Genomic DNA, 144179 nt, shown 5'->3' on the forward strand with positions numbered 1-144179 from the left:
GTGTGTGTGTGTGTGTGTGTGTGTGTGTGTGTTTGGTTTGGGTACAGGGCATGCAGGCTGGTCATGAAGGCTGTAAATCAGCTGCTCCCTGATGGATCTTTGACAGACAGGAAGCTAATCTGTCCCTTGTGTGTCATTATACCTAACCTCCCAGATCGCCACATATCCTGCTGCTCCCCTCATCTTCCACACACACACTCGCTCATATACATGGCCAGAGACAGTAACAACACACACACTCACACACACATGTTGAACATAAAGTGACTTAGTGTCAAGAGTTCATTGTCCACATCTGTCCCAGAGAAAGACGCAAACAGCCGTTATTTTTATTTCCCATAGTCAGTCTTTGCACATCGTTACCATTACACCTCTACACTGAATTACTGCTCCATACAATTAGTCCAAATGATTGCTAGTTGTCCTTTTTCAGCACGTGCGTTATCCATTGACTATTCCTAACCATGTGCTCATCAGTGACGTCACGGTTCTGTCTGCTTCTTGTGGATAGATCTCTTTTCATTTAAGGTTTTTTTTTGTGTGCCATGCCATACCTATTTGTACTAAAAGCTGGCCTCCAGAGATGTTCCATACTTTGTGTGGGTATGCTGTGCCGCATACCCATTTTTATCCAAAGCTTGCTATTTCAGGCTCCTAAGCAGTCTGACCAAATGCTCCAGAGTGTAATTATGAATGCGAGTGTGTGTGTGTGTGTGTGTGTGTGTGTGTGTGTGTGTGTGTGTGTGTGTGTGTGTGTGTGTGTGTGTGTGTGTGTGTGTGTGTGTTTTGATTTGATCAGTCATTTTTCCTCTATGAGCGGACTGTTGCACATTTTCATATTTCAGCCCAATGCTTACATTGCTGCACTGCTAAAATACCACAGCCTTATGAACAATTTCACCCTGACAGTTTTGAATACTCCTTTCGATTTTTTGACAAATTGCTGGATGAAAAAGCCCTGGGCATAATCGTCTGGTCTGGAGCGTGTCCAGCATTAGGAGCCCGACCCTTCAATTATGGAGTTATGGTGCTTGTTTTCATGCGTGATGCTGAATTTCATTAGTGGTTCCTTTGAAGACCTACCATGGTGAGGTCCACAGCCAGGCTCCTCCACCTCTCAGATTTGCTGAGCTAGACTCGTCACTGTCCTGCCGTGTGTGTTCTAGATCTCAACACGCCTCTTTTGTGGCCTGTAAAACAAGTAATGCGTTGGAGCAGTATGCTTTGTTGCCTCAACTGTTTGGATAGATAGTGTTTCTTATGTGAACTTGCTCAGAGTTCACAATTGCTGATAAAGTTGAGAGTGCTCTCACGTATGCAGAATGTTATGATTTATTTTTAAATTAAGCACTCCTCTGTAAATGTTCACTTGAGCACTAATGCACTGACAAAGTGAAGATGTAGAAAGGAAAGCATTGTTTATGTATACTGTTTTAGTATGCTATTTAACAATGCATAACTAAGTATATGGTTGCATAGTGGACTATATTTATACTTTGCCTTGTCAGAATAAATCAAGTCTGAAAGCTTTTGTCTGTCTGCTTCAATGTCAAAATTGATGAACATTGCAAAAATCTAAACGATATTTTCCTTCTGCTAAACAACATTGTACCTAGAACTCTAACTTTTTTATCAAAGGCATGTTATTATAGTAATCTTAGTAAATATCTCTTGAACAAATGTGGCATCCATGTAAATTTCTGGATCTGCACTTTCACAATTTAATTCAATAAGCTAAGAGTGATAAATACTTCATATAAATGTGTTTTAAATTACTTGATATACAGTACAGTGCAAATGTTAGAAACCACCCTTAATTATTTGAATCTTCAGTGAAAGTGGTCAATAAGATTTTTTAGTAGCAATGAGAAAAAAACATACATTTAACAGAAATGCACACAGAAGCCCCAATAACCTTGATCTGCATTACAGCTTCCATTTGTTTTAGGAGAATTGCGTTAAGTTTTTCTAAGAAATCCGCAGCCATGTTTTACCACACCTCCAATGTTTAATCTTAGAATAGTTCTGTTTTCTGCTGTTATAAGTAATTTACGCACATTCAGTGATGTTGAGGTCACGTGCCTCATTTAAAAAACTTAATTTACTTGACTTCTTTAGAACTACTAGTTCTCAGCATTTGCATACTTGTATAATATTTATATTATAAAATGTATAATTACAATGTATTTATTATATTTATTTAATGTATTATTAGAATGGAATAGATTGTTCAATATAATATATGAATAATTATATTATAAATGGTATTTATTATTATGTATATAAATAATGCTATGTTTACAATGTTAACATTTAATAATATTACATATGTGTGTGTATATATGTATGTTTTTATAGTGGACTTCAGACACTTGGATCATCTTATTTCTAATCTGTGAGTAAGTTAAATAGATGAAGGATGACTTTATAATTATAATTATACTTTACAATACATATATCAGTTATATTCATGATGAGTGTACCTTTTTAAGAGTTAAAGGCTATGGCAGGTTATCAGCACTGCTGCAGTTTTTGTTGTATGTGCATGTTGTTCCAGGGCACTAGAGCTTATGAGTGTGAGTACTGTTTTTATGTCAGTGTATTCAGACAGACGAGGGCATAGGGTGATGCCAAGTTGGTGTCAAAAATATCATCTCACCACAGCACTTTCAGCTCCTGCTGCTCAGAGCAACTTATTACTTTGATCTCAGTAATGACAATCATACGCACACTCGCACACAGACACACGCACACAGACACACGCACACAGACACATTCACTCACTCACAAATACAAGACAGGGCCACACTACTGATTATATAATTACTGCATCAAACCGCCGCCGTGTGTAACATAATAACTCTCTCTCATCAGCCTCAAACCGCCACCGTGCCCGACCCAAACTACTTATGTAATGTTTGAAAAGAGTGTGTGTCTGTGTGTCTGTGTGTGTGTGTGTGTGTGTCACAAGAGGAGGAGAATTCAGTGGAACTCTATGGCTTTGAGGGTGTATGAGTGTGTTGCTCTGAAATGCAGGGTGGTGAAACATGTTCCTTCTGTGTTTGGCCAGTACTGGCTGAGTGCGTTTACACTTCAGTAATGGCTTCCTGCTTCAGTCTCTCACACCAAAGCCGGAGAAGGGGAGCATACTACAGCGCTCTAAAACTGCTCCTAGATGCAGACAACCCAACATAGCATTCACCAGTCACCCTCCTAATCACTCTGCACCCCAGTACCACACACCTCCTCACAACTTGCTCTGCATCAGAGTGCTCAAGACTCAAGAATGACTGATATGGGGTTTCTTTAAATGTTGGATTTTCAAGGGATGATACCAGTGTCAGTTTTTAAAAAGCAGCGTGCCCAAAAGCTGATATACTAGCGATATTGTGGTGTTCTTAACTTCCCTAAGGGTCTAGACACCAGTGTCAGCACTTTAAGGGAAAGTATTGCACATATTAAATCATACATTCAAACAGTTCTGACACAGAGGGCCCACCGTTGGTGAAAGGAACACATAAGCGCAGATAGTACTGTGCAAATTGCTTTGAGACAGTGCTGCCTCAGTTTGGCATTCTTGTTAAATACAGTAAGGCACTTTCTTAATAAGTGTGTGCATATATTCAGGACATCCAAGTCTAAACTAAAATATTTATTAGTTTGCTCTAAATGGTAGTTTATTACCAAAATCTATAATTTTTTCTTTCATTTAAAAGGGTACAATGTGCAAAATTGTTAAGGACTGTCTACATGTGTGCATTTGAGTGATTGTACCTGCAATGCCTGTTTGCCTCTGCAGGTGCCAAGAGATGGCATAGATTGTATCATTCTCAAAGAATGTCTCTTATTCTTTTCTGTCATTCTCATCAGCATGTGCACCTTACAGGCAGGAAGCTGAGCTCAGCCCTGCTCTCTGTTCCTCTGCTATGAGTGTTGCTCAGTATTTTATGAATTGCCATTATGTAGTGATGTGCCTTCAAAGATGAGTGTCTCATAACCTTCTCTCCTCCTTGAGGGCTTCCAGCCAGTCTATATCCAGGGGGCCTGCTCTGCACTTGTCCAAAGAAACATGGGGTGTTAACAAGTAATTAAAGCATTTACTGCCCCACTAAAGGTCTATTATTGCTGTTCCTGGCCCATAATTGGGTTCATTATCAGCTTTTATGGACTATAGGTGAGCATTTCAGAAGCACTGGACAGACTCTGGTGCTTCTGTGTCCTGACCATGTGAAGAAGCTGAATATAACTTTGTGAGAGGCCAAATATTTGATGGCAGTCTGGTTCTGGCATTTCCTCTTTACTTTTTCATGCTTGATAAGAAGTGTCTACACAGTGACAGAACACTTAAATTGCCTTCCTTGCATGAGACACACAAGGAAATTTCTTTGTAAATGTTTTTTGTTTGTTTTGTTAAAGGGAGATAAAAGTCATAAAAGTATGTTTTAAGCTACTCTCTTTCTGCTTTCCTCATTTCTCTCTTCATTGTCCACTAGGTGACAGCAATGACACAGAACAGCTCATCCTTTTGAGTGATTTGTTGTGAGAAACATACACACACCAGTGCAAAGCAAGAGACACTTTGGAATGATTTGGCCATTCACATGCCAGCTTCTTTTGCATCTGTTTGGCTAATTTTGACCTTCAAGACACCTTCCTTAAACTAACAATGAAATAATGCACAAAGTATGCATGAAAACTAACTACACTGTTTTTATATCAGATTTAATGGCATCTGTAGAGAAAATGTGCATATCTGCAAAACAAAGTCATTGTTAAAGGTTGCATCAGTCCAGCACACGTTATCAGCCCAACACAGCTACTTTTCTTTTAAAAGCATCAAACATAAGCAGATGACCCATTGATATCAGTATGAACAATACCTTATGACTGTGATGTTTCATGACACCTTTGATGAGCTACAACCCTGTCAAGCTTTAGTTTGAACAAGAGCAAAGCCAGTTCAACAATGTGCCCTATTAACGTCATGCCCTCCAGGGCACCTTCTGTGGAAACAGAGATGTAAATGTAAACAGAGTTTGTGCTCATGCCCACCTGAAGCACCAGGACCAGCTAGTGTGGGCTACTTTACATCACTCAGCCTTATCTGGCTTTTGAGGTTCTTTCAGTGAGGGCTGAACAGCAGAGGCTGCTAAGACTTGACACCATACACAGATCCTAAAAAGAAAAAAGAAACACTTCTATCACTCCTGGAATCTCAGCCTGAAATAAACATGCATATGACATACATAGGCAAGAGATATTCGTGTTAGCTTTAGGTGTATTCCAGTATCTTTATTGCTTTATATAATAACTCGTTCAGTGATCTAGACAATTAAATGTTCACTAGAAAGTAGATAAATGTTGATTAGTAAGTAGATAATGTAGATCAATCAATTTAAGTAATATTGATGAATGTGTTATGAGTTATATAATCACTCTGACATGGCCATTCCAAAACAATAACTTTATACTTCTTTAACCATTCTTAGGTAGAACAACTTGTGTGTTTTGCTGAATAACAGACATTCTCTTTACATTGCCTTTAGAATTTACTGGTATAATTCAGAATTCATTGTTCCATCACTGATGGCAAGCCATTCCGGCCCAGAAGCAGCAAAACAGGCCCAAACCATGATACTATCACCATTGTGTTTCACAGATGGGATAAAGTTTTATGCTGGACAGCAGTGTTTTCCTTTCACTAAACATAACGCTTCTCATTTAAACCAAAAAGTAACCTTTTCCAGCCTGATGAGCATCAACAACTGTTCTTCTGAGGTCCTTAAAAATCTCCTTTGTTTGTGCCATGATACCTTTCCACAAACATGTGCTGTGAAGATCACACTGTGATAGATCCCTGTTCTGTAAATAAAACAGGGTGGTCGCTCGCACCTGATTGCCATCCCATGGATTGAAAGCACCTGACTTGAATTTCACTTTCAAATGATCTGCTATTCCTATAGGTTGACATACTTTAGCAACTCACAGATACGTAATATTATATTATAATGATTTTCCTCAATAAATAAATGACCAAGTCTAATATTTAATTAAGTCTCATTTATTTAAATTGGTCCTCTATATCTACTATTAGGGCTTAAAATCTGATGAAGTTTTACATTAAATTTATGAAGAAATATAGAAAATTATAAAAAGTTCACAAACTTTAATCTAAAACAAGCACCGCTGTACGTGTAATATTTCAAGTTTTAACATTTTAGAGAATTGTTTCGGATTGTTTGTTTGCTTGTGGACTTTTCATCTGAAAAGTGCTTCTTTTATTTGTGTTTTGTCCCTTGTTCAGATGTGATTGGAGGCCTTTTGCCTCAGTCTAAGATCCTACTGATGTAGTCCTTTATGGATGGAGAGAGGCTGCAACAGGTGCCAAGAGTTCATTTGGTTAGATGTTTTCCAGAGAATGAGTGAGGGTTCTGTAGAGAGAGCACATCTTTGTTAATATCAGTTACACCAAGATTTGCATATCAAAATCCTCATTCTTTCCCCTCTGTCACTCATCCGCTTCTATGTGGTTGCCTTTGTCATCATATTTGAGTTTTGTATTAAGAATCATCTGTGCAGGCCTTTAGAGCACGGGTTCTCAATCTATGCCGTCCAGCATCAGGACTAGGATAAACACTGCTTTAGACATATGTTCCTAGATGGAAGCCATTGTTATCTGTTATTGCTTCTATTTGAAATTCTGTCAACTTGTTTTTGCTGTACTTAGTATTTAGTTTTCTCAGTGCAGGGCAAGAATCAGAAGGCATACTTGCCTAGTAGTGCAGTGTTTGCTGCTGTGGTTGAGGTTTAGGTGCATGTTTTCTGACTGAAAAACCCATTCAAAATGTATGAGTGATAAAAGAAGCAGTATCTGATCATAAAACCACTCCAATGCTTGGTTATTTGCAAAGACTTTTTGGTTATTTGCAAAGTCTTTTTTGAGTGTCGGGGTGGGATACTTTTAGTCTAATAAGCATAGTAAAGTATGATAAAAAAAAGGGGTAAACAACAGTAAAGCAGCTCATGTGCTGATCCAACAGAACAGCATGAAATTCTGAAATGAAAAAATTATTTCTGTTAGGTAAATGACTAAAAATTGACCTTGATCATAAATGTGCTAGATCATGAATAAAAAAACCCTTGAGAAAATTCAGAAAGGTTTATTTTAAAAGTATAACCTATATTAATGAAACTTCATGTAAAAAACTAGCAACTACACATAACTAACAAAATTAAGTTCCAGTTAAGTTATGCTTTCTTTGTAATGAAATGTACAGTTGCAAAGTGTTTTTTAGTATTAACAATATCCACAATATGCTTTAAAAAAAGCACATTTTGACATATTGTGGCATAATATATCTATAATATATCATCATAATATATATATCACAATAATGAAAAATGTTGTTGTATTGCCCAGCCCTGCCATGGTACTAACACATGACATTTCTGTTCAGTTTTAATACAATTACAGATACATCTGATAGATAGGGGGTAATATATCTATGAACACTTTTCCCTATTGACAAGTTGTTTGTAGTTGTTTGTATTTATGTGGATTACTTTTAGTGTCTAAGACCTTAAATGAACTATATGCACTATACACCAATCAGGCATAGCATTATGACAACCTCCTTGTTTCTACACTCATTGTCCATTTTATCAGCTCCACTTATCATATATGTACACATTTACAGTTACAGACTATAGTCCATCCATTTCTCTGTATACTTTGTTAGGCACCTTTTACCCTGTTCTTCAGTGGTCAGGACCCCAATGGACCCCTCACAAAGCAGGTACTATTCAGGGGTGGATCATTCTCAGCACTGCAGTAATAGTGATGTGGTTATGATGTGTTAGTGTGTGTTACAGTGCTTTTAAACACCTCAATGTCCCTGCTGGACCTAGAAGAGTCCACCAACCAAAAATATCGAGCCAACAGCGTCCTGTGGGCAGTGTCCTGTGACCACTGATAAAGGACTGGAGGATGACCAACACAAACTGTGCAGCAGCAGATGAGCTATCGTCTCTGACTTTACATCTGCAAGGTGGACTGACAAGGTAGGAGTATGGTGGTAGGACAGTGAGTGTTGAAAAACTCCAGTAGCACTGCTATGTCTGATCCACTCAGACCAGCACAACACACACTAACACACCATCACCACATGAATGATCCACCACCCAAGTAGTACCTGCTCCATTGGGGAGCATGAGGGTCCATGGGGGTCCTGACCACTGAAGTACAGGGGAAAAGGGTGCTAGCAAAGTATGCAGAAAAACAGATGGACTACAGTCTGTAATTGCAGAACTACAAAGTGCTCCTATATACTAAGTGGAGCTGATAAAATGGACAGTGTGTGTAGAAACAAGGAGGTGGTCATAATGTTATGCCTGATCAGTGTATATTTGTAAGACATTCTCTTAGCATAGAGTTCCAGTATTCAGAAAGCACAGGGTTAGTAACTTAAATATCTGATACCATGGTATGATATATTAGGAAAATATCAAAACATTTGAATTTCATGTCTCGGCGGTGTGGTAGCTCAGGGGGGAAAAAAGTGAACTTTTACTGGAAGTCCTCAAAAACTGATCTGGATTACAATATTTATTTTTTGTATTATCTATGTATTTTATTTTGCACACTCTGCTCATCATTAATAGCCATTATTCACCCACTTCCTTAATCTGCACCTTAAGAAGCTGTTACTCAGGTCTTCATTTTATACAGTGGTTAAGAAGAGTAATTGCTGCTCTGCTCTATGCTGCTGAGGTGAACTTAGCAGTGGCATAAATCACTACTAATGACTGCCTGCCTCCGCATTAATGAGCTTCTTTCCTCTGCAAAAGCCTTTAATTGTCGTTTAATATCCCTGGCTGTGTTTGCACCTCCTGAAATACATTTTTTATACCTTTCTCTTAAAATTAATGTTATTTATACTTTCAAGAAATCGGTCTGGTATCTCTTTCATTTACATTCCAGTTACAGTTTAGCAGGATTAGATCCAAATATTTGGTTGGACTGTGGACAGGTTTGACTTTGCTCCATTGTAATGTTGTTTAAAGTAATATGTCATGCCATGCCCTGATAGACATACCCACACAAACATTTGTTAAGTTTGTTCTCGGCTTTCACCTGTACCCGATCTTGGTCAAATATGACACTAACCAGCCATGCCAATAATTAGTATGACAATCACCTGTAAATGAAGACTTTGTGTTCAGTGATATGATGGGTGTGGAAGTCAATAGAATTGTGTAGAATTGAGGTCCCATAGACTGCTGTTGGGGTAGGAGAGTCAGAGCACACATAACATTGCAGTGCGTGCTGGGGACTGTAGTGCAGCGCATTGTGAAACAGAATAATATTAATAGAAAATTAAAATACTTTTTGTGGGCCAGATTAGCTCCACAAGCTTTGTGTTTGTCACATGGGTTCTACAACCCCAATTCCAGTGAAGTTGGGACGTTGTGTAAAACATAAATAAAAACAGAATACAATGATTTGCAAATCCTTTTCAACCTATATTCAATTGAATACACTACAAAGACAAGATATTTAATGTTCAAATGGATAAACTTTGTTGTTTTTTGCAAATATTCACTCATTTTGAATTTGATGCCTGCATCACGTTCCAAAGAAGTTGGGACAGCGGCAACAAAAGGCTGGGAAAGTTGAGGAATGCTCCAAAACACCTGTTTGGAACATTCCACAGGTGAACAGGTTCCTTGGAAACAGGGGAGTATCATGATTGGGTATAAAGGGAGCATCCCTGAAAGGCTCAGTCATTCACAAGCAAAGGATGGGGTGAGGTTCATCACTTTGTGAACAACTGCGTGAGCAAATAGTCCAACAGTTTAAGAACAACGTTTCTCAACGTGCAATTGCAATAAATTTAGGGATTTCATAATCTACAGTCCATAATATCATCAAAAGATTCAGAGAATCTGGAGAAATCTCTGCAAGTAAGCGGCAAGGCAGAAAACCAACATTGAATGCCCATGACCTTGGATCCCTCAAGTGGCACTGCATTAAAAACAAACATCATTCTATAACAGCTATTACCACATGGGCTCAGGAACACTTCAGAAAACCATTGTCAGTGAACACAGTTCGTCGCTCCACCTACAAGTGCAAGTTAAAACTCTGCCATGCAAAGCGAAAGCCATATATCAACAACACCCAGAAACGCTGCTGGCTTCTCTGGGCCTGAGCACATCTGAGATGGACTGACGCAAAATGGAAAAGAGTCGACATTTCCAATTGTTTTTGGAAATCATGGACGTCGTGTCCTCCGGGCTAAAGAGGAAAAGGACTGTCCGGATTGTTATCAGCGCAAAGTTCAAAAGCCAGCATCTCTGATGGTATGGGGGTGTGTTAGTGCCCGTGGCATGGGTAACTTGCACATTTGTGAAGGCACCATTAATGCTGAAAGGTACATACAGGTTTTGGAGCAACATATGCTGCCATCCAAGCAACGTCTTTTTCAGGGACGTTCCTGCTTATTTCAGGAAGACAATGCCAAGCCACATTCTGGACGTGTTACAACAGCGTGGCTTCGTAGTAAAAGAGTGTGGGTACTAGACTGGCCTGCCTGCAGTCCAGACCTGTCTCCCATTGAAAATATGTGGCGCATTATGAAGCGCAAAATACGACAACGGAGACTCTGGACTGTTGAGCAACTGAAGTTGTACATCAAGCAAGAATGGGAAAGAATTCCACCTACAAAGCTTCAACAATTAGTGGCCTCAGTTCCCAAACGCTTATTGAGTGTTAAAAGGAAAGGTGATGTAACACAGTGGTAAACATGCCCCTGTCCCAACTTCTTTGGAACGTGTTGCAGGCATCAAATTCAAAATGAGTGAATATTTGCAATAAACAATGAAGTTTATCCGTTTGAACATGAAATATCTTGTGTTTGTAGTGTATTCAATTGAATATAAGTTGAAAAGGATTTGCAAATCATCATATTCTGTTTTTTTTATGTTTTACACAAGGTCCCAACTTCATTAGAATTGGGGTTATAGTACAAAAGACAGTATTAAATCTCAAATTTGATTTTCTGATGAGGTAGTTTTCTAAGAGTCCCATATGTGTGGCATATATTTCTTATGAACTCATTTTGAGCTGAAGAGCTCACTCTTCACCTAGTTCTTATATTTAATTTTTTTTTTTCCTGTTTGACATTAGTGGAACCCGATGCCTGTGGCAGTCTTGTGACTTCTGATGGCTAATCAGATTTGCATTGTTACACAGGATGACAAATGGGGCAGTGCAGTAGCATTGCCTTTTTGTTTAGCATTCCTGCACTGACGTGTTTTGAGTAGTTGTATTCATGAAGGTGAGCGTGGAGGCATAAGGAACGATGAGGGTTTTCACAACCTGCTACTGGTTCAGTCGGAACTAAGCCAAACCTCTGGGCTTCAGGGCTTGTTGTGAACACGATTGACTGATGCCCAAACATCACTCACTTGTATCCCTTGCAGACTGCACCCAGAAGTTCACTCCATGTGAAATTTTCACTGGAAACATATCTGCCCTTATGTATGTCAATTGTGTAAGTTATTTGAATATTCTGAATAATATTTTTGCATATGATCATTTGTGTAATTTTTGGCTGCAGTATGTAGTTATTTCTGGCTTGATGAAGAAAGCGTTACAGGCAAGTTCAGCATATTTCTGTTGTCTGCCTGCAGGGTATACCAGTCTTTGCTCTCTCTTAATCTTCACACCAACTGAAGAGGAGCAAATTACCACTGTCTCCAATTGCTCAAACGTGAAAATGTCACAGAGAACAACTTTTTTTTTGTGTCTTAATACACAAGGCCACAGGCATTTCCTGCTTGATTTGAAGGAGCTTAAGTGTGACTATAACCTGAGGAGCTGGATGGCTCATTGCAGCAATGCCAGCAGCTGTGCTTCTATAGTAATACTCATAATAGTTGTGGCAATGGCAGTTACCCTCAATTACAACAACAAAGGCATGTAGATTGTGCACCATCTAAATCTGTAAAATCATGTGCAAATTGCTCTCCCCCCACCTCTCTTGTTTAACCTTTTCTCCAAGGCTTGGAAAAATTTGCGTGCTCAGTCTCTGTCTTGGTATGATTGATGACACCTGTGCACGTTGTGCAATCACTTACTGTCACAATGCTATTTTCTTTTCTCATTTATGCGTAGGAGTGAGAGCCGGGTACTTGCCCAAACCAAAACTAACTGCAGATAGCAATCTCATTGTGGTGATATATGATCTCCTCACAGTGAAGTTATCAGAAAATTAGGAATGCAAACCGAGGACGAGCTGCTTTATTTTTGGCATTTTTTTGTCATTGCCTTGTTTTGGTCCAGGATGAATTAGCACTATTCCACTTTTAGTCATAGCTTTGACCTTGTACCTGATATAGGTTAAGATCAAGTTTTATCCATACAAATAAACAGTGGGCTTTGGAGCTCTTGTATGATCAGTTACAGTGGGGAAAAAAAGTATTTAGATGAGAGATGTGAGAGGCCTGTAATTGACATCATAGGTAGACCTATGTCTACCTATGCCTATGATAGACAAAAGGAGGAAAAAAATTCAGAAAATCACATTGTCTGATTTTTAAAGAATTTATTTGCAAATAATGGTGGAAAATAAGTATTTGGTCACCTACAGACAAGCAAGATTTCTGGCTGTCACAGACCTGTAACTTCTTCTTTAAGAGGCTCCTCTGTCCTCCACTCATTACCTGTATTAATGGCACCTGTTTGACCTCGTTATCTGTATAAAAGACACCTGCCCACAACCTCAAACAGTCACACTCCAAACTCCACTATGGTGAAGACCAAAGAGCTGTTGAAGGACACCAGAAACAAGATTGTAGACCTGCACCAGGCTGGGAAGACTGAATCTGCAGTAGGCAAGCAGCTTGGTGTGAAGAAATCTACTGTGGTAGTAATAATCAGAAAATGGAATGTGAGCAGAAATCCCAGAACCACACGGGGGGACCTAGTGAATGACCTGCAGAAAGCTGGGACCAATGCTACAAAGGCTACTGTCAGTAACACACTACGCCGCCAGGGACTCTTACAGTGCCAGACGTGTCCCCCTGCTTAAGCCAGTACATATCCGGGCACGTCTGAAGTTTGCTAGAGAGCATTTGGATGTTCCGGAAGAGTATTGGGAGAATGTCATATGGTCAGATGAAACCAAAGTAGAACTGTTTGGTACAAACACAACTCGTCATGTTTGGAGGAGAGTGAATGCTGAGTTGCATCCAAAGAACACCATACCAACTGTGAAGCAACATCATGCTTTGGGGCTGTTTCTCTGCAAAGGGACCAGGACGACTGGTCCGTGTACATGAAAGAATGAATGGGGCCATGTATTGTGAGATTTTGAGTGCAAACCAAGAGCATTGAAGATGAAACGTGGCTGGTCTTTCAGCATGACAATGATCCCAAGCACACTGCCAGGGCAACAAAGGAGTGGCTTCGTAAGAAGCATTTCAAGGTCCTGGAGTGGCCTAGCCAGTCTCCAGATCTCAACTCCATATAAAAGCCCCAAAACATCACTGCTCTAGAGGAGATCTGCATGGAGGAATGGGCCAACATACCAGCCACGGTGTGTGCCAACCTTGTAAAGACTTACAGAAAACGTTTGACCTCTGTCATTGCCAACAAAGGATATATAACAAAGTATTGAGATGAACTTTTGTTATTGACCAAATACTTATTTTCCACCATTATTTGCAAATAAATTCTTAAAAAATCAGACAATGTGATTTTCTGAATTTGTTTTCCTCATTTTGTCTCTCATAGTTGAGGTCTACCTATGATGTCAATTACAGGATTCTCTCATCTTTTTAAGTGGGAGAACTTGCACAATTGGTGACTAACGAAATACTTTTTTCCCCACTGTACATGTTCAGATCTAGTGACTGAGGAATCTTTTGATGGAGTATGCTACTATCTAAGCACAAGTGACTCTCCTTCTTTGTCCTATACTTAGGCTAAGCTCAGTCCTCACACAAGAACACACAGGACATATATAAGATAATAGTGAATAATCATAACATATGAACGTTTAGTCAAAACAGACAGCTTTACAGTCTCATCGAAAGTTCAGTCTTTACAAAAGTTGAGTCATTTCTTTATCTTTTGTGGAATATCTTGAGTTACATACATGTAATGATCTGACTCGCCTTGGAGGTGGGTGGCCATATATATCCAGTGAATTTGGCACTGACTCTTCTTGCCAGTCTGTAATACTGAATAGTATTTGTGTACCTAGATGTCTATGTGTGAGTTTGTGAGTGTGTCTATGGATGCAGCAGCCGCAGATGACAGGAGCCGTCAGAGCCATTGTGGTTCAGAGACAAAAGGTATTGCCAAATAATGGAACACAATAATATTTCATTCACTGATGCAGAACTAAGCTTCAAACAGCAACCAGATGGCAGAGCACTGGCTGCAGTTCTATTACTAAATGTATACTCCAGTATAACTGAATAACTGCTCTGTAGGGGGTGGTCTCTTGAATCTCTCACTCAAACAAGACACTGTTCCTTTCCCTGACAGTAGGTATAACTGTTGTTAAGTGCTATGTGAGCTATGTATGCATCGCTGCTGAACACTGTGATTAAATAGTAGTATGTGTTGACAGCCAAAGAGGTCTCCTGATACAACATTGAGCTTTTTGTTGGTTCTCTCAAAGTCAGAGAACTGGCAGAAGCATCCATTGCTTGGAGAAACTTTTAAATTCTTAGAACCGTCTTTGCTGATATAAAATTTCTAATTGTTATAATAATCAAAAACATATTTGCAACATCAAAGCTTAACATTAAGCTTAGCTTAACATTTGCAACATTAAAGCTGCATCTATTGTGCTCATGAATTGAATGTCTTCAGTTTTTGAAAGTGCAGCAAGATGACTTTGTTGGCAAAAATCCTATACAATCTACTGAATTTAGCTTGGTGTTATGATTCGCTACATACCATTGCGTTACTGTAGGACTTGAAACTAATTGAAACTTGGAACATGAGATCCTGCGGGGCCAAACCAGACCCCGTACTGAACTGTAAGACTTGTTAAGGTGAGAGCAACCTTTGGAATTTCTAAACCAATCCTGTGCCATTTGAAGGCAGAACTAAATAATTCTGTTTTTTTCGCCAGTGAGCCTGAATAGGTATGTATAGAATCTTCAGATTTCTGGATGAATCTTCACATTTCCACTGCACAAAGCAATCCTTAGATACAGCAGAGATAGCTGGCATGCATTGAATATAGTATTTTCAGTCATGGCTGACAATTTAATAAATCAGACAATTTGGATATGTTATGTGTTATTTTGTGACTTTGAGCCACTAATCATTAAAGTAACGATTTCTTTTTGCAGCTTACTCATGCTCTAAGAGAATGCATTCGACTAATACAGCAATGCTTTAGAGCCATGCTCTCCACTGCCAAACTTTTCAGTCTTAAGCTCCACCCATGTAAGTACAGTGTGATGGAAGTCCCTCACTAACTCACTGTTAGCACACAGGCTGTGCTCATTCCTAGCAAGTTTTATTTGCTGTCTTAGTGATCATGTGGAGGAAATGTCCCACTATCTCTTTTGGTCTATCCATCTCTCCCCCTCCCTTCCTGCAAGCTTAAATCCATCCATATGGAACACAGTAAAAATGGGCATGGTTTATTCTTGCCTCTTTTCACCTTGTTTGTGTGTTTCCCTTTTTCTGTGGGCGACAATAACTCTTGTCTCGGTGCTTAAGTGGGGAGCTTTTCCCTTAAGATGGAGTTCATTAGAGTCAAATGAGTGACAGGCACTCATGGTCTCTTGCTGGTTTGTACCTTTTGATCTGCTACCTCTGTTAGGCCCTGACATGCAGGACCGAGCGATTGAAGGGCTTGCACAGAGAGAGGCTCCTATGGCATGCTTACATGCCCTTGTGCTTATTCATTGCTCACTGCTCAAATTGTGTTATGTATTTAGGTATAGACTATATTAAAGTGGGCCAGATGTTTATAGCATGATTTCATTGGACTGACAGTGAAAATAACAGACATTTCTTTTGGGTTTGTTCTATTGCTACTGTGATGGCATATTCTTGTTTTTCTCTTTATTTGTTGTACCTTGGTGGTGTTTTTTCTCAATAGGCATATTAGTGATTGAACAATAGCTGAAGAGATTTCCACAGGACATATTCCTGCAGCAATTTAGAAATGGAAAGCTGAAATGGTTTTGCCAGGCCACAACTAATTCATTTCTCTTTGTTCTGCTGGATAGATGGAGCACTTAGACGAAAAGTGTTTGTATTTTGAGAACGCCACATTATAATATCCACCTGAGATATTCTAGCAGCTTTGATTAATTGGTGCTAAACTTCAGTGTATTGTTGACCCTTCTGAGACAAAAGGAATATTGCCTGTTCTTCAGGATCTTTTTTTTTCTGTTCTCATTGTTAAACAGTACCTATTAAAGGATTTGAATTAGCTACTGAACTTAACATCATCTTATACCACTTCATCATGTTTGTTAAAGAAGACACCATATCTGTTAAAATATTTAGATTTTTTTGACAGGAGACGTACAGTGAACTGCATTTGAGACTTGTATAGCTTTGGCTGCTGACAGTGTGCTAATATTAGCTGATGGTGCCCAGATTAAGACAAAACGGTGAACTGTAATTCTTGTCTGGTATTTCTCCTGATAATTACTTTCCTGGAAACCCCTGAAGGAGACAGTGTCTTGTTTATGGACAATATATTTAATGGAGCAAATTAGAATGAGGGCCGCATTGCTGAACAGCTGTGTACACATAGAGGAATCTGTGAGGGAAGCCATTAAAGTGAACAACGGAATGGCAGTGAGAATCTCTAAAGAGTTTAGAGGCTTGACTGAGAAAGAGTGCCTCTGTTCTACAATCTCACTGAGACTCTTAACCTCTTTACTCTAGGGATCTCACTTATCTTCATCCTCTGTTTGAGCAGTCAAACCTTTGTCTGTGATACTGCCAGATAGCCTAGCTGTGAACATCTCTCAAACAACAAAAAGCTTTTGCCAATTCTTCACTGTCATGTAGTGTTTGGTGCAAAACAGGCATTCAAACAGACTATTACCTATTTACATAGCACATAGCCGACAGAGATAGAGTTTCAACCGTTGTTCAGTTTGCACCCAGTAGAACCTGATCTGTGTGGTTGCAACTTTGAACATTAAGCCAAGAGTTGCCTTTCACAGTGTGAAATTAGTGTTATTTGCCATACTAAAATGACCGTCCTGTGTCCTTTCACACCTATAAATCTGATGCACTGAAATGCTGGTGTGGAATAGCTGAGCACCTCCTCTGCTTGCTGATGTACACAGAGCAGAATTCACAAACACCCTGGAGTACAAAGGAAGGTGAAAAATGGCACAGTGTCTGTTTCTGCTCTGTACTTTGATTTAGAATGAAATGGTTGCTGTAAGCTTAAAGTTCAGGATGCCAGCTTACATGGTCATCCCATTTTAATAGACAATAAGTAATTCATTGTCAACCTTAGAGATGGCCTGACTATTTAGAATGCATAAAACATTATCATTAATATATTGAATATGGTCAAAATAAATACATTAAACTACTAAACTACTGGTTTTATTACTAATAAAGTACTGATTTAGCTATGATGTGGCTGTTCTATTGTTAGTAAGAATCAGAACGAGAGAGAGAGGGGGGGGGGGGGGGGGGGGGGGACATTGCATCACTGATTACTTACAGTTTGGGCGGTCTAGTCAAATGACATGTTTTGTTCGTTTTCTAAGTATTGGGAACAATAAACATCTGGCATGTTCAACAGTTATGTTATATTTTATGTTTTATTTTTTCTCAACATGTTAAATTCAAAAGAAATTGTGCACTAAAATCTGCCATTTTAGGCTTATTCTCTGTAGAGGATATCCTAACTTATTTTCACTTAGAAAATCAACAAAACTAATTTGACCAGGGCTATTCAAACCTTGTCATTAGACTACATGTATTACACTGTATGCAGTCATTTTGAACTATGAGCACACTGGAGTGATGAAAATGCATGATGGTAATGAGTTGCAGGCTAGGCAAATGCTGCATTCCATGCCATTTGCCACAGCTCTGTATTGAGACCATTTTGTGCCAAGGACCTCACCACATGCTTGTCAGTTGCAGTGGAGTGGCAAGGAGGCAAAAACCGGATCTGAGTGATGAAGGCATTTGCCTGCCCAAGTAGCTCCTGTTGGATGTGAGGTTGGGGAACTGTTGCAGAAACATTTTTGAGGGAAAACCCTTCCGCCTGCTTGTGGCATGTGAACACACACACATTCAGCACATGATGTTCACATATACTTCACAGACATCTGTAACTCTGTATTTGTAGATACAAGTGTACGTATTTTGGTATATAATTCCCACATATTTTATGTGATGGAATATTATTGGAGATGTACAAATGGGTGACAAAGCAAACAACAAAAAAGTCTTTAAACGAGTTTAAATGCTTATGTGAACCTTGGCATAGTTTCTGCAAGTCTCTGGATCTGTACGGGAGGGATGAAGCACTTTTTTTCTGAAAGATATTTTTGAAAGATGGTGTTGGAACATACTGTCTTAACATGTAGGTGTTCATGTAGGTGTTATTTGCGTTGACATCTGGAAACTGTGCAGACCTGAGCATATGATTTGTGTCAAATCATTCAGTGACTCATTGTGTCCTGTGAATAAGAACATTGTCATAAAGATAGAGATGTTTCATCAATTAATTAAAGCAAGAATAACTTTGCAGTTATTTAAAGCAGAGAATTAAAGCAGAATCACTTTTTATTGGATTTTCAATGATTTTTCCATCTAGAGAGATGAATCGACACAAACACTGCCTGCAGTATAACAGCCATTTGTTTTGTTTCTTCACCTGTTTATTGAGACTTTTCCTTTAATTTGTCACCCACCTGTATGCGGGTCAGTGACAAATACACATGGTGCCTATTTTTGTGAAAGTCTTTGAATAAATAAACTTTAAGATAGAAAATGGTGTAGTGGTAAAAAAAAAATGCAAATATTGGATTTTTAAAATAAATGCTTAAGACAGTAGATATATAAATCATTGAACTGTGTAAATGTTACTGAATTGTACTTATGACAAATAAAAACTTTGACATTCTTAATTTATGAAAGAGTTTTACAGTCACTAGTGGAACTCATCACATTAAATTTTCCTTTTGTCACAATACTGATAAGAATTATTTTGGAAATGGTTTATTTGCATATCATGTATAACATGTCATGTTTTCAAATGTCTTTTTCAAATGAGTTTTTTTTTTTTAAATAAAACTTGCTAGGAATGAGCACAGCCTGTGTGCTAACAGTGAGTTAGTGAGGGACTTCCATCACACTGTACTTACATGGGTGGAGCTTAAGACTGAAAAGTCACATTTTCAGATTAGTCAACTTCACACACAACCATGAGGGTCTTCAGGGGTCTGTTTGTGATGTAATTTACTAAATGTTGTATACACCACGCTGCACCATTCTTTTGAGGCTTCTGGTGACTTTGCAGACAAGAGTTTTTAAAAAAGTAATGATGTTTAAAACTACAGTCATTCCACCATGTTTTTTTTTCTTTTTAAACAATTTTAGTGTACAGTTATGCCAGACCATAATCATTTTTAATTAATTGTTTTTTAGGAAAATGTAAGCCTTTAAATAAAGTTTTATTTTTTAGTGCAAATTTGGAGCATTACACCAAATGTAATGAATGAATAGAACTGTCCTTTTAAGTAATTTTTCTGTATCAAATATTTTCCATGAATGTTTTTTTTAAAGATATGAATGGATATGGAAACAAAGATGGGTGTCACATCATTGCCCCATACATATTCAATATTTGCTTTTTTTCCCCCTTGCTTTGGTATAACGATTATTTTACGAGTATTTTCAGTAAAATAATGTACATTGTTATGAATTTCTATTACAATTTATATTTGTATGATAGCTTTTGTCATGTTTGTTTGAAAAGATGACTCAGAGAGCCAGAATTACTAATACATTTATAATGTTACTGTTTCTTCCATAGGTCTGGTGGAAATTTGTCTGATGCACCCTCTAGACGTAGTGAAAACCAGGTAATAAAAATGTTTTATCTTTAAATGAATCTTACACAAGTCCTCTGTGGGCCTACAGAAACTACTCAAGCCTATATTTGGACGAAATGCTTTTTGTGCAGTTCCTTTTTTTTTTTTTTTTTTCTTTCTCCATTTCTGCCAGTGCTGGCCTGGCCAAGGCTGCACTCTCCGCTGTGGGCATTGGTGCCAAGAGCCTAAACCATTTCGTGGAAAATGAAATGCATCATTTACCCATTCACCCCCAAAATGATTAAATAATACTCTTTAATGTTTTGCAAATCGCTCAAATTTTTTACTTCATTATTCCATTTAATTCTCTTCCTCATTTGAGGCCTGTAGTTGTAAAAATGAAAGAAACATGAATGAAAGGCTCTTGAAAAGTTCATAGCGAATGTTGGGTCTCCTGACTGCCTTGCCTTCTCTTTGTTATTTGACGGAGAATGTATGAGTAAGATTGAGAGGACGGGGGTGGAGGGTGATCATGGCCCTCACACCAGCACTGCTCAGTGGGTAGTAAACAGGTCGTAGGCCACTCCTAAACCTTAACAGCTTCTGCGTGCCCTGCCAAGACCCTAGCTCTGCTGCTAACATGCATACATGCCTACACATACATACACATTCGCATGCACATGCATATAAACACATACACAAGCTCTGCTATTGTTATATGCAAGTCAATAAGCTTCAAGTAAGATTATTTTTTGAATGAAAAGCCACAAATGCAAGAAGGTGGAAGTAGATCATGGGTGAGTGTATGAGTTTGTTCAAAGGGGATATGTGATACTCCAGAGTCCTGTAGGGTGATTTAGGGTGTAGTGCTGAAGGTTTGGGGTTTATTACAGGTAAGGCCACAGTTTGGCCACTCTCTCTTCACACAGGGTCAGGGTTAAAAGTGCACACTCTATTTTCTTTGTAATGCACTTTTTAAAAAAGTCCTACTACAGCTTGGCAGCTTTTTTGGGGTGTGTGTGAGAGGGATGTGTGTAGCAACTTGTGAGTCATTTTAAATATGATGCTATGCATCTTTGTGCTTTCAGAATTTTGTCACCGTAAAGACTAATCTCTAAAGAATAATTTAAAAATGAGTTAATAAGGATAAGAAATAGTTTATTTTGTAGTTGTTGCTTTAGTAATGCGCAGTAAGAGGGCTTTGACTAATTTGCAGTAGATGTATTACTCATCCCCCTTTCTCACCACCTCCTCCCTTCTTTCCTAAAGCATGCTAGCAGGCTAATTAGCAGAGCTGGTAGAGCTGAAATCTATTAGTGCAAGTCTTGGAGCCGTTGAAGTAGCTCTACCCAGCACACCTCCTTTCTGACGCTAGTTGCAGGAATGGCTCTTATTAGTACCTGGCTGCTGCTTTAATGTCCACTGCCCCAAATTGGATGCCAACTAGAGTGAACCTTTTTTTCTTTCTATTCATCAAGCCGCCTTAGAAAAATCAAAGGGATTTTTTTAGTGGGGAACCTGACAAAATGTGTACTTTAGAATACATATTTACCCTGAACAAAGGAGGGCACTAGAGAAATGAGGGCTTGAGAGAGCTCTTTAAATGTAATTCTCTCTCTCTCTCTCTCTCTCTCTCTCTCTCTCTCTCTCTCTCTCTCTCTCTCTCTCTCTCTCTGTCTACTGTGTGTGTGAATCATGTGTGTGTGTCTGTCAACCCTAAAAATGTTGGCCCACTATAGGCATGTGATGTTTAAGTATGTTCAAGGTTGCTCACTTTTTTTGGAGGTTTGTTGACTTTTTTTTGAAAATGGCTTGTTTGGGAGTGGGTTGGCTTTGGGGGTGTTGGTGTGTAGTTAGCCTTCCAGGGAGATGGTGAGACTGCAGTTACAGCTTTTCATTAACCTGGAAACCACCTAGTTACATGGTTCATGGGTTGGTCTCAGCTCACTTGGAGGTAACAAAGGGTGTCGGGCGGCACTTTCGGCGGGGGGCAGTGTGCTCGGGGCTCGCCATCTGACTCTGATCAGCCTGACAGCCTTGCTGCCGCTCTCATTAGAGACCAGGAAGGAGCCCAGATTGTTCTTTATGTGGAGATCCGGTTATGCAGCCTCACTCCACCCCAAACACACTCTCGGCCCCTCCCACAGGCTCAGACTTTGCTGTGTATTCATACGTTCCTTACTGCTTTTCACCCCGTCACAGTTTAAACACTTTTCACTGGTTAGCCTTGTACTAGTGTGAGCCTTTGTTCCCTCTGTGTGTTGGTGCTTTTAAAAGTTTGATGGCTTGTTATGTAATTTTCTAAAACCTCAGGCACATACGTGTGGCCACCTTGTTCAGTCTAGCCCTATGCTGTAGAAAGTAGTGTTCAGCACATATACAAATTTCATTTAAAGACTTAATAACTGATAATGTTAGCCAATATAGTCTGCAGGCAGAATATGGTAAAAAAAATTTAACAGACTTCAATAGTTTTAGTTAAGTGGTGCTTTTTTGACTGATGCGTCATAATTTACCATTTGTTTCACCTGCGGTTTTCACTCTAAGTGCAGGATCCTGTGCGTTATGCACAAAAAATGTTGGAGTATATACAGGGGTTTATAATGATTTTATTACCGTATTCTCAGACAATTAGACTACTTGTCTCAGACATGTTACATGGTTGCACTGTGCACTGGTGCAACATGAAAATAACTTCAATAACGAGGGAGAGAAAAGTGAGCCAGCAGAATAAAACTTACTATAACAAGTCATGCATGGAGCAGGTGTGAGATATAAAATATGAATGTAAAGATTGGAGATGCACTGGCATATGTTTTGAATATTTATGTTATTAAAGTCTACCTATATGTGACAATAGAAGAGGCACAAAAAATCCTTCATGAGGTTGAAGGATCATGTATGAAGTTTTTAAAAATCAAGAAGAAGAGGTAATAAAAGGTAAAAGACCATCCAAGTGTTGGTTCTCTCAGTGAGAACTGGTGGGCTAGGAATCGCCCAAGGGATGCGTGTATGTGGCGTGGTAAGAGAAAGAGATGTAAGATGGGTGGAGAACAATATCTTAGAGAGTAAAAAGCTTTGCTTCTGTACATCTTCTTCTTTTATATCTATTGTTTTAATCATGTTTCTTATTTTTATTCTAATTTTTTATCTCCTTCTTTTAAATTTGATTAACTTCTTTTAAATCTATTGTTTTAATTATGTTTTTTAAATTTTTTAATTTACATAAATTTTATTTTATTTACATTAATTACATTTTTCTGTATTTTTTCATTTGTAAAGCACTTTGAATGACCGTTGTGTATGAAAGGTGCTATATAAATAAACTTGCCTTGCCTTGCCTTGGAAAATAAGGCAGCACGGGCATGAAAACAGTGAACGCTACAACTGCCAGCGAATAATTTCTGCTAGTGGGACATATTCAGACTTTTTGGTCATATGCTACTGGGCTAAGCTACATACCTCTGAGAGGAAGAATCATTCTGTTTGTGAGACAGTGGGAGGATATGATGGTGACTATGCATCTTCAAGAGTATCACAGCCACCGAGGGTGAAACAAACCGCTTGTACATGCCCTCAGTCCATTGAAGAGAAAAAAGGCTGCACTTATGTCCACTGTGGCTGTGGCGGACAACAGCTACAAAGTAAAGCCTGACCATGACTTGTGTGAAAGCAGTGCCTCTTTTAATAGCAGTGCAGTTTTACAAGTCTATAGCCAAAATTCCCAACCCCCCACCCTTCTCCTCCTCACATGTTAAAGCAGTCTTTTTCTTTGTAAGCTGCAAAGAAGTGGTTCATCTCAGTTTGCTTGTTGTTCATGTAGGTAAGCAACCTTTTAGGTAGAATAATACCGAACCTTTCCTCGATGTCTGTGTGTTGCTACACTTTCAGTCTACCATTGCAGCTTAGTACACAAACATGTCTGAGCTCTTTCCACCAGCAGGTGGTTTGGAAAAAGCTGGGGTTGCCTCTTGTGGCAACCACTGTGATGACACTGCCTGTTTGATCACAGCATGTTTGAAAGCAGTTTTTGCATGGAGGGAGGGATAGTGCTGTTTGATAAGGGCAGTGACTGATGACGTTTGAGAAGTGGATGACAGCAAGAGAGAAGCCTCCAAGCCTCCACCCTATGACTGTTGTCTGAACTGGTGGACTCTCAATGGAATCCGTCAACCAGCCTTTAAACAGCAGGGCTCAAAGCTCTTTGGCCTGGAAGCTGATCTGGTCCAGTAAAGCAGCATGCCACTAAGCTGTGCTGTCCTGACCTTCTAATCTTATCTTGCCATGGCCGTATGTTCCTGATGGAAGACGCTCTGTCCATGTTTGTACTTCCTGAAATTTGTGAAAATGCCTTTAATAACTGGAGTCAGGGTTTTGATGTTTGTAACATGTAACATCTAGGGTGATTTGTACATACAAATAATATATAAGTGGTGCATGTGTAGGAAAACATGCTAATGCTTTGACTACTTCAGTTTAACCAAATTGTAGATTACCCTTTGGCTGCAAGGTAAGAGTTCATGCCTTTGTGACTCTTTTGCTATCTGTGTGACCTCCTGCTGATGTGCCTGCCATTGCATATTAGGACCTCGTATTAAATAGGTTTGCTGGAAGGAGGTGTCCCAAACACATTATATTACAAAACATTGAAATAAAGCAAAAGTGTCCCAGTGTGCTGAAATGACCCGTTTTAGAGAAGTAGTAAAGTGCCTGTTGAAAACTCATTTGTCTCTAGCGCCTGTCGGACGCCTCATAGCATCTGTGGCCCACTCCAAGACTGCCTCATGTGCCTTGTTCCTGCTAGGCAGGGGCGAGGAGCATAAACACTGAGCTGTAATGCACAGTCTCGGGTTTCGGGCTGAAGAGTAGCCCTATAGGAACCCTAATGGCTGTGTCCTACCCTGTCTTGACCGTCTGTGTAATGGCCGCCGGTTGCCTGCTGACCGAGGAGCTTCCACTATCCTCAACCATTTCCTCACTTCAAAGCGTTCCAAACAACTCTGTGCAAGGGCTAGCCCCAGCTCTTTCACACTGACATTAACTAATGACACATATTTTGAATTTGTTCCCAAAAACTACATTTGGAGCTTTGAAGGTCTTAAAGATTTAAGGCAAAAAATCTGACACCACTAGTGAAAATGTTTATATTTTGTTCTGTGTTCTACAGGGTGAGTGAACAGTCATAGGACACCGTTTTATTTTATTTTATTTTTTATGCTGTCACAAGCCTCCATGATGCAGTGCTGCGGACATTCTTAGCATACACAATTTGTTTGAGATGACCCCAGAGATAAAAAGTCGACAATAAAATAAAAAATTAAATAAAATCTATCATGTGACCTTTGACTCACCCTGTATATTCAGTTATACTTTTAATAACAATAATAATAATAATTTCACTTTTTATGTAGCACCTTTCTCATATCTAGGACAAAAAACATTTAATGATCTCCTCCTTTCTATTTATCTACTTGATATCAATACTTTGCTGTAAGTGCTGTATTTGACACTGTTAATAAGGACATATGTATCTCCTGCCTTTCAGCTATTGATATTACTGATGCTGCCCTCGACTGGTGCATATCCTATATCACTAATAGACTTCACTTTGTTGCCCTTGGTAAGCATAATTCTGTTTTCAGTGCTGTTACACAAGGTGTCCCTCAAGGATCAGTCATTGGCCCTCTGCTCTTCTTCATCTATATTTAACCCCTTGGTCAGATTATCTGCCGTTGTGAACTTACAGATAATATTCAGATCTATGTAACACTATTACTCACCTTCCAGATGCTGCCCTGATTTCTCTTTCTTCAAGACCTCAGACAATGGATGCAGAGTAACTTTATGAAACTTAAAATTTAACTCTTTGTCCCCAAGTCTTTGATTTTTGATTTTTGATTTGACTTTACACTTGGACGGTATGACTAAAACCTTCAACAGTAGTCCGTGACTTAGGTGTCCTCTGTGATCCTGTACTTTCTTTTGAAATAGCTTTTTCCATCACTATAATATTACTAGTCTTTGCCCCTTGATCTCCATGAAAGATACTGAAACTCTGGTTCATACTTTCATATCATCCTGCTTAGATTACAGCAGCTACCTTCTCATTGGTGTAGCATCCAAAACTATCCACAGTCTTCAGTGTTTGCGTAACTCAGCAGCTGGAATACACACTCTGACTTTTTAAAAATCAGGCCTTTTTTTTTGCAGAGGTGTTAACATCAGTATCACAAATGTTAAAATTATGTTAAAAGTATGTTAAAATTTAAATAGTAACCTAGAAATGCATCAAATATTTTTTTCTTCATTTCACTGGTCATTTCTTCCTTTTTTCACGTCTTCTTATCCATTCTTTTGCACAATTCTAAAACTTTTTGTTTGCTTCCAGGTTTCAATGAAACAAATGTCAGATTTTCAATGTGGTTTCAGACTATTTTATATGGCTCACTGTATATTGCTATTATTGATAATAATTGTTTTGGAATCATAACATATCTATCATGCAAGAACTAAGTAGATGACACACAAAGTGACCCAATATATGTTTGGAAGTCCCTTAGGCAAAGATGAATAATTTTATGTGGAAGAACTTGTCCAAAAATGACATCCTCAGAGTGGAGTTTTTTGCCCCTTCCACTCCTTCTAGGTTGTCTTCATTACTCCAGTCACAGTGGGTTCAGTGAGCCTGTGGTGCTGCTGAAACCTAAGCTGCTCTAACCCAGACCAAGCCCTGGAAGCCTGCCGTGTCACAAGCGCCACTGCTTTATCACTTCCCCTCTGCCTCATCTCCCGTTTTCCTCTTTATCTCCTTCCCTCCACTGGCTCTGCTTTATTGGCTTCCTTTGGCTACAAAGAGGGTAGTACCAGATTTCCTAAAAACTGAGGGAAGGTCAGTACTATTTTGAAAGTCCACCGTTTTGAATTCTGCGCAGTACACACTTATGTATTTGTCAATGATACAATAATACTTACTGTATTATTGACATACTTCTTCAGTGTGTACTGCATAGAATTCAAAAACCCTGGACTTTCAAAATGGTACTGACCTCCCCTCTGTTTTTAGGCAATAATACTATTATTATAGTATTATAACCTAACAACAGAGTTAAGGTCAGTACTGTTTTAAAAGTCTATGGTTTTGAATTCTATGCAATACACACTGACAAATTTAGTCAATAATATAGTAAGTAAAATGAAATCCAAGTCCTAGTATGCAGTTTCATGAATCACTGAAGAATATTGTCCTATTTTACTGAACATTCATGAGTAGTTGGACTGTGCAAGGCTTATCTTGAGAAGTCCTCCTTGTTTCAAGTTTGATCGAAAGCCTGCATCTGCCATGTTGGATCATTTAGGTTAGAAAGAGCTTTTAACCTCGCGTACCATTGCAATGGACTTCTGCCATCTTTATGATCCTGCTCATTAAAATTAACTGTTCGGTTGTAAAAAATAGATTTCCTTTTAATGCAGCCTTCTGGATTTCCTTATCTACTGCTTATTGTATGTGAAGCGAAGCTATGCTTTCACGCTTGTTTCTCTGTTTCTTTCCTTAGACTTCTTTTATTTCTGCTTCTGATGAAGGTATTGTTGAAATCACAGGCGGTTAATGGAAAACGTGTTAGCTGGCCAGATTAAAGCTTTTCTAAAATGGTCAATGATTCAGTTGGTGAAGTATTTATTAGGAGCTCTTGTTGAAGGAGTGTTTAAGCTATTTTGTCTCAGGTATCATATAAAATAATAGGGAGTATAGATCATAGCTGCCAGAGTGAGAACTTAGATGACATGGCAGTGGGGTCAGCTACCTCATTTTTAATAGATAATGTATTGGTACCTCTAAATACTGATGTTGTCTTTTACCTAGTTCAGTACTTTATTATGACATGTCATGCAATTTGTCATGTTATTATTTAATCTCAATATGGAAATTCCAGTAGTGACATTGGGTCATTTATATTGTCAGCTTCTACGAGATCTTTCACTCACTGTAGTTTTTGTTGAATCAGTGTTTCTCCTCTAAATTAGTCAGTACAATTCTTAAGACTTCACTGGGGGAATACCCCAAATTTTAACAAGGCAAATTTAAGAGACCTTTTTAAATGTTCAGCGTGCCCCTTTAAAAGCAGCACCATCAAACTGAAGCCTTTTGATCAACCCAGTAACCTTCCACCCTTCCTAAAGGGTTGTTTTTTAACACCATCATTATTGGGCCTCAGTCCATCGGCTTGTCCTTTAGAGTGGCACAGCCCCCCCTGTTGGACTCGAAGTGGGCCCATTACCAGCAGGGTCTTAGAGGGGACAAGGCCCTAGTGCTTGGCCTGGCCCTGAAACATTGTGTGTCTGTCTGTAAAAATACAAAGAGGGGGTTCACCCAGACCCTCAATGTTATTTACCCCCTTTTGTGGGTGCCAAGAGTCTGCACTTTTACTGGGACTGCAGGGTCAGGTAGAGACTCTAGGGTTATATACCCCCTAGCTCTCATCTTGCTTACAGAAGCAGCAGCCTGCCCTCACCTTCACCCTCACCTGGTTATCCATGGCTCTGGGGGCTAGTAAAAGTGAGCTACAGGGGGATTGTCTATGAACTCAGAGACATCATCACCTCTGAGTACATCTTCTTTTTTGGACTTGAATGAGAGAGATTTTCATCAGAGTGTTTCATCTTTTAATGAAGCCCCTTGGAATAATCTAGTTCCTTTGTCTGCTGATTTTACAACAGGACTGGCTCCAAGGCCAAGAGTATCAGTGAGTATTGCTAGTAGTTTTTACTTTCTCCCCTTACAGCTCTGACTGTAAAATTATTATTATTATTATTATTGTTATTATTATTATTTTGCCCACACAGAAAGTGTGTGCTGGGCAGAGAAATTAGCCTTGCTTGCTGGTAAGATTGCAAGCATGGCTTAGTATTTGCCCTCTTAGCTCTTACCAGTGTGATGGGGCAGCATGGTGAAACATTCTGAGAGGCCTGAGGGATCCTCTGCTACCACAAGCCCTTCATGTCCTCCCTATTATCTCTTACACCCCGGGCCGAGCCGTTTGGTCCAAGGCTTTTATGACAGGGTAGGGAAGGGACACAAGGAAATGAGGTGACCCCAGGGTCATGTGTGGAGTCAAGGGGCTGAGAGTGGACTGTGGGCCAGCCACCTCTCTCTCTGGGCCAGGGTGGGTCGGGCCAACCCTGCAAACCAAACATGGGGTACTGGGCAATGGGTGAATGGGACTCCTGCAATCCTTGACCCAGCACTCATGTGCCTTTAATTAAGGCTGATTTAAATTTGTTTACAAGCTCCACTGGTCTTAAATCTTCCAAGTCTCTGCCCCCACCCTTTAGCCTGCTCCCCTCCCAGCATTACCCCATTGGCCTAGACTGCCTGCCCTTTTAGCTTCTTTTTTTCTTTTCTCTCTTTAATATGTTGTTGGACGTTTGTTTATGATGTTATTTTAACTGGTTTTCAAGCATGGGTTACAAGCTATTTGGGAATCTACAAAATTGGATGCTAGGGGACACCCCTCTAAGATGTTAATCTGTTGACTATATGAAAGGCTGCTCACCTCAGTAAGCCCTCCCCCCTGATAGAACCAAGGCTCTTTACGGCCCCATCAAGCACCCGCCTGGACGACTAACTACTGACCTCTTGACTTGGCAGTCAAAGCCATATGAGGGGAATCTTTGCTCCTCTGCTCCTGACTACCCCTACCCTATCCACTCTTATCTTTCTTCTCTCTTTCTGTGTTCTTGTCAAATAATGAGGACAAGGATACGTTTGGTGATTTTCATTTGGATTTCAAATGCTTTGACATGTTGCTTCATGATTGAAAGATATTCATTGATTGATAAAGCTTGTGAACATACATGAGGTTGCATTAAAGCTGTATTGCAGTTTGACATTTGAAAAGTTTGATTGTGTTAGAAGTTCTTCATGCACCAATATCTGTAGCCTAAGAGGGGGTGAAGCAGTAAATTCCTGCAGCAGTGCTCTCTTCAGGTTTACCTTCGTGTGTAACATTTACACAGAGCTTGATGCCATTTATTAGGGAGTTACTAGCATGTTTGTAGCTACAAAATGTTCCTTGACCAGTTCCATCACATTAAAAATTTACGTGTAACTGCAGAGCTGTTACTAGTAGGTTACTAGCTTATTAGCATAGAGTTTGCAGCCTGAAGGCCTGGCACAGGGGGAGACAGGGCTAATTGGAAAAGATGGGTTAAGTAAATGTTTGACTTTTCTGCTGTGCTAGAGGAACCAGAACAATGACCAGAGCCTCTTAGAGATCAGAGGATGAATGAAGGCAGGAAAAGAAAGCTTTGCCTTTTGACAAATGTTTGAGAAATGTGCCCAGATTAGCCAACGTCCAGTGACATTTTTTCCGTTCAACAGTGAATTAATTTATAACTTCAAAAAAAAGTATGTGCAATGAAATTTCTTTTGTGTGTTCTTTGTTGTCTCTTGCACCTTTGTTGCCTTTAAGATGTAATCAGTCTATGCAATAAAGCTAGCATTGCTGTATTTGATATTGACACTAAAATATTGATATTTTTGTATGTATAAATTTGTTTTATTAGGTTTACAAATTTTGTGGAACTTTAGAGAAATTTGTTTGTCTACGCCATAATTAGACATCGGTTCCCAATGTCTTATTATGGTATAATAATTTTCACTAACCACACCTTGACATGGACAACAGTGTTGCTGCTGCCATCGTTTTTCATTGTCGATATCTAGCCTTCCAAGTCATCAAAAATATAAACCTTTCTTTCTGTAATTTAGTTTAATTATGACAGATAAATGACATTTTCCATTGTTCCAATCTTTTTTAGCAGTCAATATTATTAATGATGAACTGCTGTTATGTTCTCAAAGGTTCCAGATTCAGCGGGGAGCCAGTGACCCTAACAGCTACAAAGGTCTGGGAGACTGTTTCAGGACAATATTTCGCAATGAGGGGTGAGTTCATCTTTCACCTGTCACCAGTGTTGTTGTTTTTTTTGTTTTGTTTGTTTGTTTGTTTTTTTTTTGCCTTCAACCCCCCAATGCCATTTGTACAGTTGACATTGTGAGTAATTATATGACCTTGTTTTTTAACCTTGACTGTGCTGTACTGTATGTAACCTAAAATTTGGGTGTTCTCCCAATACTCAGAAATGTATTGTGCTTCACGGTCACCTGCATGTATGAGTACATCAGTGAGTACAGGTAAAACATATCGAAGACACCTGGTGAGAGGAGGTGTTTGGGTCTGTTAAAAAGAGAGGGGATATGGCATGCAGTCATCCCACCTGTTGTGGAACATGTAAAAATGTAAAGATTTTAAACAATTCATGGCCACTTAGCAGTCTCTTGCTTTTTTGTAATTTTCTTTGAATGAAGTGCTCATTTGTGACATAGTGTTAGAGACAGAGAGAGAGTGAAGGATAGAAGTGCATTCTTTCCTTATCTCTTTCTATTTTTCTATTTGTTGCCTTGTTTTCTTTTTGCGCCATCTGTTAAATAAATTTTCTTAATTCAGAATCGGAATACTTTATTGATCCCAGAGGGAAATTGCAGTTTTTACCATTTATTTAAAAGAATAAGCATTTTAATAATTTAAGACAAAAAAGAGAAATTTGCAATATGTACAAGTTTAAATTCTTACAAATACAGTAAGTGGCAGAGGCTGTGATAATAAATATGAAACGTACTGTATAAAACAGTTCAAATTATTGCACCTTTGGGGGAGGAGTTATATTAATAGAGTTTAATGGCTACAGGTAAGAATGGCTTCCTGTGGCACTCTGTGGTGCATTTCGGTAGAATGAGTCTTGCACTGAATGTGCTCCTGTGTTCCATCACTGTGTCGTAGTTTGGGTGGGAGCCATTGTTTATAATGGCCTGCAGCTTGGACAGCATCCTCCTCTCCGACACTGCCGTCAGCAAGTCCAGCTCCATACCTACAACATCACCAGCCTTGTGGATCAGTTTGTTGAATCTGTTGCCGTCTACCACCCTCAGCCTTCTTCCCCAGCATGCAAGAGCACAGAGGATAGCATTTGCCACCACAGACTCATAGAAGATCCTGAGCATAGTCTGGCAGATGTTAAAGGCAGAACACCTCAGAAAATAGAGAAGGCTTTGGCATTTCTGTAGAGGGCATCAGTGTTTTCAGCCAAGTCCAGTTTATTGTCAATATACACTCCCAGATATTTGTAATCCTCCACAGTGTCCACACTGACTCCCCTGATAGACGCAGGGGTCACCGGTGCCTTGTTCCTCTTCAGGTCCACCACCAGTTTCTTTGTCGCGTTGAGCTGCAGATGATTCAGCCCGCACCATGCGACAGTCCTTCACCATCGCACTGTGCTCGTTCTCATCACCCCTACATCCAACTATTGCAGAATCATCAGAAAACTTCTGAAGGTGGCAAGTCTCTGTGCAGTAACTGAAGTCCATGGTGAAGAGGGTGAAAAGGAAGGGAGAGAGGACAGTTCCCTGTGGGACACCAATGTTGCCACTCTGTCCGACACACTGTGCTGCAGGCGTACATACTGTGGTCTGCCAGTCAGGTAGTCAACAAGCTGAATGGTATTAAATGCATTGGAGAAGTCAAAAAACATGATTCTCACAGTGCTGGCTGGCTTGTCCATATAAGCATAGACTCGGTTGAGCAGGTAGATGATGGTGTCCTCAACTCCCAGGCAGGGCTGATAGGCGAACTGGAGGGGGTCCAGAAGTGGCTGGACCATGGGCCGGAGCTGATCCAAGACAAGCCTCTCCATGGTCTTCATGACGCGGGACGTCAGTGCCACTGACCTGTAGTCCTTGACATCACTCGGTCGCAGCGTCTTCGGAACAGGAACAATGCAGGACGTCTTTCACATCATAGGGACCCTCCGGAGACTCAGGCTCATGTTGAAGACATGTTGCAGTACTCCAAAAAGCTGGGTGGCACAGTGTTCTTTCCTCTCTGGTGCGTCACGTTGCCCATGATGAGAGAGGGGAGACGCGGTTTATATCCCCTCTTCTCCATAAGCCTCTGTCGTCTCACCCTTGCTTTCACCGTGCGCTGTTTTGTTCCTCCTCTGCGTCCCCTGTGCGTCCGTCTCCAAAGCTCTTCGGGATGTTAGTTGTCCTGGTTGCCATGCTGGCCGGCTTCAGTGCAGTCAGCTGATCCCGGGTGTAAACAAAGCAGCCATGTAAGGCAACTAAGTTGCCTTGTCAAATAAATAAAATATTAGAAAGAAAAATAAAAGTTAAAAAGAAAAATGAAAAACACGAACGTGAGCTACTATAACAGGCTGCATGCACAGCCCGCACATGCACACTCAAAAATTTTCCCCCTTTTAATTCCATTATCATTTTAACCCCTCTAGCAAACATTCACTACCACTCATTGAAGTATCTATCAGATCCTGCTGACAGAATGCAGAGCTGGAAAAAAGTGATTACCATTTTGTCTGTTTATCATGAGTAGGCAGTTTTATAGTGGATCTATAACCGATCTCATGTAAGGTGTATTTGTGTGTGAGCGCATTTGTAGCCCCAGGTTACAGTGAAGCAGCAGCTCGTTAGTGGATACGGGGGGGTTGACTGCTGCGAGATCCTTCAACAACTCACATCTCACTCTCCCTCTCTGCTGAGCTGTCATCAACTCTATCCCCATGCGCCTCCCCTGTGGACTACAGCTCTTCTTTCCTCAACACCAATTATCACCCTGGTATATTTTCGCTGTGGCTGGAATTACCGCCCAGTAGCAGGGTAGACCCCAGGCTGAACCACTTAGTTATAATTTACACAAATGGTGGTGGGAACCACTGTTGTAGAATTATTATTAAAAACAAACTTGCTCTAACATTATGAACCAGCACTGCTCTCTCGTGCTCTGTTTTTACTTTGGTTCTATGCTCCGTGCAGTAGAAACTTGAGCCCCTTTGATCCAACATGGCAATTAACTGAGGGCAGTTATCCATCTGTGAATGAGATCAGAGCATTAAAGACATGATGCTGCAATAATTTTTGCCATTTTAGCATCTATGAAGCGACGATAGAAAGCACTAATTGAGATTACTTGCTTATTGTACATACAGTAGCTATATTGCTATTTCGAGACAGGCTGTATGCCGTGATTAGCAGGTTTTTTTCTGTCAATGTAGCTGTCTGTGCCCAAGGTACCATTTTAATGTACAAAAGAATATGCATTCTGGATGGATGAGGATGTGTGTGTGCTTGAGTGCGTGCGTGTGTGTGTGTGTGTGTGTGTATTTGAGTATATGACTTGCTTCTTAGGCCGGTTTCACACATACAAGTTCCGTGTGACATGAATGTTGCTTCAGTGATGCATGCATTTAAAAATAACTAACATGAAATTTTGCTAAGACTGCCTTTGACGTTAAAAGTCGAGAAAGGCACAAAATCAACTGTATTCATAGAAAGTACAGCGATTATCTCTTTTCCACCTACACACGTTAAAATATTATATAAAAAAGTCATGCTGTGACATGATGTGGCGCTGTAATAGAAATGCCTTGCTCACATGGAAGATATCATTCCATGTGAATAACCACTTATAGATTTTGATTAATATACAGAACCTATAGAGGACCAACCATTTGAAAATACTTGCTATATAGAATGAATTAAAGTTACATAAATACCATTAGCAGCACTATTTGTCCAGAATCTTGACGATATTTCAGTACTGAGTAATTTAGTACTGGTTCTCAAAACCCATCCCAAGTGCCCAGTGTAGCCTATACACAGTAATCATATTAGTTTATTACTTCCAGGACAAGATAATCTTACTAAGCATTGCTATCCTATAGCCAGCAATACGATAGCAGAACCTCAAACTACTTGCCTGTTGTCAAGGGCAAAGGGTACATGAAAAAAAAGTCTGCCAATGTCTATAATGATGTAGTAACACAGTAATATGGGGACCCTCAATCATAATGTTAAATATGCTGACACTGATAGCAGCATGTGCCATTCCAATGCTTCAAACAGTTGCTGAGATACTAAAAGTACAACCCAGCCATACTTGGTGATTGCCAAGACAGACAAACCAACTTGCAATGAAGATCAGTGGTTGAAGTAAGGCATCAAGGAGTTCTCTGAGAGGTCCAGAATTCTCCAAGCATACTATAGTGTTGTAGGTCTTCACTAATTATATCCTAATATAGTATTATGCAAAGCTGTTGTAAGTGAGGAAATTTAACATAATGCAGAGCTCATGAACTGGGAGCTTAATTCATAGGAAATACATTACATTTCAGTTGTAATATGGGTTAAAAAAAAAAATAATAATAATAATAGTAACAAGTCTCACTTGCTTGTCCACTGATGATACTTATTTAGAATGAAGTCAAAAAACAATGTATAGCCATTTTTGTAAGCTTTCAGGGTCTTATAGGGGTATAGCAGTATTGTTATTGAGACAAGGATCTCAAATTTAAAAGGCTGCAGCAAATCACAGGTACATATACATATAGTGTGAGGTGTAATAAAGCCTTCAATGTGAACTGACCACACATTTGTAAAGAAGCTTCCAAATTACCTTAATATAAAATACAGCGAGGGAAAAGGCACGCTCATTATATTTACTTGTGGCTAGCATGTTAAATTTGTTTTAAGAATATTCCATTTTGATTGCTTTGATTAACTTATTTGTTATAACAAGTCAAGTTGTAACATTTTGTGTTTGTATACTATGCAGACACAAAATCCTGAATTTGCCAGCGTAGCGAGCATTTAATGCAGAAATCTCTTTAGTTTGCTTTAGAAGTTCATTAAAATTAGCAACTTTTTACTACTGGCTTTTAGATTTCCAATGTTATCATAGCATTGAATGATGGAGTGTAAGCAACCTACATTTTACTGTGTGCTTTAGTTTTACAGTTTCCTCTTCAGGAATGTTTAACTTCCATCAATGATAATCATATTGTTAATTGCTTACAGTGGCCCTAGTACAATATAATTTGGTTCTGAAGATTAACACCATGCTAATATTAATGTTATAATGTTTCTGTACATTTTTGTAAAGTTAATCACATGAACACAAACCAAATTTACAATGATAATTGCATTCAAGCAATGGAGTAAGGAATAGGAACGAGGAATAGAGTAGGGCTTTAAAACTTTTGACACACATACTTACATATGTCTGCACATAAGTGTATTTATGCACCATAGATGTGTTTGTGTGCAGGTGTGTAGGTGTGTGTAAGCATGTATGCAGTGCGCATAGCAGAAACATTAGTTTATTCTTATCTATCTTATCAACATATTAACACAAGGAATATACTTGGGCACTCATCTTTTCTGTGTATCATAAAACCTTATATTGAGTTTTTTCTTTTTGAATCAAAGTCTAATGTTTAAATCTTGCTACATTGTGTATTTATTAACTACAACAATTTATTTTGTGGTCAGGGGTAGCCAGTTCTAATTTGTGTTTCCTCTGCTTGCCGAATTACAATTGTATTACTCTCAGGTAGTGTCAAGGTTAAAGCTTCATGTAGTAAATAGTAATATTTGCAGATCAAGCATGCAGGCTGTTGACGGACTGCAGGGCACCTAAGCCGCACCAGTAAGCTTTATTCTCAGCAGTGTAAGATTAAGACACTAGACCAAGAAAAATAAACTACTTAAACAGAAAATTACTCTTTCTCATAATGTCCACTCCTTCATCTGTCCATTAATCATTTGAAGTCAGATTCATAACTCCGACCGGAATTAAACATTTTGTCCCATTATCCAATTTGGCTAATGTGTCATTTCCTTCCTTTCTTTTTGTTATGTTGAGTTATGTGGCTCTGTGTTGAATGGGAGAAAATGGGTTTTATGGAAATCAAAGACAAATCACACCTATACAAACACAAGCAGCTGGACCCACACAGATCCTAAATGGGCATGGATTTGCTTATGAGGGACTAGTGGGGACCTTGTGTGTGCTTTACATTTAGAGTCAAATCAGCATTCAAACCATGTTCAGTCAAATGGGGCCTTGAGTATGTGTGTTACAAATCTGAGCTTTATCTCACCACCTGATAGTTTCTCAGACTAACCACTCCCGGGAAACGAGTGGCTAGTGTTTGCATGCATCAGAGAGGGGGCTTCCGTTTCACCCATTAACTCTCACGAAAGACCTCTGCTGTCAGTCTCACTGTCAGTAAAGTGGCCTTTCTGTTGCTGTTGTGCCCATAATCTGGCATTGGAAGTCTCTGTCATCTGACATGTCCTGATGTTGATGAAAGAGCAGTTATTTGTCACCCTCTGTGATGAGTGGGGGTATTTGGTTGTGGTTCATAGCACTTTAAGATACCGTTGTGGCATGGGCATATTGCCCCACAGCTTGAGGTAATCAGCCCATCTCTGTTTGCTGAAACAATAATATTTACACCCTGACGCAATCAGCCGAGAACATCTCTGTTGACTACTGGGTCGTGTTTTCACAATAAAGTTGTGTTGGGGGGATTCACATGCAGGAGTCACGCTACACTGTCCTCTCTGTCCACAAGTGTTTATTCAATATCAATATATGCGTAGGCTGGTACTCTGAAACACTCCCATTGCTTACTACTTCTCTCTTTCTATCCCCTCATTTTTTCTTTACATCTCACTCACACCAATTCACCTGTAAGCAGTATATATCTTATACCTACCATAATGTAACTGATCTGCACAGTTTAGGCAATAGAGGTGTTTTTGTGGAGCTGTGACATTCTTGACACTGTTGATTGCTTTTGGCATCTACTAACCTTTTTATCACAACAGTCCCTGTGTCCAAGCTTTGCATTGCTACACAGAAAGCAGACTTTGTATGTGCAGAAGATCCAATACTTGTCAGAAACAAATGATTGTATTACAAACCCAATTCCAATGATGTTGGGATGTTGTGTAAAACATAAATAAAAACAGAATACGAGGATTTGGAAATCCTTTTCAACCTATGTTCAATTGAATACACTACAAAGACAAGATATTTAATGTTCAAACGGATAAACTTTTTCATTTTTCGCAAATATTCGCTCATTTTGAATTTGATGCCTGCATTTTTCCTATGAAGCCACGCTGTTGTAACATGTGCAGAATGTGGCTTGGCATTGATTTGCTGAAATAAGCAGGGACGTCCCTGAAACAGACATTACTTGGATGGCAGCATATGTTGCTCCAAAACCTGTATGTACCTTTCAGCATTAATGGTGCCTTCACAGATGTGCAAGTTACCCATGCCATGGGCACTAACACCCCCCCACACCATCAGAGATGCTGGCTTTTGAACTTTGCGCTGATAACAATCCAGACAGTCCTTTTCCTCTTTGGCCCGGAGGACACGACGTCCATGATTTCCAAAAACAATTTGAAATGTGGACTCGTCAGACCACAGGACACTTTTCCACTTTGCGTCAGTCCGTCTCAGATGAGCTCGGGCCCAAAGAAGCCGGCAGCATTTCTGGGTGTTGTTGATATATGGCTTTCACTTTGCATGGCAGAGTTTTAACTTGCACTTGTAGATGGAGCGACGAACTGTGTTCACTGACAGTGGTTTTCTGAAGTGTTCCTAAGCCCATGTGGTAATATCCGTTACAGAATGATGTTGGTTTTTAATGCAGTGCCGCCTGAGGGATCCAAGGTCACAGGCATTCAATGTTGGTTTTCTGCCTTGGCCACTTACTTGGAGAGATTTTTCCAGACTCTCTGAATCTTTTGATGATATTATGGACTGTAGATGATGAAATCCCTAAATTCCTTGCAATTGCATGTTGAGAAACGTTGTTCTTAAACTGTTGGACTATTTGCTCACGCAGTTGTTCACAAAGTGGTGAACCTCGCCCCATCCTTGCTTATGAATGACTGAGCCTTTCAGGGATGCTCCCTTTATACCCAGTCATGACACTCACCTGTTTCCAATTAACCTGTTCACCTGTGGAATGTTGCAAACAGGTGTTTTTTGAGAATTCCTCAACTTTCCCAGTCTTTTGTTGCCGCTGTCCCAACTTCTTTGGAACGTGTTGCAGGCATCAAATTCAAAATGAGTGAATATTTGCAAAAAACAACAAAGTTTATCCGTTTGAACATTAAATATCTTGTCTTTGTAGTGTATTCAATTGAATATAGGTTGAAAAGGATTTGCAAATCATCGTATTCTGTTTCTATTTATGTTTTACACAATGTCCCAACTTCATTGGAATTGGGGTTGTAGATTTATGCAAATTAAATCTTGTGAAACAGTACAGCAACCTTTAAAATGAAACCAGGAATCTTACTACAGAGCTGTTGTTGCAGAAAGTGAGAGAGATGTGTCCCATGCTCAGGCTTGTCCTGACATTAAGATTAAGAAAACAGAGTCGGGTTTCAACTGCAGAAATATATATGTGTGGTGTCTAAACAATGGTGGCTTCTTGTCTGCCTGGGAAAAGTGAAAATGTGCTGTAGCATTTACATGACTGGGACACACTGCTGTTTGCTATGGTGTTTAATTATTGTATGGAAGCAATATTTGGTATTCTTCTTTACTACGAGGCCTCTTTATATTGCTTAAAATAGGTATTTTTATGCATATCAGCTAATGTGTTTAGTACTGGCTTTTTAAGTATATTGCAATAATATCAAATGAATCATCATTAGTGACAAGTTATTTAGAATAGCTAATAACCTTAATTTGTGTAATAATAGCCATATATTAAAATGATGGTATGTTAACATACCATGCTAATGCAAGTATAAAAGTACAACACTATTTTTTACAATGTGTATTTATGACCTTTCCATAAGTTCCCATTACTATTTGGCTGCAGAATGTCTGATTGCTAGACACACATAATTAGATACTAATGGTAAATTAGATAAATATGGATAAATAGAGTTGACTAACAGCTTGGCTTGCTTGTATTACCCAGTGCTGCCTATCATGGTAAGCAACACAAGCCAAGTGTCAGTTGTGATTATTATTTTATGGTAAAATTATTGCTTGTGTTTTGATGTGACTATGAAGTATGATGTGACTATGATGTGACCATGGCAGTAACAATTAGATGTCTAATGCTAATGAAAAATAAGGATGGACATGTTTATTATGGTAAGGAAATTCAGATACACTTCTTTTAAATAATCAAGTAATTGAATAAGGCATGATTAGTTGTGTAAAGGTTATCTTGTAATTTGCATTATTAACTGAGTGTGAGGTGGAACTTAGCTGTCCTTCCTAACAATGTGCAAAGAGGCTAACTTGCTTCTTGACGAATTTTCAGTTAGGCTTTACTTTTGAAGCTCTTAATTAAAATTCACTGAAAGACTGCAACATCCAAAGTAAAGAATATGTTTCATGAATAAAGGCTACTTAAAGTAAAGTTTTCAACATCAAAGCTGTTATATAATAAAACAGGACTAGAATCAACAGTGCTAATATATTGTTCTGCTAATGTGACAAAAAATGGAAGTTTATTTTGTTATAGGTAGTGCTAGAGACTGAGCTTCTTCAAGTTACTTTGTCTTTGTGATTGTTGATTCTTGAGTTGTCCTAAGACTGAAGTCCAAGTCAGAGTCCTTGATGTTAGACAAGTTTTAAAATAAGTATTTTTAATTTAATCAGATCTGAATTCATCATATTTGAGTCATGTGACTAAAGTACACACCTCTGGGAGCCCCCATAATTAATTTACCTATCAAGCGGTGCTGTTTTCCTTAAGGATGTTGTGACTTCAATTAAGTTTGTTTAGTAAATGAAACTGATCTGATACCTAGTAGGATGAGACTGCAGAAACCTTACCGGTGGTTGTAGAGATGAGCTTTTTGTTATCCACTGTTTCCACTTTCTATTGCAGTTTTGCTTGTTGAAGCTTTTAGACCAGTTGAACCTGTTTCTGTGCAGGAAACAATTGCTTTGAGACAAACAGCCAAGAACAGTTGAAGCTCTGTCAAGCTGATCAGGGGTATGTTTTAGTGATGATGAGGGTGGATTTCCATGGAATTGATGTAGTAAAACTGACTACCATGCACAATCTTGTTATCAGCAGATGGAATGACTGCAAATTCTTGCTGTAAACAGTTTTCCCATTTGTACACAAAATACAGTGTGTAATATACTGAAGCAAATTTTGATGTCATTTTAGTATTTCATAGTGTGTTGTTGAAAATAACTGTCATGTGAAGGTGCACTATTGCAGTATTTGGACTGAAATAGATTTATTGTACCTGAACAGCGACCTCCTTTTTTCATTGTAGGGGCATCTGGTCACTAGGCCTGAATGATGAACAGGTGTGCTCATGGATGGAGTCTGTAAGCACTGTTTGTGAAATGTTTGGTTAGTTGCACACTGCCTAAAAATCCCAGAAGAAACATTAGAGATCATTTGGCCACTGGGTTTCCATGCTCAGTTTCTTTCTTCAGTGCTGACCATGATTCAAATAAATACACTGTAATGTGTTGCCAGTGTGATCACACTTTATTTTAATGTGCCTATAACTTATTTTTATCTATCTATAAATTAACAACTTTTTTTTAACAAAATACAAAGTGTTCAACTATTTACCTGAATACAACGACAAGCTGAACATCTGTAAAACATGTACAGTGGACCGTATATTTTCGTCAGTGCTGTTGGAATGCTAATAATCTGTCTTCTTCTGTTCATAGAGTGTATGGATTTTACAAGGGAATCCTGCCCCCTATTCTAGCTGAGACACCCAAGAGAGCGGTTAAGGTAAGAGACACCCCATCTTTGCCAGGGGTTCTTGAACTTTTTCACACCAGGACCCACACATATATATTGTGTATTTGTCTTGGGACTCACATCATGTTTTTGGAAGAAATATAAGACAAACTCATGAAAACAAAAATGTCCAATGCGAGAAGGAAACTTGTATTTGCCTACATTGTTACACACGTAGTGAGAGAGTGCACTAGAAAAATAATAACATAATGATATGGAAGTGATCACATCCATTTAGATGTGATCAGTCATCATCTTCATTATTAACCTAATTACTTTTTGATTATTTGTTATTTTAAAACTGCCTGAGTATTTTGTACATGCTTTGTGCAACTACGTGGCACTGTAGTTCAGTGTAAGCAAAAAAAAAAAAAAAAAAAAAAAAGACTTGAAGCATTGACCCTGTCTACTGCAGATCCCTTCTGCCATTCTTTATGCATCGTTCAGTGTGGAAAGAAAAATATCACGTTCCGTGTGTGAGGGCTGTAGCAGTGGTTGCTGCATGTGCCTGATGAAAAAAAAACACACTAATAACACAGGAACACTTTACAAATGCCTGCATTGTGTTGCAGAATCGACCTGGTTGTTTTTGACTCAAAATGCACTTCATTTTCCTCTGCTCAATGAAAACAAACAAAAAAAGAGTAGGCATTGTGATGCAGCTTCCTCATGACACACTCTTTCCCACATTAAGATTCACAGTTTAAAAAAAGCACTGGTCTATGACATGCATAAGTATAGACCATAGTCTGTCCTAGTAGTAGTTTGTAGTGTTCCATCACTAGCAAGTAGGATCAAACATGGGGTTGTTTGTCCTCATGCCATGTGTGTTTGCTGTGGAGAAGTCTCAATATTGACCTACATGACCAGGGATTTCTCCAGCCCTCCCCTCAGCATCACATATACTAATGCTGTGGGAGGCAGACCGAGCTATGTGCTCTGTGATGAGAGGCTTGAGGCCAGTGTGTGAAAGTAAACAGGGAGGGGAGGGGGAACAAGAAAATACAGCTAATGGATTGTGTTCAACAGTGTAATGTGAAAGACATCTGGATGGAGGTGTTAATTGGATAATACTGAAGCTTGGGCACAGTTGACAAATAAATTTCTCTCTCTCTCTCTCTCTCTCTCTCTCTCTGCTACTACTAAACAGTGTAACAGTAATCTTTAGGCTTTGATTCATTGTGAGTTTCAAACGTTACGTCCCTGTCTCCAACAAATATTTTCATTGCTTTTAAGTGTATTTTACATTCAAATGTATTAATTACATTTTTGTTTAAGCTTGCTTCTTTGTTTTGTTTATTTGTTTATAATACATGTTCTATGTATTTTATCAGACATCTACAATCATTTAAAAAGGCCAAATGTTGCTGCTTTCAAGTCAGCCACTACAAGCTCCTCAGAATGTACTCGTTCTGGTACATGTCTATTTCCTCCAGCTGCTTTTCTGACCATCAGAAAACAGAATATATAGAATATTTTATTATATACAGTAATCTGACAGAAGTCAGAGACCACCAATTCATTTTTGAATGGCCATTAAGCACATGTTATCAGCATCAGGAACAAAAGAAGAAACCATACATTTAAATTAAAAGAAGCACAAACACCCCTTTTCAATATTTATTTGTCCTTACTTTGTCTTTTTTACAGCTTTCATTATTTTCAGAAGACTTGCTTTCAGTTTTTCAAAAAATTTGCATGAATATTTTTCCATACCTACAAAGCCCAGTCTTAGAAGTTGGTTACATTTTCTGTTTCTCACTATTCAAGAAATCCCAAATGCATTCTGCGATGTTGAGATCTGGGCTCTGGTGTGATTTGAATTGATTCCAGATGTTTTTCAGTGGATGCTGCATGATTTATTAAACTTTATTTGTACTTATCAACATCCATTATGCCTAAAAAACAAATTGCCAACTCTCCAAACTTGCACTACTGGTCCACTACTGTTGTCTTCTTTTATTCTATATTTATTTTATTCTGGTTTAGACTGATCAGTTGCTAAATTTTACTACCCATCTCAGATGTCCAGTTTTCGTGTTGTAGAGCAATTTATTTTTTTGTCTTTCCTTTTCTCGGTAACAACCTCTTGACAGCTACACATCCTTTCAGACCTGTAGTATAGAGTTGTCTTCAAACAGTGAAAAGATGGACAGAAACATCTGTGGATTTCTCAGATTTGAGGCAGGAGTGGAGCTGATTTTTCACTTTAAGTTTATATGATGGTCACAGTTTTACACTGTTAGGACTTTTTCTATATTTTCTCTGTATCTTTTAATAATTTTTGCAATTTACATTTTGGAAACTTGTGTTTTTTCTCTTATTTTCCTTTGACTCTAACTTCCTCAGAAATTTCTCCTTTTTTAGATGCAATTGTGAAAGACAAACATTTTCAAGGCAGCGAAGGTGTGTTTGGGTAGTTGCTTGTGTGAGTGATAATGTCTCATTGAAGAGTTACAATGTCAGTGACTCATTTGGGAACAGCTTTTTTGGGGGGACAGCTGTAAGTCACTGTGTTTAAGACTGGAGGGATAAAGTAAGTAGAATACATTAAATACTGATAAATAAATATAGATCGATTATAAGTATCAGAGACTGTGTAATGTCTTATTAAATATATGTGAAAAATGAATTAATTGTGTGCTTAATGACCATTTTGACTAGACACTGGACTGGAATGTTTTAGCTTTATTTGAAAATTTTCTTGGAGTACTTTATTTCAAGTAGATTGTTCCTTAAAATAAGTGTTTCTATTTGAGAATGACCACTGTACTTGGCTGGTTTTCTTGTCTGTGTGCAAACAAGAACATGTTTGTGTGTCATAATCTTGATGATCTGTGTGAGCTTGCTCTTACAAAACAGCGAATAAGTGTTCTGTTTGCTCAGGGTAGTGACATGCCTTGGATGTGTGTGTATATATATATATGTGTGTGTGTGTGTGTGTGTGTTGGTCTAAATACACTTTATGACAATGACAGCACATTTGTCCTGATCTGTTCTACAGTTTTTCACCTTCGAGCAATACAAGAAACTGCTGAGTTTCACTCCCTTATCTCAGGGCTTGGTAAGTCATCTCCTATGCCACAACTACACACATTCTGTTTTTTAATGATACTATTAATAATGAAACAAAGGTCATTTGCAGGCTATTTTAAAACTTGCCTGAGGAGAATGACACACATCCACACACGGTCACAGACAATGTACACTCAGTCATCAGCTAATACGTTTAAACAGTCTGACTATAAGCCTTGTATTGTCTTCAGCATTACTAAAGCTGCTGGCAGAGTGAAAGAGGTGTAAAGTGAGGCGTGTGCAGGCCAGCAAGGCTTGAGCGATGGCCCATTATGGAGACACTGTCAGAACAGCCACAGGCCTGATGGATGAGTTCTTTCTCGCTCAGGTCTGACTTACTCACACACTCTCTCTCTTGCTCTCTCTCTCTTTCTCACTCTATCTGTGCACATCGCTTGTCCACAACCTGTTTGTACAGCCAAAGCAGGGGAAATATTTACCTGGCCCATCCATCATGGCCTGCACCCCACCCACCTTCTCCATCCTTCTCTGGACATGTCCTGCCCAGAGGAGGTGAAGGATGTGGTGTACTGTATGTAACATATGAGGCAGAGAGCTTGAGTAAGATCATTAGGTCCAGACTGACTGTTTGAGTAGCATGGCGGAGCCCCCCTCCTCCTATTCAGCACAGCTGAGAGGGCTCAGAGTGATTGATGACGACATGTAGAGTAATAATACAAATAAGGAATGAAAGAGTGAATGGCTGGCTGTGTAAACATGGCTGAGGCCTGTTTGAGGAGATGATCCAGCACAGCGTGACAGGGGGATAGAGACGAAAAGAGAGTAATGAGACTCGTGTACAACCCTGACGTTTTCCCATTACACCAGTACAGCAACGCTCAAACACATACTTACCTGAGAACAAACACGTATATAACCAAAGACACACACACACACAAATATGATGTGTGTGTGTGTGGTGTGTGTAGATATATATATATATATATATATATATATATATATATATATATATATATATATATATATATATATATATATATATATATGTGTGTGTGTGTGTGTGTGTGTGTGTGTGTGTGTGTGTGTGTGTGTGTATATACAGTTTTACTGACAGTAAGTATACATTATTGTGCACATGTACACACAGTTTAAGTATGTGAACTAGCACATGTGGCATGGTGCGGAAGTCTTCTTTACTATAAGTCTCAGTAGACATCTGACCCATATGCTACTTCAGAAATCATGCTGACTGAAATTGTTAGCAATTGATAACATAAAAAAGATAAGGAAAGAACAAACAGCACAAATTCCACCATTTATTTAAATATGGAAATCTAAAAATGAAATCCCATCTCCAGTATTTTGATGTTAAACTTTTATCACCATCTAAACAAACTGACATTTATTTCAGTCAGTTTGTATATGCCAGTTAATTAATCTTTGCCTTTGTGTGTGAACCCATTCTTTTCTGTAGAAATGAAAGAGAGAAGCAATTTCATTCAGTTAGTAGGTTAAAGTCAAGCCTGGACAAACATGTTCTTAAGAAGTTAAATGTCACTGTCAAATTGTGCAGTTTGAAATATGATGTTGGTCTGACTTTCATACCACTAGCTTTGACTGGTTGTCTAAAATATACAGTGTGTTTGAATATGACTCAGTCATGACTTTTCACCTTCAGTTCTTGCAAACTGTCTTTTTTGTACCTCTTCTGGCCTCATTCCTCATCTTGTGTCATGGCACTATGTAACGCAAGCCTCTCTGTCTGTCTGGGTCAGGCTCTCTCTATGGCTGGCCTGGGCTCAGGCTTAACTGAAGCTCTGGTGGTTAATCCGTTTGAGGTAGTGAAAGTGAACCTACAGGCCAATCGAGATTCCTTCAAAGTGGTAAGACACAACCTTGTTTAAGGCATGTAGTGTTATAATCTTATGTGCATGGAGGCGGCGTCTTAATTTGCTCTCAGTGCATGTTCAGCTCCTGTTAATATGACTTTCTGTCTGTGTTTCCCAATGCAGCAGCCCTCCACATTTGCCCAGGCTAGAATGATCATTAATGCAGATGGCTTCGGCCTCCGTGGGCTTAATAAGGGTCTTACCTCCACACTGGGACGCCATGGTATCTTCAACATGATCTACTTCGGCTTCTACTTTAACGTTAAAGACGCCATTCCTGCCAGCCAGGTAATACACAGCAGTGACGGTTTGTGTGGTCTATGTCCAAAAGATGTGTTCTCGGTTTTTAATAATATCCATGAATATCCAAGAAATACCTGAACAGTCTATTTTGTATACTGTAGTTTGAGTCAGAGAGAGAGAGGTGAATGGGGGAAAGGGAGAGGTTGAAGAAAGGAGCTGCTAAGATCAGCTGTATTAATACCTTCTTTGTTTGCTCTCTGTCACATCCTCAAAGGTTCACATTACACATCCGGCAGGGCTCGCTACTCCCAAACAAAAGTTAATTTTGTTTAATGGAACTGGTACCATACGGCTGCTCCACATGTATAAACTGAAGCATTAGATTAACTCCACTGAACTAATTGGAAGCAGGCAGTGGTATTATTTTAGTAGGAGAGAGCTACAGTGTAAGACCTCCTCAGGTTTTCACATTTCCCTCCTAAATTTGGCCTGAGAAGCTGCTTGACGGGGCTTGAAGCTACCTAGACCTGATTTGGCCATCCATTAGAGGAAGGAGCCAAAGGCACGCGATGCTCTTGGGGAGAGCTGGCCTTTGAGGCCTTTGAGGTTTTAGGTGGAGCATCTGATTTTTCCCCTGTGATTACCAGATGGGCCAAGTCATTGTACGGAGATTAGGATCCACATAGCCAGATCAGGATTAATCAGTGATTCATCTTCTCCAGTGGTTTCTGGCCACATAAGAGCATGCTAGTTTTGAATGTGTGGGCTCTGTGCTGTTGTACAGTAATGCTGCATTGAGAGCTCCTTCCCCAGTCACAGTTCAGCACTTCAGTTTACTTTTTAGAGGGCATTTGGTATGGTACATATAATGTAGTTATATTTGAATGAGGGGTGCTAGAAAAGGTAAATGGTTTGATGTTATGTAGGCACAGGTCTGAGCGCTGTTTGTTTAGAATGCTGCTCCTCCCCCATGCAGTAAACCTTAGCTCTTGATTCAGTTTGTCGCTCAGGGTGTCCGCTACTTTGAGAAAGGCCGGACCCAGCGAGACTGCTGTCATTTGTAAAAATATCCTGGCCAATTAGCTGTCAGAGCTGCGTGGGTCTGGGCTTCTTTTGGTACTGTAATACCCCGGTGCCGAGTCACAGCCCAATTACCCAAATTGTCCCCATATGCCTCCCCAGTCTGCCTGCATGAACCCTGTTTATAAATCCTCTCCCCAAAGCCCAGCTTGTGCCATGTGATCCACCACAGCCAATAGGAAAGCTGCTCTCTTCTCAGGAAACTCTAATCTGCCCCCCGCTACCATAAAATGATCTGAGCTTTCATGCCAGCTTTGCAATCATATCCACAGCCCCCACCCCTTCCCTTCCTTTCTCTCACTCTTTGTCTTTTTCCTCCTCTGCCACTCTTTCGTTTAGTTGTCGTATCAATGAGGACTGCCCCTCAGTGGTGCATTCCTCATTTTTCATTGACTCCACATTTGCTGGTCTACATTTTCAAACAAGATAATTCAGAACTATAGAATATATTACATTGCATAGTGAGGCAGCTGTTTTGTGTTCTGTATGTCTCATGTGTACTTAATGTTTTAAAATGTTAGCTCTGAAATCCCTGTTTTTATACATAAACATTAGACTGCTCAGATTTCTAAAACAATGTGTACTTGTTACCAAACACCATATTATTCCAAATGTCTATGTTCTGAGTGTTTCTAATCCCCTGTTGAAATGAATCATTTATGTTGTGGGTCATAAATCCTGCAGCCTATTTTCTTAAACACTCAATTACTCTTGTCCTCTTTACAAATGTCTGTTGTTATCTCATGTTATTGCTATTGATGTGTTTTATTTTTTGTGTTGAACTCCCACCATCTATGTTGGCACGACAATAATTATACTATACGATCATTGATGTCCAAAAAAAAAAAAGGAGTGTCTCAAAAATGTTAACTTCACAGGAGAGAGCAAAAACCTTTTACTTTTAATGTTAATTCAGGTTAATGTATTCCTAGTACTTTTGAAGTATTTCACACAGTGTTGAGGATAACTGCTATGCTAAAATGATGTAGAAAAATAAAATGTGCAAAAATGGAAATACATTTTTTTTGTTTGGGGTTTTTGTTTTGTTTTGTTTTTTAGACCGTGATGATAATTTATCCTGTTTTTTTCCTCTCTGGTAGGACTCTCGCCTGGAGTTTATGAGAAAGTTTGCTATAGGTTTGCTGTCTGGAACCATTTCTTCCTGTGTGAACATCCCTTTTGACGTAGCAAAGAGCCGTATCCAAGGTCCTCAGCCAGTCCCAGGGGAAATAAAATACCGAAGCTGCTTCCAAACCATGGCCTTGGTATACCGTGAGGAGGGGTGAGCATCACTGTCAGGTTTCATAATGATACAGACAAACTGACCAGAAATGCAGACAGGTTTACAGATGCAAGATCCAGTCTGAAATGAATACCTGAGACAACATAGACATGACTGTGGGATTTTTATAACTGCAACCCTTTTTTTATTCAGTAATGTCTCTAGTTGCTTTAATAACCAATATTTGTATTGTTTGTAATTCTATTTGAATCACTTTCCTCTGTCTGAGCCTTGTTACAAGCCAAATAAGTAGCAAACGACTCTTGTTTACATGCTAAATATTGACATCCCTGTGAGATACCAGCATTCTTTTTCATTAAACTGGCATTTATCAACTTTGTTTGTCGAATGTGCCAGACTGGCAGAGTTAAAGCAGTTTGTCATACTCAAAAGGTTTGCCTGCTTATGTGCTGGTGTGTGCTGATTAAGCCAATGTATTGGTTTTGCATATGAGGTCAGGGATGCAATCTCTGTTGTAGATGAAGAAGTCTCTTTTGGTTAACAGTTCTCAGGGAAAGCTTTATGGGTGAAATCATTGCTTTTATGAGTCTTCAGGTCCTTGATTTGTTACTTTCACTGTACTCTTAGAGACTGGTGAGCTGCTCCTTATTACATGTGTTGGGGAGTTCATGCTATACTCTATATGTGTGACTGCTTGCACGCTGGAGATTTGGGCTGATTATTATACTAATGTATCTGCAGTCATTTTGAGTCTGAGATTAGGGATGCAATCCCTGTAGTAGATGTACAGTCTCTTTTCATTGACAGGCCTCATGGGAAGCTTTATGGGCGAAATCATTTCTTTTATGAGTCTTCAGGACCTTGATTTGCTACTTTCACTTTGCTCTTAGAGACTGGTAAGCTGCTCCTTATTAGATGTGTTGGGGCCTTGGTTAAGGTAGGGTTGTGTGTGTGTGTGTGTGTGTGTGTGTGTGTATCTGTTTCTGTCTTTGTGAGTGAGACACTGTAACCATTTGAGCTTTTGGGGTGCTAAGAGGGTTTCCCCCCACCCCCCATCCCATCCTGTTCAGGCCTCTAACACAACACAGTCCTAGCTAATTAGTAGTCCCCATGGGAGACATTGTTAAGCAGGTCCTAACGAGGAGCGCGGCGCTCGGCAGGTCAGTTTAATCAGACAGCGGGGCAGAGAGGAAGTGGCTCGAGCCTTATTAACGCCAGCAGAAGCAGGGGACAGAGGCTGGGACAGGGAGATTGCCAGGCTCCTAGCCAAAGATCAGCTTGAACACATTAGGGGCAGGTACACAATGCGGCCAATTTTTAGGGTCCTGTACCTGCCTAAGCATCACAGAGAGAAAGTGTGTGTGGGGTGGGGGTGTGATTGGATGTATTATTTTTACTGGACTTGTCCTCTATTGTTGTAACATAACATCAATTCATATGTTTAAATTGGGCATCAAAATATCATTCATTACTCTTATGTGCTCTTTTGAGATGCTTTTTACCACTGAATGTTAAAATCCTTTGAATTTGGAAATTTGAAAATAGTCTTTTTCAGGATGGATAAAACATTATGGAGAACCTTTTAATTCTGAGAGCTGTCTTTATGTTTATAATTAAAAAGTTCTGTCTGTGAATAAACCTAAGCTGAATGGAAACTTTACTGAACTGTTTCAGATAAATCCATCTTTTTTTTAATTTTTATAAATGCTGAAAATGCATGACATGTAGGTCAATGCAAAGTCAGCTGTTTCAATGTAATGTGATGTTTAATAATGTATTATATAATTTAAATATAAATTAATATAATACAGTGTAATACAATAAATTAATTGTGAATATTAGCACAAATCAATGTTTATCCCACTGATTATATATATATATATATATATATATATATATATATATATATATATATATATATATAATATTATCAGCGGGAAAAGCAGCATGAAGAATCAAGAGGCTCAAACATCTGTCTAGCAAACTAGTAACCTTCAAAGATGAGAAAATTAGCTGATCAATTAACTGCATTCTTTGGACTCAGCTTTTAGTTAGCTAATTATATATTTTGTAGAGATGATAATTTAACTAGCTGACAAGCTAATATTAGCAATGGGTATAGGTAACAGTAATAGTAATATCATTTTTTTTCTAATTTATGTAAAAAGTCTAAAAGCAATGCTTACTTTAGTAGCTTGCAAGCCATCATCATAGCCAGTCTACTAAGACCTCTAAACAGGCTAATTCCGAGCTTGAGCACATGCATAAAACATGAATGCATGTTGGTTATCCATCAGTGATTTGACTGCAGAGAGAACCTTATAAAAAATGAATCCTTTACTTTCAAAAAGTAAAAATAGAAGCTGTGTGACAAGTTTTTGTTTGTTTGTTTTGTTTATCAACACAGCATGAATAATCAGTGCTAAATTATTATTTACAAGAATGTTACATAGAATCCTATAATTAGAAGTCCATGACATATCACTGTGATAACTGACGTGCTAAAACTTTATTTATTGTAAATTCAGTGATTTCCATTCTGATTGTTGTTTAACTAACTTCAACTATTAATTGCAGCTCTGCTGTTTATTCTGTTGTGCTGTATCTCTGTATACATTAAACTGTACTGTGTTGTATATAAATTGTATCATGAAAATTTAGGGATATAGTTTGCCATATGGTCAATGAGTGTTATTGATTTTTAAGACCATAAGTTGACATTTTTTAATTTATTTTTTCAATTATTATTTTTGTAGATATCTCGCATTATACAAAGGACTGATACCCAAGATCATGAGACTTGGACCAGGTAATCTAAAACCAGTGCATATGTTCCCATTAATTTCAACTACAAGCATGATGTAGACTGATTCTAACGCACTGTTCCCCATGTGTGTAGGAGGTGCAGTCATGTTGCTAGTGTATGAATACGTCTCCAACTGGCTTCAAAGAAACTGGTGATGAGATGCGTCGCACAGCAAGCCAGCATGCCAGCCATGTACCTCAGCACTCTGCTCTTAGGCCTTAATTCACAAAGTCAAATCAATTTTGGGCTGTGCGCCACAAACCATGAACACCACAACTTTCACAACACTCATACTACTATCATATTCTACTATCTCATTCCATTCACTATTGATTTTGATGCAAGATAATTACAGGGAAATTCTCATGACATATTCTTACTCATGATGTTAGGGTGGTGGGGTGGTATTGCTGCACACCCAGACAGTCTACACTCTCCCACACTCACAACTCCCTCACCATTAAAAGCAACCCAGCAGGAAATGGCAACGTTTTAAGGTTACATCAAACCAAGTTTAACATACCTCACCATTTCTAATGGAGGGCAACTTCCATTCTTATGGAGCACTACCAGCGAGCCCAATACATGTAGTGATGAGCACAAAGTCATTTAGAAGCACTTCATCCAGGTATGTTGTCAGATGATGTAGTAATTGTTTGTATTCTTCTTCTTAAGCATAATTTCTCACACATCTTGTGACACAATTTATAAATGAGATTTGTATTTGTTGTTAGTGTGAATTGTAATGTTTCTTTCGTTATTATTACTTCCACATTAATGTGTCATTATTACTTTTTAGACACCTCTGACTGGATTTTTAAAAATTTAATAATAAATAATTAAAAACATTTCATATGTTCATCAGTTTACCATGTGTCACAAATATGTAGCAAACAAACAATACAATTCACCGAACATTGTGATGGGAACAACAGTGTGTATGTATTATGAAAAGTGTTGGTGGACTCCAAAGGTCAGTTTAATAAACTTCATTAATTGACAATATTTTAATCAATATGCTCATTTTCATGTGCTTTTAATTGTTTTCATAGAAATATTGTTGCTAATTTAGTGTTATGGATAATGCTGAATATGGTAAATATTTTAAAAGAGCATATGAAAATGGAAGTAAATGAAATGTGATGGTTTTTTCTGCAGTACTCTTGATGAAAAAGGACATTATTGGAAATGTTTGTTAGTGCTTTTTAAATTAAATCCTTAAATTTGAACATTTACAGTCCTGTTCATTCTAGCATTGACGTCTCTTTTTGTAATCCCAACAGCAATGTCTTTTAGCTCTTTAGTCTTTTTTACCTTTAGGTTTGGTTGACTGAGTATAATTTCTCTGTATGTGGGTGATCATATCAACACTAGTAATAGGGAATCAGTTAATTTTTTTTTCTCCCCACTTGTGTCCTTTCTTTCTCCTCTCAGATCTTCATGCTGAAGCCTTGTAGATGCCTGTCAGCCATCGCAGCTGCATGAGCTAACAACAAGTTGTCAGTCAGCTCTTCTAGCCTGCAGGGTGATGCAGCATAACTCAGCACGAGTTAAAATAACAAAACCAAAAAAATGCAAATATGTAAACAGGGAACCTCTCTTTCACTCTTTCACTTAGTTAAGGTTTTTTGTTTGTTTTTGTTGTTGTTTTTAGATTTGTTCATCATTGAACATTTTTAGTATATCAGTACTGAATATCATACTTTTTAACAGTGCTGTTCAATTTATCTATCTAGCCTGGCTTTTGGAGACATTTCATTTACTGGCATGACATATTTAGTGCATAATTTACTCTTGGCCTGAAGTCCCATCTTCCTTGGAGGAAAGCAATGTGGCCTGGCCTGTGAGCCATGCAGGCATATATATATAATACTACCAAGCCCTTAAAGTTTCCAGGTGTTTCTCTTTCTTTCATTTATTTATTTATCTATTTATTTATTTATTTATTTATTTTAGTACCATCTCAGTTCCTATGGCTTTCCTTACTCTTACCACCAGATCTGGACTGTTATGCTGGAAAACAAAATGGCTGAGGCCTTTTTTAGCCGCTGTATATATGGGTATACCTCACTCTCCTTAATGTCATATTTTGTTTTAGGCCTGTCATAAAATGAGTCACTAGCCTCATTAATGTGAGAAGAATTTTCTTGTTCTCTTTTAACTAGGAAGGCAGCACAGACTTACCACTGTGAATGTGGAGGTTTGATGGATGTTTTTTGAACATTGTGCTCAGTGCTGGAATGCCATGTTACAGGATCAATCGTGGTGTCTTGTCTGCATGCTTGTTTTGTGCATTCAGTTTTTCCACAGCTTTTCATTGGTATGGTTAAGTCTCTTTATTGTTTTTTTTATTGTTATCTTGTTACTTTCCATCATATAAATCTTCTGAATTCCTAACAACTACATAAATAGAACTTCTCTATCTTCTGTATTCTATTTATTCTGTTTAGACAAAATTACTATTATTATTAAATCTCCTCTCCTTCACCCCACACTTAAACTTGATTACACTGTATACAGGTGCTGGGGTTTCTTCCTAGCAATCTTGAATGAGCAGTGTGAAATGTCTGGGCCTCTGTGTTATAACATCACCATAGACAGCCAAGCTGGGCTTTCCGTGAGTGGATCTGCTCAGACTAGGAGACCTAAACTCACCTGTGTGTGTTTAGAACATGTTGTTCTAATACACCAGGGAAACAGTCTGCTTATGGTCAGCCGCCCCTCTAAATCAGGCTAGCACCTTAGCCATGTTCTCCACTATTGTTGTAGACCCTGCTTAGTGTTAGCATACCCCACACTCCTGTCTTAAGCCTGATTGCACAGTCAGCTAAAGATAACCATGTGACATTTGACTTGGCTTTCCATAGGAATTAATTCTAAACAGATGTGTGTGTGCATGAGCATGTGTGTTTTTTTTTGTTTTGTTTTGTTTTTTTGTTTTTTTTCATTTTCTGTTTCAGCGGTGGCTTTTTAGATTAAGGTGTTTGTCATATCCCGTTTTGCCTTGCCTTTTCCTTTGTGTTTCAACTCCTTGGGAAAATTGTGTTGTTTCCGTGTTGTTTTACAAAATTTTTTACCCAGATTAAAGGCACAGTGGAAGTGGATTAATGCTCATGTTTTGCATCTTTCTTTCTGTCTACGCAGACACCCCCCAATCTACAGTCTGATGAGGAGGTTCCTGTGTCTTATACCTGGAAATATGACTGTGTGGTAGAATTTTGGTAAGAGCCAACATAATTATCAGTGCTGTTAGTTCTATACTGTGTTACATAGAGACAAATGTGCATGGCACTATATCGGACCAAAGTCTTATATCTCAATTTTTGTTGTTTTTCAGTTTTTGCCATAATTTGAAAATTCCAGTCGTGCTTTACATTGCGTGTATATTTTATGATGATTGGACCACCAAAACCAATAGTCCAAAATTACTTAAAAAAACGTCTGGTTCCTTTGACTTGCATTTTTTTAAAGTATTGTTTTCCTTCTCCTGTAAAGTTATCATGTTGGAGATACAAGGTTTTGTTCCGACAGCAGCGATATACAATGCATGTGGATTCTGCATAGAATACATTGTAGCATCAACGTCTGTATCAGTGAACCCAGCACACGTAAATAGCATTCAAAACATTCATCTCATTTGAATAGAATGGGGTCGCCAGAATGTGTTTGGTGGGCTTTGTACGAGGCAGTGTACATCTGCTTACTTGGTGGTTCATATACGGTCAAAACAGGACTGCGATTCCAAAGCAACGGTCCGTGACCACTGTGCCAGAGTGCAAGTGTTTTCCAAGTCAAATCAGCAGCAGCACTGCGTTGGGTGTTTACTTTGTACCATGTGGGGACTGTTTAAGTGACACAAGAGCTGGTGTCATATTATACAGAGGAAAAATAGAAAAACCGATATTAATTGATTGTCTATTTATTTATATATTTATTTTAATTTTCTTTTTTTTCATCAGTTGCTCCTGAAATGCGTGAAGTTTCAGCCTCTGCTGGTGTCCACTTTGCTCTTTAGCACCAGAGAGACATGGTTTATGTGCGAAATGCAGGCTAGTACACTAACAAAAATGACTTGCTCTGCACCAGCTCTGTGTGGACAAAGAGGCTCAGAAGAACCTCCAGAATTGCCTTCCTAGGTATTCTGCTGACTGATGTATTAAAGCAGTGTGTTTGTGTGTGTGTTTTCCCCAACTATTATTCATGTTGTCCAGTAAAGGGGAAAAAAGTAAATTAATTAAAAGGTCAGTTTAACAATGTTAAACTGACCTTTTAAGTCATATACTTTTTCCCTTTACTGGACAACATGAATAATTCTTGGCAATAACATAAAGTAGATATATTTATTTTCTTAAAATATAAAATATTTAATAGGCTTTAATATTAGTAAAGTATTATGTGTTATTAATAGTATAACATTGATGTTTAAAGTTGTTGCTAAACCAGAAACTTTTAGTCGAATCCGAACCTGCAAGTCTGATGTCCTGACCTGCAATCCCTTAAGGTTATAAACTAAAGGCTTAGTTCAACAAAGCTGCCAAATATCTGGAACAAATCAGGGAGAGTAATAATGGTATTAAAATACTTGGTTACTGCACCCAAAAATGATGTCAGCACATTTGTCCTGTCATATAAAGGCATGATATTGGCACAAGGCTGTATGTTTGGTTGTAACATTCCAATTTTTTGCTGCAAACATATTATAAAGCAAAAATAGACATAATGAATTTAGCTCAGTTTAATAGTTACTATAAAATATTATTCATTTAAAATAAAACACATTTTCTTTACCTCCACTACAATTATTATTATTATTATTATTATTATTATTATTATACATTGTGTTCCATGTAGAAGTAACTTGGGAAAAAAAAATCCATAAATTGAGGTCTGTCATTTGTGTCTTTTAATAAGATACATTCAATTCATTGTGCAATGTTTGGAAGTGTGCAGCTTCACTGGTATTTAATGTAGCATGAATTAATGCTGGTGGTGTCTGAATGTACATCACGGTCCCACACTGGCTCGACTCACATCCATCTGTAATAATTGCACGGCATTCAACGTACCTTACAGTCTAATAAATTAATGTAATAACTTCTCCCAAAAGTTCTGGCATACATTATAAGAGAAGTAAACTTGCCATTCTAAAAAAAGTTTATCAAAATGTGACAGAAAAACAAAGCAAAACATCTGGACTTCAGCCGTTTATAACACCCTGAAACATTTAAATGCAAACTGAATGTTTTTTTTTTACATAATGCTTATTTAGTTAGTACTATTTGGGCCCATTTTCTCAAAGTAAAAAAAAAATATATATGTATATTCACAGAAAGCTGAAACTGAACTAGCAGTGAAACCAGTTGATGATTTGATGAGGAAGGTCTACTGCTGTCAGATCTCAGTGACCTAAAACTGCAGTGTCGTATATAAGAACACTCTCCTCTAGTGTGGACAGAGAGGACTACCATACCATTTCATTTCAGGACATGTCAAATTGAGTGGACTCCTCAAGCAAGTCCTTTATAAATATATCAAAGGGCTGACATTAGTCCGTTCCAGCGATTTTATTTATTTATTTATTTTTCTGGAAAGTATACCATCCCTTCTTGGTCTAAAAAAAACCCTCTTCTCCAGGATCACAGAGCAGAGGCTGTGACAGAGTGGACGGATTCCCGGGAGGCTGTCATGCCCTTGAAGGCCAGCGGAGCGGCGATGTCACAGCTGTGGGGAGAGAGAGCACTGCCACTGTGCGGCTGCCATGTGGGGCCGGTCACATAGGCCGACGTGGTGCCGCTGTACCCCATGTAAGGCGACACTTGGGTGGGAGGATGGTAGGGATGGATGCTGGGAGCTGTGACATAGCTGTTCACTGTGGGCAATCCATTCGGCGTCTACAAGAAAGAAGAGAGACAGTCGGGAGTGAGACTGACTAAACACAATGATCATATCATACACTCTTAAATATTCCTAAATGGTTGGACATTCCATTCTAGGCCATTAAATGATATAGAACTTTTACATTATGTGGCAGTTGTTTAAGCACTAAAATGATTCTTCATACTTGCACATTTCATCTTCAAAAAATGGTTCCTAAAAGAACCATCCATTAAAAGGTTCTTTAGGGAAGTCAAAGTGGTTTGTCCATGTCATCGCTCTAAAGAACCCTTCATGTCACCTTTAGGCCAAGACTTTGGAGTTTAAAAGAGTATGTGTGAGTTAAATTGTCATGAAGAGATGAAACATGATGAAAGACATAAGACTTTTCATGAAAAATGGAAAGACTGTATAGAGAGAAGCAGAGAATGAGGGATGTCTGTAAGCATTTGGCAGAAAGGCACTGAAAGTGGAGGAATTTACCAAGCTTCTTTAACATGAAGGAAATATTTTTAGACTCTGGGTGGTCCCTGACTACTGAAATCTTTTCCACAGATAAAATATCCTTTATTTCTCTGGATTTACCCATTACACGTCCTGATCCCTCTGGCTGTGAGTTGTGCACCCTTCACCTACACATAGCGCTCAAAGACAGATGACTTTGACAGTACATTTTCAAAAAAAAAAAAAGACATCTGGATTTAGCTACATGTCTCTGAACTGCAGAATTCTAATAGGTCCAACATTCATCCATCACATAAAAGGTAACATCAGCAACCCACATATGCAAAATCTCTTACTGGGTGCTTGATATTATATCCTTATTAACTAGTTTGCATGGAAAGCAACCAGAATGGCTGATAAAAAACACTAGAATGAAGTACAACACTATGGATTTCAGGGATGGGAGAGAGGAATTCATATAATAGCTTAACCATCATCGCAGCAGTTCAGTGGACAAGTGAAAATAAAATGCTGCTGGTTTGTGTATTAAGAAGAAAAAGTGCCTTATTGGTGGCGAGCTGATGTGACAGTAACGGTAGCCGTAGCTAAACACTGATTGTGAGGCGGGTTTTTACATGCCCTCTGCGCGTGTTTCTCAACGTGTTTCTCTTTTTTCTCGGCCACGTTTCTCTTCCGGCTGTAATTGTGAAATGATTCTAAGCGATACAGACGGGCTTCTTAAGAACACTTACATCTTCGATTCGGACAAGCGGATACTCGAAGTACGACGGAAAGAAAATGAGAAAAAAAAAACATCGTTCCTTTCTGACCCGACTCGTCCTGCTGTCTCTCAGATTATTAATCTAAGAAATTAAATCAAGTGGGTTTCAGATAAGAAATTCGTAATCAAAGGCGATCAGCGTTTCAAGAGCAAATTAAAGAGCGTCATATTCTTTATTAATCAATAATTAATACATGGTATAATTTATAATTAAATATAATGAAAAACTAATTCTAAAATTAAAATAAGAAGAAAAGAATAAGAACTAGTGTCTCTAATGAGAAAATAAATCTTTGTTTAAATGTTATTGTTTATTCTATTTTAAGTTGTGTGTTTTCCTTTTTCTTTAGTAATAAAAAGGTCTTGTGTACGTTAATTCGCTTCTGTGTAATTGACCTCGCTCACGCTCTTCTCTCTAAAGACCTGAGCCTGTATTAAGGCACTAACACCGCGTCGCTGCTCGGTTGTTTTAATATTATCGTTATTTTGAACTGATTTCTACGTTGCACGAGGCATTCACCAAGCAGCGAAAAAGCTCACATGTAAGTGACTAAATAAATTCAACAAGGCTGCTTGGTTTCCCCGAGTGTCTTCATCTCCTCCTCCTGCTTGTTATTATCCATTATCATTATTCTTAGCATAATTATTATTAAGAAGAATAATATTGTAGCATTTCTAGCATTATTCTTATTCGCATTCTTCTTATCATTACCTCTGTCACTGTTATTCCGCAGTAGTGTTCATTGGCTGATGATTATGAATTGAGCACTGTTTTGTACAGCAGTGCTTCACAGCAGAAACGACCTACATAAACATGAATTGTAACGCCTTTTTAATGTCTAATTTACTCACAGCGCTCGTGATGTGAGGAAAAAAAGCCTCTGATTCTAATAAGCAGCCCTTTCAGATTTCTCGCGCATTAACCGATTTATCAGTGCGCTTCCTTTATTACTGTTAATCAAACATTTATGTTTTCATTGTGTTCAGACTGTTAATCTTCCTGACAAATCCAACTAACTGAATTACAGCCGGACCATCGATCTCCATTAGGTTATGTAATCCAGGCTGATTGGAGAGATCTGCTCATTCATCGTGAATGGCCGCGCTGCTTCACTCTCTTCTGTAACTCTGCTATAGATGCACTGCGCAGACAGTGGACTTTAAAGTCGAGCGGGTGGTGAAGAGGCGTGTTGAGCGCGCAGGTAATGCCCGATCGTCTGTAATGAAGATTTATTCGGTCGTATTCCACGAGACATAAACCTCTAAGCCCCCCTAATAAACGATTCATCAATCGCCTCGTGGCGGCTCAGCCGAGCCGAACAGATCACGCCGTAGCCTTCCCTCCGGGTATCACGTCATCACGTCGCTCGCGCCCCTTTCTTTAAACGGCTGCTACCCTCTCGCGCATGAAAACGTTGCCTACCTGCATGCTAGCATCTTCAAGCACGCGCGCACCTTTGACGCGGATAGCGCATCATGAGTGACCGCAGGTTTTTCCCTTCAGGTCAAAAGACATGATTTTGACTCTAATTCTGGGCATAAAATGTATTAATAAACGTTAAAACCTGTACAGTTGCATACAAGAGGGTTACCTGTCAATAAGACAGACACTTTGGAGAGGAAGGGACCACTTTAATCTGTGAAAGAGACAGATGGCCGAAAGGCCCATAACTGGGTTCAGGGAAAGGAGGGCGCCATCACTTTTGCCGTGTGTGTAGTCACAGTCAACACTGCGTGGTCCTACTCACACCCAAAAAGAGAAAACGGAGATAAAAATGTTCCTTCAGTTTAGCCCGTAAGAGCGATAGTGCGTGTAATGAGTTAGATTGGATGATCAATAATCAGTTTGGGCGCACTTTTAGCCGCTCGTTCAACTGATTTGAGTGTTTCATTTAAGCGAACACCTTTTACAGCGTGGGTATTGAAATGGCGCTCTCGGTATGCGGGGGTCTATCAGAAAAATATCATTTTACCAATTCGATGTGTTCAACTTTTATTGTAAAAACGGATAAATGATGCATAACTTGCTGGCGTATCAACAATACGAGCTTAGCTGAAGGTGTGACAGAGTTTTCAAAACCTCTTCAGAACACAAAGACAAAGTAAAGCAGGGCATCTGCAACAACTGCTCTGAGAGGATTAGAACAGAAGAACAGAGGAAGCACTGGTTTCAGTGTCAGGAGCTAACATTTTAAAATACACAAAAAGAAACACACATACGTACCGTTTATATAACCTATATATATATAGGTTAAACATTAGCACCTACTGTGAGCCTGTTTTTTGTTGTTGTTTTAATTAAATTAAAAATGATACATGAAATGAGTCTATTTTGAAGCAATAAGAAAAATACTACTAAAATAATCATAGTAATACACAACATTTGTGTCTAGAACGAAGATGTCTGGTTCCAGTGTTCATAGTCGCGCCAGAAAGCTATTTTGAGAATACTGCGCGCGCACACTCACGCACATACACTCACTCACTCACTCACTCACTCACTTCACCAGTTCATTCTGAGATATGATGAGCATTTACTCTTGGCATGCTGGTGAGTACTGACAGGATTAGCATGGTTTCTGAAACTTTGCTCGTCTCTTTCTGTTTAAGAGGATGATTCATTAATTCTGTCTGACAGTACAGGAGGTGATCTCTTTTACCTGTGAGTATTTTGCGTCAGCTTCTAAGTGAGGCTTATCCACGCCATTGACTAGTGGAGAGCTCGCTGACGAGAAATTACTCCTGCTAATAGCGCTCCATTCTTCTAGTTTGGCGCTGGGAAAGGACGGACTGTCACTAACTGGGGGCAAAACAGAGACAGGGAAGAGGGAAGTCAGAGATGACAAGCGTGGGGTACAGCACTGCTACAGCACAACAGCTTAGTCCATACTAACCCCTACTGATCACGACCTTCACCCTCAGCAGGCCACTGAACTAACAGCAAAAGCTGCTGCTGTCAGAGCGCTGCGACCCGTAAGCGTGGATGGTCGATAATCGCTCAGGTCTCTCTAAGCCTTTAGATGAACAGAGTAAAACTCTAAATGGTCCCTCGAGGATACATACAGCGCGTGTTTGCTCTTAAGTATGACCCTGCTTAAAATACAGTACTGCATTTGTACATTCAAACCCACCTTATGTGTGTGCGTGTCTGGCTGATCAAACTGCGCTCGCAGCATAACGGAATATAAGACGATTCTTTGGTGTAATGAGCAGGACCATTTACCCAGCGCCTTCCTGTGCGGACAAATTAGATTTACTCTAACCGTTTCCTTTTTGTTCGTGATGGATATTATATTATGCACGGTTCCTAACGTTTGGAATTGGAAAAGTAAGGCCACCAGGGCTGTAACCCGAGAGGACTAGAGGAGAATATCATGACAGTCACATTTGGTCACCGTTGTTCTCTCACGAAATCCACATGCATGTATATGAGTTCATATATTATACATATATTGTTGCATACCAGTTCACTGTCACTGTAACCTTATTTTCGTGTGTGTGTTAGGGGTTGGGGTTGTGACAGGCTATGTAGGCCTTGTAATCCATATAGAGTTCCTGCTCCAAATGACTGAAAGCCCAAAAGTTAGCAGTCTCTCTCTCCCTCTCAGATCATAAGTAGGTGCTCTAGACGTATTATAAGTGATCGCTTTCATCAAACAGACTGCTTTGTACAGCAGTAGTCACAGAGTGTACGTTACACTTTATTCCAGCTTTCAAAACCTGCCGCAAAACATCTGCTAATCATTTAGAAATGCATAAATTGTTTAGAAAGTCTGACTCGGTCCTCTCTAGTAGTTCTTGTTCGCTACGAATGGCTACGTGGCCGCTGAACAGCGGTACAGCAGAAGGTCTGAAGCTGCTTTGAGTAGTGCGGCCTTCAGGAACACGAACATGTTTCTGCACGGCACCGTCAACACACACACACATACGCGCACACACACACACGCACAGACTGAGGGTGCACGCTCTCCTGGACAAAACATTCGATTTGCTACATGACCGCTGTTCCTAGGCGTGATTTAATTCCGTTTAAACGTGTCTTCTGTGGGTTATATGAGTATTTAAGCGGCCGGGTCATTTTATGTTTGAAAAATCTTACATTTAAAATCGTATAAACAAGCAGTGTGATGGTCAGCGATGGAAGTTCATCTCTGCATTTCCTTAAAGTTAGAACTACATAAAAGTACGTCAACGAGTAAGATCCCAAGAAACTGCACGAAAGAAAGAGAAACTTTAGTATTTATTTTATTTTGTAGTATTTACTCTTCTTCTTCTTTGTATTATTATTATTATTGTTATTATTGTTGTTATTATTATTATTATTATGTTTTATTTTGTAATGCATGCATTACTGAGTCTGTAAACGTTTAAATATATATTGTAAAATATATTTACCGCTACTCTGTTATTACCACAAGCCCTCAAATATTTATTTTAGGGCTAAGATATGTAACTTCTCTATAACGAAAATCTTTACAGAGCACATCATTCGTTGTCATTTATTTTCTTTCGACCTTGATCTGCGGGCCACCTGTAGAATAAACGTGATATTTCAAATTGAACAGTGTTTTGTTCTGTTAAAAGCGAAGAGACTACAGTCTATAACATTTTGAATCTGCTTTTCGCTCACCAAAATTATTGAAGGCTGCGCGCACACACACTTACATACACACACACACACACACTCACAAACACACAAACACAATCCAAACCCAAATAGGACTTTTTACAGCCAGTTTCCCTGACGTAGATCAAGCCTAGTCTAGTCTTAGACTAAACTGTAGTGCCAGCTTGTGAATCGCCATTTAAAACTATGCTTAATCAGAGTCTAAATGGCCCATAGAAACTTACAGAGAGGCTAGGCCTGCACACATACACTCACACACATAAAGGCATAAGGGTGCCAATAAAAAGCGCTTTCCATTACCAATAATTGAGAGTATGCTTACTTTGCTGCTCCGTAATTGACCGAATGCCCAAAATGTCTGTAACAGAATGAGAAGAAGGCCATATTCTGTGCATAGCCATATGTCCAGGGAGAGTGGGCATGCCGGGGGGAGTGGGCACTTTAGTCCCTGTCGCTGCGATCGGAGTCGGATAAGAGTACAAGTGGTTGTAGGGCAGCGCAGGCTGCGGCTGAGGGTGAGAAGTCTGTTTGCTCGACTCGTACTGGTTCTGCTGGGCCACGTTTCCGATCTTGTTGCGGAGGATCCGGCTGATCGAGCTGACGGAAGGCAGGTTGAACTTGTCGCACACTCCGTCGGCGAGCAGCCTGTCCCTGATCTCCCAGGCGAAAATGCCCGGGTCTCGCTGCTTGTAAGTCCGAATGTGCTTCACCACAGTCGGGGTGGTGACCCGCGGCTTGCTGCCACCGATCGCGCCGGGCAGGATCGAGCCAGTCTCGTTATAACGGGCCAAGATCTTACTCACACAGCCGTGAGAGACACGCAGCTGTCTGCTGATGTCGCAAGGCCTGATGCCCAGCTGGGCCAACTCTACAATCCTGAGGCGGACGGCGTTGGGCAGGGGTCTTCCGTTTACAAAAACACCACCGAGCTGGTTCACCTCCCCAAAGGCTGGTTCTGGGCGTGCAGAAACATAGAAAAAAAAAGAAGAGTAAGTTAACACTTTGGTGGTATTTGCATTAGACCATGTTTACGATGTGTAAGAACTAAACGCTCACAAATCAGCCCAAATTCTCAACAAGTATTTAGGAGAGGCCTAGACTTGTCAGCTTATAGGTTTTGTTATGGAGCTGATCCAGTTCCTCCTTTGTTTTGCATCCGTCATATTCAGCAGCAAAGAACCAGCGTGTCATTCAGCTGCAGTTCTAATACAGGGACGTATTTATGGCGCTCTTTTTATTACATTCTGCAGCGTTTTCCAGCAACTCCGTAGGTCACAATTACCAAACGCATTTACTATGCCGATTCAAACGTGTTCATGCGGTACCGCCGCTGTGGGGCTAATGAAGTAGCGATCGCACCAGAAAGAATGCGGAGTTTTCAGACTTTCAGCAAACTAAAACAATGCAATACGCGATCAAGGATCTGCTCGCTGAACGGGATCATTTGTTTATGAAGGTTCCGGCTTCACAGCTCCAGGAGTAAAGGAAAGACAATCTCCAGCTCTTACCCATTGCGTGTAACCCTCCGATGATAAAAGAAAACCCAGAGTGACGTCCTCTAAGCAGCTCTGAGTCCAGTTTAGCTGGTCTAGCCGCCGGCCTGCAGTCGAAGCGGAAGGAAAATTCAATCGTTTCACGCAGAAGCGATAGCGATTAGTTACAAGGGAGGCAAATTCGCGTTCTGTTTCCTGATGGCAGAGAGGACAGACTTACATTTTCGGTCCTCAGAAATCGGGGACGGCCTTCCAAACTTTCCTCCACGGTGAGCGCTCGCCGTCCAATCACAGCGCGCCTTTGTCAGAAGCCGTGCGCCTATTGGTGGAAAGTGTTGACGTGACGAGCGGTTGCCGTGGCGAGGGCTTCCCCTCTCACGTTTGATCCACTGGACGGGATTTCCTCAAAAGAGAATTTGGTTTAGACCTCAGATACAAATGGTGAGTTTTCTATGCCTCAAACTGAACCGTAATTCTGTTTCATAAGCATGACTAAAAGGGAAATAAATTATGAGCAGGTGAAGGGATCGTCGGACGTGTAAATGCTGTGTTTTGAGGAATTCTAAACTCTGTCGATGATATATTTCTTTATAACTGCACCACACTGTGGCATGGCAACTTATCACACGCACCTTCGTCGATCTTGATCACAAGAAAACGTGGCAAAAACAAAAACAACAGCGTGTCAGCGGGAAACGACGTGAAGAAATGCTTGTACATGCTATAGAGAAATCGGCGCGATTGTGCTGTTATGAACTTTTGTAGACTGTCCCGATAGAAGGGAAGCTAAACATGTTTACATGAACCTTTGACAGTGGAGTTCTATCCAAGCTTCGCCAGCTGGTGTTTTGTTCTAACACCATGCATAGTTATTCTTCCTATTAGTCAGTGTCCACATTTATACATACATTGTGTGTGTATGATATTCGGCTAAAATTAATAATAAAAACTAGTAAATGTTAGAGTCTTTGACGGTGTAACCGATACTGGTTGGTGCTCATCTCAGAGGGTGTATGACTGGCCAGCTGCAGGCCTATTTCAACGTTATAATTGCAAAAATATTTGTCGAAAGCGATGCGTGTAGATTACACATTATCCCTGAAATGAAATCACCCTGATCCACGATAATCTCACAAGCCTTGTTTTTGTTTTCTGACGTCTCATCGAGCAGTGTGGACGTGTCCTCCTCTGAGACCCTGGTGTCAGGTGTAAAAGGCTATTGTTCTGCTGCACTTAGGTCTGTTTGAACAGTTTGACAGTCTTTGCATAGAGACCCTCAGATACTCCCAAGTCATTTGTATCTCTGTTTCCTGTTTACCCAAGAGAGCATTTTCGGTGGACATCTATCGCTGTTGCTATCGTTTCATTTGCTTTCACCTGTCTAAGCGCCTATCTCCATCTCTCATCTTACTTCATGGGTCTGTTTACATTCTAGTCGCCTCGAACCTCAATCAGTCACAGGTTAGATTATTGCTTTGTTTCCCGTGTCCTTTTCCTCGGGGCTCAGCTTGATTAAAACGTTTGAATAGAAAATAGATTTTTAAAAATTTATTATACTTTGGTTAAGGCGTAAAATATGCTCACTGACTTACTTAGACTTGCGTGTGTTGATCTGATGATCAGAATTTCGTTTTATTCACCGAAATCATTCACGGAATCTCACTTACGGTAAACTGAGACGATAAACGGCGCGGCCGAGCTGCTTTTCTCTTTCCTCATCTAGACAAGGAAAACGTGGCGCGAGGGGTTTGGAAAGAGAAAGAGTTGAACTTGCGCTTAAAGTGAGATACTTCAGGAGACGGACAGAGAGAGAAAGAGCGATCGAGGCCTCGGCCAGGGAGTTGATATTTCTCCTAAAGGCTGAGCTGCGGATCTTGTGATGCTGGTCCATTTGCAAGTGCAGTTTATTTACTTTGAGGCAAATATTCCATACTCTCGCTTTGCTTAAGACGAGACATAAATCTGGGGCGTTAATTGACCACTGAAAGACGAGGAGACGCGCTGTGCGTTAATGAACCGTAGAGAAGAATGCGACAGAGACAGACAGCTGGTTCTCTATTTTCAGCCTTTCTAAGAACCCTGACATTGACGTTCAGGCTTTCACGATGCTACGTTTCATATTTATCAAATATCGGTGGCAGAGTGCGTTGAAATATCAAGCTGTCTTGTGAGTTCTGTGAATTATTATTATTATTTTTTATCATTATTATCATTATTATTATTATTATTATTACCATCATTAAAGTAATAGACTGCTATAAAATGGGTGTATACATCATCTAATATATTAAATAAATTATTAATTCACCAAATACGGAAACAGCCAAGAAATAAATATTTTTATCGGAATAAATTTAAATTATATTGCTAATACGTCGGCATTGGGCATTAATATGCATGCTGTACACGCTCTACTACCAGACTTTTTTTTTCTTACCCAATACTAATACTATACTATGCATTACATCAGCTCTAGAGTGCTGTATTCAGAATTTGTTAGCATTCATCCAAGAAATCGTTCCTATTCAGTGTGTATTTTTGTTTGGACCAAGTACATATTAAGGGAAGCTGGGAGGTAATTTCGACAAAAAATGTGTTATCAGATGCCTTCAGGCTATGGTTATCGTAATAGCCGTTATTATTTTAATGATGAGATGCTAAGAGTGAGTTCTCGGCGCTCATCTGGCCGTGACGCACGGACTGTGTTGATGTGGACACTGCCTGAGTCCTGAACATTCGCCACATTACAAGGGCCTGAAGCGCCGTGTTACTGCGGATTTGATGAGGAGTCTTTAAATAGCGTAGGAAAACAGGTACAATAGACTTGAAGAGTTAGTAAGAGAAATAAAATAAAAATAATCATCAAGATCTATCATTAGCATTTATAATTCCACTGACGTATTTCATTTGTCATAATTTACTGTTACTGTAAATTACTGAACGTAATACCGTTCCGTTCAATTCGGTATTAAAGTTATCATCGCGTTCACTCGTGCGGTTGAGTTATGAAGATAAATGCTCTCCTCTAATTCGGAACAGTAGTTGTCTTTCAGTAGTATAGCACGCTGAGATGATCCGCCTGTCTTTTTTCCGGACCACCACACGTCAATGCATCACATCACTCTTAAGTGCTGGAATTGATTAGCTCAGTTAAGAACCGTGAACGGTACGTTCACGTACAGCTCTCTTTAAATATTTTCGTTTCTCTCCAGTGAATGCCATCCGACAGCCTTCATTTTACGCTGCTGATTCGGCAGAACAATTAGAGCCGCTCCATGCGCTCTTACAGAGCACCAAAGGCCAATTTCTCTGGGTTAAAGACAGAAGAAATTAATACAGTTACGTACATGGTCGTTATGATCAGATATAGACACGTATAAAAATCTCTTCATACTCTTTTAGAAATATTTCAGCTGAGCTTTTCTGCGGGAGCGTCCAATATAAGTGTGATTACAGGACGCGCCGCTATATTTCGATGATCAAACGAGAAAGTCCGTCATGCGTTCATGGCTTGAATATACATCCTCTGATAATGCCGCTCGAATGGAAATTGTGAGTTTATTTTCAATGCGTTAGGCAGGCTTTGATTGCTAAGCCCTCCTCAGTCTTTCATCTTGGGTTCATCCCATGCTCTGATAGTAATGACTTTGTACATTACGGCTAGTTTACATCGCTATAAGTAAGACTCAAATAATTCGAGGAGAGGACATTAACACAACGCCAAATTCGGAAATTGTCTCTCAGTCGTCTGCACTGTCTCGGGGACAGTGATGTCATTCATGCAGAGAGCGGTCCATTCTCTTGGGGAGGAGGCGGGGGTCAGGATGTTGTCAAAGTTTATCTGGTATGTGTAAGTAACGATGCGCTAGAAGTCAACCTTCTCTAATAGGTCCCCCACCAGTAATCAGCCCATGCAGAGGCTGTAGTGAATGCGCTGTAGTCCAGTATGCACGCCGATGTCTAGATATGTTTGTAGAATGAAAGAAAACACACAGCATATAAAAGGGCTTTTTTAAAGCAGAGACTAGCGATTGCAAAATAAAACCATTCGAGAGTTTGGCAAATCTGACAGTATTTACGCAAAGATTTGAGACCCCATTGTCCTCTCCATGTTGTAAAGCCGCGAGAAATACAAAATAGCTCTGCAGATGCTGGATGCATAGGGGTCTTAGGCCACCCACTCTCAAGATGCCTCTACTATAGGCTAAAAAAGACGAGGACTTTGAATATCCATAAAAGTTCAGCAGGCATAGCCATCAACAGCATATACATTTTTGGCATTGCCTGTAACCAATTAGACCTCACGCCATATGCCTGTCAAACAGTAGGGTTTGTCTTAGGGGGACCCCATAACACGCAAGGCCTACTGGGGAAAGATAACGTGATCACGACGCTTATTTTCTCAGCACCTCTGTTTTATATAGCAGATTTGGTTTACTTATGCGTGGAGCTCCACAATAGTTGAGTTTTTTTTTTCCAGCCGGTGCCCCAGTGTCAGCGCACTTACCTGTGTTTTCATACACAGCTAGCCCACCGCAGTCACCCGCATTCAGACATGTTCATTTCAGTTCCTTTGCTAAACGTAATGATCTGAAGAAAGAGTTGGTGGAAACAGGCCTCGGTTAATTAGGCTATGCTAATGAGCTTGTATCCAACACTTATCTGGTTCAAATACGTCCAGTAGGAAAACTCAGCCCTGCATGTTTAATTTGATTCCATGTGATGCGGACGATCATTTATTAACATTTATCGAAACGTTGTTTTATTTAAGCCGTTAATTACTTTTACACACTGCAAATGAATCCCTCAAAGCTCAGTACAGCATTCGCTATGTCGCAGTTTCGTTGTGTGAATGTGATATAAGGTGATATATGTGCTCAGATTTCTAAGAATAACAGCTCCACCGCCCGATTCCAGATCCAAATGAAAGTGAGGTCGAAATCATTAGGAGTGTGGAAAGAACGGCTGAAACGGTAACAGAGCATGGCGAAGCTGTCGTTACCTCTCATCTGTAAGTTTTATTACAAAACAGTCATTTTTTAACGAAACTACGTTTCAGTAGGCTATTCGCTGAATAAAGTATTAGTGAAGTGCGTATCTACTCATATTAATAAGGGTACTAAACCAGGGGGCATTAGTGGAGATATTTGAAGGTTTATAAATGACGTTCGTTCGCCTTATTAACACATCTGGCTGATCAGTCTCCTTGGAGAGCAGAGTGAGCACTGAGGACAATCTGACAATATTGCATAAATTATTTTCTCGGTTTCTCATTTTTTCAATTATGTACATCAGCTGTGCGAATATCCTACGACAATCTATTCAGTACTGACTGTTTGTTTTAACAAATCAAATGTATTCATTTATTAGTGTCCGGTATTTTTTGTCCGATGAAGATGAAAATATTAATCTTTGGCACAGTGGAAATCAGAAAGTCTCCGATGTAATATTCTGTGCTGTGGTTTAGATTGTGTCAAACAAAGGCTGTAGTGCATCAGTGCGACCCACAGTTTCATAAACATCACTATCAGCGCTCACAGCAGCTGCCCGTGTGCCCATTTGATCTGTTCCCTACTCGCTTTAAACAGGAGTGTTAAAAAACAACACATTCTGCCTGTAACTAGACACATCAGTGTGTTCCGTTGGAGACACGCATTCTGGGTGATGTGTTGGGAAAATGTGGATGTTTCATATCCAGTTATGAATAGTACATTTTGGGTTACTTTTAACACTAAATATGTTGAAATTTGTCATATCCAGCTATGAATAACGCATTCTGGATTATTTTAACGCAGAAAGTGCTCCATCAGAAAACATGTGACACAGAGGCTGTTTAAATGGGTCACAAAAGCAGTGCGTTGTAATTAAAAACACCTCACTTTTTAGAGAGCATCTGATGTTTTTGATGTTTTGCGTTCAGTCTGGTTCAGTGTGAGACTGGAGTCTGAAAGAGCGCATTTTATTGTTACAAGCATTAATAAACTATAATTAAAATCGGCTAATAGCGGGGAAAAATCTTCAGAAAAGAGATGTGCTAATCAGTCTTCAGCATCGAAAATCGAAATTTCGCGTGTGAGCGCGAGTATTCGCGAACATGTGTCCTCAGAGGACGGAGAGGAGTGACATTTGAATTTCACGATAGCTTTTTGATTTTGTTTTTATTTTCATACGTGTGTTGGTTATTTTTAATGAAAACTCACTCATTCAAGGAAATGTTCCAGTGAGCTCATTCAAACGTCTGTGCGCTCATTGAGAAAGATTCATAGCCGTCGACCCGTTAAAAACAAATACACTGCGTAATTCACTTCTTATAAATAATGGTAAGAAAATCCTCCTGCCCCATATCCTCAGGTTCCATGCTATTCTAATATGACTGTGCTGTAATATCGGAATGGCTGACTTCTAAAGAAGCTTTCAGTTTATTATAAAACAAAGTAGTTCACTGTATTTCATTAATAACGCTAAAATGCTGTTTTTTGTTTGCAGCCCTCCCCCATAAGCTCAGCCCATGGACACGCGCCTGATTACTATAACATTTTTAAAGGATCAATGGATAACTGTAACCTTTATCTTCTAAACTGGACTGACACCATTAAAGGGATTTGCAGGTTAACACCTCTGAAAGGTTGACTGCTCCTGTAACTTAAGTCCAGCCGTAATGAGGACGACAGCGGGTTAACGACGTGTGTATGGGTGTTTTCGGGGCCACTTCGGGATTTCGCGTTAGAGGGACAAAAGCAACATTATTTACGATGCTTTTAAGCATCGATCACACTGACGGCTCTTAGTCCCGCCAGCTGGACTTCATTAGCTTTAAAGATTACATTCCACTATAATTTACCTGTATTTTCCAATCAAGAAGCGGCGAAGGCTGCTTTCAATCCATAGCCTTAATAAGACGTATTGAGGTTTAATAACGACTCTTCATGGGATGAAAGTTTTAAGCGTGCTGCTGGGCGTCGATGGCTATTTTATATAGAATTATCTGCTGTAAACGCAGCTCAGTTCAGAATGGATCAATACGGGTATGAAGGAAATCCTCTCACAGAGACATTATACAGTAATATCGGTTTAGTTTGAACAGTGTTGAGCACAGATTTTCCACGTCACTATCTGCATCATGCAGGAAAAAGCTATATTGCCAGGATTATTTTAGAGGTGAACAGCCTTTTCCTGGCACGCAGACAAGCCGAAAATAGTAAAGCATGCTTATGTGTTTGATGGAAGAGCAGCGCCTCCTGCTGCTGTTCATATGACAGTGCATGGACGAAAATGAAGACTATACATCAACGTTTTCCATCTCCAGCACTGGAGGCATTGTCAAGTAAAGCTTTCAATAGAGACTTGATAATTATCTAACGATATAACGTGTGTGTAGGAAAACCACAGAAGCTTAAAAGAGGGTTCTTTAGTAAAGAAAGCGATTCTAGACAGTACTTGAACCCTCAAAGAACCCTTTGCATGATTAAAGGGTTCTTTGCACCGTAAAGCGTTCTTCACATTGATGGAGAATGTGCTGTAGATGAAAATTGTTCTATATAATACCAAAAAGGGTTCTGCCATTGTTACACTGTCAAGCTTGTATACAGTAGAAGAACCCTTTGGGTGCCATACAGATTTTTAAAAAAGGTTCTATGTAGAACCATCTACAGCACATTCATCAATCAGAAGAACCTGTCCACGATGCATAGAACCCTTTTATCATGCAAAGAGTTTTGGAGGGTTGATGGTTCTATATAGAATTTATATAAAGTGTTCAAGAATTGAAAGTATGCGCTGTATACTTATAATAATACTTGCGGGCATGTACCTGCGCTCAACATCGTTCACATGGATATAGGTTGAAGATCCTGACCTGTGGAGGTGGGTGCTGAGATAAGTGTAATTCAGTAATGAACTTTAGTGCTTCTGTTAACTGTCTGTACTTATGGAGATTTTCTCTGAATGATATTTCAATACATACAATTTTATTTATGACTCGACTTCATTTGTGCACCATTTATAAGGGCACAATGGGCATTTTAACTGGATGAATGCCTTACACCAAAAGCCATTACACAGCTCAGTTGTGTTGTACACTGTATCCAGAGCTAGTGTGCAGTCTGAGCGCCCACAGCCAGATCGACTTCATCTGTAGGCTACACTCGATCACAACAGCCGTGACCATAAGTAAATAAAGAAAGAATGTTCTGTTTTCGAACGCGTTTCATGTCTGCATGTAACAGATCTTGGAGTTAGAGCCGTTTCAAACGGATAAGTTCTGTTATAAAAATGAATGTGCAGTACTGTGCAAAAGTCAGAGACCCCTCATTTATTTTTATTTTATTTATTTATTTATTTATTTTCCAGTACAAACAGCACTAATTACAAATAAGTCGTTTTAAAGAACATATTTATGGGGATATTATATATAAGATAATCCACTTGCAGAGGGCAGGTGAAAGCCAAGAGATAGAGATAAAAAAGAGGAGTTTCTGGAACTGGAGTTTCAAAAATGATTAAATGAAATTGGACAACCGTGCAAGACCTGGTAGACCACCAAAAATGTCACTCAGCATTTAAAGTGTCTGGAGCTCATGGTAGAAGGGGTTCCCCACTAGCCCTGGTTTTACTTCCTAGCCTAGCCGTCTTAGAACTGAGTTTACACACATAGAACCCCACAGATCTGAGTGATGCGTAGCCCTTCTGTGCATGCACGCTTACATTTGACCATGTTATAATTCATTAAAGCAGTTTTTCGTACGAGGCTGGGCATTAATTGATCATACTAAAAGATCATATAGTAACGCTACTGACATAGCGATACATATTTTATTTAAACACATAACAGGGGTCTCAAAAATTCCTCTTCTAATCTTCTCCAGGATCGAGGAAAGAATTTTTTTGTTGTTGTTGTTCCAAAAATTAATTTTTGCATCATATCAGTGATTATTAGCAAACCTTCTGTCAACACAGACTATTACTACTACTACTACTATTACTAAGATAATGATTATTATTATTATTATTATTATTATTATTACCAAGAATGGAATTGGAATAGCGAAAGACTCTTATTGTGATAGAATTGCTGTTCCTGCTCGACGCAAGTATAATGAAGCGTTGGGAATGGAAAGCAGTTAATTCGTTCTCACTTGATTAATTTAATTATTTTGTTCCTTTCTTAATCGGTATCTACTGCTTTGTCCTGAATGAAAGAATGAACGGTACAAAAAAAATCAGTTTCTAATTAATCTCAAGTGGAGGCGCTGCATTCGATTGGTCTAGAGTAAAATGTCCAAGTCCACCTTAAGACAAGACCTAGTCCAAACGATGTCGTGGCCTAGACCTGACTCGAGTACTACAACAGTACTTAAAGCTTTCATCTTTGAGAGAACAGCAGGCTCCCTCTTGCTTCATATCTAAAAAAAATCCGCAGGTGTTTCTGTCCATCCTTCCACTGTTAGAAAACAGCTGTGAACCTGAGCATGTGTAGCCGTCAAGATACTGTTACTGAGAAAATTCACTATAGAAATAGACAAAAAAGAAAAGGGGTTTCAAATTAAAGAAGCTGCTTGTGTTCTCAGAGCAATGAACTGCAGAGTCCAGACCTCAACATCATTAAATCTTTACAGAAAATGCAACCGACTTCTAAGACTGACCTTTGGCTATATGTTTGCAGACGTTCTGTGAAAACTGAAAGCAAGTCTCCGACAAGAATGGAAGCTGTAATAACGGCCAAGGCTGAAATACTAAACACTGAAAATATTCAGTACTATGTCTAGTTGCTGAGGCTTTAGTGTGAATGTCTGGGATTTATTTAAATATCTCTTTTTTTCTGGAAATAATGAACAGCTTGTACATAATGGCTGTTTTCACATACAATAAAGACATAAAGGGTGGTCTGGGTTTTGCACAGTGCTGTACACAATTGCATAAATAATATAACAGGATTGGGTTGTTTGTTCAGCACTTAAACAGAACAGGGTTGATCTCTTTACTGCACTGAACCATATCTCAGTAGCTCAGCTGAGTATCTGAGCATGTAATACCCATATCAGCATTAGTCAGAAGGTATCAGATTCCAGTAGAACTCATCATAGGACTGCTGTATTATTTTTGTTTTCTTTTTTGTCAGAACCTTGTCCGACAGGGTGAAACAGGGGTGAGGAACTCCAGCTCAGGAGGGCCAGATTCCTCCAGTTTGATGATTCTCCTACTCAAGCACACCTAATTTAACTCCTCAACTACCAAGGTGCTACCTTACTATGCATATTACATTACAGAATGCTCTTAAACTGGTGGTGTGCTGTCGAAACATATTATGTGGTAATAAATGGTTTTGAAAGTATAGCTCAGGTTAAGATGGTGTGCTAGAACAGGGAAATCACTAAAACTGTGCTTAGTTCTCCAGGGAATAGCCTCCCAAATAACTCTGTTTAGACTCTTAAAATTGATGGTTCTTCAAGGATTCTTTAGTAAGGGAGATGTTCTATTTAGAACATTATGGAACAATTTCATGCTTAAATGGTTCTTTGCATGGTGAAATGCTTGACATCCTAACAATAGCAGAGCGATTCTTGGTGCTATACAGAACAATTTTCAAAAAGGTTCTGTATAAAACCACATATAACATAACACATTCTCCCTTAATCTGAAGAACAATTTAAATGTGTCTATATAGAACTCTTGGTTCTGTACAAAACAATTCTCTTTACTAAAGACCCTAGAACCACCTTTTTAATTTGGGGTGATAGCACTGCTTTCTAAAAAATTCTTCTTTAAAGACCTATTCTGTAAATGAAATCTGCACGTGTGAAGAACCTTTCAAAAAGCCTAAAGAACCTCCGCAAAATGTTTACAGACACTATTATTCCTAGAACAATTCATTGACTTGTGATTACGGTCTGTAGCGGTGTTTGTTGATTTGTAAGTTACCTCAAATGTCCAACAGGGGGCGGTGCTGTATCACAGGTCTTTGGTAATTGAGCATCCCTACTCACTCTGATCTGGGCAGATTCACTGATCTCCAGACTGAGGGGGGTGAAATAATATATAATGGCTCAAGTAAAAGTAATGTTACTGTGAACTAGTAAAAGTAAAAAAAAACGGCATTTCCAGAAACAACAGCTTAAACAGAAGTGCAGAAAAAGCAGGTTTAAGAATTTACGGAACTGGAATGAAACTTCATGATACATTCAGCACTGTTCTGCTGTTTTTGGGAGCTGTTTGTTCTAAAATGCGTAAAAGTCAGAGAGGCGGTTAAAACGCAGTCCAGATGCTGTAACCAACATGACGACTTTAACACAAACTGTTACAACTGTTACTGTCATAAATCTGTATATTTATAATAAATATAATTAGAAAATAAATATAATTAGCTATAAATATAATTAGGAAATAAATATAATTAGAAAATACTTAGGAAAGTGCAAATCCATCAGAATAAGGCTATGAAAGGTGTGGTACAGGCATGGAAGGCCAGACCACTTGAGGCAGCTTTAAAACTCATTTCCAAACGTACTTTAGCTTCGGTACTGGTGATTAGCAGGGGTGCAAATTTGACCCGAAAGGTGGGGCACGCCGGGAAGCTAAATCCTATACAGCAAATCAAACGAAAAACCTAGGTGGAAAGGTAGAGCTACTATACTGTCATATATCTACGACAAAGAAGCAAAAACAATCATTATTTACACGAATAACGTATTTTCTAATGCATATTCAGGATGTCAGTTTCTCGCACACCTTGTTTCATTGTTTGCCACTGAAATACAATAAAATGTTTTAGATGACAGCGACAAGGCGACATCACCGAGGTAGACGTTATTAAGGCCACTTTCAAAAGTGTTTAAGAAAGTGGGGATTAATTTTGGGGGACTTTTCTTATTTGTTCCTGTTTTATTGTCTGTTCATTGTTGAGTTTTCTTAAAACCAAGAACTGCATTTTCTTGTAACCAGTGACTTCTGCAGAATTAAGTGTATTTGTCTGTGCATTGATATATATATATATATATATATATATATATATATATATATATATATATATATATATATATATATATATATTTATTTATTTATTTATTTATTTATTTATTTATTTATTTATTTCTAAATTAAAACGCAGTTCTTAGCTCAGCTTAAACAAACAAATAAACAAAGAAAAAACAAACAAATAAATAAATAAATAATCTATTAACAGTAAAGCTCCATCTTACGATTTCGGAGGAAGACGCACAATACACAAAAAGCTCGAATCAAGATCCTTAACTAGGCCTACATATTTACAAGCCTTTATTAAACTTCTGGACAATTTTACAACCCATGAAGAGTGTCTGCCGTTGTCAGGAGTTCTTCATTATTCGTAGTTTACCTGAATTTGATATGTCTTGTATTGCGCCTCTGCTGTTTGACGGGTTTGCGTTGGCTCCATCCTGCTGAGCAGCGCAATGTTTTCTTTCCAAAGTCTTCACCTTTCATGAAGCTTTCGCTCTTATTTGAGTCTACAGAGTCTAACAACGAGGGTAAATATTTGACTGTGGAGAGAGGAGTGTGTAAGCTCTCCTTCTAGCCGTGGGTGTGTAATAGATTAAAGGGGATACAAGAGGTCGTGTAGAAACAAACTTCTGCGTGCACAAGAGCCTTCATTTGGTCCCTGAGAGTTTGCTCTTACGCAGAGAGCTTGGCAAACTTTTTGACACGCGCTGAGCTCTACTGTAATCTATTCATCGCTGCTCTCTGGAGAGCTCGCGGTCAAGCGCGCGGCATCATATTTACAGAATGAATCACTGCGGTCAACAGGTAGACCAGCACGCACCAGAGGCCTGTACTTATTTATTGGAACCTAAAATGCAGATCCTTTCTTTCTGTTTTATGGCTGTTCTTCATTCTCTTTCGCAACCTGTGAAACTGCTGTGAAGTACTGCCACTAATAATGAGCTCCTGGTTGTTTTAATTTATCTCAAATTAAAGGCGAGTCAGAACGAAAGGCCTTTTGATTGTGCTTAGAAGCGCAGAACTAATAATTCAGTATAGACTTGGCTGGCCAGTGGACGCGGAGCAGTACATAGTGGCCCAGATCCCATTCGGCCCCATTCAAAACCATGACAACAAGGAACAAGCACGGATTTATCCGAGAAAGTTAAAGGACATTGTGCGCGGGCGTCAATCAAGCATTATTTTCGGCACTGAACAAATGCAAAATCTTGACTGCAACAAATGCTTCCAACGGGTCTCGGACGCGGGGCTACATTTCCCTCTTTTGTTCCCGCTCGCTGCTTGGCATGTATTTGTGTTCACTTTTTTTCTTCGTCCGACCACCCAGGACGTCCCGAAAGAGGAAGGCTGGCCGCTAGGGCTGGGAGAGTCCCCGCGCGCGCTCCCAGGCAGGGAAGGCCGCAGGCCGAGGCGCGCGCGCAGGCTGGTGAAGGGCGTGTCGCGAGACGGCTAGAAGCTGGCTCTCTTCTCTACTTAGTATGTGCGCAGCCTTAACCATGTCCAGAAATAAACCAAAGTGCACGATTTACTCACAACCTTCTTTTCAACTCCTCCTCAAAGCAAAACGCCTTAATTAGACTGAACTTCGTTTAGAGCATCACAGCACTGGATGGATTGTGGGTTTAAACCATCTCGCAGTGACAGGTGCAGTAAGCTGTGGAGATACAGACCTATTAACAGCTCTAGTCGGGGGTTGGATGATGGTTTTGGTTTGAATATGAGGAAATTGGACCTGCGACCCTGAGGGAGAAGCGGCTTGGAAAATGGATGGATGGATGGGTGGATGGAAATTAGACTGACTTTGAACATCCACGTAGAGTGAATATCTGCTCTGATCCACGACCATTGATCATTCTAATGAACTGATGACCCTTTTCAGGCTTTGGACATTAAGCGCTCTTATTACAACCTCCTATGAACAAAGTCTTGAGTATCAGTTTCAGTCTCAAAACTCATTCACACCTATGCTAACGTGCCGTTTCTGCTGTATTTGGCACTAATACCATCAACATGTGCCAATAGCCGCAATAAACAAGCAAGAAAAACCAACTCGAGGACTCTAATGGATCACTTTGTATGCAAATATCCGATATGTCATTTGGGCGGGGGAGGGAGTGGAGGGGAGGGGATGGGAGGGGACGGGAGGGGGCGAGGTCTCTTGTTGTCACTTGCCACCCAAGACGTGATTCATCCTCAACAATTACCATTATCTGTTTGCCCACTTTTCACGAATTCGGACGAATCGGTAATGATGAAGAGTGTTTCCTTCAGTCATTGTGGACGTAGCTGGACCATTCTTCGGCGAGTTCACACCTACCCCTGACTGGGACTTAAGCACTCGAGTCACAGAGGTACTTAGGAAGGCCCGGGAGGAGAGGCCACTGTTTAGCAGCTCTAAGTGCTGTTTATATAAACAGCGGCGCATCAGTGTACACACACTGTCACTGATCGAGCCTCGCCACTCCACTCACTGCTCCTCCTCGGATAAAGCTCTTCAAGACTGAGCATCATCTGGAATTAGAGCAAAGTCAAATAAACCCACCTAATGGCTGTGACCACCAAGTTCAGCTTCACTGTGAGGAGTATTTTGGATTTACCAGAAAACGAGGGTGAGAGTGCGGCGCGCCTTCCGCCGCTTCACGCGCCCTCCGGATCTCCATACTCGTCCTGGTCGGACAGCGACAGGGGCCACTGCGTGTGTAAGTCCTCACCACACACTGCTCACCTGCTTAGGGCGTCTGCAAAAAGGAAAAGAATGATTCTGTTTCATTAGGATACTCGAACTGATCATACGCTCGGAAAAAAAGTCCTGCGTTTAGTTCGCTTTAGAAGTTTTCAGCTAATAAAAGCGTCTCCCAGTCATTAGGAAACCAAACTCACGCTGGAAAACTTCGTTCGTTCATATCTGTCAGTTTTTTTGTGAAAAATGTAGTAGTTAATATAATAGACCTCCAGTGGATAAACAGCAGCTGTATGCAAAACTTTGGGCACCTCTGGTCAAATTACATGTTTTGTTGATTTTTTAAGTGACACTCTTTTAACACATCCTCTACAGAGAACACTCTGCTGCACATTGTAATGCAAAATCGCTGTTTATTGGCTTAATTTAACCTATTAGGGAAAAATAAAAAAACGTGGCCTGTGCAAATGTTATATTTTTTTTCCAAAAGGTTAAACTCAGAAAAGACATGGAAATTGTGCACTACAATTAACATGAAAATACCATATTTAAGTTTGTTTATTGTAGAGGAAGTGTTCACCTAGAAAATCGACAACCATGCACTAGGAGTGTCCAGCCATATTACAGGACTATAAAGGAGTATTTATTTATTGATTGATTTATTTATTTATCTAATTTTGGGGTTAGTTTTCATGTTTTCACGTCCAGTAAAACAAAGTAATTCTCAGAAAAAAATATTTTTTTGGTTTTCTTGTAGCTTTTTTTTCTGCCGAGGCCTCCACGTGACTATGGCCTTCGTTGGATTATAGCCTTACTCTTAAAGTAAGATCTAGCAGTAAAACCAAACTCACTCTCAGCAACTTAGTTGATGAAAGTCAAGTATTCGTTTTGTTTCCTCTTGTAGATTCTTGCTGCTAAAATACACTATTTGTGTCGTGTTTAATTGACTGGATCCACTGGTTGTTCTCAGTTCTCATGTTAAAAATAAACTGCGCTGCTCAGGAAAAGCATATTAAACTGTTTTTCTTTCTCAAGCCTCAGATGAGAGTAACTCGGAGACGACCCCCGACTCCACCGGCCCCAGCGAGGGGGCCACGGAAGAAGATCAGAATCAGAAGAAGAAGAAGCGGCGCGTGCTGTTCTCCAAGGCGCAGACTTACGAACTGGAGCGGCGCTTCCGCCAGCAGCGCTACCTGTCCGCGCCCGAGAGGGAGCACCTGGCGCGTGTGCTGCGCCTCACGCCCACACAGGTAAAGATCTGGTTCCAGAACCACAGGTACAAGATGAAGAGAGCGCGCGCGGAGTGCGGGGCTCAGGAGGCCGCTCAGCCCCCGGCGCTGCGCAGGGTCCTGGTCCCAGTTCTGGTTCGGGACGGGAAGTCTTATCACACGTGCGTCGCGGACGCAGAAAAACGAGGCTGCACGGTGCCGCCTTACGGCCTCCATGGCTTCCAGAGCTTCCAGCACATCCCACCGTTTGCTCTTCTGCCCCAGTACCAGCACTTCACACACGACCCCAGACCCCACTTCATCTGGTGAGGCCGCTCGGCGGGAACCTGCGGGGAATTACGCACGGATCCATCATGCAAGACGCGCTTTCCAGAGACTGCTTTGGACTACTTAAAAACTATTCTTTACACATTGACTGAGGCCATGCGATTTGCACATATTATATTTTATATTTAGAAATTAGAGTGTTTTCTTTTCTGGTGTGTTTGGCAGCGATTGTGGGACAGTAGGCCTGCAGTGTCGGGAATACGGTTAACGTTTAACTCGTTCGACCTGTTATTTTTGTTTTAAGCCAAATGTTTACACTGTAGTTGAGAAGAAAGAGGCTTTTAAGTTTTTATATCGATTAAACGAAATATTGTGTTGAGCAAATAATTGTATTTTTGACAGAAAACAGGTGTCATCAGATCACAATGTTAGAGCTTCTGAAAGCTCAAGTCCCTTTGTTCTCTTTATTATACAAAAATAAACTTTCTTAAGTGTTGCCTGTATCTGTTGTAATGTGAAGTCAAACTGAATATTCAAAAATCAATCACGAAAAGTCGCACCTTCTGAAGCAGCGATGATTATAATGAGTAGATTTAAACGGTAAAATCCTGTCGTTTGAGAACATTCGTCTAACGCACGTGTTATAGCATCTCATAATAAAGTTAAAACCAATCTGGGACATTGTTATGTGATATAAAAGATGTGATGGTGCAGTATGAGAGCACAGCGCTCAGCAAGACGCTTTTCTAATGTTAAGACATTCCCTTCCCACAGAGAAGAGCAAATAACAGTCTAGAAGCTGGAAACTTATCTGAGGACTCAGCATAAGAACAGAAGGATTAGGCCTGGGCACAGATCAGGATATGTGTCTGAGCAGCTGAACACTTTTACAGATAGCGGCTTCTGTAGCTTTAATTTGAAGTATAATTACATGAAAATAGTAGCCTTGAAACGTTATTTAAAAATAAAAAGCAAGCAGAATAATAAAGCACCATGCCCGACAGTGTTGGTAAAAATGCACATGCCATCCTATAGATAGATAGATAGATAGATAGATAGATAGATAGATAGATAGATAGATAGATAGATAGATAGATAGATAGATAGATAGATAGATAGATAGATAGATAAAGTAAAATTAGACCAAAACGCAGATCAACACGAAAATGGTCAAGTAAAGTGAAGCTGGACTGCGGTGTCTTTGTCTCTGTCAGGCGCTGTTTCAGCCCCAGAGAGCTCTTCTTCTTCATTAATTGTGAGGGCAGTCGGGCATCCTCCGTCACCTGGCCTTTTGTCCAGTCTCGGGCCACCTTGCCTCGCATATGGAGGCCGCAGCGCTCCTGACTGGAGCGCTCTGAAGCGCCGCAGCTCGTCTTCACCACTTTTTTGTCTGCGTCTTCATGTGAAAGGACCATTGTGCGCGCTCCAAAAGGACCTAGACAAAATCCTCAGTGTTTCAATTCTCGTGATGTTTAATCAGTCCCTGCTGACAAATTTATGGGGTTTAACGAGACAATGGCGTTTAAAACTTGGTGGGCTTTGAGAGTGACAAAGACAGGCTTTCAGAGATCTCTGCTGTTTTACAGGGGGAGAGAAGAGGGGGGGGGGGGGTCTGCCTCTGACTTTACTCACATTCTCTTTAATGTATAGTTAATTGATAAACATAGTACATAATAGTATAAAAAAGCAAACTCACAAAAAAGAATCGCACGTGGTGTAGAAATCAGAACGAGCTAAAGATGACTAGAAATACTCAGACCATTCGTCAGACTTTGAATAGAAATACCCAAAATGATCAAACAGGAGCGAAGAGGCTGTGAAAGTAGTCTATGGGGTCAGCACCATGAAGACAATAAAGACGAGGAAAAGTGAATATTTGGATAAAATGTAATCATTACAATAATTAAAACACTGCATTTACAATGAATGTAGTAAAAAATGAAATTCACTGTTTTTCCAGCTTTATGGGCTGGACTGAGGAGTGAACAGGACCTTTTGAAAATTTTATATGATTACGGACTAAATTGCACTTTCAAGACACCAACGAAAATTCACCTTTTCATGATATGAGTCCTTTAAGACTTATTATCTACTAACTGAAGCAAGGATCCATATAACGACACAGAGTTCAAGAGGCTAATGTCCCCACACTGTTATATACACCTTATTTACCAAAGAACTGCATTAGTCAGAGCAGAGCAAAACCGTCTTTGGCAGCCAATCAGAATAAAGGTATTTTTCATTTATCAGTCTTTAATTTTTTTTTTATTATTTAAAAAACAATAACAAAAAACAACCTACTGTATCATTCTAAAGGATATATAGATCATATGAAATAAATTATGACTGCTTTTGGCATATCAATGCCAGAAGTAGACCTAAGGGGAAAAGAAAAATAGGACACTGGCCCTTTAAGCTTAGAAATTAATCAATAAGCCTAAGGTTAAATATATTATATTAGAGTGCAAATACACCACACTGTTAAAAGTACAACATGCATTAATATGAAGTATTTATTTGAGGGTTGAATTAATATTAAGTATTGATTTAGCTCATACAACCCATTTATGTAAATATTTGTTTGTTTGTTTGTTCAACTTTACTCAGTTTTACTGAAACCATCTTTTACAGTGACATCTATATGGCTCCACTTACAGTGTGCAAAAGTTTGAACTAAGTGAAAATAAGTGAAAACATCCTCTACAGAGAACATGCTTCTACTCATTTTAATGCAATTACTGTTTACTTGCTGAATCTAACACCTTGGGTAGAAATAACACTGAAAATCTGGCTTATATGGTTTATATGTTTTTGCAATATGCTACACCTAGCAAATAAATATAATACATTGTGTACTACATTTTTAAGTTTGTTTTTTGTAGAAGGTGTTAACTTATTTTCATTTAGAACATACGTCTTTTAGAGTTAGAGCAGCGTTTAGCTCCAAGCCGCATGTAATATGCTGCACCAACCTTACTCTAATACATCTGATCCAGCCAATCAAAAGCTCCTGAAGAGGTTAATAAGTTACAGGTGGGCAGATTGTAGTCAGAACTAGAACTAGCAGATTACCGGGACTGCTGGTGACCACAAAGAATGATTTTTTTATAGGGGTGTTTAAACTTTTGCACACGATCTGATGTGCCTAACAATCATACACATTTCACAGATTTATACATTGTGCATATCCACTGCCCCATTATTGCTTTGGTAAGACTTCAGTCCATGGATTCAACCATGATGAGGCAGTGGACAGGCACAATATGCTAGAAGTGTTTATTCATTAGCTGAGCCACTGGCTCCATCTTGAGGTCAGCTTTCTGGATGTGGACTTCTTCTATTAAAGTGATAAGAAAGACTCTTCAATCTTCTGCCCCAACAAAACTGCATGACATTGCCCACTAGGTGTCAGACCTGCACTGTGGTCCCCTTCGCACACCGGGGCCAGACACAAGTCTCCAGGCTAAGGGTTTTCAGTGGACAATGAGTGCTGTTTAGAGCTCTCCATTAGACTTAAGGAGACACCAGCGTCTACCTCACTACCATAACAGCATTTCCATCAGACGTTCTTCTCGAGCTCCTGAAGTGAGATGAAGAACGTAGATCTCATCAGGTAATCACATTCATTTCCACTGATCGACAATGCGCTGTTCACCATACTGTACTCTACGACCTGGAATAAGAACAGTAAAAGATGGTTTTAGAACTGAAGAAAAGCTCGTAGGTGCCCAGATATATAGCGCCTGCAATATATGTCGATTTGATACAAGCGAAGGAGTGAAAGCATTCTCTCTAATTGCGGTTAATTGACCATGATAGCCGTGCTCCAGCACAGAGGAGCCTGCCTGATTTAGATAATTAAGAGAGCCTTTTGACGGCTGGATTAAGGAGGCCCAAGACTTCGAAGGAAGCGCGTTATGAGTCTAATTGCAATAATTGCCGTTGCGTAGGACACTTCATTATCAGCTTGAGGTGCACAAGGTGCCTTCACCTGCTTCCAGGCCAGATTAACCCACAGGCGAGGCCAACCTGCATTCAACTGCCACTGCAACTGCGTCTGAGAGCTGGAGTGGACGCAGGTGAAGCGTAGAGAAAAGTGAGACCACAAAGACGTTCGACAACTGTGAAATTGTAAAGAGCTGTTAGTTATTTCAGCGAATCGTGCAAAATACATTGTAGCCCATTTTTATCCCTTTTAAACCGAGTTCAAGTTACGACCACCAGAAGACGCTGTCTACCCTCCAGACAAACTGCAGTGAGAGCGTGAGAAAGGAGGGGGGAGGGGGGTAATAAAGATTTCTTAATTACTCTATATTTTCACATGCCCTCTGTGGCCGCCGTTTAATTTAATCTGCTATCGTTTACAGCTCTGTTTAAGAGCAGCAGTTCGAGCTCTTTGACTGAGACTCTACAGAGAAGATTCATTTAAATGCGTAACTGAATAAAGAATATAGCATCATTTCAGGTAGTTCTTTCTATCAATAGATGTAATGAAAGCTAGTGAAGAAATAGGCAGTAAAGCTTTTATTTCGTTTTTATATTCTGTTGTGTTGTTAACATGAATCGGTTGTAAAAATGAGTTTCATTAAAAATCATTTTAAGTATATTAGATAACTATTAGATATGTGCTATTAGACATGTGCTATTCGATATGTGACTTTCGTTGTTTACTGTATTCAAATGTGGCGGACAGACTGTTGGACATGAAGTGGTAAAAGTGGTTGGACTACAAACTTTCGAATAAATCTATAAAAAATCCTCATTGCAGATCTGTTCATTATGCTACAGGCCCCATAGATTTGACCAGATTTATAGAAATATGTATTATTGTTGTTGTTGTTGTGGTAGTAATTCTGTGCTCGTGTTAACTGTAACGGTCTATATTGAGGCTGTTTAGTTCAGCTGGCGCTGTGCAGGACTGAGAGGAGTCTCTGCTCCTCAGTGAGAGGCCGGTTACAGTCTTACCTCTGTTTTCCGGCGCGGTGGTTTTTGGGCGCTGTTAATGAAGCAGAACATACACTCGGCTGTGGTCTGTCACTCCGCCCGCGGGTTTAAACCGCTTCTGTTCCTTCTGTAACGGAGGGTTAAATATCATCCTGCATCCTGCTCGCGCTCCTAATCGCCAGACTGAAGCTTGCTGTGTAATCCGTGCTGAAGTTTCTGATTCTGTAGATGTTCATACAGTTCACCCCTAAACGGAAAACACGCAATTAGCAGTTTGATGGCTGTGCTTTAAAGAGTCAAATCTGACTCAAAAATTGAGGCCAGAAATAAATAAACTGACAAGGACAAAAAAATGAGGACCAGTTACAGCTTATAATAATAATAATAATAATAATAATAATAATAATAATGGTGATGATAATAACAATAATAATAATAATAGTATATTATAGTAACAAATAAATTAGTAATAATAATATATCATATGTATTATATTAAAATATATTCAATGTAATATATAATAGTAATAACAGAAAAAATTAAATAATAATAATGTAGTAAACCGTAAAAGCAATGATATATTAGTTACATTTACGTATACGTAAGAAATTGAATAATAGTAATAATAATATAGTAAATAGTAAAAGTAGCAATAAAATAGCTGAAAATAAATAAATAAATAAATAATAAACACTGATCTGTATCGTTACTGGAAATTGTAATTATCACTCCTCAATATTATTGTTGTTATTGTTAGTGCTGTTGATTGTCCTTATTTATTTATTTTTATTATATTCGTTCGTGTTCGTCTATTCGTTGTTATTATTATTAACATTCTAATGTTATCATGTTTTTTCTAAAATGATCCATTCTAATCTGTTCTAGTCAGTAAGCTGAAGTAGTTCTGCCTCTCCAGATAGTCTCTGCGCTACAGGAGACCACGGAGAGCGGTGTGTGCTGAGCAGGCTGAGCGGAGCGGAGCTCTGTGTACCTGCGGTGAGCAGTCTGAGAGCTGCAGGCTACTTGAGCGCCGTTAACTTCACCTGAGAGCCTCTCCTCCTCCTTCCGAGCGCCTTCCTCTAACACTGCGCGGCGAAGCGGAGTGGAGGGGAATTTGGACAACACGCTGCTCACGCCCAATAATATATCACACCGAAAAAAGAGGGAGTTAATCATTCACGCAGCCTCTTAACACGCGCATATGTATTTATTTATTTATCAGTCAGCGCTCCTTCCTCATCGCAAGGGCACTTTTGCATGTCTGAGTACGATGGGGCATAATGTAAACACGCCTGCAATCACCACAAGCCTCTTGTGGCCATTAAAAGTCAGGAGTTCAACTCAAGCTTTGCTTCTTTCTCTCTCTGTGTGTGTGTGTGTGTGTGTGTGTGTGTGTGTGTGTGTGTGTGTGTGTGTGTGTGTGTGTTTTTCGCCAACTGAGTGGGTTCTCGAAGATTCAAGTCTGCGTATGTACTACTCATTAAGGGGCCCCTCATAAACATCACTCCAACTGTCAATATTTCATCCATCCCTTTGTTCCCATCTCTGCCCTTATAAGCCGCGCGGACATTTACACCTTGAACGTGAAATCAGCACACCTTTGCGCGCCGATGGGGGGTTGTATGTGCGCGCGTTTGCGGGGTTGGGGGGGTGGCAGGGGCAGCTCGCGACCACGTAATGGGGCTCTTTGCGTTTGCTGCACAGATGACAGCGTTGCTTTGTATTGTTGCCCTCGCTGCTGCTGATGCCCCGCCTCTGACGGTAGCCTTAAACCTGGCACCCAGCTAAAACAAACGAAAGTCAGCCTCGAGCTCCCACTCAAGCCAATTAAGGCGGACTCCAGGCTCCCTCTTACGTGTCCAGCTCGCTGCCCGAAGCAACAGGAACCAGAGGAAGCTGGCCAACGACAAGAAGGGACGGCTTTGCTTTGCCTTCTAATTTCTTTCCTCTCCAGCACAGAACAATGTCGATGAGCCCCAAGCATACGACTCCCTTTTCTGTGTCCGATATCTTGAGTCCTCTTGAGGAGAGCTACAAAAAAGTAAGTATGGAGAGCAGTAACTTGGGGGCTCCTCTCGCTTCGTACAGACAGCCGCAAGTCACGCAGGCGGCCATGCAGCAGCACCACATGGGCCACAACGGGACGGTGCCCGCTGCCTACCACATGACAGCTGCCGGGGTCTCGCAGCTGTCCCACACGGCCATGGGAGGCTACTGCAACGGCAACCTGGGCAACATGAGCGAACTGCCGGCTTATCAGGACGGAATGAGGGGCAGCACGACAGCCACCAGCTGGTACGGAGCAAACCCTGACCCGCGCTTTTCTACAAGTAAGTGCCCTCGAGAACACCTGGCGTCGTCGGCGGATGCTGCAGCGCGCAGTCTGTTTTCTACTTTTGACATCAGGAACGATTTTGTTACTCAGTGTAAACGGAAGCTTGAAGCTTTTGCCTTTGCGCTAATCTAAACGAACACCGGACACGGCTCCGGGTTTTAACCAGCGCTGAAAGTCAGAGAGGGCAAGTGTTTGGATATAGGTGCTTGGTGAATGTGCGCTGCTCGCTCCTCTTTTCACGGAGTTAAATTAGCCAGGTGTGGGAGCTCAACCAAATCCACTCAGCCCATTAATGAGCTCTCAGGCGCTGACCCTGCTTTAGGCGAACATAAGGAAAGAGAGTGGAAACTGGGCGAGCATCATGCATGCATAATTGACGTAATTGAAAATATTCGCCATGTAATTAGCAAGAAAATTGTTTGTCAACCGAATTAAATTTTTTATTTTAGTATTGATTTATTTATTTGTTGTGTTTTTATATAAAGTAGTCTATATTATTATTGTTGTTATTTTTATTGCTGCTCTTTTTTACTACTCATCATTTCTACTGTCTATCGATAATCAACTTGCCTTTGTGTGCCTGCCCCTGTCTCTAACGATCACTGTCTCCTTTTAGTCTCTCGGTTCATGGGTTCTTCCTCCGGGATGAACATGGGCAGTATGAGCAGTCTTGGTTCGTTAGCGGATGTTGGGAAAGGCATGGGCTCTCTGAGCAGCGCGCCCAGGAGAAAGAGGCGAGTGCTTTTCTCGCAGGCGCAGGTCTACGAGCTGGAGCGACGCTTCAAGCAGCAGAAGTACCTGTCCGCGCCAGAGAGGGAGCACCTGGCCAGCATGATCCACCTGACCCCGACCCAGGTCAAGATCTGGTTCCAGAACCACCGCTACAAAATGAAACGGCAGGCCAAAGACAAGGTGTCCCAGCAGCAGATGCAACAAGAGGGCGGCTCGTGTCAGCAGCAGCAGCAGCAATCTCCGCGGAGGGTGGCCGTGCCAGTGCTGGTCAAGGACGGCAAGCCGTGCCAGGGAAGCGGCCACACGCCCACCAGCGCCGTGCAGAGCCACCACCACCAGGGAGCCAACGTCATGATCATGTCCAGCAACGGCTCGATGGGCCAGCATCAGAGCCAGCAGGTAGGCAGCGCCGGACAGTCCCCAGATTTGGGGCAGCACGGCGCGAGCCCCCCTTCCCTACAAACGCAGGTGTCCGGCCTTTCACACCTGAACTCATCAGGCACCGACTACGGCACGGCTTTGCCCTGTTCCGCTCTGCTTTACGGCAGGACGTGGTGACGACGGCGCGGACAATGAGAATGCGACAGACAGACGCACAGACGGACGGACGGACAGACAGACAGCAAGTGTAAGCTACATAGTCTCGACGTCTGTCCTCATCAAACCAACAAGAAAATAAAAATAATAAAAATAAAGTCAGATACTGTAGCCATTCGAACTGCGGCTCTGTTGCTCCATCTGGTGCTTGGCCCCCTACAATTTCTCCAGACTGCAGGGGGATAGCAACAAAAAACACAGGCAGCGAGCAACACGGCCATTTCAGACTGAGAAAGATAGCCTTTCCAGTCTCTTATTGCGAGGATGTGCGTCCAAAGATCGTGAAGAAGATGGAATTATTTATAATAGTTTTTAAACGGAGACAATAAAAGCCCACATTCCCGACGGATTAAAGCAAAAAGCCTCGTTTGCCCCCATTAAGACGCCACCTCCCAGTCTGACTGATTATTCTTATAGATTGCAATGTAAACCGTAGCTTGTACATTTCTGTAAAAGGTTTGGATTGAATACATAGTTTTTAGCGATATGTATATTGTATAAAATTTTTATCGATATTGAGGGTTACATGTTATTTGAGTTCCATTTGTATTTGTACGTTTCATTTCCTTGTAACTTATAGATATTTGACTTAAATGCAGTCATACAATCATATTAATAAATTATGAAAAAAGTAACGCTTTTGGTTGCGAGAATTAATAGTAGATTACACCCACTAGATGGAGGCTTAAGAAAATATACAGGCTGTTCTTTGAAAGCAAAAAAAGAAAAAAGTGTTTGATTAGAATTTAGAAATGACTCGCTCATTGATGTCAAAATTGCAGGACAAATTTCATGCGGTTATTGCTACATTTCCAGAATGTTCTGAATTTTAATTTTTTTGGAAATACTCTTAAACTATTAAAACCACTTGTTCTTCAGGGCTTGTTTAGTAAAGGGAATGGTTCTATTCAGAACCACGAGTTCATGCTCAATGTTTCTTCGCATGGTGAAATTGCTCTTTAGCTTTATGGAGAATGTTTTGTAAATGGTTCTAGCACCAAAAAGAGTTCTTCTGATGCGACGATATCAGGCTTGTAACAAAAGAAGATCACTTTTTGGTGCTTTTTAGGATCATTTAAAATGTCCATATGGAACAATTTACAACACATTCTATTTAAAGCTAAAGCTAAACTGTACAACACATTATCCTTCAATCCGAACAAACATTTCACCACGCAAAGAACTCATGGTTCTAAACAGAGCCAGTGGCTTTACTAAAGAACCTTTGAAGAACCATCTTATTGTGCTTGTTCTGAGGAGAGCCCAAAAAGAAAAAGCCAGAAAGCGAGGACTGCAGCCAAGCATGGAGTGGCCAAAAGATCTGAAGTGCATTTTTTCTCTGCCAGGATGGTGCTTCCCTCACTCTGACCTGCACGTGTGCAGTAATAGCTCACATCCTCCCTCGCAGAGAAAATCGGCTGAAATGGCCATATGCATTCTAAGCGCTCACTTACCCGCAGAACACCGCACGTTATTTTATACTTGTTACCTTCAGTGATATTTGAAAGCCCTAATCTTGTTTGTCTTTTGCACAAGGTAAACCGAAAGCCGGGCTTTTGTCAAGTCGGCGTCCTTTGGGCTTTTTCTTTTCTTTTTACCGCGAGCGTTTGTCTGGGCGGGAGTGAGTCAGTAAAGGTGAGGTCTGCGCTCCTTTTAGAGCTGCGCACATCAAACAAACGCTCCTAAAAGCAAGCTTATCAATCAGATCCCTGACCAAACAGCAGAGCCCTCCCAAATAACTGTGCAAGACAATCTACACAGAGCTATCAGGCCAGTCTCTATCAATACAGTGCTGGGGAGAAGCGGGGGTAAATCCACTGGCCCACTTGTTTACATATTGATAAAGTGTATAAACATCAGAGGGGCGAGTGAGCACTGGCCATTCGACAACCTCACATCCAACTGACCTTCTTTTAAAGTGATTTATTTTAAATATCTAAGAATTACAGAAGAATTTTAAAAACTCTTTAAAAGATATCAGGCCATTAAGGCCTTAAGTTTTAGAGGTACCACACGACTGGTGACCAATAGGAAGACAAAATGAGAAAGTTTTCTTACTGCTGAGGTTCAGTATAGGCCATATAGGCTATAGACTGCACCGGGACACCTAATGACCTCGCACATAGCAACAGTTTCGCCTAAAACAGGTGCCTTTGACAGGAACACCTGACAGTGAGAGTCCCTGCCCCTGTCTCCCACACTGAACGCCTCATAGTTAAACACTCTACTGACTCAGTTTGAACAACTCCCCACTTCTTACATGTGAAAAGTATTTTTAGTCATTAATGTGTAATGTTCTCTTTTAAAAGTCCTTCTCTAAACATCAAAAGCAAAATGCAAGGCATTTTGACAGGGGAGGAAAATACTTGAGTGTTACACATGAACTATTAAGTATTAAACTTCAGTATGATTTTGGAATATTTGCACTTGCGCATTATGGACTACTACGAAAGGCTTGTATTTAGACTCAAACATTTACAAGAGAAAAAAAAGTTTATCACGCCTTATACTTTTTTGAACCCTCAACCTACAAAGTTTAAAAAGAGAAATCTTTAAATTTATCTATGAAAACATTTCATTTTTATACTCGAGTATGTTGCATTCTGACTTTCACTAAAACACTCAAGTTTAGCTCCACTTCCACTTTTTTGTAGTATAATTTCTATACAATACCCACATTTTTAAGCGTAGTTGTCTGATTTTTCCTACTCCTTACTTTGTAACAAAGCTCTAAACTGAAACCGCAACTGGACGCGTACATCGCAATCGCTGGAATCATGTCAATGCCAGGCTTATTTCATGTGTACAAAGGTAAAACAGTTTGGTTTTATAAGAACGCTGTAGTTTTATTGTCCGTGTAATAGCCTGTTTGAATTGGCCAGCTAAAAATTGTGTTTACATTTCCTGACAGCTCATTAGTAGATGTCAGCTCTCGTAAAAAGATCACAGCTTTGCATGTTAGATTCAGGTTGGGTAAAATAAAATGGACAGCTGATAAAGGCTGATGCCCGGGGAGCATGTGTAGTGGATGGAGGCGCAGTGCATGTGTAGTGAGGGATTGGAGTTTTTCCTTTTTCCATTCTGTTCTGGCACCCATTTAGTCTGAATGCTGGCAGCTGTTTATTCCACCTGGCGGCTTGTTTGTTGACAGCTTATTGTGCTTGCATATAAATGGGTTTTAGAGAGAGGTTAATGCCTCCAATTCTTTTATATGGAGGAGGCCGACATTCTAAACTCTGTGCTGGAAATGAGCTCGGCTGCTCCCCAGTTTTAGGACGAAGATCAGTCCAACACAAGCAGAGCGGACTGAAAGAAATCCAGGGACAATTAAAAGCTCTAAGATGCGTGCAGTGATGCGTATTCGGGCTCCGTTTACAAACCATTCCAATGTTTCTGAATCCAACAAACGGCACCGGTGAAGAGGTTGATGTGGAGGCCCAGCTAGCAGCGGCGACCTTGCGCCACTACTTGGGCGTTTTAATGAGTCGCTGATTGTAATGGCTCACTGCTTTTAAGGGTCGTTAAATCAGGCTCGCTTTAAATCAACAGTCGTTTATGTCCTAAATTATATTGTCATGCCTTTTTCTTTTAGTGCTGGTATTAAATTATCTGTACAATATCAGTGAGCTTCTTTTGAAATTCTGCTCTTGCAAAGTGTATAAGTATGTCACAGCTGATCTCATATATATATGAGATGTCAACATCAGCATCTTTTATATGTTCTGTTTATACATTACTTACTCAAGTAGATGTATTGTTAATATTTTACTTCCATTGCACAAAACAGTATATTGTTTTAAGAGAGATTGCGCTCCAACAATGTGTCCTTAAATGTGCAAAAAAAAAAAAAACATAAAATCCCGCGCATTTACTGGATTTACTTGAAGACACCATAATATAATGCACAGCACTGTTTAGAAAAAACGTGACTATAAAATGATAAGTTACGCTGGCGCCCCGATCAAATCATTCGCCCAGCTTCAATCACGTGAGCTGACCAAACGTACCAGAAACATATTCACTCGCAAAACGAACAGTTTCGCTTTTACTCTTTGGGCTAAAGAGACCATTTTCCACCGTAATCCTGATGCGCCCAGAGACTCTATTAGGTTTTCGGGACTTTTTTGTTCAATCCGCTGTGAAAGACTGCAGATTACATTTACATGTGTGAGGCTCGGTGTGTGGTCTTTGTGTGGAACTTGTCGCTGTTGAAAATAACCAGTTGGAAGCGTGCGTGCTCTCATCGCGGTCTTTCAACACATACTACGGACAGTCCTCGCGGCTTTAGGAGCAAAGGTCTCAGTTACCCCCTTCAATTAGACCCTAATCTCAGCTCAATCATACGAGAGTTAGGCTGTCCTGGGCTTTGCTCCTCTGCGCCACTCTCATTCAGAATTCCACAGTGGAGATGAGCGGGAGGAAGAGCTTAGTAACAGTTTCTGATCAGTTTTAGCCATTAGGCTCAATGTTTTATGAACGCCAACCAATAAGACCACCAAATCGAGCGCTAGTGTCAAGCCACGGAGGAAAATGTGGACCACTTTTTCAATTAAGGAATTCAAATGGATCTGAAGAGATCTGTGTTTTATTTCAGGGTTCTGTATTTAAGACAATAGATCTTTCTAGAACCATGAGTTCTATATAGAACCATTTCATAAACGGATCTGTGCATGATGAAATAGTTCTCCAGACCGATGGAAAATGTGTTGTATATGGTTCTATATAGAACATTTTTAAAACGTTTTGTATATAGCAGAGAAAATGGTTCTGCTATTGTTACAATGTCAAGAAGAAGCCTTTGAGAACCATACATTTGCTAAAGAACTATCTTTTTAAGTGGTCGTGTACAGAACTCCTAAACGAACAGTTTACTGTATGTGTTCACCAGCTTTGATGTCTCGGGTGGAAAGTGCGTTTGAAGTGATGCAGCAGTGAAGCGGTGTCTCTAATTGTGAGTGATTTGTTTCAAATGAACAGTGTGGGTGCAATTCTTTAAAATCAGATTGCTTTCATATTGCTAACGCCATTATCTATAATGAAGTCATCACAGGCAAGAACTTTCATTACGCGACTTACTCTGTGCTTAGGTGACCCTTTCTGCAAATCAGGTAAATAACACTGCTGCTATTTGAAAAATCATTGGATGGTAGTTGTGCTCTGATTGTCGAAAAATCGATTCGAGCAGACAAGCGCTGAAAGTTATTTACGCGCCTGGCGCTGTTTGTGCGCTGTCCGAGGTGCTGAAACCCTTTTGGTACACATCCCTTTCCACTGGCATCCACCTGGAATGAACTAACAAAAACATCTGATGTTTGACGTTGACTGTAACGCTCGTCGAATGCAGAAAATTGATTGCGCAGTTGAGTCAAATGGAAGGTCCGCAGGAGGGATCAAGGTCTTTGCCACACTTGCGTGATATTTCAACGACACCACAACAGAAACCACATTGTATACTTCTATTTGAGAAGCCAAACGGTGTAACATCATTTATTTGGGTCGAATAATTAAACACAACAATCAAATAATCTGATTCGATAGTTTTACTATTGACTAAGCAGGTGACAGTCTGTTATATACCATGCATGATAAACCTACACGCGCGCACACACAGACGACAAACAGTTAAAACTGCATAAAAGGGCACCGGCGATAATCAGCGCTGTCCGTCTTGTTGTGGAATCATTTAAACGGCGCTGTGTGCAGCTCGTTTAAATGCAAATACGGGATAAAGTTACTTTGAAATTGCGTTTGGTCCTTTAGGTCACCTACTGTCGAGCAGAGCCCGCAAAACAACTGGTGGCCTATGATTAAAATCGAAATATACATCGCTTTTAACTAATCTATCATGGCTGTACCGGGTTAATAGAGTCCTTAAAATACAACCGCAGCACTTCACGATAGTGGGACGCAGCCGCTGAGTATGATTACACTTCTGCTATAGGCTGCCCAAGAAACAGGTCATCCAGCCAAGCCTCGCTGTCAGCATCCGCATCTATTCCTGCTTAACTTTGGTGATTGATTTGGAAATGCAAGACAAGGAAAAATTAAGGGAATGAAGAGGAGATGTCTCCTCCTTTCTCCCACAGCCACATTGTAGCTTGCATTCCAAGATGTACTCCACAAATTGCACAATTACGCATCACCTGCAATCACATCCTTTAGTACGTCTTACTGTCAACTAGTCGCAAAAATATCTTTAATTGTCCGGCATCTGCTTCTTCAGGCTATTGTACTGTGCGCTCAGAAGCGGGTCATTTGCGAGGAGGAATACTTAGCATGCAAAGCGGAACACAAGATGCTGTAATACTTGACCTTTCAGTGTAATTGTGGCAGCAGTGAAATGCAGCGCATTCAGTGCTATCTGAATAGAGTCCTTTTTCCACCCGTTGAACAAAAAAAAAAAAAGAAAAAGAAAAAGAAAAGAAAACACCCACATTTTCATACCTCCCCCCTTTTCTTTATTGCTTTGCGTTTTTGTTTCTCTTCGGAGAAAATGATTCTTTTAATGACTACAACTGTTAAATGCACATTTCAAATGGATAGATCTGCACTGCAAGTGCTCGTGATCTGCGCGGGCGTTTAGGCTGTGTTTTTACCCTTTATTTCGAGAAAGAGACTCGCAAACTGATTTCCACGCGCGTTATTAAGTGATAAAGCACTCGGCCCACAATCATTTGGCGCATCCCTCACTTGCTTTTGAAGTGCAGCCTTTGCGCACTTTCAGTTGAGGATCGAGCCTTCATTAAGTGTCTGAAACACCTGGAACAGGTTTGCTTCTCTTTATTATTCAGCTCAAAGTAACGCAATTCACTCAGAGACTTACAGTAACAGATAAAGAAGCAACATGACGCATTTAGCCAACTGCCATTTATTGGAATGGGTTATTATGTCCGGACAGTGAGAGATGGGGTCAGTTTGTTATACAGTTTAAACTAAGTCCGGCATTCTTTACTTTCAGCCTCATAAACTCTAGAAAATTGAATTGGTCCGTGCGATTAGGCGCGAGCTGAAATGCTAAGCAGACAAGTGGTACTCATCCCTGTTCTTATACTGTACCAGCGGGGGTCCTTTGGTGGTCACCGAACCATCACTAACCGTGTTAACACCAGGTCCCTCGCTAAATAGGGTGTAATCACCTCACCCACTGCTTTTTCGCTCACTTTTTTGTAGCTTACATAGCAGCCGTTTTGCTTACACAACGTGTATTCTGGTTTAACTTAATTGATCTAAACAGCGCGAGGCGTTACTGAACTGGAAAACCGACTGAGGACTGGCGGCAGTGAAGCCCGTCCAGAGAGCTGCTCAGACGTCTCATTGCGGACTTTATGTACTTACTTTATGTATTATGTTTTTACTGTACTGTGCCAAAGCTCTGAAAGATTGTCCTCGAGCACGCAGGACGGTCACTGCATAGTAAAAGGGGAATTCCACCGACATTTCTAAAAATGACAATTCTAGGGTTGAAATGTAAACAAAGTCATTTAGACAAATATAACTTCATTTAGTGAATCTATACTGAGTGATACTGATGATAGTAAGAAAAGTAGTAAAAATACTAATATGCCACATGACGCTCTGCGTCTCAGCCACCAGGCAACATATTTACAACCATTTCATACGATGCCTTCTGTCAGGAGGCTTTCAGAGGCATTCAACTAAGAAATGTATTTTAGACCAAAACCAAAGTCTCGGGAATCAAGCAGAGCGCACTTAATCATTTCATGCAACACCTTTCTGTGAGTTATAGCATTTAAAGGCATTAGATTTCTCAGACATCTGGTTCCTATCACCACCACCACTGTGAACAAGTTTCTCTAGAACGGAACATTTCACATCAAAGCACTCCGAATGACTTCGTTACGACCTGAACGATTCATTCATGCAGAAATTTTCAAAAAAACAGTGAAATACTAAGTATTATAGTCTACTAAATACAATGAGATCAACATGACGCGTTGGGGGGAACCCATACACTCTTTGTGGAATTTTGGACATAACATTTATATTCATATATACTCTCTCTCTCTCTCTCTCTCTCTCTCTCCCTCTCTCTCTCTCTCTCTCTCTCTCTCTCTCTCTCTCTCTCTTTTCATACCCACCCACCCACCCACCCATATATATATATAAAGTCGTCTCTCGCCTCTTGCGATGCAATCTACTTTCTTAAACCTTAAACTAAGACCCTAATGCGAAACGGCAATCCCATGATGCCAAGCTGAACTTCTAATAAGACCCACACGCATATATCCAGACAATCAAGGGATTTTGTTCCAAATAAATCCGCACATGTCGTCGAGGAGACAGGCCGGTGATTTCAGCAAAGAAAATCACTTTAAATACATGTTTGACCAATACATCATTTGAGTTGCGACATAAATAGGTAGGAGCAATAAATAGGCCGCATTAGGATCCCTATAAGAACACGAGGCTGCCACAGAAGCAGCCTGATCTGCAGTGTGGCCAGCTTAACATTAAGACCTGTTGAGATGATGCCTTTTTTCTGCAGAACCAAGAGGAGGTATGCTATTTGCCCCCTAATAAAATATGTCATTAGGAAGAATTCATCCGGCACAAAAGGAACGGCAGTCAAAATTGCCCCACTGCTGTTCAGTAATTATATAGTTTGCCCGGGCAGCGGGCTGTCGCGCGTCGAGGCAGGTGGCAAGTCCATCATGCAAATGGCTTGGCGGAGCCGCCACAATTAGCCAGTGCGAAGTCGCCCAAATTAACAATTAGCTAACATGCAATTCCCTCTGTGCAGCGCGGAGGCTCGCCGTTGTGTGACCATTGTATTACGCAGGCAATTGCACGTATGTCGTATCATTTATCATTTCCACGCTCCATTCACAACTTGGAGGCAAAGGAAATCAGGGTGAACGCTCGTCATTAGAGACCCTCTGATTGGTACTGTTTCCGGGATATTCACAACAGTCTGCAAAAATCAAATGGCTCTATTTTACTGGTCTAATAGAGGCCCCCTCCTCACCCCCTCCCCGGCAAAGAATCGCAAATAGTTAGACTCGATACCAAATGTTAAATTGATTCAAATCTTTAATTCTTGATTAATAACTTTTGTAAGATTTCCAGATCAATCACTTTCTCACAGACCTGAAAAGGCGTTTGTTTAGTGCTGAATTACAGGTTTTACAAATCTTCGTGAACTGAAATGTGTTGGCTGGCAGACTGCTTACAGAGAGGTCTATATATATATATATATATATATATATATATATACGTGTGTGTGTGTGTGTGTGTGTGTGCGCGCGCGCGTATTGTATTTATATTGTATGTGCCTGGTCTCGTTAAATGAGAAGTAGAAGTAAAAGGTTAGTTAAATGTATTGTAAGGCATAGAAACAAACGTTAATTTTCAGAATCATGACAAGCGCTCTCTCCCTTAGAAGTAGAACAGCGTATTTTACATGTTATTAACAGAATTTGATCTCCGGGTTTGTGTTCTGGACTCATTTGCTGGACCAATTCAACAACAGACATTTCCTGATGCCCCGTTTCAGACCGGACCTCGCAGTGACATTATTCTCGCCTGAACTGTAGCCTGTCCGGCCGGTACAGGCCATCCAGACCCCAGAGGTCCTGCTATTCTAACCCCTCCACAGATCCCCTTGGACGCTGCAGCCTAAAATGCCTATAGCACTGATGGGCAAAACACAGCCCACCCACCTACTCATTACTGCGGCTGCCCTCCGACATGACACGAGAACAAAGTAGACATTAGGCCGCATTAGGCCGCATTGCCGGGAATGGCAGTCATCAGTAACCCGTTATCTGTTAATGAAGGGAAACACATGCAGGGCGATACACTGGAGCCGATCAATAGCGCGCCTGGACAATGACGAGCCGCGCACAAAACAGGCAAATGCAAATCAATTCCAGGCCGTGTTTGCTTTGAGACCGCTGAGTCCATCCCCAGCAATTACATGTTCATTAAAGCCAATTTAACATGGATGCTGCCGCGAAAGCAACAACAGTTTGTTTGTTTCTCTGTTCTTTTTTTAAAGCAGAGACTGACAGCTTAATTCTGCCCACTAATACACCTGGATATATTAGGACGTGCTTTTTATACTTATGGAGCATGAAAAACAGCACCCAGCAAAGATAACTAACACTCGGAAAATGACAGTCCCAGGAGTGATTAGAAGAAGTATTTTTGGTTTGGTAAAGAGCTTTTCAGTTCGTTCTTCGAAGAAACATTTTTTGTAAATGTTTTTATAAATGATTGATGTGTTTGAAGAACGTGGTTGAAGAACCTGTAAAGATTCTATGCTAATTAAAGATTTTTTTAGATCCATGCACTCAAACAAAGAACCATTTAAGAACTTCAATTTCACTCTTAAATGACAACAAAAAAAATTGAGAGATAAGAGTAAAAGTGTTAAAAAGTACATTTGTTCCTGCCAGACCAATATTTGGTCCGACTGGGACATCACTCTCCTGGTAGGCTATTCCACTTCTCAGGTGCCATTTGTGCCCCACTGATGTTACATTTACAAATATGTAAAGTGATGGTAAAATACATGTTAAAGTGTCCTTCACAGCATCCTATTTGCATGTTTCAGATAATATGATAATAACTTAACATTACATGAATGTGTTAATTTAACATTTCAGGCATGAAACATCCTTTTCATTCATCCATTACAGTCATGAAAAATGTATATTTTAGGTGAGTCTTACAACATTTCACCTGAATATTCACCCCTATGAAATACACAGAATATTCCACAAGTCACATGGGAAGAATAAAAGTTCTCTTAATCTTTTAACTTTACTTCCAAAGATAGTGTGATATTGACTGATAAGGGAGCAGCCTTATTACTTGAAGAGTGAAATGGATTTTTTGTAAAAAAACATATTTTCTGAATGATAACATGCTTGTTTTCAGATTCAGTGTTGAAACATTATTTTAAAGAGCTACTAGGGCTAAATGGCACCCTAATAGTGGAATCACCCTTGTAGTCACTTTGTAAAAACCAAATCACATAACTGTGACATTTCCAGCAAAGCAAGCACTGAGGAAAGTTTCTAATTGGCCAGCTAAGCGAGCATGTATGCCCATAGAGCGACAACCACCTCCACACAAACAAGTTTGGCAGGGAACGTGTGAACTTGAATCAGCCCTTTTATTGTGAGTTGATCTTTGCCAAATTCACAACCGATTGAGAGTCATTCTGAGCACTTGACATCAGCTATGTAATGACGCACTTAAATTCATTTGGCGAATGGTAAACAAAAGAGGTTAAAGTAAATCATTCAGATGACTGTATAGTAATTCTGTGTAAAAATCTTTATGTGCTGGGATAATGACAAACTGGAATGAACACAGTCTAGTGGAGTAGGACAGAAATGAGCAGAAACAACCCTTAATCATATAATGTTCATCTTGTAATGCAGCATAAACTGATATTCTCTAACAGCTTCGCTGAAAAACCTAAGAAGAGAATCAGAGCACTTTTTCAATCTTCTGCCAGACAAATGTATATTCAAAATGTAAAAAAATGGACCGGCCCATTCGGCACGTCTGCATTCAAAATCCAAATTAGGTAAAGGGCAACACCTCCATTAACAAATCTCCAAAAATGAATGTACAATCAATAACTTATGACGGGACTAGCAGTTCTGCTATTACTGTGGGGCATTTACTACACAAAACCATTTCCAGCTTCCAATCAAAATCATTTTTTTACACTGCACATCATCTCAGCAACTCATTGCTGAATGATGTTATTTTTATCGACCTTTGCTGCTTAAGAGAACAGAATGGTTGTACAGCAACGACAGAAATAATTTTCAGTGTTATTTTTATGCACAATGACAGGCAAGTTCATTAGGTCAATGTAACCCTTTATATGTATATCCATCTTGAAATTTCCCATTAATTACTCCATCTCATCTCCCTGACTCTCAGAAACGACATGATTCCAACCCTTCACCTCAAAATGGAGGTGAGCAGACACATTTTGCTTCACGAACACATTACTCCCCATAAACCCACGTCCCCCTCCCAAGCCCTGTTAGCTTTCCAGTACAGGACCGTGGCATGCTGTGTTTTGGCAGGAAATCAATAAAGGGGAAAATCTGCTCTAATCATCCGTACATTTACCATCACAATCAACAATCAAAGCCAAGACCTGAGTCTTTATTTGTAGGCCTGAGCTGCCCAATTTTCCCACTGTGAAAGGCAGGCTAAATTAGAACCCTTGGTTCCTGTTAGTAGCTCTTAATGGCTCTGATTTGTGAACTGCTAAATGAGGTTATGTAAATTGATCCTGAGTGCAGGCAGGGGCCCCCAGGTGACAGGTGCAGTCACCCAAGAGTGGGGGCAGAGGGGGTGAGGCATGAGACAAGAAGGTAGAAAACTTAGCAACGTTTATGATCTATAAGCCACCACTACCCAACCCCACCCGAAAGGAAAAAATATATTAGATGGATTTTGAAATAAATTCCCAAGAAAGTATATTTTAACGTTCATTAGTGGAGGAATAATAGTTTTTTTTAATTGCGCAGACAGAGCAGATTTATAAATATCAAACTCCTCATTCCATAACACCTCCATAGGAGAGGAAAGAACGGCAATAGAACATCTATGAGCTTAGCTCATCATCTCCTGCTCTGTCTTCTGCAAGATCCTCTCTGTATACACTACTGGTCATGGTCTGCTTCCCCATGACTTCCATAGACCAATATATATATTTATATATATGTGTGTGTATATATTTCATCATAAACATAAAGACTCGTAGGATGTAGTCTTTATATTGCAAGCAATATCTAGTAGTTGTTTACTAGTTGTTTATTGTATGCACCAGCTGAATGTCTTCAGTTCTAATCATTGTAAGCAATGTAACCTTCTTAACTCCCATGGAACAGCAGCCTTTTTTAAGCATCTCCATTGCTTTGAAAAAGAAACAGAGAGAGAAAGAGAGAAAAAGAAAGAGAGTGAGATTGGGAGAGAGAAAGAGAGAGAGAGAGTGAGAGAGAGAGAGAGAGAGAGAGAGAGAGAGAGAGAGAGAGAGAGAGAGAGAGAGAGTGAGATAGGGAGAGAGAGAGAGAGTGAGAGAGTGAGAGAGAGAGAGAGAGAGAGAGAGAGTGAGAGAGAGAGAGAGAGTGAGAGAGAGAGTGAGAGAGAGAGAGAGAGTGAGATAGGGAGAGAGAGAGAGAGAGAGACTTGATTTTAGACTAGCTTATCTGAAGCAAACGGAAGAACATGAAATAAACTAATTAGTAAGCTAGTAGTACACAGGAAAGCACAAGGACAGAAAAACATTATTAAAAAAAATAAACAAAACAACACATTGCATAACTGTCACTGTTTGCGTTCTTAGGTTCAGTAACATAATGATAAACCCTCAACTGGTAAAGCTCAGCTTGTTTTGGATACTAAAATGAGCAGTTTTATTATTGTTTTTCTGTCTTGCAGCGTGGGAATATGCACTAACAGCAAAATGTCAAAAGATGTCAAGTGTTACAGTTCCCTCCCCACACTGGAAGAATTATACAGCACCCTAGAAAGGACCGGAGCTGAAAGGTTTGTCTCAAAACCCTTCCTAAAATGATTAACCTGTCCAGAGAACATTTCAGAGTTCAGTAGTGAGAGCTTTGTGGTTGATGGTAATTGTTCTTTTTTTGTCCCCCTGTTGTTGCGTTCATCAGTCTCCCCTCATTATATGAACAGAAGAAGAAAAAAATGTATGAATAGCGAAGGGAGATTTTCCCACAGTCCTTCAGCAAAGAAAAATACACCATTGTGGGCCGCTTCCCATCCCTGACGCCCTTCCACATTTGTTTGACAGTTAGCATTGCTATAAATGGGAAAGGCCCTTTCAGAGAGTTGTTTGGAAAAAAAAACACAAATGTAAAAACTGAAGTGATTTAGTGGACAGAATCTGACAGTATCATCAAGAGGGGGACACTGGACACAGTCAATACTGAATCAGTGCCACATTCATCATCCCCTAGTAAAGGTCAGGTCACCTTGATGGACGCAATTCACAAGTTCATCCAACTTAGCAATAATGCTTGATTGGCAGTGGGGGTCATTAGCTAGAGGAGCAGTGTCATCAAATGACTCAAAACAGGAAGCTGGGAGCTCCAGAGCGGCACAACTGGCTAAGGTTGGCTTTATGTTGAGGAGACTGTGAGTTTAGTGCCTGGTGATGCTACAGCCATCTGCAGCCAGGAGTCCCACAGAGCATAACTGACCATGCTTGGAGGAAATACGCTAGCCTTCAACCTCGTAGTTTTATCAACTGATTGTTAAGTACTTGATATGTTTTGTTCTAGTATAAAATTTAACAACAGATCTTTGTAAGTTCATTGATTCATAATATCGTTTTATAGTACACGCTGCCTGCTAGCTTCAACACAATACTAAGGCACAACTGTAGTAATGAAGTATAAAATTACTACAGTGCTGTACAGAGGTGAACAATTACTAGTAGAACTGCATTGTCATTGTTTGGGGCCATAAATGTCATAACAAGGAAAAATCATCTATGATAAATGCTCATTTCTGTCATTGTCCCTTTGGAGTTGTAATACTACGCTTCATAGTCTAATTCAAATGAACACTGTTAGGTCGTTCTAGATTAAACATAGACATTTGAAGCTTGCATGTTTTATCTGAAGCTTGTAACAGACATGTAAACTTATATTTTCCCTGTTATGTTGCAGTTCAACAAGATCCTATAGTAAAATAGTTCTGGCATAGAGCCGTTGCTGTGTTCTATCTCTAATAACTGACTGATACCCACTGACAAATTCTTCCAGAAGGTCTAGAGTGAGTTTCTTTTTTTATTTAACAAAATTGGCCCCACCTACTATAAATCAAACCATGATTGACTGATTCCCCTGTCACTTCCCACTTAAGCTAATAGTTAGCCTGACTCTAGGCCCTCAGTTCAGCTCCAAATCCTAACCAGTTGGAGAGCTAACTTGACTGTAGCGATCTAGATACCACTGATTAGTTCATTTTCTGTTGGGCAACTGAAGAATTTAATCCTTTTGTTTCCAACCTAACCAATGAATTAAGAGTATTACTGCAAGAATGTAGAGTTTGTGTAGAGTTTAAACACAACAAGCATGATGATTACATTAAATAAATTAATTACAAAACAATGCAATACAAAAAAAAAAAAAAAAACTAGACAAGTTTTTTTTATTTCACAGAAATGATTAGGCCTTCTCGGATGGCTTAGGTGGCTCTAAGGGTTCTATACTGATGTAAACAATTCTACTGTAATCTATAATATTTCCACCTCTCTATAAAATAGTGCTGTATTACTATCTTATAGTAATTTATAATGCTTGTGTAACATCTTGTGGTAACCTATAATAACAGTCTGAAGTTACTTTTGCATTATTCCATGAAATGTAAAACGTCCTTATTTTTATATATAATTATTTTTCTTTTTTATTATAATTGGTATTAAACCTATACCCAAATTCACTGCACAGACATAGGGAGAGAGGGAGAGAGAGAGAGATCCAAAAGTCTACAGAAGCAAGTAGAGTAAGCTAAATGCATTCTCAAGTAAAAGTTTTGTTACTTCAATGAAAAAAATGACTACGGTTAAAGCATCTTTCAAAACTGAACTTGAGTAAAAGTATCAAAATACCCAGCAAATCTGAGTAACTTACAGACCTGTAATAAAACTTCTAAGTACATGCAGCATTTATGAGCAACGAAACCAAGCTGGTGTGAGCAACAGCAAAGCAGTCCAATACCTGAACTTCTGTAACATAAAATTAAACCCAAAATAGGAATAAGGAAATAAAAGTTAAAGGGTCTTTATCCTGTATTGTGCTTATAGTTATTTTTTACCCTGAGATACACTTATGATAGTTGTGGATTTATGTACCAAAAAGTTACAGTTAATCTTTTTTGCATAACCATTTTCTGTCCTCTCTTTATTCATTAGAATTAAATAGCCTGTTTTAGTTATTCTGGCTTCAAGACTAACATATGTAAATGACCTCCATGCTGATTGTCTGTCCTGTATTGTGCCATTCAAAATGTAGATTAGACTGAAACACCCCTCATAACTTCAATATAAATGGGTTAGTACAATAATTCAGCACATCTTGTTTGGAGAAAGAAGGGTTGCGTGTATGATTCCAAGAGATCATACCTACAGTGAAGTATGAAGGTGGGAGCATCGTGATCAGAGGCTGCTTCTCTGCATACAGTGTTGGGGCATGACATGTCATCGAAGGAAGCATTGATGGAGCAATGTACCAGACATGCTAGAAGTGAATCTAATGTCATTATCAAACAAACTGAGTCTGGGAAGACTTTTCAATAAAATAACCGTAAACATTTGGCTAAAATAACTCAACATTGCTTTTTAAACAGGTATTGTTTTCATCTCGCTTCCCACTGAAAATTTTTAGAGGATTTGAGCCGTTGTAAACTTGGGGAATACTGTTTGCCAAGAGGAATGGGGCCAAAATTGAACGACAATGCTGAAACAAGGTATTCATAATTGGACCTGAATGCTTCCCTACCAATTCATTTTTTAAAAAAATGCTTTTATTTATTTTTATGAATACATATGTTTTGTTCCTACTTAAAAGTACGCGGTGAATATATCCTAATTCTGATGTTATTTATCACAATAAAGATATTGTCATATTTCCCAACAGAAGTTTATCAAACAACAGAACAGAAGTGTGTGAATACTAGTTTCTCCTCACTGCACCTGAGCAGAAGAATCCTCATTTTTAAATGCGAAATACTGAAAGTAAAAATCCACCAAACTGTTCCATGACTACATATAAATGAGTAAACCTGATGTAGTTAATCCCTACCTCTGGTCATTTGACTTTTTTTTCCTCTTTTTGACTGTTTGTGACTGTTTTGGGGAATGCTGCAGGTGGGAGTCCTAAAGGGGAGGGAACTGGGGGCGGGAGTCTGTCAATCATTTTTTGCATCAACCAATTAAATAACTGCTCTTGGCCTTCAGTCCCATTTTGCATCGGCCAACCGCAGATCAGAAGGAGCTGTCCATTGTTTTTTGCATTAGCCAGTCTGAGGGTCAGTCTGCAGACCTGCACGCGAAGCCTGTTAATGACGTCATCGCCGCTCTGACACCACAGGGTTGGTTTTATGAGGGAAAACCAGCGAACCACGTGCTGCTGGGCAACTAGAGTTACACTGAATGTATATTAACGTCATCACAGTGATAATAAAGTAACTAAATATAGAAACTTTGATATGATAAAACATAATGATTTTCACAGAAAAAACAAACAGGCTACTCCGGAAACTCATGAAAGCCAGGCTGAAGACCTGTTAGATCCGTATAAAACCTGTTTTGCTTCCTAAGGGGAGCTGCCTTGATGGTTGCAGTTAGAGACCATTAGGAAACGAACATATTGAATCAGTCCCAGAGCACCTGATTAAATGACTTGAATCCTTTGCACTGTGATATCAACCCATCAGGAAAACACAGAAGACCATTAGCCAATACTAACAACCACTAGGAACCAACAGACACTTTTAATGGGTTCTGTGACTTTTTCAACAGAGAGGTGCGTTACATGTAATCCTCTAACTGTGTTATGGATGAAAAATGGAGTAAGTGATGAAATCACTAAGCAGCAGCAGCCAAACGTTAACGTGCCATCTAGATTTCGCTGGGTTACTTCAACACCCAATCTTGTGAGAAAGGGAATTGCTGCAGACCAGAGACCTAAAATTATCATAAGCGCAAATGACTGAAGATAAAAGGTCCTATAAGGAATTAAGTGGCTAGGGAATAACTTTTTGTGAACAAGGCGTCGGTTTATCGTCCCGCTTCTGCGCGCCTGAACAGCGCGTAGCGCCTGTTTAGCCTTTCCTTCTAACCGTTGACTAAATGAGAGACGGGTAATTCACACTTGTGATTGGCCAATGCAGGTTTTGATTGACAGCTCATCTCTGTTATATGATTTGCCGGTGCAAGAAATGATTGACAGTGTCTCCGCCCACTCGCCCCGCCCCCTGGCTCTCCGGGCTGCAGTAACACGTACTCGGGTTTTTCTGCCTCTCTCACTGAGGGGCACTTCCGGTTGTGACGTAACCAAAAAGAGGACGCTTCCCACCAATCAGCAGCGCCGTGTGACGCGGAAGTGCAATGGCGGCGAATAGAGCGGGTGTGGAGTCCGGCAAAGAGAGTAAACAAGGCATTAACCCCAGCGGACAAACGAGTCCTAATGAGGAGCTGAAAAGCTCTTTCAAAGACTGTTTCTCTTCCCTCCTCGACTCCATCGCCGAGTTCGGTCCTGAGGTTGGTTATGGTGATTTATTGTGTGGAGTAGCGTTACATGACTGTGAAACGAGCGGAGCAGCGCGAGTGTGAAGACGCCAGGAGATGTTCGGTTTCAGAGAGAAGAACAGCGCCAGACACATCTGGAAATAAACATCCTTTCATATCTAGTCCATTATCTGTTTCTCTGTTGCTTCAGACCGCTGCAAATGTGTGTGCTGGTGATACCGAATGGGTGCATTTCTGCAACAGAGCGCTTTACAGAGGAAGTCCATCGATTTATCAGAATTGAAAGGTTAAGGTGTAACCAGAGTCATGCATAGTGGTCTGATATAGCTAAAATGCGTTACAGAGAAACATACCGAGTCAGAATTGTTGACAGTGATAGGAACCAGACCTTTGACGAGTTTAATGACTCTGAAAGGCACTGCACCCGAAGATCTTACACAAAATGTTTATTAATACATTGCCAGTTGCCTAAGACATCCTTTTACCATTGCTTCGTGAAGATTTTGGTCTAATAAATGTATGTGTATGTCTTCTATTTCATTCAGTTGCAGGGTATTGTAAAGCTAAATAGTAGCCAAAGAAAACTTATGTTCTTGGATTTTACCATCATCACCATATATACATATACGTATATGTATAGAACCACTAAAGACACCTGAAGGCTCACTGGTAGTTTTGGATCGTAAACCAAATGGTTATATGTGTGTTGTAGACATTACAGCTCCTGTTTCCTATCAATTATGCAGAAATGTAAAAAAGTATGGTGGAATTCCCCTTTAATCAAGCTTCTCTTGTTTTCCAGCTCAAAGTATGTGCTAGAGTGTTAAGCATCACTGCCAACGTGAACGCTGTTAACTTCTCTGACCTGAAGTCATCCCATGTGTACAACTGTTTACAATGGCACATTGCCAAGTTACAGGTAAATAATCTAGATGACCCATTTTTAATAGCTAAACTATTAAACATGCTCTATCATAAATGCACTAAATACCTTACGCCAAACTTCTGAAAGCTTTTGCCCATAAAGGTGTGCATAGCCTTTTATATCTTTTATATTATATTATTTGTTTTCTTCCCTCTCCCAGGTAATATCTTCAAATCTTAAACAAATCGTGGAATCAGAGAGCCTGTCTACCTCAGTGAATAGTAAAACAACAGTAACATCTAGCAACGAGCTAGCAACAACATCTGAACAAGAGATGGAGGTAGTGCACGTTCCAACCACATCACAAGATCACACTGCCTCCATAAAAACTGCAAAGGCCCAGGTTGATGACAGCAGTGTTCAGATCAAAGCTGGGAAAGCTGAGGTAAAATATACCCTGATGTGACAACAGTAATCAGAAGAAGCAGTGCAGTTATTCTAAAGTGGTTCACTGTTCTAAGAGGATAACATTCATGAGACATTGTTTTCCAATAGTTTTGAGATACTCTTTTGGGCTACAGTGTATATATGTTAAGTCCATTAATGGTAAAGAACTTGCACGGTGTTGGGATGTAAAATAGTCATTAAATAAAAAGGCTGTATTGGCTTGTAGACATTGTGACCCCTGGTTCCTATTACCATCACTTTAAAGAAATCTGAGTCTGTAAGTTTCTCCACAATTAATTATTTCACATCAAACTACTATAAATGACTTTGGTTACATCTGAATGATTGAATTATGTAGAAGCTTTGATTCCCCTTTAAAGCAGTGGCTGTACAGTTCAAAATGTAGATGCGTAAGTGAGACGCTAAAACTGAGCAAATTTTTGAGAACATGGAGCATGGGCTCCCGTAGGGTGGGACTACAGTAATGTCACATTAAAGCACAGAATGCTTTTTGGAATGTATTGTGGATATTGTCGGTACTAGACACGGATCATCTACAATTTCCATTTCAAAGAGAACATATTTCATTTAGCGCAGTACAGAATGTGAAACAATATTAAAATGAAAATGAAAAATAATTGTTATTTTATATAATCAGCTTATAATGTTATTTCTGTTATATTGTGCAGTTCTAGGTTCAACATGCATATTTTAGATTGGAGTAATCAATTAATCAATTCAATCACTACATGAATAGCAAGAAAGTAATTATTTTAAGTGTTCAAAATATTTGTAGTGTCTTTAGTATAAGTATCCATAATGTATGGTAATAAGAAGATTTGGGCAGTTAACAATTTTGAAATAATTCTAAAAATAATGTTAATATTTGAAGGAACATTATTTTAGGGGAGCTGAACTGTAACATAATTTCACCAGCTTGAAAGTATGCTTTTCAAATATAAAACAAGCTGTGGTACTTCCTGTAAGGGAATACTTTATAAGACCAAAATGTTAATATAGTGACCTGGTGAGTCCCTACATTACAGCATGCCTGGTGATAATAATAAAGACTTGCAGACATTTGCAGCATGGCTCATATCAAAATTCATCAGCATGATAATTTGCATTTTTATTTTCTTCATTTGTTTCTTGCTAACCTTGAGTTCACTGATTATTTTCAACAACTAAGCAAATTTTGTAGAGTTCTTTTCTGAGCTATTTAAGTCTTGGAGTCCCATCAAGTGTTAAAATCCAAAGACATTCAGATTGTTGTCAGATTAAGTGACACAACAGGGAAATTTCACCCACGCATTTAACCCATCCGTGAAGTGAAACACCACATACACTCTAGTGAGCGCACACACACACACTAGGGGCAGTGAGCACACTTGCCTGGAGCAGTGGGCAGCCCAATCCGCAGCACCCAGGGAGCAGTTGAGGATTAGTTGTCTTGTCAAGGACACCTCAGTCATGTGCTGTCAGCTCTGGGGATTGAACCGGCGACCTTCTGGTCATGAGACAGGTTCCCTAACCTCCAGCCCATGACTGTCCCCATGACTGTTTTGATGTGAAGTGATATTTTGCTGAGAAATGCATGGATTTTATTTACGGTGGTGGTAATAGGAACCGTCACAATATCTGCTGTGCAAGTATAGCCATTTAATTTACTGTACAAAACCACCAGATAACCTGCATGCATGTTTTAATGTACTATTGGTAAGAGTAAAATATTGCTAAAGCTGAAAAAAAGGTTTCTTTGGGGAATAGTTTGCCTTAAAGTGCCCTGTATATATAATGTTCTGGACATATTTTTAAAAATATGTTTTAGGCCAAACCTTGTTGCAGAACTATCATATAACAATGTCTCAAGCATCAGGCAGAATATACATAACCACTTCATGTAATAACTTTCTGTAAGGGGGTTTTTAGGGGCATTAAACTCTTCAGATGACTTTTTCCTTTCACAACCACTGTGAACAATACTGACTTGGTAAGTTTGTCTAGAACCAATTTCATATCAAAACCACTCTGTATAATTATGTTTACATTTACATATTTTACTCATGTAGAAATTTGGAAAATCTGCAGAATCTGATCTGGTCTGGTAGAAATTGGCTGGAAACAAAGACATCTAGAGGAAGCAACAGTGCAGGCATTGCCATGTATATAAATCAAAAAATGACACTATTTCTAGGATGAGAAAAGATAAACATCAGTGATGTTTTAAATCTGTTCTTCTGAAATTTATTTTTTGCGTGGTATTGATTTAATCAGCGCTTGTAGTTAAGTGGTGTTGTGTTCAAAAGTAGTTAAAGTTGATTTGTCCAGCATTACCTGTTGCTTGTCTAAATCTAATCAACCCTAGGTGTTCTCCCATGTAACGGCTGAAATATTCTGATTCTTGCTGTGGGTCTTGGAGGTAGCTCAGTCCAGTCTGAATGGAGGGCTCTCTCGGCGCTTGCTCTCCCTCAGTGAGAAATGAATAGCCGCCCTGTTGGAGAGTCCTAAGAGAGGTCCAGGCCCTCACTGCATTATGAAGTGGATGCTCATTACTCTGTGAAATTGCATGTGGGTGAAAGACAAGGAGGCCTTTATTTTATATTGTTTTTTTTACACAACCACTACAACAAACAGCCAGAGCAATCTGTCTGAAATAGCTGAGAGTATAAAATGTTTTGATAGTTTGTATAATTGTGTCCACTGCTCTTAACACATTATTCATGTAGCCCCCACAGAATTCTGTTCCTTGTTATCACTAAACAGCAAAAAGATGACTGTGGATTGATTTCCTCTATGGCTCATCAATTCACCTCTCATTTTTCTCTCTCTCTCTCTCTGTCTCTCTATGCCTCTCTCTCTCTGCCTCGCTCTCTCTGTTTCTCTCTATTTTCTTTCTCTTTTCTTTCTCCCCCCCAGATTGAACGCAGGATATCTGCATTTATAGAGCGCAAACAGCTGGAGATCAATGAAAACAATGTGCGGGAGTTTTGCAATGTGATCGACTGCAATCAGGGTGAGAATGGAAGGGCACCAGAGGAGTGATGTGGGGGTGGGGGAAGGTACAAGGTCTACTGAGTGACTGCCAATGTTTGGGAGAGTGCTGATTTTCCACTGGCAAGAGGTCAGACTGCATCACTCACACAGCAGCCTGAAAGACTGCTGCTTCAAAATATGACTAGTTTTGGCCTCTTTGAAGTAGAACTGGGCTCACACTCATAACATTGAAATAACAGACAAAATTAAGGCAGAGTGGAAAGCGAGGCACATCCTTACAAATGTTAGTTTCTACTAAACCGTTTAAACATTATTTGAGTTAGATTATTTTTACATGCAGCCTGCACAGGTCTGCTACAAACACAAACTGTGTTTCCAGCGCCAATAGTTCTTGAACAATTCAGCCATAAGCACTGCAAGTTCAAATGTTGCAACTTGCAGTACTGTGCAATGTAGATAGATGCCATTCTTCATTTATTTGATTTCCAGTCATTATATCTATTATATACAAGTTGTTTTTAAGAATCAATGAAAAAAAGCAGAAAACATGTATTTAACAAAAAGTGATATATGAATATAACTCCTTTGAGTTTATATGGTGGAATATGGACTTCTCTAATGGTTTACCATGGGAGGCTTAGTTATACCACTGCATTGCAGTTAGCCCTGACACATGGAGACTGTATTTTAGCCTGACTAACTCTTGCTGTGAATATATTTACATGCTTCATGTCACAGGCACTTAGAGGATGATTGAAGTAATTAATATACTTGTAAATTCTAGGGGGGGAAAAACACTTGGAAAAACACATGGGGAAAAAAGTTACTTTTATAGTACAAAAATAGTTTTCAGGGTGAATCTCAAGAAATGTTAGTGTGATGGTTTGCAAAATTTGCATATGATTTTGTTATGGGAATATGAGAAGGTGATAGAAAGCACATTGAACCTTTTTAAATGCATAAAATATCCATGTAATCTTTCTTCCATTTTAAGTGCAATGCTGCCCCATATCAAGACGATTCATTTTGCGATCAATGTAATCGGGTCTGTTGTTATATTTGTATTTAATTGATTTACCAAAACTGTTTTTCCCATTAATCAATGTGGGAAGGTGGGATTTAAGTGTATTTTTGTTTTGTTCTTGAGATTTCTCTTAAGTGGTTTATTCATTCTCTTCAGAAAACAGCTGTGCCAGAACAGATGCTGTCTTCACACCATATCCTGGATTCAAGAGTCATGTCAAAGGTCAGTGCTATTGTACTTGTCTACTGCCAGGCACAATTAAGAAGAATTTGATGGGTTAAAATGTGAAAACTGTGCAGACTATGTTGCTAATGATTTGCCCTTGCAGTGACACGAGTGGTGAATACATATGGCCCCCAGACTAGAGGGGGGCGCTCTGAACAGGGAGAACAGCCAGGCTCATTCAGCAGAGACTGTGGAAACCCCGCCATTGAAGAGCGACTGCACAACATAGAGGCTCACCTGAAGCTAACAGCAGGTCAGTGGAATCTACAAGAGCTAGCATCCCTGAGAAGTTCTCACATGTACGTCACATGGTAAAATTGCCTAGAAAATATTGTCACACTGTAGTTCCAGACATTTCTAAATGCTTTAAAGTGGATCCAATGTGACTCTGACTGTCTGTCTTGTAGCAGGTCCTGTACCACAGAGCATTTACCAGCGGCTGAAGAAGCTAGAGGATCGAATTCTGGAGCTTGAGGGTCTTTCCCCAGAGTACTTCCACTCCACAGTGAGTAGCGAGGAGAGAAGTGGAGAGGATGTGTAAATACAAATTGAATTCTTCAGAGCAGCATAGCATTGTGGAATTGTATAGGTTTCAGATCAGTTAGTTTGAAGCAATCACAATACATGTTGAAAACTCAAAGTAATTTCTGTAGCAGAATGAGTTATTATGAAACATGTCTCAAGTATCATGGAAGAACTCACAAGTGCTTCTTAATATATAAAGTCTGATACACCTTTAGTAGTTTAGCTATACAATGCGCAAAGCCCATGGAAATAACAGTAGAAGACAATCATTGATTTCACAAACTTCAGCTTTTGTGTAAAGACAATGTTTTTGAGGTTTTGCCTAGATTAGCATTAATAGAGGCTTCCTGATGCCAGTGGCTTTTGAAGTGCGTGGACACTTTAGCTTCTGTGTGCCACTCTTTCTCTTACAGTATACATATACTTGCCATCCTGCAGACTTTTGGCTTATGTGTATTTTTTCCTCCACTCACGACAGTCAACCAGAGAGTTCTTCAAAGCCATTAAAAGCTGATATGAGTGATATTTTTTCCCCTCTCTTCAGAATTTGTTATCCATGTCAGATTGTAGCCCATCAAAGTTAGCTGAGTAAGTGCTCTTGAACCATTCTACGCCTCCTCACACTGGCTTCACTTAGTTCAGTGCAGAGCTGAGAGCTAGCTGATTTCCATGTCCTTTAGTAAGTGTATGTGTGTGTGTGTGTGTGTGTGTGTGTAGTGCCTGTAAAGTGGGGCATTGAGTACACTGTAAAATATGCTGATCTTTTTACTTTGTGCCATTGCTTTTAGCAAGTCCAGTGAATTAATTAAACCGTTGCAGTGGGGTCCATTTGATCTCGTTCCCAAATGTGTTTATATCCACGCTGAAAAGTGATTGAAATTAAGCTGAGTTGCTAGTAGCTGATGAGAGGAGATGGACAGAATAGATGAGGGGGACACTGGGTGTCAGAGTGAATGTTGATGGCCTCTTCTGCACAGCACTAATCAGTACTGTGCAAAGATTGGCTTGCCTGGCTACTGTTGATGAAAGTCAGTTAATAGTAACTGTTACTGTTGATTGCCTTCCAGTAATATAAAATATCGAGTGATACAAGTTTATGTCCTGTAGCAGGATGTCTATGCTGGCAGCTGCAATCTCACACTTTATAATTACTATGTAATTATAATAATAATTTAATTATATTATAATGGTGTCAGATAAGCTCTTGATCTACACTTATGTCCAAAGGTTTTAAACACTTGCTTAAAGTTTCTTATTAAGTCAAAGGTATTAATAAGCAGTTTGTCCTAATATTGCTGCAGTAGCAGCCTTTGGGAAACTTGTGTTAAAGTTTCATGCTAAATGTTGGCACATTGCCGTGAGAAGTGGATTGCGTTCAGCCTCAAGTGTGAGGTCAGATTCTGATGATGGATGATTAGTTCTGGATCACAAACATGCACTCTAAGTCATTCCAAAATTATTGGATGGAGCTCCATCATTCCAGAGAATGTAATTATATTGCTCTGTGGTCCAGGGCTGGGGGGCTTTATTATACCTCCTGTAACCGATGCTTGTCACTGGGCACAGTGACCTCAAGCTCATGTGCAGCTTCTCCAGAGCATCCCATTGTATTGGCGGTGCTTTTCTATGGAGATTAAACAAGCTATGTGTGTACGAACACCTGTATCAAACACGCATGTACTTTAGAGTGCATGAGTTCACTAGAAAAGCTGTCTGTATACTTTGGGACATATAGTTTGTTTTGAGTAGCCTGTTTTGAGTGACATGGTGTCTTTTGTCCTAGTTTTCTACATCAGTAGTGGAAGATTGTTTTGACGTTTCTGCTGGTAGATCAAAGAGTACTTAGAGTTATATATTTACATGTTATGTGTTTGGCAGACACTCTTATCCAAAGCAGCTGACAGTCATGTTGCTGAAACAGGTGTAGCATTGAGAGTCTTGCTTAAGGACTTCTATTGGTGTAGTGTGGTGTGCTTGCCCATGCTGGGAATTGAACCCTACCACATGTAGGGCAGCAATATTACCCAATATGCCACACCAACTGCAATATTCAAGATATTTTTTTTCTTCTTGGATTATATATGCAGTTTTGTTTTTCCTTTTTCTTAATCAGCATCATTTTTAATTTCAGAGTTACTCACACAAACGTCCAAAAGCTTCAGTTTCTCAGGTAAGTTTTATTTGTGTTGTATTTTTGAAGGTCTCTTACAGGCTTGTGTTCATCTGTGTAGACACTGAAAAGCTATTTTGTTTTTGCAGAGCTACAGCTTGACTGAGTTGGATGGGAAGATCAACGCAGTTAAATCTGCCTTGTTAAAGAGAGCGAGCGAGTTCCAGGCCACAGAAGTGAGGGAGTTTCCATTTTGAAACATTTGTCCATGTACATTCAAAAGGCATTCACTCCTTAAACACAGACTTTACATGCTTACTCCCCTTTCAGAGTCATGTGAATCTGCAATGAGGACCAGTATAATTTTTTTTGTTATCTTTGTTTGATGTGTAGGTGGACAGCTATCTTGGCTCACAGTTTGAAGTAGTGACTGAGAGAACAAATCCATGCTGTCTTTTTTCATTTTTGTAAATATATATTTTCTGTAAGACATATTCTGAGTATCTCTTTTTTTTCTACACAAATTCCTCCCTTACAGACAAACATATACTGGGTGTTTCTAGAAGTCTTCAGCCTTGAAATTCCTTACCTTTATTTCTTAGAGCTTAATTTTTTTCCTTTCATGGAATAGAAGGATGAATTCGAAAGAAAAAATTGAGTTTTTCTGGGATTTTAATGGCAGAAAAAGAGAACTACACTTACAAGAAGCACAAGACTGTTTGTGACAGCTTCCTACACTGTGATGCAGATTGTATCACAGTGCAGATTTAGTTTTCAAAACCCAGATTGAAAAAGCACATCACTCATGCTGTCACTGTCACAAACGTATTGGAAAATTTATTATTTTTGTGATGTAAAGATAAGATGCCATAAAGATAAATTATGTACATTTACAGTACTGTGCGACAGTCAAAGACTGCCATTTATTTTTTAAATTTATCTTCCTGTCAAACAGCCATTAAGTACAAGGTATTTCTTTTTCAGCATCAGCAAAGAAGAAAAAAAACATTTACAGAAAATGACACAGAAGCCCCAGCAACTAAACATACCACATGTTTCAGTATTTAGTGTGTTCACTCTTTATTACAGCTTCCATTCTTTTATTTTTTTTTTATTTTTCAACACATATTTTTCAGTCTTAGAGATTAGTTGCATTTTCTGCTTCTCACTATCCAAGTAATAACACATTCAATAATGTTGAGGTCTGGACTCTGAGGTGGTCAGTCCATTGTCCTGAGAACACTGGCAGCTTCTTTTTTCCCCCTCAAATCTTTGCTCAAGCTACACATCATTTTAAGACCTATAGTATTGAGTTGCCTTCTCACAGTAGAAGATTTCATCTCTTAAAGATGAAGTACTGTTTTTCTGGTGTTGACAGTTTTAGTGGTCTGCCAGTTCTTATGCGATTGTTAGGGGTCTGATTTTCTCTGTCTTTTAATATGCTTCAGTTTTAAAGGCTCCTGTTTTTTTCCCTTTGACTTTCCCCATTTTTATTCAAGTGGATTACCATATATCTGATCTCCTCAGAAATATCTCTAGAGAAAAAAATAACTTGTACTTTATGAAAGGTTAGACTGGAATTTAAATAAATGAATTTTAATCTCTGACTTATCTGTATTTAAAAATAAACCCTTAGATGACCACCAGGACAGAGTGTGTGTGTGTGTGTGTGGGGGGGGGGGGGGGGGGGGGGGGTATGAAAGCTTGATTGCAGGGTGGCAGGCAGTGTGTGATCAGACTGCTGCTGTGCGTCTGTGCTCACCTCTGCAGCCTGTCATTGCAACAAATGACCTGATTACAGATTCCCCAAGCTATGAACAGACAATTAGTCTGGAAGATTGCTCCTTTTCTCCTGACCAAAAGCCTGTGTGAGGCCACATGTAAGGCAGTTCACCTGTGATCTACAGTCACATTTTGACCTTCTAAGCATGTTTGATTACAGTGATTTTAGTGGTGCTGTGTTCAATACATTATCCACTGACCACGTCTGTTGTGGTTGCAAATGGTGACTAATAAGACGATTCTTTCGCTGTCGTAAAAAATAGGATTTTCACTGTAGTGAGATGAGTGTGATGGTAGAATTAGCACAACAAAGACTAATCAGGGCAGAATCACATTTGAAGCTGATGGACAGTGCTTTCAAAGATGGCAAGGCTTTGATTTGGTGTAGATGCATGTGCCACTTGGAATGAACAAAAATATACAGAGTAAAGGAAGATTATTTCACTTTAAGGTATAAGATGTTGCTTGGTGCTTACATGATTGCGTCATATGCAAGTACTGGAGTACTTTACTGGAGACATGGCAAGTTAAAGCATTAGTTTGGCGAAAGATTAAACATATAGCTGCAGTCGGAAACAAAACCTCATATCTCCATTTTGTAGTTTCTCAGTTTTTGACAGGATTTGAAATTTTCTATTGGCCTTTTATACTGTATGTAAATGTCATGATGAATGCACCAAAAGAAATGGCCCAAAATGACTTGGAAAAATATCTGGTTCTATTAACTTGCATTAAAAGTACAGAAGTTTTTTTTTCTTCTCCTGTAAAGTTAGAGGTTACAGCGATATGCTTCTGCTGTTTATTGGTGTTCAAATTTTGATTGGTTTTGCACTGGAGCTACAACAGTAATCCACGCTACAAGTAGTGGAAACCTATAGGGCCAGTCTACAACTAGCATTTAATATTTTATTTGTCATGTTATATAAAATTATGTATCCCAAATTTGCATCGCTCAGCCTTATCTTATTGGCAGAATTCATCCATCAATGTTATCTGCTTACAGTACCAATAATGCATTACACAAGTACATCATACAACCACTGGGAATCTCCTTCACAGTTAAAACCAAATCCTTAATGCTAGCACTGTCATTGACATAGAGGCCAATAAATACAGACATGATTATTCAGCTTCCTAGCAGCAACATTGGCTATCTGACTTCCTTTAAGCCAACCCCCCACCCCCCCAAAAAAACAAAAACAATGCAAAGCAGATATATTTTCAGAACTTTCTCCTACACACATTTCTTTTGGGCCTCACCATGTAGCACCGTGCAAACTGTATGCCTACATTTTCATGCACTTGCCTCAGATTGTGTCCAGTTGTTAAGTACTTAAGTACATAGACTTGCTTATGTGGTTTCTAACCCTAACCCTAACCCTATTTTTTTGGGGGGGGAATTTGTTTTTTTTTTTTTCCTGAGACTTTATTCCTATTCACTGTCTACGGCTCTACTGTAGCGTTCTCCTGCAAATCAAGCGCTTCATTCAGGCTCTAACTTCTCCAGTCTGACAGGTTATCAAATGCGCCTGAGTGCAGGCTTGTCAAAACACAGGACTTGTTGCCGTTCTCTGTGTGAGGGCTTGCAGTCTCCTCTTCCAGTGAGGAGGGAAGTGAAAGCTGTCTCTTCCAGGTGTTCCTCCAGGCCTCTTTCGCTCTCCCTCTGCCTCTCACTTTTCTCTGAGCCCCCCAAAAAAGGCGCGCAATGCACCCTGGGAGGGGAATACTTGAACGTGGGCACAAAGCAAACGGGGAGTCGGCCATTGTTCACCCTGCAGCTTTTGTCTCAATCTTGGGCCCCTTATGTAGCTTAACGAGAACAAATTGGTCGGACAATAACAGATGGATTATGAATGTGAATAAAAGCTTTTGTGCGGAGATATGCCCAGCCAGGATCCGTCCTGACCCATGGCCATTGAGCTGAGAATGTGGCTTAATAGGCAGGTGAAGTACCTCTCATTGAATGTCAATTTTATCTTTTGTGGAAATTTAGTTCAGCATTTTGGCACTAATTTTGGAGGTGTCAGGGCATGTTAGTGTATTTTTGAGAGTGATAGGTACACACTAAAATTTTCAACAAATGTTGGAATAAAATAATGAAGCAATGTAAGCCATACAATAGAATTTAAGTCATTTTTTAGGTAAATGATTGACTTCATTTTTGATGACAGCCATATTGGTGTGGATGTTAAGGGCAGCAGAGACCGTTTTTGTGTCCAGGAGGGTTAACTCTTCTCCCACCCCCACCCACTCCACTCTACTCTACTCCTCCATTCTGCTCATGGCAATAGGTGCTTCCGCCCTGATTCGCCCTCTGCTTTCTCTGTCTTTGTCCCACACTTTCTCGCTCTCTCCCTTCTGCTATCTCTTCTGTTCTCCCTGTATGTGATTAAGACTTTTTGGCAGTCTCAAAAAAAGCCAGTCAGCTTTTCCTTTTTTTTTTGCCCAAGTCCCCCTACATTGTGTGGGGGAGAGGGAGAGACTCATAACCATTCATAACTCACCAAGTCTTAATAGGCTTCAACCCTCCAGAAAGAAGGAGTGAAGCCCCCCCCCCCTTCCTTCTCCTGTGACTAGTCAGCCTCAGTCTTTCTTCCCCCATGGCTCTGTGTCAAAAAAGACTGTTGCTCGTTTGTGTGGGGAACAATGAGGAACAAGGCTGAATCTCTAGCTTCGAACAAAGGGGAGAAAAACAGCTTTTTCATTCTGCGGAACATTAGATTCTGACACATTTTAACATGGTGGTTTTTTTTCCTCCTCTCTCTGGCCTGAGTGCAGTGGCTGGGCTCTTTAAAAAGGACCACCTGTTGGCTAACAGGCTGCTCTTCATTACGCCAGCAGCTATTATCACAGAGAGAGGAGCTCCATGGGGGAGTTCTGAAGTTAACCCTGGCAGTCTGAAGCTGCACGCTCCCTGCCATGCATCAGGAAGTCACATATACACACAGACGCACATACTTTTACTATACATCCACTTTTAAAAAATACTTCATTTTCATGTTTTCAATGTAAAATACACCATCAAATAACACTTTTTGTTGATTCTCAATTTATTTGCTGAGTTTAACACATTGGAAAAAAAGTAAAATATAAAATGTCACTTTTGAACAGCCATCTTTTATGCTTTATTTTTCTTCTGAAAAATGCAGTGAAGAAGCAGTACTTGTGTATTAAAATGTGCAGAAACACATTCTCTACAGAATGTGTATGCATTTTCAATAAACAAAACATAATTTGACAGGGGGTGCCCAGGCTTTTGCATATAACTGGTATATATGAATGATAGAGACCTTTATGCAGTGCTTGTCTGATCAGATCAGAGTTAATATTCAAAATATAAATATTGCTAATATGCAAAACATGGCTAAATATGATTAGTATTGGATTAATTCATTTTAAAATGTGTTTATAGCAATGTATGTATTTTGCTATAAGCTGCAAGAAAAATAATGAGTTCATTTTGGTAATGAAAGAATATAAATATATGTTAATCTTATGACAAAAAAGACACTAATTCTATGAGAATAAACTGAATTGTAATTTTTTTTTTTAAGTGAGGATGGTTTAACCCTATATATGTATATAGGAAAAGTTTGACCCTGTAGAACAGAGGCTGCTGTAGTGGAGTTCAGCACAGAGGGCCCCTCCTAAGAGCACTGGAGCTATGTGATGGTGGCTCGGCTTTCTGGGGTTAAAATGTGGCAGTTATATTGCCAGGATGAAGCAGCAGGAGCCGAATTCAGGCAATTACAATCAAGTCAGGGCGCAGTTAGAGCGTGGGCCTGGAGCCTGAGTAGGATGCTGATGAGACACTTAGCCACACAGCCTCAGCCATTGGCCCTCTCCCTCTCCTTTGACTGCCAACCCCCCCTGCTGGACAGCCATGAATACCTGAAACTCACTCACACGCCACTGTACTGCCCTCGACATACAGCTACACTCCATCTTGCACTGGAGATCACTTATAGCTATAAGGATCGTAAGATTATAACTGCAATAGATGGCTTAGTGCTGAAATACAGCTGTCTATACACTCTTAAATATAAAGGTCCAAAGTGATTCCTTGAAGTGATGCCTTAGAAGAACAACCTGCGGTTGTTCCTCTACATTTCAGTGGATGTGGACGGTTCTTTAAAAAAAAAACAGATTTGTAAATAAAATGTGCAAGCGTGAAGAACCCATTTTAATGTTCAGAGAACCTCCACAGGAAGTAAATATTTAATCTCAATTAAAGTGTTGCTATATTCTTAAAAACAAAAATGCCAAAAAAGGGGTTTTTGCACAGTTACATTTTTTTTACCTGATGGCTCTTTAAAGAACCAGGTTAATATGAGGTGTGAGTGTGAAGAGTTTTTAAAAGTTTAAAGAATATCTATACATAATATAAATGTTCTCTACCAGTGTAATCTTTTCCCTAGACTCTTAAAAAATGTGCCAAAAAGGGTTTTTGCAGTAATGCTGCAGAAGAAGAACTTTTGGATCCCTAAAGAATGTTTCACTGGATGGTTCTTTAAACCGTAGTTCTCCAACCAGTTGTCAAGGTTCCCCAGACGATCCACATCTCTCCTCTGCCATTATGGGTTGTGAGTTGAATTGGAGCAACAAAAAAAATGGACCCTGTTTGAGAACCACTGCTTAAAAAAGATAGGTGACTTATGTGGTAATGAGAGATGCAAGTGTGAAAGACCTTTTAAAGTTTAAAGAATATTCACATAATGTAAATATGTAGTACCAAATAAAGGTTTTTCTAAATAATGGTGCCAAAAAGGGTTCTTTGTGCACTGCAGTAGAAGAACTACTTTTGGTTAGGTAAAAAAAAACTTTCAAAAGATGGTTCTTTAGAGAAATATCTCTGTAAATGAGATGTGTGAAGAATGTTTTGAAATGTAAAAGAACATCTTGACAATTTAAACTACTAGCTAGAACCTTTAAATAGGAACGGAATCATTGGATTATCCAGATGTTCTTTAAACCTTTCAAATGCTATTTACACTCACAACAAATCCCTTTTTCAAACATGGTTCTTTTGGGAACTAAACAACACATCAAACCCTTTGTGGCACCTTTATTTAAGGGTGTAGAACTTTATAGCCAAGAATTATTTACAAACCTTTATTTTTAAGAGGGTACTCTAATAACCTTATTGGTGTCACACAGCAACATTCATTTTTTTTTTATTTCAGCTGTATTCATAGTTAAAAAAAACTTAGTTAACTGAAAATGTCACTTTTTTTCATGCTTCAGACATTAAAATACTGAAGCAATTCAAAATATTTAAAAACTGAACAGATTATTAAGTTTCCATCTTTGGAAATCTGAGTTGTAGTTAACAATACAGTACAATAAGATTTTGCTTGGTGTAATTATATGAAAAGCAGAATTAAAGCAATTAAAGACATTTTAGCATGGAACAGCAGTAGTCACAAAGCATGGCTTAATTTAATTTAGTAACACTTACTAGCATATTTAAATATCATAAAATACATTGAAATTGGATTACCATATTGGATTTTATTGACCAACACTAAAGAAAAGTTACAGTATCATCTCACTGTTGTCAGAAGAAAACCTTGCATCTACATTTTTTGACATTTTTCAGTTTTGACATAATTTGAAAATGTGTGGCCCTTTACATTGTAGGTAAATTTCATGAGTGGACTGAAAGAAATTACTTAAAATCACCTGGAAAAAAGTCTGGTTCCATTGACTTACATTAAAAGGAAAGCATGTTTTCTTCTCCTGTAAAGTTACCACTTTGGAGATACAAGGTTTTGATCTGACAACAGCGATATGTATCTTCAACCTTTTCCAATCAGTACTGTCAAGCAGCGGTGTGTAGAGAAGCAGAGTTCATCCTTAACTAAAAGTGTTAATAAGTGGGTAAAATAATGACTTAAGTAAAACACATCCTTCCAGAACACAAGTTAAGTATAAGTACAAAAGCATCAGGTCATGAAGATCTGAGTAACTCATAGAACAGCAGTGAAACTTCAGCACCTATCAGTATAGAAAATAGAGGTTGTATAGTATATTCTTCTCTTTTTGAAACTATTTGGTCTAAAATAAAGCCCTATAATCCTATAAAATAAATACTGAAGCTCTAGATTAAACAATTACAAAGCACTACTGTCTGTCACCAACAACATAATGATTTTAAAGACCAAGAAAAGGAATTAGTAACTAAATTTAAATGGCTAAAATGTAGCTATGTAAAACATAGATTCCTTTGCTCACTAATATACTTCAGTAGAAGTAAAAGTATTATGATTTTAAAAATAGTAAAGTACAAAACCATCAGTATTTTACTTAATGACATGTATTTGAGTAAATGTAACTAGTTACTGTTTACCTCTGCAGTCAATTAAGACTGTAAGCCAAATGTATTGTACTTATTGTACTTATACTTGGAGAAAAGCTTGTAACCTACTGTAAAGGTACACTGTCATATTTTTAAACAAAACAGGACTCATCATCCATGTCTCACCATGTTCACATGTTCACACTCCAGCACGTGTATACCTGGGGTTACTGGAGTATTAGGCTGCACACCTGAGGCCTGCCTGCTCAGCATGAGCTCTAATCTCTGGGCCATTCCGCAGCGAGGGCCTGCGTGACACATGGCACCGAGAGGTGGGGGTGTGTTCCCCATCCTGATTACTCCAGCCCCCCCCTACCTCCAGCCCCTATCTTCTCTGGCCTCCTACAATGCCAGCATCTACACAAATCACTTCTGCCCTCCCCCTCTCCCTCCCTCCAGTGACAGTGCTACAGTTGTTTTTTTTTCCGGTTTCTGAAGGGAGGGAGACACCTGAAAGCAATTAGACATTCCTGCTTGTTAATTTTTGCCAAAGAAAACTCTGTGATTTTTGGAGAGCTCCTCGTATATTTTGTGTGCACCCTCGCCGCGCTCCGTCTGACTGGAGTTTTTTTTTTTGTGCCACACACCTGATTTCTCATACTCATTTTCAGTTTAAGTATTCGGATGTGCAAAGATAACATTCATTTTGTTAACACTATTGCAAATATTTTGCTACTGTTGACAGTATTTCTGTTATGGAGTCAGTGAGACTGTCTCTGCTAGGTGCCTGGAGATCCTTCGGGTTGTAGAGAAAGGTAGAATGAGGGGGGAAAAAGCCACTCTAAAGTCTCTCAAAAGCCCATTTCTCTTTACCCAAGCTGTAATCCACATAAAGTATGTAGCTGCATGTCTCTTTTTATATTTGCCGCTCGTTTTTTTCCCGCTTTTTGGGTGTTGGGGGCTAGATTACTGGTTTTGGTCCCTCAATTTTACCCATGGCTATCTATTGCTCGATGTGCTTGCGAGCAATCCTCCACCTCCTGTTGGTATTGCCTGCTATGGGGAAGGTTGTCGTCAACCCCCTCTCACCCAATTCCTCTAGTAATGGCCGTTTTTTTTAACTGTGCTTTATCATTCCCTGGACCCCAGACATTGCTCTCTCTCTCTCTCTCTCTCTCGCTCTCTCTCAGCAGCTCTACCTCTGTCCCCCTGGCAAATTATTCCATCTTTGCAGAGAAAGAGAAATTGGATTGTGCTGATCCTGTTTTTGTGGCAGCAAGGGCAGCCGCAGCATTATCCTCGGTTGACACTAGTGACGGAGAGGCAATCACACATGGCCACACTCTGACAAAAACACTCCAGGAAATCATACCACAATAAGCTCTGACTCTGCCTACAGGCCAGCTACAGCCACACACACATACTCACACTCAAAACACAGCTACTACCACTACTATTGCTTATATTACAGGGCTGTTGTCACCTACTCACTCAGCAGTCTCACATGCTTATGTTTGTTTGCTGTGACCATCAGACAGTGTTTCAGACTTTCATTGGGGTTTGGACTTAGTAATAATACCAATGTTGGTATTAATGTTTATGCACTTACGGGAATATTCTGTAGTGGGATATCATCACTGTTGTGCAAAAACTTTTTATCCTGTTGGGGTTTGCATAATTTGAAAATATCAGCTGCTCTTTACATCTCAACACATTAAACATTAAAACTAAGCATTTCTGAGCAGTTACAGTAATTCAAGAGAATAAAACAGAACATATTATATGATGTTAAAACATTGGTGTCCTACCTATTAAGCAACATAAGTGGCTGCTTAGGGCCCTGCAGCCACCAGAGGGCCCCCTAACAACTTTTAGGTAATTACTCTAAGTTACTATTATATTAAAGAGGGAATAAGGTCACGTTAAGGTCACGGTTAATCGTGTTTTAAACAAGAGAATATGGGGAGAAATCTGAAAGATAAAGATATTTTGGTTTTATTTGTTCATGTTATGCCATTTTATTGGCTTTTGGTCAGAAAACAAGGAGTAGTTAATCTGGATGGAGAATGCTGCGATACCGTTTTCGCATTTAATCATCCTCAATACTCAAAACTGACATTTTTTTCTTACATAATTTACACCACTTGTGGTAATCATTATTATTAGTTAGCCTTTCATTTTACAGTACATCAGCTAGTAATCTAACTGGTTTGCTAATGTTATGTAAACAAGGAACAATTAGAATGAATAAATTAGGAACATTTAAGATTGTACATAAGATTTATATTTGTAGATGTTTTGATTACATTATGGCTGGTCCTTCACACAATAATTGAGCAAATATTTTGCATATTAAACATAAACAAAATTAAACTGAAAATAAACAGGTTTTCCATGACATGATAGTCAAATAGACAGCTGAAATACAAATAGCTCACATTAAATAAGTCAATAACATTGATAACCTAAAACGAGGAAAAATTATTCTCAATGGTTTTCTTTTTTAACTGTTTACCACGTGTAGGTCTGGGAGAATGCTTAGGCTCTTGGGCCCCCTCCCCAAAAAACCTGCTTAGGGCCCCAAAAATGCATCCTAACATGATGTGGAAATAAATAAAAATGTAAATAATCTGTATTGTTGGAATGCTTAAGTGCTTTTGTGCCGATCTTGAGTTTATTTTTAGCCTATGTTATAACCCCTGTTCCCTGCCCATAATCTCGAAATACAGCGGTCATATGAAACGTGAGGTGCATACAAGGAAATTATTTTGGAATTATATATATTAAACCAGATGTTATGTAATATTATTCTAGGATGATGTTACTGCTCTTCATATGTTTCTAATAATTTGTATAAATTTTATTTGCAGAAATAATTAAGGATTTTTAGATGTGTCCAGAGCGATGAACAGAGCTGTAGATGATTCCATAATGACTGAGAGAGCTCTTTAACAGACAGAATGAACCAGGCATGAACATACCTGTTCATCTACAGCTCTGTTCATTGCTCTGGATCCCAGTGCTATCTTGGTCAGTGTATTATGTATATGACCTCTGCTGTTTTTAAAGATTTTTAAAGATGTTAAAAGTTGTTGGCCTAGCATCACCCTGGAAATAGACCTTACGGTTTGGTTTGGATTCCATGAGCTTATCACTCATGGCAGCCTGCTCAAGATTTCACTTCAGTCAACTCTGACTTGTTATAAAGGCACACATGAGTGTACTGAGTTGGCAATTCTGACCCAAAACACAACAAAGTATCTTAGTTATTATTGTTGTTAAAGTCTGGTTGTTTTGAGCAACAACCAACAAATAAGCATAATGTCAGCAGTAAGTAATAAGAACTTGATAACCAATTGTTATTGTAAAAGGTTTTATTGTTGTAAAGAGACCACCTGCTTCAGGAAAGTGAACTTGAGCTTTTCAAAAATTTTATTTTTAATCTGCTTTAGGATTGACTTATAAAACTGTCTGCTTTCTAATGAAACATGATCAGATTCTCTCTGTGTTTACAATAACATAATAGCTATGTTCAGCCCCTCCCCCCCCTTTTATTTTTGGTGAAACTCTGACTTTGAGCCCCTGGAACCCCAAAAAATGGGGCATGAAGTTATAATTAGAATTAACAACCATTTGTCACTGTGTTTGCACACTGTGAAATTAGACCTCCGCATTTAACCCATCCACGCAGTGAAACACTCACATACATGCACACTAGTGAACACACACACTAGGGGGCAGTGAGCACACTTGCCTGGAGCAGTGGGCAGCCCTATCCATGGCGCCTGGGGAGCAACTGGGGGTTAGGTGCCTTGCTCAAGGGCCCTTCATTCATGGACTGTCAGCCAAGGGGATCGAACCGGCAACCTTCCGGTCACACAGCTGGTTCCCTAACCTCCAGCCCACAACTGCCCCTAATAATAAATAATAAAATAATCATCCAGAATACTTTGAAAAGCATTAAAAAGTTAAAAACTTAAAAATAAATTAATGCAAAGTGAGATTTTCATGTTCTCAAACAATTAAAACATTGAACAACACATTTTAAAATACCTGTATTGTGTTTATCTGTTATTGCTGTTGTCAGAAGAAAACTTCGTATCTCCAAAATGGTAACTTTACAGAAGGGAAAAAAAAACGTATTTTCCAAGTCATTTTTCATTAAATTTGCACTCATTGTAAAGAGCACCAAGCATTTTCAAACAACGTTAAAAACGGAATATTTTTATATAGTTATTTTATATATACAATATACAGTATGCAAACAGAGAAATGAAATGGGTGTACAGCTATACAGTAAAGTAGTACAACGTGCAGTTGGCTCAGTTGAAGATGTGAGCACACACACACACACACACATTTTCTAAGCCGCTTCTCCCTCAGGGTCGCGGGTGAAGATGTGAGCATTGAACAGATATTTAATATTCTGGCTGCGTCTTACTTATCTACTTATGTACTTGAAGCTGAGGATCAAGCGCAACTCTTTGTGTGAGGGTCATGACCCCCAGCTGTTAACGCATACTGAGGACGTCGATCATACAGCACACACATCTTACAGCTCTATCAAATGTGCACATACACACACACAAACACAGGCATGTGATTACCTTCCCTTTCTATTCTCTCCCTCTGTAGCCATCTATTTCTCCAAAAGACCTTAATCTCTGCTCCAATAGGCAGCTACTGTTCAACTCCTTGACACGGCGTTTTCCTCAGAAGCCATGCATGTCCCATGAATAATCAATAGCACGCTATTTACGCTGAGGACAAAGCAAGCGGTGTTACAACAAGGTTATTGCTGTTCACGATTGGCTTGCAGATCACAATTCATGATTAGAATTTGTAACTGAGGTTTTTATACACCTGCCTGTATTGCAGGGCTAAGAAACAGAACTAAGAAAAAGAGAGGCACATGAGGGCTTTCAGACGAGTAATTCGCTTTTGTTTTCTGTCAGATCAAAACCTTGTATCCCAATTTTCTGACTTTTTTCAGAATTAGAACATGCCAACAGCCCTTTTTATGTCTTATGTTTAAGTATAGAAATCGTAAAAAATTATGTGGGGAAAAATTTTTTACATTGAAGTTAAGAATTTTCCTAAAATGTTACTGTTTATGGCAGGAGTAGTCAAGTGTGGTCCTGTGGGGCTGGCTAATATTAGGCTTGGATGGAATAAAATCTTCTTGTAAAAAAAAATCAGAGACCACACTTTATTTATTTTTAAGTTATTTTTTTAAGAACACATTTCTGAGGACATTCTGAGGACATCACTCCTAACAAGACCTGACATACCTACAAAAAATGAAGCTCCACCCACTCTTGCTTGAACTTCTAAGACTGTACTTTAGAGGTATGGAAAATATCATTATATATATATATATATATATATATATATATATAAATATAATATTTATATAACATACACATGCTCATACAAGGGCAGAACCCAATTTTATCTATGGTGGCAGAAATCAATCTCATATCTTTCTCGTTAATCCGCAATGGCTCTCCACAGATCCTGACACTAATAAGGTATTGAGCAGGTGAGACCAGGGGCTGTGGGTGAAACAGGCAGACCAGGGGGGCTGCAGTCTGGCACTGTTCCAGTTCAATTATGTGACTTGTATATAGGAGAGAGAAGCACAGGGAAGGCAACAGAGAGAGAGAGAGAGAGTGAGAGACTGTGCAAGAGAAGGGGCACAAGATGAGAGGGAGAGGCAGAGCAATGGGTGAAAGACTTTGGAGAAAGAAGGTTGAAAAAGACATGTAAGGTTGAAGGGGGGTTGGAGAAGGGTTAGAGAGAGAGAGAGAGAGAGAGAGAGAGAGAGAGAGAGGGAAGGAGGTTAAAATCGATCCCATCTGTGGTATGATGGTTAATTAAAGCAGCTCTTGAGTAGGCTGAGGATGAGTGGCTTGGCTGGGCTCCTGCAGGCACAGCTCTGATTGCCTGGAGAATGGCTTCTTTCTCCACGCAGAGGAGAGGAGGGCTGCTGCTAGCATGCACAGACCCACTCACACACACAAATGGAAATGCATAAATGCATGTTTTCAATGAGCACCCACATATGCACACTCAAAGATACATGTTAATTTAAAGGCAGCATTGGCTTCTCATAAACATACCCTAATTTGGGAGACACGTCACTGACCTTTTGACCTGCCCATGACAACTTGCTATGGTGGATTTTAAATTGATGAAATGGGCAGACATGCGCTAGTATAGTATTTTGTTCTCCATGCTGTGCTGTCGCTAAAAGAGTGAGGTAAGCCAGTTTGCTAGATTGAAGAGTTTCTTTCCTGTTTCTTCAGTGTTCCATTAGAATGAGAACAAATTTTCACTTTAAATAACCATATAGTGATCCTTTTATGGAAATAAACTTATCGGAGATGTTCCAACATGATTTCTTAGTAACAGTGGCAAAAAGAATAACAGGGGTGAGTGGCAATAAACTGCATGTGGGCATGAAGTGTTCACTCATAAAATATGTCCAATGTAAGTTAAAAATAGAATTGCTTATTAAACTTGTTAACATCTCAGGCTTATACATACTAAGGCTTATTATTCAATAACTACCAGGACTTCATTTCAAACTAGCTGAGTTATTCTCATGTTATAGATGTGTGTAATAAATACAATTTCAGGTGTTACAGTAGTTCTTTTTAATGTAGTCCACTGTGCTGTAGAATTTTGTAATATAACTTGAAATTCATTTGTCCCTCAATAACTGCAAGCTGCCCAAGTCCTCAGGTCATCAAAAGCATCATCACACTATTACACTTCCTCCACCATGCCTTACCTGTTTGGTTTAGAGCACATGTGTCAGGCTCTGGTCCTCATGGGATAAAAGCCCTGCAGACTTCAGCACACTGCCTTCTCTAAACACACCTGTCAGCTCATCAGCTAATTAGCAAGGCCTTCATGAACTGAATTCAGTGTGTTAGATAAGGGTGAACACTGATCTCCACAGCACTTTGGTCTGAGCTCAAATACAGCCTAAGAACTTTCTTTGTGAGTCTGACCCAACCTAAAGCATATGCTCTGAGTCTAAACCCACTTTGAGACAACCTGAGCAAGCCAGACACATGTTTGGGAATTGACATCTGAACCCAAACGTAATGTGAGCAGTTGGGTCCTGTCAGGTTCAGACAAATATTCATTATTTCAAGCTCTTGTTTGCTATGACGTATACATTTACCAAATAGAACACCATTCTGTAGAGTTATTTATTTATATATTATGTAAAACTGCCACTTTCTACTCAGTGACATACCTTTATTAATTTATGACAAGTCGTCATACACCTTAGAAGTAGTTAGAGGTTTGGCAAATTTTTGTCATAGATAGTCAAGAAGAATAAGTGAGAGGCTATTAGTGTTGTTCTCTTCAAGTTTAAAGTAGCAATATGTAAGATGACGGTGACTTGTCGAATTCATACTTTGCACAGTCCCTCCTCCTCCCTCCTCACTCCTCCTCCTGTAATCATACTCTCCATGTCGCAGAAGTGTGGCAATAAAGCTCATCCCTCCACAGGTGTATGAATTATGTATATGGAGATGATTTGATGGGTGTGAAAGAGAGAGTGTCTGATTGAAACGCCGTATGTCGTGCATTATGCCGTCTTCTCTCTTGCTGTGCGTGGAACGCCAGGGTCAGAGCCCTGTGCTAATTTATGAAAGGCTGACAGCTCGTGAAAGAAATGAGAAAATTATACATTCCAGCACAAATCATCCGCGGTTCTTCAGGGCATGAGTACAATACTGCCTGCAGCCAGACACCTGCCAGCCACACTGTCTCAGTACCTGAATGCACAGCAAGCTCACAAACTGTTAAACAGCCCCATGTTGGACTTGTAGATTCCCTCATGAAGCATCAGCTTATTCATCAACCTATAATATCTGTAGACACAAATGTGTGCATACATAGCTCTAGTGCCAAAATACAGTAAAATTAGCATATAAACAAATGTAGACACTAACTTCCTTTATATATATATAGACTGTATAGGAGAGTGAATGGTATTTTGTGTAACGGTGGGGAGCGATGATGAGGCGGACGCACGTGCTGACATAAGTGAGATTTATTGGGGGCAAATCCAACATCAGGGTCAAGACAGTCCAGGGTCAGGGAGCCAACATGGAGAAAAGGAGGGATAGACATAACAAACAGAAACACAGAAATCCAAACAATACATCAAACAAAGACCACAAGATAATACTACAAACAAAGACCAGCCACAAACTAGGGAAAAACACAGGGCTTAAATACAGAGACAACGAGGGGGTTAATAAGACACAGGTGATGAACACAGGTGGATACAACCTATATAACAAAATAACAAAAAGGCTGGAAATAAGACACCATGTTTGAGTCAATCCAGCTTAAAATATATAATTTCAATGGAATATGAAATAATCATGTTCCCCAACTTAAAGTACTGGAGATTTACCTTTGAGGGCACCACTCTAGTGACCGTTTAGTAGCTTTTTGTCTGAAAGTGTATATGTGACCTACTTTACAAGGCTAGATTTTTTTTACAGAATTAGATTGGATTTCTTTTTTCCCTCTTATATTCAAGACACCATAGATGTATCCGTCCAATGCTGTTACAAGGTATTGGGTCAGTGCCATGTTTATTGACAGTCATCTTTTACTTGTTGATTTCATAGCATAAATGAAGTCAACACAAAAGAGCACATGGATATAAAAGCAGAGAATGGTTCAATGCTGTTTTCATAATAGCAACATGGTTGTGAGTGAATTGCAGTGCTGCCAATATTATATTCAGACAGCATTTAGGATATTGATTGATGGATCTTTCGAGGAATTTGTCTGGAAGGCACCAGTTGTCTCCAAATTGTAGCAGTTTTCTCCTTGAGATCCTGAGAATGACCATCCCACTGGTCTATCACTTCTTGGCACCTGCCATACCTGTCTACAGTAAGGGCACGGAGAAAAGAGCACGCGGCTTCAGCTGTACAGAGTGGAAGACTGGAGAGGTCTTCAGGGATGGTTTAGAGAGGAGAAAAGCACTAAGTTGTGCATGGGGTGAGTGTGAAGCATGCTCGAAAGGGCAGAGCACTCTATCTGTGCTCTCACAATATTAATTGTCACTTCTGTTGCTTTTAATTGCCAAGTTTTTCACCCCTGCTTGCTATTCAACCCAGCAACCCTTATCCCTCCTCTAGACACTTATGGGTTGCTAAGACAACGGCCCAAGGATCCGAGCCTCACAGTATTTATGCTCATTCAGCTTCAAGCCAGCACTCACATGTTCAGTTTCACATGAACATCAAAAACATGCTCTGAGACATTTTTTGTATATCCCTACATGAAAGGCAGAACTAGCCATATGTCAAAGTCAAGCTTATCTTGTTTGATTACCTATACACACCCTGGACTATACATGTATGGTATATTTTTCCTCATTGAGTTTAGCCTTAGTGTCAAGACCTAGACTTATCTGTAAACACATGTCCAACTGTTAAAATCTTCTTTTAAAAATGCTAAAATATAAATAAACAGTTGAGGACTAAATTTTCTGAGCTTGGGCCAATCATTTACTTGGATGGTGACATTTCTCCTGGCCTCTGTCACACCTGACAAACAACTAAACAACAAACCTGCTCCTTCCTCTCCTGGTCTCTTTCTGTTACACAGAGTCTGGTTTAGCAGAGAGAGGCTGCTAATCTTGAGTAAACATCATTAACTGTTTGCTCCTATCAGCCGCAGAGAGTGTGCTAGTGGCTCCTTTGTGCTGCTATCAGCAGTTTAAAGAGGTTTTGTGCTGTAATGGTGTGGGATGGCGGTGCCAGGCCTTTCAAGTCCCTGCTCCACTTGTTGAACCCTCCTGCACTCTGCAGACAGTTGGCACTTTTGAAGGCTGGCCTCAGGACTGAAGACAGAGTCCAACTTGTACGTGCTATGCTAAGAGTTTGCTTAGGGCTAAGACTTAGCTCACTGGCTCTGGAGCAGTGGAAGGGTCAAGGAGTAGAGTTGATTTGTGGATGTTTTTAGTGGTATTTAGCCAACACTAAAAGTTGGCACTTCTGAAGCCTGGCCTCAAGTCAGAAGAGCAGTCCACCAAAAACATGCTGTGCTAAGAGTTAGCTCAGTACTAAGAGTTAGCTCACTGGTTCTGGAGCAGTGGAGGGGGCAGGGAGCACATTTGATTTGTGGATGTTTTTAGTGCTGTATGTTTGGCCTGAGCTAACAGGAGTCCTCGGTGGAGAATAAAGGGACTGATTTAAGAGAGAGTCAACCTGCCCTGCTTCCTGTGGGACTAAATACACATGCACATGCACACAATGATACAACCCCATGTAACCCAAACTCATTTAAGTATATAAACTCAGCTGACAAAGAATAATTCTAATACTTGATAAGGTGTCCCCACGCCTTAATAACCATGCCAATTTGGTTGAGTAAGGATTACACCTAATATTGTCTCTTGAGCCTATTGAGTTCTGTACAGTCTAGCCAACTCTACCAAAAACTGAGTGCAGATTTCAGTGTTCCTGTTTCAACTTTTCACCTGCTACTTAAAATTGAGAATTGAGGTCTTCTGATATCACTGGTCACTCACACTGTCCCTGTGTTCCATCATATCTATTGAACAAGTTATATAGACATTCTACAGTTGTCATCCTGGAATGTGGGAATGTCAGTTTTGTAGTGGTACAATGTTAGTAGAGTGGGCTAAAATGGACAGGAACTATCTCAAGAGACCATTGCAGCTCTTACCTGACAGAATTCATGCTGTCTTTAAAGAAAATTAATGTCTAACCTAAATTTCATGATAGCCATAAAATGCATTTCTGCCTGTCTTAGAGGAGCTCACTCAGTTAAGCCATACATTTTCCTTCAATAATAATCAGTGGAATATATTTAGATGGAAATGTCTATGATTTACAAAACTGGAAAGTCATAGGTGAACAAGCACCATGACAAATTGTTTTGTGTTTAAAGCAACACTGTGTAAGATTTGGGGATTTGGAAGGTGGAAGTATGCAATTGCATGCAATGTGGAATATTTTGTGAGGTCTGTTGTGCTTCAGAACCCCACTTCCCCAAAATTTGGCAAAGAACATGTGTGTCGTGTGTTGAGGATGTGTCAATTATCTACTATGTACTTCATCAGTATAATGTTGATTTTGCACTTGAGGCCTCAACATCGAGCTGGACCTTCTTTTTTGCGTGTGACGCTAATATTTAAAGACGCCTGAAAAACTCCTGCCAAATCTATCCCAGTACCTCTGACTTTTAAATGATTATGTCAGGCTTTACAGGGTCACTCGCAGTGGAACATATTTTAGTGTATTCTTTTTTCTCCATACTCAGCAATGTTATTTCTTTCAGTTTTAGCTAAAAACATTGCACAGTGCTGTTTTAAATACAATCATATTTAGGAGTTGCACATGGTTTTTATATGAAGAAAGCTGCAATTGTCCTGTCTGTTTTATCTCAGCATGGCTGTTTTTGTTGACAGGTGTAAAATAATTCTACAGAAAGGATTCCTTACCACTCCTTTTACTCCCCATTGCTCGCTAGCAGCTCAACACAACATTTCACACACAGAAGGCCAACCGTGTCCAAGTTTAGAGGAGTCCAAGTTTTCATTATTTTATTTATAACAAATCAACCCCAGCCTGTATATTGGCCACAAGGTGGTCTGCAAAAAAAAGCTTAATCAAGCATTAGAAAAGAAATGATGCCTCCAACTAATTTAGTTTGTCTGGGAAACGAATTTTCCAACATTAACTCTTTTGGGGAATTTACATTGTGTGTTGCATCAGCTAACACACAGTGCCCTCATTTACACTTTGAGGTTGAGGTCATACACAAACACACACTTGCTCATAAAAACGCTCGCACAAGCTCACTGTGCACACTGCACCTGCCTCTGCTATGACCCCCATTACAGAGGTCAAGGAGAAATATGCATCCGATTATCCATCACATGGACTGTGAAGGGATGACAGAAAAAGAGAGAGAAAGAGGGCGAGAGACAGAGAGGGGCTTTAGAGTGAGTGCAGGATTGATCACATCCCCCACAGTGGTGAGTAAATACAGCCTAATGGCCACTGATTAATTCTTCATTGCTCTCATCGGTCCTGTAAAAGAGAGATGTAATGACCTGGACCTCTCTCTCTCTCTCTCTCTCTCTCTCTCTCTCTCTCTCTGTGCAGCTCAGTCTTTGATTATAAATTAAAAGGAGTTGTAAATGGCATAATGCTCCTGCTTCTGGGCTCCTGATTGCTGTATTTGATTAGAGAATGCCAGTCTGCACATTTTTCCCCTTTTCTCTTACACTCATCCAGTGCGCTGCAACACTCAAGAATGCACTGGGAACACAATGGCCCTTCTGCTCCACGCTGCAGCTAAACGCTAACTAGCGCTAGCTCTAATCAAACACATTCTTCCAGCCTTTCTTTCTGTCTGCTCCCAGTTCTCTGTCTCTCCCCCTTCCTGCCAAGCTTTCTCGGTTCTTTGGCGACTTCTTTTTGAAGTTTGCTTCAGGTGTGCAAAAATGGCAACAAGTGAAAAATCACCAGCAATTATAAAGCATTCATGCTAACAGGTAAGCAGAACTGAAGGGCTCAGGCTTCTTTTGTCTTTCTTCATTGTGGTGGAGTTTCACTTCCTTCATGACGGTGGCTAAATTGTTGTACGCTAGTCTGCGGTTAGAACAATGAGAACAGATATGTGTAAGCCAAATTGGAAATGCCTGTAATTGAGGTGTCATGATCTATAAAACTAGGCATTATTGATTTCCTTTTGCAGTTACAAATAAGCCTTCCACAGTATGAATCGCCAGTCCTCCATTGTGCTCCACTATGTCCACAAGTGCTGCCAATTATCATCATTTGCTCATTCTTACCATGAACCTAGTCCCTCACAAGGTTGTTCTCCATACATCTGTCTAAGTTAAGCGTATGACTTCCCTCTCTCCTTCCAAATCATAGAGAAAGCTCTCTGTCTTTCTTTTCTTTGCATTCATCTCGGATGTGGCTCACTCGCTGTGGTTTAGCTCAACTAAGCCATTGGAGAGTGCCGGGATAATGGGACTGCGGCCCCTTGCTCTCACACACACTGTCCGCCTGTCACGGGGTCAGATCAAGTGTGTACAAACGTGAATCGATTCATCTGGCCAAGGGAGGAAAAAAAAAACACCCAAGGACGATTTTTTTTTTCATTCACCAAGGAGGAAGAAATGGAAGGGCCGGTATGCAGGGAGTGAGAGAGAACATTAAAGAAAAGTGAATGGCATAGCGAGGGAAAGAGGGAAAGAAAATAAGCGCATCTCTAGAGAATGCGGGCAGGTCTTTGTGTATGGGAGGAGAGATAGTATTGGAGGCTGTGGGGTCAGTGCTTTTCTCCTGCTTCCATTGTGCCGCCTGGCCTCATCAGCAGAGCTAGAGAGGAGGAAAGAAAGAGAGGGAACGACATGCGGCCTTCCACCATCATGCTACTTCTTCTACTTTCCATGTCGTGGAGTGGGGAGCACCCAAAAAAAGACAAGGTTACATGACGAGGAGGCTGAGAGGGATGGGAAAAAGTGAAGAGCGAGGTGAATATGAAGGAGATGGAGCGTGGCAGCAGGCTGAGAAGGATGGGAAAAGTGAAGAGCAGGGTGAAGATGGAGCATGGAAAGGTACTAATGAGAAAAGGGGGAAACTTTTTCCTCCAATTTCATGTTCTTGACTCTCCTTGAGAAGGGTCCCATGATGCTGTCTCCCAGCCTGGAGGCAAGAAGAAGCAGGTGGCCAAAGAGCAGATGAAAGAATGGGCTCATAGCTGCACTTCAAGATTCTTTATGTTTATGCAAACTACTACTAGGAACTACTATGGAACTAATATGTAGATTAAGCACTTACAAGGAACTGAGGACTGAAAAACTAAATTGCCTTCAGAAAAAAATTGGGTAGTACCCTTCCGTACCTCTAGTTATTGAACATAATGGTACTACATACCATTGCATTTATTTTTTTAAACTGCATTAACTCCATGCATAGACACATTGTCTGGGCTCCATGATTTTTGTATTATTTTTCTATTTAAAAAAGTTTACAAATGTGCCCCTTCCAATATGAATGTAGAGGACATTTAAAACTCACTTAATATACACAATATAAGGAAATATAAGGTGTTTACATGCACACAATCATACACATATATCTAAGTTAGTCTCAGAAACTGAACCAAACCTAAATAGCTGTATAAAAGACTAGTGTGTTTGTATTCCATCTTATATTAACACCAGCACAGTGTAGCTTTGCCCTGTTCATAATGTACCAAGTTTATTTACGCAGTTTTCCCATCATTTAAAAATATCCAGGTTCCTTTAATGGAGTCTCTTTTTGTCAAAATGTTTAACATGGCCACTCTGCTCCACAGAGGTGCAGCCTTAATACCTTTTGTGACTTGTATTTGTTTTAGTATAATAATACAGCTATTATCACATATGTGGCACTACAGAAAAAGCAGCAAAATGAGCAAAAACTCTGTGACAAAAGCGTTTACATGTCTAGAATAGCTTGACCAATATTGGCCAGGGCCATTTAAATCACAATAAGCTGAGGTCATTTGAACTATGCTGTTTACATGAGCATAGTTTGGTTAGATTAGCAATCTTAGACTAATACTGAACCACTGTTGTACATTTTAGGCTATGGTATTTATATTGTTTGCACCTTTGCAGTGTAAAAATGTAAATGTGCAGTACACTTTATTCTGAGTTTAAGAGGTTAGTAAACCAAAAGATTGATTATAGGGTAAACATTCGTATAATTTCCACTGGCCATTGTTTCCTTTCAAATCCAACTTTTCTGCCCACTTTCAAAAAAATATAGCATAGTTCTATTCTTGTTGTAATGGTGACAGAGTTATGATGTGAATGAATTGACAAAAATCAGTATGTAATAGACCACTGATTCATGGTGCAACACCACCCCCAACACCCCCCCAAGACATTCACTTTTGGGGGAAAAATATGCTCTTGTTGCTAAATATGGGAACATAGTCCAAAGGAAAACAAAGGCATTTATATTTTCACAGCAGGTCTATCTTCTCTGCTGCTAGTCAAGCCTGCTGCACATCATCCCTAAAACGTATAAGTACAAACAAAACCAGAGGATACAGTAAGGTTTCTAATCAAGGCAATCAGTGCTGTTTTCAAACGTGCTCAGCACAGGAGCAGCGAGCTGGGAGCATCGTTGTCTGTGGTTTAATTACTTGTTTTTGCATTCTGATGGAGGGGGGTGATTGTGCCTTGTCACCTATCTCTGAAGATAAAGGACTAGCCAATTACTTTGTTTGGATGCTAATGATTGGGTTTCATTAGTGGCCGCTCTTAGCCCCCCTCACCCGGTAAATGGATGAATATGCTATGATTTCAATTATTGGAATTATGGAAATTGCTTTTAAAAAGACAACACGGGTATCATCAGCTCTCCGCTGTGACATAATGTCATTTTAATTTCCATAATAGTTTTAATTGTCGTGGTCCCGTGGCGCATTAATCATTTAATTGTATTGTCTTTTTCCTTCGGCAACACCTACATTCTGCTGCCTCTCAATCACATTAAATCACAATCAGGATTAACTGAGGAGTTGGCAAAGTCCAGCCCAAGGTGCAATTTAAAGTTTTGAAGCAGGAGCATTTGAGATGGTGTGTACACCCTCTCAGCCTTGGGTTAAATTAAATTAATGAAGAAAATAGTTTATGAGTCACCCCTAAACTTTAAGCACCACAGAAGGACCCTTCAGTCTTCCCCAAGACTTCCACAGACATGATTGCACTTTGTTAGACCCCAAGGCTTCTGTCCTCTCCATCTACTGTCACATGAAAAGGGTTAATTGTTGAGTCCCAGTCTAGTTCTGTAAATGTGGCCTGCAAACATTGTTGAAAAGTGCTGCGGCTGGTGTGGTGAAAAAAAAAAAAAAAAACAGACGTCTCCTCAAATGGCTACAGGAATGTAGCATGGTCTTTGGCGAGACAAGGACCTTCAGGTGTGAAAAAGTAGACAATTTACAAACCTGCGCATACCAGCATGTTGGGGGGCGTAAAGACCTCAGATATGTAAACCATTCTTCAATTCCTGATCGGCAGCACCAGCCATACAATCAACCACAATTACCCTGAATCTCTCACTCATCTCATCAGTCTGTCAGGGGCTGGTAGGGATAAAAGTAGATTTTTCAGAACAAAAGAAACGAGGGTTTTAATAGACATGTAGGCCAAGGCCCAGAGAGGCCTTTGACAAGTGACAGAAAGCAACTCTTGAGGTATTTTCCTGCAGACCAGCTTTGTTGCCTCATTTTGTTGTGTGAAGGTTGTGAGGTTCCATCAGTCTGAGCAAGGGCAGGGCTGCACACATAATGTACACAAAGCATAATGTCCATTAGGACGGGTATATTCATAGGTCTACAGATTTTTGACAAGGCCAGGGCCTTCATTCATAAACAACAAGTGGGAATATTGATTTCTCCCCTGTTTATGATGATGGACGTCAGAAAAGCGCTTCTTAGACCAGCCATGCTCCTCCGAGTTGCTGTATGAATACTGGCCCAGATGGGTTTATTTTTGTGCACGGGCACTGAGCCTTCTTCATCTCCATGGAGATGGAGTCTGAGAGAACAGAGGAGCAGAGACGATCAAAGGACACTGCAGAGAACGAGACCTCATGTACTGCCAAGCCAAACAGCAACGAGATTTCAGAGAAATTAAATATCTACCTAGATCCAGTTCAATGCTACAACATGTATTGTGAGCCTGAAAGATATTAGCAATGAACAATAACTGTACTAGACATACCTACCTTGGTGGTGTACACTCAAGAAATTATAACTTATATAGCTTAATTTATGTTAGTGATCCTCTAGCCCTTCATCAGTGGTCAGTTTCTGACCGCATGTCTGCCGATGACTGGATATTTTTGATTCTCAACCCAGGAGTGACACTGATGCTGCTGCACTTCATACACTCATACCACAAGCACCATACATACTAACATGCCTCTTTCTACTGACAAATTACACATCAACAAATAGTCACTGTATACCTACAACGTGCACCAGTATGATAGGTGTTTCCAATAAAATGGCCAACAAGTGTCCACTCCTAAAATAGTTTTTAAAGTGATGCTACAGAAGAACCACCTTTGGTTTCCAAAATCGAGCTCAAATGAATTCCTAAAATGTAGCACTACTGGTTCTTTTTCTCAGTTCCAACTGATCATATGACAGATGCAAGAAATAAACCAATAAATAAATATTGTGACATATTGTGAATCATAAAAATTTCTTGAAGCATGGCAGTATTATATTTTTTGCCATATTGCCCACTTCTACTTTAGCACAACTTTCCTGCTGTTTTACTTTTACTCCACCTTTCTGGGTACAAATGCTGTCCCTGGGGTTGCTTTGACTCTGTCTTGTCTCCAGGCATTTATTTTATTTGTCTACTTAGAAACGTTTAAAAAAGACACACTTATGCTACTTTCCCTGCAAAAGTGAATGTAGTGTACCTTTAAATCATTTAAGGTACACAATTAGACATTAAGAAATGAAACACTAAGATAACTCCTTTTTCTTCTTTTTTGATTGTTTAGTCATGTTACTAAAACAGAATTGGCTTTACAGATGCTGAAATATTATTTGTATGTGAAATAATAACTGTAATGCTAATTTTTTCAGTTTAAATTGTAAAAAAAAAAATTATTGCTTGTTCCATATTAAGATTTATTTACACATATATAGTTCTAATTTTATTTAATAACTCTTGTCCAAAGATGTTTTTGTCAGTGGTGTTACAAATACACAAAATAAAATAAAATAAAATAAAATAAGGAAGGCTGCGCTATTTATGTAAAGTCCACGTAAGTGAAATCAGTTTTTGTATCTCTGATAAATTTGTCTAAAATACTGGCAGCTTCATGTGCTGCAAAAAGATTGTGTCAGTTGTGTTACTCCTGTAACAATAAATGATCTTAAAATAAAAAAATATATAAAATAAAATTCCAACATGGATGCAATATTTGTAATTTAATGCATACAATGTGACTAAAGTGACAGTGGACTATATTTTAGAAAAGCTCAGATTTTAGAAATTTTGTCAGTGGTGTTACAGTCAGTGGTGTCAGCTTGATGTTTGATATAACATACATATATTAACATTTATATCCTGTTTGCCACAGTGGTTGAATAATCCTAATATGAAACTGGCAACTCGGTGTATTTGTTGTTTTGGACTGAGGCCCATTGTCAAGAAGCCTAAGGCGTCGTCCTGTCTGTTGTCTTATGTGGCGCAGTGTGAAGGTAGCAGTGGTTGATTTTCAGAGGAGTCAGCGTGTGTGTGTGTGTGTGTATGAGTGAGTGAGTGAGTGAGTGAGTGAGTGAGTGACAGCCCTGAGCAGCTCTCTAACCTCTCTCCTCTGTCGCTCAGCGCGCCAGAAAGGGGCGGTCAAGTGAGCCCCTCAGAACCGGAAAAAAAGCAAGACATTCAGATGCAGCCATGCAGAACACCTCAGCGCCATCTCTCCTTAAACAGAAATACAGAAATGCTTCTCTTGAGAGCAGGCCAGAATATGAGAGAGAGAGAGAGAGAGAGAGAGAGAGAGAGAGAGAGAGAAAGAGAGAAGAGGCTACAAGAGCTCTTTCACCAAAGTCTCCTAACCAGCTCAAGTTCTCCTCCAGTAATAGAGAAGAGGCTTGATATGGTAAGATTTTCAGTGGAAACGCACATTATCCTTCCATTTATTCATTGTGCTGGTACAAAAGTGGTGTGGTCTTGGTTGCACTGGCCAGCACTGACATTTGGAAGTGAAGCTGTGTACTTTATTAGTTAAAACTGTGTTAACTGTGTTATTGTGTCCACCACTTTGAGGATTGACTCATCCTTGAGTGGCACTGAAAATAAGCGGGGAGAGAGAGAGCGAGAGAGAGAGAAAAGAGGGAGAGAGTCATAGAGTTGGCTGTCCATCTGCAGGTACAGTAACTTTGAAATCCTGTAAAGAGGCGTTTAAGACTCAGCCACACTTGCATATGCATGTCTTGCTCAAAGAGAGAAAGAGAGAGAGAGAGAGAGAGAGAGATAGAGAGAGACATAGGTCAGAACAGAGGGAAAGAGAGAGAGCAATCTTCTCAGTGCTTGTGCAAGCATGCCACCTCCTGGTCACTATTTGCACTTGCCACTCTACTACAAAAAGAGCTGACCTCAAAACCCGGTAATAAAACAGGGCAGTAAATAAATCATATTCCCTACCTCTCTCTCTCTCTCTCCCCTCTCTCTCTACCCCTCTTTCATACACGCTCACTCACTCATACCTGCCTAGCATCTGGTTTATCTCAGGAAGAATGCTTCTATCAGGCTCCATTGTGCGGCAGGCTTGTGAGAGGCCCTTATGGGAGCCTGAGCTGGAGAGAGAGGGTTAGAGGCCGTGCAAGAGCAGAGGGCTGAGAGCGATTCAATCGCTCAACAAATGGACCCTGCTAATAGAGGCAGCCTCTGATCCTGGCCGCCACGCAGCTGGGGGCCCGCTAATAAGAAAGGGACTGAAGAGGAGAGAGGAGACACAGGAGAGCGAGAAAGACAGCAAGAGAGGAAAGAGCAAGAGTAAG

The 144179-nt window shown here is 39.8% G+C and overlaps 5 protein-coding genes across 9 annotated transcripts in view; 4 read left to right on the top strand and 1 right to left on the bottom strand.

Moving 5' to 3' along the window:
• slc25a21 (solute carrier family 25 member 21) overlaps nucleotides 1-53271 on the top strand; it is a 95289-nt gene extending 42018 nt beyond the window's left edge. For all 3 annotated transcript variants that reach the window (XM_017694508.2, XM_037541787.1, XM_017694509.2), the window contains 9 exons: nucleotides 20064-20112; nucleotides 30923-31006; nucleotides 41670-41736; nucleotides 44750-44809; nucleotides 46557-46664; nucleotides 46794-46958; nucleotides 49094-49275; nucleotides 51993-52045; nucleotides 52136-53271. In XM_017694508.2, the coding sequence (XP_017549997.1) occupies nucleotides 20064-20112; nucleotides 30923-31006; nucleotides 41670-41736; nucleotides 44750-44809; nucleotides 46557-46664; nucleotides 46794-46958; nucleotides 49094-49275; nucleotides 51993-52045; nucleotides 52136-52197 (830 nt within the window). In that variant the 3' untranslated portion in view covers nucleotides 52198-53271. The remainder of the gene's footprint in view (nucleotides 1-20063; nucleotides 20113-30922; nucleotides 31007-41669; nucleotides 41737-44749; nucleotides 44810-46556; nucleotides 46665-46793; nucleotides 46959-49093; nucleotides 49276-51992; nucleotides 52046-52135) is intronic.
• Nucleotides 53272-56930: 3659 nt separating this feature from the next.
• On the bottom strand, nucleotides 56931-65462 carry pax9 (paired box 9). Its single transcript, XM_017694507.1, has 4 exons — nucleotides 65277-65462; nucleotides 64091-64723; nucleotides 61802-61941; nucleotides 56931-57933 (listed from the first exon to the last, which is right to left on the bottom strand). Exons 1-4 carry the CDS (start codon nucleotides 65278-65280, stop codon nucleotides 57679-57681), a joined length of 1032 nt encoding a protein of 343 aa, XP_017549996.1. The 5' UTR covers nucleotides 65281-65462; the 3' UTR covers nucleotides 56931-57678.
• A 14223-nt stretch (nucleotides 65463-79685) lies between these two features.
• nkx2.9 (NK2 transcription factor related, locus 9 (Drosophila)) lies at nucleotides 79686-81830 on the top strand. Its single transcript, XM_017694370.2, has 2 exons — nucleotides 79686-79933; nucleotides 80950-81830. Exons 1-2 carry the CDS (start codon nucleotides 79780-79782, stop codon nucleotides 81450-81452), a joined length of 657 nt encoding a protein of 218 aa, XP_017549859.2. The 5' UTR covers nucleotides 79686-79779; the 3' UTR covers nucleotides 81453-81830.
• A 6229-nt stretch (nucleotides 81831-88059) lies between these two features.
• nkx2.1 (NK2 homeobox 1) lies at nucleotides 88060-90611 on the top strand. The gene is made up of 2 exons (XM_017694371.2): nucleotides 88060-88684; nucleotides 89306-90611. Exons 1-2 carry the CDS (start codon nucleotides 88318-88320, stop codon nucleotides 89977-89979), a joined length of 1041 nt encoding a protein of 346 aa, XP_017549860.1. The 5' UTR covers nucleotides 88060-88317; the 3' UTR covers nucleotides 89980-90611.
• A 17509-nt stretch (nucleotides 90612-108120) lies between these two features.
• Nucleotides 108121-116974, top strand: LOC108425662 (MAP3K12 binding inhibitory protein 1). Of its 3 annotated transcripts, XM_017694512.2 has the most exons (10): nucleotides 108121-108304; nucleotides 109095-109211; nucleotides 109378-109602; nucleotides 112521-112617; nucleotides 113779-113844; nucleotides 113951-114100; nucleotides 114255-114352; nucleotides 116504-116542; nucleotides 116632-116718; nucleotides 116813-116974. In XM_017694512.2, exons 1-10 carry the CDS (start codon nucleotides 108152-108154, stop codon nucleotides 116831-116833), a joined length of 1053 nt encoding a protein of 350 aa, XP_017550001.1. In that variant the 5' UTR covers nucleotides 108121-108151; the 3' UTR covers nucleotides 116834-116974. The 3 variants fall into 3 exon arrangements, with proteins under 3 accessions (XP_017550001.1, XP_017550000.1, XP_017550002.1); XM_017694511.2 differs by having other exon boundaries at nucleotides 116632-116974; XM_017694513.2 differs by having other exon boundaries at nucleotides 114258-114352; nucleotides 116632-116974.
• Nucleotides 116975-144179: the final 27205 nt, after the last annotated feature.

Source organism: Pygocentrus nattereri, chromosome 10, assembly GCF_015220715.1.
Source record: "Pygocentrus nattereri isolate fPygNat1 chromosome 10, fPygNat1.pri, whole genome shotgun sequence".
Taxonomy (NCBI): domain Eukaryota; kingdom Metazoa; phylum Chordata; class Actinopteri; order Characiformes; family Serrasalmidae; genus Pygocentrus; species Pygocentrus nattereri.

Coding starts and splice junctions, on each gene's coding strand:
- pax9 (XM_017694507.1), bottom strand. Junction 61,942..64,090: donor GTCAATTACGGAGCAGCAAA/GTAAGCATACTC, acceptor TTTTGCCCCCAG/TTAGTGACAGTCCGTCCTTT. Junction 57,934..61,801: donor CTGACGCAAAATACTCACAG/GTAAAAGAGATC, acceptor TCTTTCTTGTAG/ACGCCGAATGGATTGCCCAC.
- nkx2.9 (XM_017694370.2), top strand. CDS start 79,780: ATGGCTGTGACCACCAAGTTCAGCTTCACTGTGAGGAGTATTTTGGAT. Junction 79,934..80,949: donor CGACAGGGGCCACTGCGTGT/GTAAGTCCTCAC, acceptor TTCTTTCTCAAG/CCTCAGATGAGAGTAACTCG.
- nkx2.1 (XM_017694371.2), top strand. CDS start 88,318: ATGTCGATGAGCCCCAAGCATACGACTCCCTTTTCTGTGTCCGATATC. Junction 88,685..89,305: donor TGACCCGCGCTTTTCTACAA/GTAAGTGCCCTC, acceptor GTCTCCTTTTAG/TCTCTCGGTTCATGGGTTCT.
- LOC108425662 (XM_017694511.2), top strand. CDS start 108,152: ATGGCGGCGAATAGAGCGGGTGTGGAGTCCGGCAAAGAGAGTAAACAA. Junction 112,618..113,778: donor TGTGATCGACTGCAATCAGG/GTGAGAATGGAA, acceptor CATTCTCTTCAG/AAAACAGCTGTGCCAGAACA. Junction 116,543..116,631: donor CAAAAGCTTCAGTTTCTCAG/GTAAGTTTTATT, acceptor TTGTTTTTGCAG/AGCTACAGCTTGACTGAGTT.